A 144,179-nucleotide genomic window follows, 5' to 3' on the forward strand; every position below is an offset into this window, starting at 1 on the left:
TCTGGGATGCAAAACAATGCATCATGGGGCATTGGGACAGGACCCAGTATGCCCTACAAACCCCTCCACCTTCCCACAAGTCTTAGCAGCAGAAGAGGAAGAGATGCTCTGTGGGATAGCTGCCCAGAGTGTACCATTCCGAATACCACTGCAAGTGCCACAAGTGTGAACATGCTATTGCTCAGGCAGCTGACAGTGTGAACACAAAACAGCAGTTTCCCTTCAGCGCTCTCTGAGCAGTGCTGTAACTGCCAATGATGTACCTCTGCCAGTGTAGATATACCCTGAAAAACAATTGTTTGTGACATTAATGGCATTGCCAAGTTATTTAGAGTTTATTGTGCAAGCTCTATGACATCCATAAATACAATACTAAGGAATTAATTTCTAATGGGCAATTTGTCTGCCACCATACCACCTTGAGCTGTCGGCTTCTCTTCAGATCTTACCTGAAGGCTTCAGCCTAATCAGTAATTGGATGGGAAATACCCAGTAAAATCCAGAGTGAATAATTCTATCTGCGCTATGTCCAAAATACCACATTTGCTTCTGTTCAGGAAAAAGCAGAGATATTTTTTTTCTTTTAAATTACCTTTAAAAGTTACTTGAATTCTAGTCCAACATTCATCCATGGAGCTCAAACATGTTACAACAGTTATCTCATTGACTAAGCTTTACAACATTCTGTAAGACACCAACAAGTATACAAGGGTTGCTTCACACAGGACTGAAATGCAGCCCTTTAGAACAGAACACAATAATTGTTCATAACTACACACACTGAGATGTATCTCAATTCCAGTTGCAACTTCAGTGGGAATTTAGGTACCCAATATACCCAAATGGCAAATGATCACTATGGCCGACTGTCTGGTTAAGCGTTGAAGAAGACTAAGAATATATAACTACAAGACTTGGCCTTTGGCCATTCTGCCTAGGATACCAATGCTTCTACTCTCACAAAATTGAGAATTTTAGTGATCCTTAGTTGTACAAACATCATTTATGCCTCAACTGAAACACACCTCCTAGCCCTACAGTGGGGCATTGTTCCTGCATTGTTAGCATTAGAATACCTCTTGCTAAATCACTGACACTTGTCTTTGGCCTGGTCTACACTACGACTTTAATTCGGATTTATCAGCTTTAATTCGAATTAACCCTGTAACCGTCCACACAACGACGCCATTTAATTCGATGTAAAGGGCCCTTTAAATCGATTTCTGTACTCCACCCCAATGAGCGGAGTAGCGCCAAAATCGATTTTAGCAATTCGAATTAGGGTTAGTGTGGCCGCAATTCGATGGTATTGGCCTCCGGGAGCTATCCCACAGTGCATCATTGTGACCGCTCTGGACAGCAATCCGAACTCGGATGCACTGGCCAGGTAGACAGGAAAAGCCCCGCGAACATTTGAACTTCATTTCCTGTTTGCCCAGCGTGGAGAGCACAGGTGACCACAGATACCTCATCAGCACAGGTAACCATGCAGGCTGATAATCGAAAAAGAGCACCAGCATGGACCGTGAGGGAGGTACTGGATCTGATCGCTGTATGGGGAGAGGATTCAGTGCTTGCAGAACTTCGTTCTAAAAGACGAAATGCAAAAACTTTTGAAAAAATTTCCAAGGGCATGATGGAGAGAGGCCACAATAGGGACTCTGAGCAGTGCCGCGTGAAGGTCAAGGAGCTCAGACAAGCCTATCAAAAAACAAAGGAGGCAAACGGTCGCTCCGGGTCAGAGCCGCGGACATGCCGCTACTACGCCGAGCTGCATGCAATTCTAGGGGGGGCTGCCACCACTACCCCACCTTTGTTCGTGGATTCTGGGTTGGGGATAGTCTCGACGCCTGAGGATTCTGCCGATGGGGTAGAGGAGGAGGAGGAGGAGGAGGATGAGCTTGCAGAGAGCACACAGCACTCCATTCTCCCCAACAGCCAGGATCTTTTTATCACCCTGACTGAAGTACCCTCCCAAGCCTCCCAAGCCAGTACCCAAGACTCTGACCCCATGGAAGGGACCTCAGGTGAGTTTACCTTTTAAAATATAAAACTTGTTTTAAAAGCAAACGGTTTTTAATGATTACTTTGCCTGACTTTGCATTCGCGGTCAGTTCAGCTACTGGAAAAGTCTGTAGCTACTGGAAAAGTCTGTTAACGTGTATGGGGATGGAGCGGAAATCCTCCAGGGACATCTCCATGAAGCTCTCCTGGAGGTACTCTGAAAGCCTTGCCAGAAGGTTTCTGGGCAGTGCATCCTTATTCCCTCCTCCATGGTAGGACACTTGACCACGCCATGCTTGCAGCAAGTAATCTGGTATCATTGCCTGACAAAGCCTGGCAGCGTATGGTCCCGGTGTTTGCTGGCATTCAAGCAACATCCGTTCTTTATCTTGTTGTGTAATCCTCAGGAGAGTGATATCACTCCTGGTAACCTGGTTGAAATACGGGAACTTAATTAAGGGGACAGAGGTGGCCGTTCCTACTGGGCTGTTTGCCTGTGGCGGAAAATAAATCCTTCCCTGCAGTTAGCCAAGCGCAGATGGGAAATTGGCCCTGAAGTTTTCCGCGATTGGCTAGCAGGGATCTTCCCTGTTACCAGCCACGCGGTGGGGGGAGGGTACCGTGATCATCCCAGAGAATTCATGGCGAGGGGGAGGGGTCGGCGGCGGGGGGGGGGGGGTAGTTTGGTGCCTGCAGGGATCTTCCCTGATACCAGCCACGCGGTGGGGGGAGGGGTACCGTGATCATCCCAGAGAATTCATGGCGGGGGGGGAGTTAGTTTGTTTTCTGGTGCTGCTGAATGTTAACAGAAAAACCGCAGCACTCTACTTGCCTGAAGGGGCCCAGACAAGCCCCCCCACACTGCCCCCCCCCCAACTGGCTGAGATTGGCCAGGCTTCTGCAGCACTCTACAGGCTATGCTTGGTATGTGGGAAAGGAGGGTGCAGAAGCTGTAAAACAATGGCTTACCATGGCCGCATGCAAGCCGAATTCTGTTGCCCAGACCTGTGATCTCTAGCAGCAAAGCCACAAGCACTCAGCATTAAGAGGCAAAATGCGACCTTGCACAGAAATCGCATGTGCTATGTAATGTGAACAGTGTTGGTCACCGTGAAAGAGTATAAGCATTGTTCTGCAAAATGTAGCTTTTAAAACAATTCTCTCTTTTTTCCCCTCCCTACAGCAGCTGCAAATTCCTCAAGCCTCCCTCCTCCATCCCGAAGGTTATCACAGATAAGGCGTCGTAAGAAGAAGACGCGGGAGGACATGTTTTCTGAAATTATGCAATCCAGCAGGAGTGACAGAGCTCATCTGAATGAGTGGAAGGAAACAGTTTCAAAGTATAGGAAAGAAGTCAGTGAACGTGAGGAGAGGAGGGACCAACGTGAGGAGAGGAGGGACCAACGTGAGGAGAGGAGAGACGATCGAGATGAGAGATGGCGGCAGGAAGACCAGAGGATGAAGGATGCAACGCTGGGGCTGCTCCGGCGTCTGGTGGAGGTTCAGGAACGGCTGCTGGAAAACAGACTGCTGCTTCAGCCCCTGTTCCACCCTCCCCCCTCCCCATGTTCCGTATCCTCCTCACCCAGACGTGTAAGAACGCGGGGGGGGGAGGCTCCGTACACCTTCCCATTCCACCCCAGTAGACAGCCCAAGCAAAAGGCTGTCATTTTTTTAACCTTTTCTTTGTGGCTTTTTCCTTCCCAGCAATCCTCCTCCCAAATACCACCCGGGTTCCCTCCCTCTTTTTCTAATCTATTAGTAAAGAATAAATGATTTTTAAATGATAGTGACTTTATTTGGTTTGAAAGAAAGATGGGGGAAGGGGCAGGGTGGGTTCCTTACAGAAAATCAGTCAGTAAAGGGGGAGGGTTTTCATGAAGGAGAAACAAACAGATATTTCACACGGTAGCCTGGCCAGCCATGAAACTGGTTTTCAAAGCTTCTCTGATGCACAGCGCTTCATGGTGTGATCTTCTAATCGCCCTGGTGTCTGGCTACGCGTAATCAGCAGCCAGGCGATTTGCCTCAGCCTCCCACCCCGCCATAAAGGTCTCCCCCTTACTTTCACAGAGATTGTGGAGCACACAGCAAGCAGAAATAACAATGGGGAGATTTCTTTGGCTGAGGTCAGAGCGAGTCAATAATGAACGCCAGCGACCTTTTAAATGGCCAAATGCACATTCTACCACCATTCTGCACTTGCTTAGCCTGTAGTTAAACAGCTCCTGACTCCTGTCCAGGCTGCCTGTGTATGGCTTCATAAGCCATGGCATTAAGGGGTAGGCTGGGTCCCCAAGAATAACTATGGGCATTTCAACATCCCCAACGGTTATTTTCTGGTCCGGAAAGTAAGTCCCTTGCTGCAGCCCTTTAAACAGAGTAGTGTTCCTGAAGACGCGAGCGTCATGAACCCTTCCCACCCAGCCCGCGTTGATGTTGGTGAAACGTCCCTTGTGATCCACAAGTGCTTGCAGCACCATTGAAAAGTACCCCTTGCGGTTTATGTACTCGGTGGCTTGGTGCTCCGGTGCCAAGATAGGGATATGGGTTCCGTCTATTGCCCCACCACAGTTAGGGAATCCCATTGCAGCAAAACCATCCACTATAGCCTGCACATTTCCCAGAGTCACTAACTTTCGTAGCAGCACCTGAGTGATTGCTTTGGCTACTTGCATCACAGCAGCCCCCACAGTAGATTTGCCCACTCCAAATTGATTCCCGACTGACCGGTAGCTGTCTGGCGTTGCAAGCTTCCACAGGGCTATCGCCACGCGCTTCTCAACTGTGAGGGCTGCTCTCATCTTGGTATTCTGGCATTTCAGGGCAGGAGACAGCAAGTCACAAAGTTCCATGAAAGTGCCCTTACGCATGCGAAAGTTCCGCAGCCACTGGGAATCGTCCCAGACCTGCAACACTATGCGGTCCCACCAGTCTGTGCTTGTTTCCCTTGCCCAGAATCGGCGTTCCATGGATAGAATCTGCCCCATTAACAACATGATCTCCAAAGCACCGGGGCCTGTGGTTTCACTGAATTCTGTGTCCGTGTCCGTGTCCATGTCCTCATCATGCTTGTCGCTGCGCTGCCGCCGCCGCTGCCTCCTCGCCTCGTTTTTCTGGTCCTGGCTGAGCATAAACTCCACGAGAACGCGCGAGGTGTTTGCAATATTCATGAGTGCTGTCTTGACCTCAGCGGGCTCCATGCTTGCCGTGGTATGGAGTCTGCAGTGTTCACCCACCCAGGAAAAAAGGCGCGAAAATGGTTGTCTGCCGTCCGTTGCTTTCATGCAGGGAGGGAGGGAGGGAGGGAGGAAGTGAGGCTGTACCCAGAACCACCTGCGACGATGTTTTTTGTCCCATCAGGCACTGGGATCTTAACCCACAATCCCAATGGGCGCGGGAGACTGCGGGAACTATGGGATAGCTATGGAATTGCTACCCACAGTGCAACGGTGCAGAAATCGACGCTAGCCCCGGTACTTGGACGCACACCACCGAATTACTGTGCTAGTGTGGCCGCACTCATTTCGACTTTATACAACCTGTTTCTCAAATCCGAATTATCTAAATTCGGATTAATCCCGTAGTGTAGACATACCCTTTGTCTTGTTTAAGTTTTGCTTGGAGGTCTGTCCAAATACAGACCCAACCAACCCTGCTTAGCTTATAAAATATGACAGGACTGCAGCTCAAGATGAAATGGCTGGGGGCACCTGATGATCTAGAATGTTATAAACATGTAAGGTTATATCATTCAAAAGAATTACCAGGTGACATCTTAATCCATTGTAATTTAAAGCTTTCACGAGATGATCAACATGATGTGCAAAAAAAAAAAAACCCAAAACCTATTAATAGTTAGATAGAAAGATGAAATGTTTGAGACAAATGCATTTATGTTTCTTCTGCATAAGGAAATTAGGTATAGCATGTATACAGTCTTATCCCTGAATAATCATTTTGGTTTTGGAATAAATCAGTTTTAATTTGCGAAGACACTTGAGGTAGGATTTTCAAAAGACCTCAGTGGTGGCCAAACTCCGCTTCTGTTTTCAAAAGTGCTCAGCATTGTCCTAACTGTGCAGCAATTTAAGTCAATGGATGAAATCCTGGTTCCACTGAAGTCAATGGGAATTTTGCTATTGATTTCAATGGAGCCAGGGATTCACCTGACTTTTACAATGGATTTCAAAGTGGGAGCAGAGTTAGAACAAAACTGAGAGCTTTTGAAAAATTGCACCCTGAAATGATGATAAAAGGCATTGTACCAATTTTTACAGGAATAATCTGGGCTAGTGTAGCGGGAATTTCAAGGACCAAACGCATCAGGAAGGCGTGATACTCTCAACATAGGGTATGTGTGCAGGTAGGTGGCTGGTTCCTCATCTTAGAATCATAGAGTCATAGAATATCAGGGTTGGAAGAGACCTCAGGAGGTCATCTAGTCCAACCCCCTGCTCAAAGTAGGACCAATCCCCAACTAAATCATCCCAGCCTGGGCTTTGTCAAGCCTGACCTTAAAAACTTCTAAGGAAGGAGATTTCACCACCTCCCTAGATAACCCATTCCAGTGCTTCACCACCCTCCTAGTGAAAAAGTTTTTCCTCTTCTCCAACCAAAACCTCCCCCACTGCAACTGGAGACCATTACTCTTTGTTCTGTGATCTGCTACCGCTGAGAACAGTCTAGATCCATCTTCTTGAACCCCCTTTCAGGTAGTTGAAAGCAGCTATCAAATCCCCCTTCATTCTTCTCTTCTGCAGACTAAATAAGCCCAGTTCCCTCAGCTTCTCTTCATAAGTGATGGGCTCCAGCCCCATAATTATTTTTGATGTCCTCCGCTGGACTCTTTCCAATTTTTCCACAACCTTCTTGTAGTGTGGGGCCCAAAACTGGACTCTGCACTTGTCTTTGTTGAACCTCATCAGATTTCTTTTGGCCCAATCCTCTAATTTGTCTAGGTCCCTCTGTATGCTATCCCTACCCTCGAGCGATCTACTCCTCCTCCTAGTTTAGTGTCATCTGCAAACTTGCTGAGGGTGCAATCCACGCCATCCTCCAGATAATTAATAACAAAACCAGCCCCAAGACAAACCCTTGGCACACTCCGCTTGATACCAGCTGCCAACTAGACATGGAGCCATTGATCACTACCTATTGAGCCCAATGATCTAGCTTTCTATCCGCCTTATAGTCCATTCATCCAGCCCATAGTTCTTTAACTTGCTGGCAAGAATACTGTGAGAGACAGTATCAAAAGCTTTGCTAAAGTCAAGGAATAACACATCCACTGCTTTCCCCTCATCCACAGAGCCAGTTATCTTATCATAGAAGGCAATTAGGTTAGTCAGGGATGACTTGCCCTTGGTGAATCCATGCTGACTGTTCCTGATCACTTTCCTCTCCTCAAAGTGCTTCAATATTGATTCCTTGAGGACCTGCTCCATGATTTTTCCAGGGACTGAGGTGAGGCTGACTGGCCTGTAGTTTCCCGGATCCTCCTCCTCCCCTTTTTTAAAGATGGGCACTACATTAGCCTTTTTCCAGTCACCCAGGACCTCCTCTGATCGCTAGGAGTTTTCAAAGATAATGGCTCTACAATCACATCCGCCAACTCCTTTAGCACCCTCTGATGAAGTGCATCCGGCCCCATGGACTTGTGCTCGTCCAGCTTTTCTAAATAGCCCTGAACCACTTCTTTCTCCACAGAGGGCTGGTCACCTCCTCTCCATACGGTGAGATCCAGTGCAGTAGTTTGGGAGCTAACCTTGTTCATGAAGACAGAGGCAAAATAAATCATTGCGTACATTAGCTTTTTCCAATCCTCTGTCACTAGTTTGCCTCCCCCATTCAGTAAGGGGCCCACACTTTCCCTGACCTTCTTTTGTTGCTAACAGACCTGTAGAAACCCTTCTTGTTACTCTTAACATCCCTTGCTAGCTGCAACTCCAAATGTGATTTGGCCTTCCTGATTTCACTCCTGCATACCTGAGCAATATTTTTATACTCCTCCCTGGTCATTTGTCCAATCTTCCACTTCTTGTAAGCTTCTTTTTTGTATTTAAGATCAGCAAGGATTTCACTGTTAAGCCAAGCTGGTCACCTGCCATATTTACTATTCTTTCTACACATCAGGATGGTTTGTTCCTGCAACCTCAGTAAGGATTCTTTAAAATACAGCCAGCTCTCCTGGATTCCCTTCCCCCTCATGTTATTCTCCCAGGGGATCCTGCCCCTCAGTTCCCTAGGGAGTCAAAATCTGCTTTTCTGAAGTCCAGGGTCCGTATTCTGCTGCTCTCCTTTCTGCCTTGTGTCAGGATCCTGAACTCGACCATCTCATGGTCACTGCCTCCCAGGTTCCCATCCACTTTTGCCTCCCCTACTAATTCTTCCCTGTTTGTGAGCAGCAGGTCAAGAAGAGCTCTGCCCCTAGTTGGTTCCTCCAGCACTTGCACCAGGAAATTGTGCCCTACACTTTCCAAAAACTTCCTGGATAGTCTGTGCACTGATGTATTGCTCTCCCAGCAGATATCGGGGTGATTGAAGTCCCCCATGAGAACCAGGCCTGTGATCTAGTAACTTATGTTAGCTGCCTGAAGAAAGCCTCGCCAACCTCATCGCCCTGGTCTTGTTTCTATATCACGGGCCTGATGGAGATAAGTATGTTATTATTGGAGAGGTGGCACTATGCATTCTTTGGCAGAATCATCAATAGGAGAAGGCTGTGGTGTCAAATTCCTGAGTTCTAAACCCAGTTCTTAAAATGGCTCCCTCTGTAGATTTAGGCTTCATTTTATTTCTTTGAATCAGTACTATAATCCTATCTGCAAATTGGGGATATAATGCCCCCTCCTGCAGGACTAAGCAAACCCAGTTAAGGGCTTTGAAAGTGGTCAGCTCTGCATTGTTACTGGGAATCATTCAGACTTGGCATTAATGAGCCGGTTGTGAAGGTGGGAGTTTAAAGTTTGGGTCTTTCTCTAACCTATATCCTGGATCCTGTTTTGTGGGTAGTAATATCATATGTAATGACCAGAACACATTTGTGTGGTTTTGAAATACTTATTGATAAATAAGGGTTGATGTCTCAACATTAACATTCTCCTCCACACCCAACCCCCTAAAAATGCCAAAAGAAACCCGCAATACAGCCATAGAGATAAAATCTTTAGCCTTGAGCACTGGCCATCAGGGCTGGCGCAGCCCATTAGGTGCCCTAGGCGGTCACCTAGGGCACTACAATTTGGGGAGAGGCGGTATTTCAGCGGTGGGACCTTCCACCGCCTCTGTGGGGGTGACATTTCGGAGCGGGACCTTCCCCCAATTAGGGTGGCAGAAAAGCTGGCGGCGCTCCTGCTGGCCATTGACCCTATGAATTACCCTGCTCTGTCTGCAAGTCCAAATCTGATAGGTTGCTACTTAAGGCCTCCACCAGCAGTTAATAAGGGCCTTTGACAATTACAAGATTTTAGCAACAGAGAGCAAATATATGTCTTTGAGGCATTTTTAACTTTAGTAAGAAGTTATTTGTTGCTATTCATTATGGTACACTTAAATGGTATAAGATACCCAGATGCCAAGATGATGGACAATTTTATAAATCATTAAAGGGTTGACTTTCAATGGACTTGTATTCCTAGAGTCACATAGGCTCTTTTGAAAATTTCCCCATTTCTCTTTTAATTTATCAATGCCATTAATCTTACTTCAGGTTTCTTTGTTACATATGAAATAGATGATATTTATTAAACCACAGTTTACAGAATTCTTCCTCTTGGGAAGCTTATTAGTTATTTTTAAGGGACAATGAAAGATGGGAGGGCGAGGGGATTTTTTTTCTTTTCCTTTAAATTGTAATGGAATTGAAGAGCTATGTGCTTTGCAGATGAGTGCACTGGCTCCATAGTCTTGTGAGAGCTGATGAAAAGGGGACTGTGAAAGTTGTGATAATGGTTCGTAATAGACAGATGCACCCCCGGTGCATTTGCACGGTGATCATTTATAGTAAGGTATTTGTTACCATTAGTTGCAGCATCACTGTAGTTTAAGAGCTGCGGTATGTACATTTTCTGAGTTCATAACAAAGGGAGGAAAGAGAGTGCAGAGCTGTGAAGACAGGTGAGGCAAGCTGTGAGGCAGGAGTGGTGCCAGTACTCTCTGTGAGTGAATGCTATAGACTGTGTTGTAGGTATAAAAATGGAATTAGGACCCTATCTATGTTGTCCCTCTTCCCCCCCATTTAATTCCTCCACTGACTTAATTAAGATCACCAGCTTTTCATTAGTGAGCTTGCTCGCCAGGAGGGTTTTTTCCACAGCTCTTTTCATAATCCATTTTCTCCCCTTGTTTTTCCATGTGATAAAATCATAATCCTGCTTTTGCAACATCACAGAATGATAACAGCATGCACACCCAGAGAGAAGTCTCCCTCATTGAACTTTCAATTTTTCTATTGATACTAATAATGCCTGAGAATCTTTCTCAGGGGATTAAAAACAAAAACCCAGCTTGCTAGTAAAGCAGATCTTTCTGAACTGTCACATCTCTGCTAATACCTTCAGCATGGATGACTCGGCTTGTGTGTTTGTTTGTTTTTTTAAATAATCGCAAGCCTTTGCCCAAAGTTCAAACTACAGCAACCTAACCTCAGTGAGATTCAAAAGTCATAGTTCTTAGAAACATGAACATATATCTTTGCGCTTTCTGGTTTCTGAGACCCTAAGTGGAAGTTTCTCCATGAAAAACGTTGTTCTTCCAGATTTTGGATGCTTTAAGAAACCAGGGAATGCTAGAATTGCTACACCCTTCAATGTAACAATATCTGAGTCATTTCCTAGCTAGACCTCTGACCATTCTAATATCTCCCATCACTTCACTACTAGTGATCTCTCCATTGTTTGTTTACTTATGTGATGGAAATCCCACAGCTGCTTTGCAACTGGTTCTATATCAACTACATTATGCATCCATTCACACAGAGGACTATGTGTTTACTGCATAAGCAATTACTTTAGAAAGGAAAAATGTTCTTATAAAAATGAAGTAGACACAATAGGGGAGATATATAGAAAATTCCATTATAGACCCAGTTTCAGTATTAAGGCCTGATTTATTTGCAATTTGCTCTGCAGCACAAGAGAAAAAGCATCAAACATCACTTTGTTTCTGGTTAGAAGTACTAAGTGAATTTATCAATTTGGCAGCAAAAAAGAATTCAATTATATTTCCTCAAAATGTGTAATCAGTGCTTAGCATTTCCCTTCAGCAGGAAACTCCAGTATTTGCACAGTGCATTATATATATTTAATTTGTATGTATGTGAATTGCAGGTCTCAGGAAATCTATACATTGACATTTTGGGGGACTAAAGTCCTCTAACAAATATAGCACAGACTGCAATGGTGCAAGTTTCCCCACTTATTGTCCTGCTAACATGTCAATTCTGCTCTAGAGGGGTCTGTGGTCAAGAATCCTTAATCACAAATCTCACTAAAAACTAGAGTTGATTGGAAAACCAATTTTTTTTCCAGTAAGATATCTGGAACAAAAAGCCTTGGTTTTAAATGTTTGGATTGTGGGATTTTTGTTTGGTTGGTTGGTTTGGTTTTTTGTTGTTGTTGTTGTTGTTGTTGTTGTTGTTGCGTGGTTTTTTTTTTTCTTCAAAAATTTGTTTTCCTGGTGGAAAATGTAAATTTTCATTTCAAATTAATATTTGGGAACAAAATAAAAATGTTCACTTTCATTTCAGCTTAAAATGGCATTTCCGTGGTGTGTATTTTTGTGTTTTGTCATGTCATTTCATTTCAGATATTTGGTTTAAAATTTAAAAAATAATGAAGTGACATATTAAATTGAAGCAAAACAAAAATGGTCATTTTGAATCAATGTTGACTAGTCTTGCCACCTCTGAGTGCATGAAACTGGACAGCTGACAGTGTGTACTGAGCACCCTTGCAGATTTCCTGAGACAGATACCTTAAAGGGATGATACTGGGACAATTGGAACATGTGGCAACCTTAATGCTGACATAAAATGTAATTTTGTTCAGATTTTTTTTAATGGAAAAGCTGAAACAAAGCTATATTTAAAGTCAAATGAAGCAAACATTATTTTGTTTCAAAATATCCTGTAGGAAAATAGAAATTTTCTACTGATATTCATTCTACCCCTCCCCCCCCCCCAATAATGTCTGTCATTAAATTGTAATATTTGGTAGAAAAAGTTTTCATACATATTTTGACCAGCTCTGCTAAAATCCTGCTTTGTTTGAAGACCATAATTCTACTGGGTGGAAGATATTTTTGAGGCTCTTCAGGGATGGTTTTGTGATTGAGACACTGGATTGGAACTCAAAACATGTAGATTCAGTTTCTGTATGTGCCACAGACTTCCTGTATCACCTTAGGCAAATCACTTAATCTTTATGTGCCTCAGCTCTCTATCTGATAAATGGAGATACTACTATTAAATTTATCTGTCTTGTCTATTTTGATGTTAAGCTCTTTGGGGCAGAGACTGTCTTACTGTGCATATACACAGTACTGAGCACATCCTGATTGGAGCTTGTAAGTGCTACTGTAAGAATAATAGATGACAGTGACTGAAAAAAGGGTTAACCATTGAGTGGTGCTTCCTCCCTATACTTATTTCATGTATTGCTTCTTTATTATAGGTGAAAGGGCTCAACATTATTTTATAGTGTGTTTTTTCCTGATGGTTGTACCTTAGAAACATTAGAAATGTCCACTCTGGTCTCTACTGCCTTTGTAGGTAGTCTCAGAGGGTGTAGTTTTTCTCATAGGGGATGGGGAGAAGAAGACTGAATCTTCAACAAAGGCTTCCTTTCTCCAAAGTATCAGTTAGTCATTGAAGTCAAATAGATATTAAGGAAAAAAAAATAATAATCCAGGAGTTTTGAACAGTCTAACCAAAAAATCTCTTCCACTCTCAATTGCTCATCATTCACTTCTTCAGGAACCTGAATTCCATATATCATAGAGACAAAAAAGATCACAAGATGTTTTGTTTTTCTTTGCAATTTACTTTGGGTATACCAGTTTTCACACAATAGAAGTCTGTGGTGTTTAGCTAATACATAAATAAATAAATAATTTTAAAGATTAGTTCTGTTAAAGGAGGGTTCTATTTTCCCTTGGATACATTTGCATAATTCCACTTAACTTTGGTGAAACTGAAGTTTGGTTTTCAAAAGTATTTGAGCAGTGGCCTAATTCTGTTCCTATAGAAGCCCGTGGAAGTTTTACCTGTGATGTGAATGGGTGCAGTTAGGCCAATGCTGAAGTATGTTTGAAAATCCCAACCTGTATCCACATATTAAAAAGAGATCTCAGAATCATGCAATTGTGTAACACAACATTATTTGAAATGCATGTGTGTAGGGTATTGGCGAAGTGCTTATGGAAATATGAATGGTCTGATGGTTGAAGCAGAGGATTGGGAGTCAAATCTTACCCTTACTCTTCTATTGTCTGTCTTGTCTAATGACTTCATGAAAGGGATTACATTTCCCTTTTTGGGATTCTCAACTGTTGTAAACTGGTGTCTCCAATGAAGTCAGTGGATCTATGCCCATTTACATAAATTGAGGACCTTGCCTCGTGTTTTTCTTCACTCACATGTATAGTAATTATAGTAAACTAATTACCTACCTTGTGGAGATGCTGTGTGATGACTGCTTATAAACAGTTTTGAGATTATTAAAGGCAAAGAGCTATGTTAGAGCAAATTGTTTATGTAAAACTGGATTGTGGTTTCTTTCTAAGGACAAAGATACAAAATGTTTGGATTTCAAAAGGTATTGTAAAAGGATTTTAAAATGAATTAATTTGAGTAGTTTACTGTGGTGATGAAATAAAAATCATAGAGTCTTTAGCAAAAGTGATTATTTCAAAATGAGCCATGTACTGATAGCAACCATAGAAAGAGGATGAATGTTGCTTTTTCAGTTTACCACATCACTGACTGATACCCTCTAGCATTGTTCACCTAGGTCATTAGCTCTCTAAAACTGTAAATGTGTTTTACTTTTCCACCAGGCCTGATATCCCCTGTATCTCATTGTTTGATAATTACCTGCTGCCATGCATGCTAACATCTGCAACCTGCACATGACACTGCAGATTTCCATTTACACATTAAAAAGTGGGATTCAAGGGAATTTTACCCAGGGAAAAAATATTAATTTTAGCATGTAGTGAATAAATCTGCAAAAGAACAGGAGCTGTTATATGCCCTATTCCCCAATTTGCTCTTACAGAGAGAGGGTGAATATGTCAGCTAAGTACATAAGTATTTGGATCAATGTCCTGCTTTGGCATGACTGTCTTTTCTAAAAGCTTTCAAACATTCTTTGAAGTCCATTGACAGTGGATGAATACCAGCAATAACTGTATGGAGCCAATACATTTAAAATCAAAAAGTAAAATAGGAGCCGATAAAGGAATCTTGGATGATATATTACACTGGTACAATGAACTTTGCAGGGGATACACATACTGAGCCTGCAGATGGCAATAGTTTGATGGCTTTGCTGCCAGTAAATAAAGGTGTAAATGCGAGAGATTGGAAGAACATACCCGGCATACTTTCTCGTTTCTCTCTCTCTCGCTCTCTAAGATAGCGAATCTGGACAGCGCTTAATTAGTCAGTGGAGAAATCTTGGAAAAGAAAACAAAAAAGGCAGTTGTAATAGCATTACTTGTGGGTTTAAAAAGTAAAATAAAACTCTCCCAAACTGTCTGTCTTGCTCTGAAAAAGTAAGAGTTGCAGCAATCACTTAGGCCTCTGGCTAGCTCGAGTGAATAAATCATTCAGAGCTGGCAAATTTTCTGCCATTTGAGGGTTTTTCTTTTTAAGACACATTCATCCTCTAGAGAGGGTTCACCAGGATGACCCATAAGATTCACCATGGCACTATGAGCCTTCAGCTTAGCGAGGAATGTAAAGGTTTTTACAGCAGGCACAGAACTATTGGAATTATTCTGGACATCATGTTTTTCTGAACTGGTGTGGGCCCTGATTTAAAAAAAATATTATTTTATAGTCTGTTCTCCAATTCACTCTATAGCGTACAATAGGGACAATGAAGTGATATGGATTATTACTGTAGAATACTCAAATTTATTTTGTAATGAGCATAGGTGTGATGCAAGTCCAAGACTCCTCTGCTAAGAATAGTTGACCCATCTGTAAACCATGCCACTTATTAGTTGATTTTTTTTATTTTTTATTTTTTTAAAGAGAGAGAGGATCAAGTAGTGGACAAATCCAGAGCACAGCTAAGAAATAGTGTCTTGCCAGTGTTTTATTCTCTCTCCTCTTCTCTATCCTGAACACATAGTAGCTGATGTTGTGGCATCTCATGCCTCACACAGCATACTGAGGGATTTCAGGTAAAGTCGTTGGACAGGATTACTCTATTGTTTTGAAAGGGAGCAATGTCTTGTAGTCAGATGATTGACAATACACTAATGGAGTTGTACCATAGAATGATAACAATGATATGCCAGCTATGGCATCAGTTGATTGCCAAACTTGTAAAACAAACAACATGTTCTCTCTTTCCCCACACTATTCACTTATTATAAGAAAGGGAATAATTTTCATTAAGCCTTTACTAGATATTGGAGAGGGACAGTATGATCTGAAAAGTAAGTACACTGCTGGATGGTGGAAATAGTTTTAGCAACAAATCACAACACCATCATGTATTCCATATGCATCTGTACAGTGTGCCCAAAGTATATAGGTAACACATATGTAAATATTGGTTCCTTTCATATTTACTTTCTATCTTTCTAACAAAGGCCTTAGCAGCAGAGTTTGAATTACCAATGAACAGTTTGCTTCTCCTCTGGTTTAAACTGCCTGGAGTACCAACTGGATATTGAAGAAATGATGAAATATTTCCATACCTCAGACCCTTGAATAGATGAGAATCTTTGAGTAGTTCTACATAACTGGTAAGCACCTTCAGCTGAAAGTGTGTTCAGCTTGTCAGCCTCTGGGCAAAACTGCCTTCTGCTTTTCCAGCCCTGTAGATAGCAACACTAAAGTGTGTTAGTCGAAATACAAAAGTGGAAAAAAAACAAAAAAACTTTTGAATTGATTTTCCAACCTCCCCCTCCCTTCCATTCTTGTCTTACTACAACATTCACTTCATAACTCTACTAGAACAGGCCAGGGGGCTGAGAAATTGCACCCTCTGAATGTTATGAGAAGTAATATATGTATTATGCTTTCTGGAGATACCTCTTGCCTACCCAAACCCATCTATGATCATATGATCAAACACAGAAAATTAAGTAAGAAATAGTTTTTTGCCCCCACCCACCCCGCTCCCCCAAAATCCCAACAAAACAAAAAACTCCCACCTGATCTTCATAACACTAGATGTGGATAGCACCTAATATCCACAAATGTATCTAACAGATTATGAATAAGGCAGCAAAATATTTTAATGTTGATGTCTGTTTTATATTAAAACAGATACTTCTAGTGCCAAATAATCTTAACATTGTACCACACAACAATACCTATATGAATTATTGATTCCTAAAAAGATTGCGCTAGTGAACATTTTCAATATGCTGCTTAGAGAATGAAAGTGAAGTTCTGGTCAGATAGGTAACTGGTTAGATGGGGGTGGGAGAGATTGAGAGAGATTCACCATAAGAACGGCAATGTATTGTGTTGTATCTCTGTTTCTTTTGTGTATTAGCTGTGTATTTTGCTGGCCTAGAAAAGTTTTTAAATGTTGGATCTGGCTATGGGTCCTACTGTGCCACAAGCAACATAAACTGTATTGTTTGCTAAGTTTTGATTTGCAAAGTCTTGCTTAATGGTGAAGACAAAAGAAGCAGGAAGACCACAGCTTTCTTTAAGTATGTAGGGCTGGCAATTATAAAAATAATCACTTGAGTTTTTAAAATAGCAAGTCTGAAAACATAAGTCATGGAAAAACAGTATAATGGCTCAAAATTCTTCTTATATAGCCCATGAAATCCAGACCTTAACTAATAGAGGCACATAGAATCATAGAATTTTAGGACTAGAAGGGACCTCAAGAGGTCATCTAGTCCAGTCCCCTGCACTCAAGGTAGAACTCAATATTATCTAGACCATCCCTGACAGGTTTGTCTAACCTGCAGTCCAATTCTACATGTTTAACATGTAAAAATTGACTGCTGCTTTTCACACAAGTTCAAGAGCATCCTGACAAATGGCTGGAGGGGGTTGTGCTGCTGTGCCCATTTTACTGCTAATGTGGAAGTGAGCTCTATGGGTGTACTACCGAACACAGTATCTGCTTTAGCTAGCTGAGGACAGCCACATCTCCCATTGAGCATGGATTGGTGCAGAAGCTAGATCCCCTTCTTAGTAAAACTGAGTGAATAATTGATATTTGTTTGGTGGCTGAACCAAACAATCAGAAAACAAAATTGTTTGTGGTTGGCCAAAAACAACGTTTTCTTTTTTTCCCCCATAGCAAAACAAAAACAGAGAATTTTGGGTTGAATGAAACAGATCATTTAACCCAAAACTAAATGTTTTGTTTTGGTGTGTTCCCTTTGTTTTGAAAAGAATATATTTAGCTAAATTTCAAAATGAAAAATCAAAACATTTTGTTTACAAAATATCAAAATGAAACATTTTCACTCTTTTGGAATTTCCCCCCATTATTTTCAGCCAAAACTATTTACCAAAATCACACATAGTTTTGGTCAACCCAAAAATGCATTTTTGGCAAATAATCTTTGTCCACAATGCTTTGCACAGTGTAGAGATCTCTGCTGAGCCCAGTGTAGAGATCCCGCTTTGCTATTTGCACAGCAGAAATAGGCTCTCAGCTCAAACTTCTCTCCTCAGTGCACCCATGCAACAAAAGACAAGAACTGGGTGTAAGTATGCACCAGTTCCCATTGTTCTTGGGAGTTGTGTATCTATGTGCCCTGGAACTTTGATAAGGTTTTCTAAGTCATACACATTGCATTCTCCTTGGAATACACCCATTTTTTAAATGTATTTAAATCTAGGTGCCCTTAGTCCTCTTAGTATTGTGGCATTTCTGCTCCTAGACCTGGAATCAAGGAGAAGTGCAGAAGCACATGCAACTAGAGTGTGGGGGAAACAAACATTAAGGTTTAAACTATTTTGTATTTTGAACTAGTAGGGAAATTTCAAATTATTGTTAAAGCAGATGCCTGAAATTATCAGGCAGTTATCAGAGATTAAATAGAAATATACTATGTTGGTTTAAATTTTCAAACTAATTCATTTTGATTCACCCTTTTTGAATTCTTTCCTCAAAAATATTTCTGTGAATGAAGTTGCTGGCAGGAAAATTTACTGAAATAGTGAATTAAAAGTAAAAGTTAAAGTTCACATTTGAGGGTATTCACATCAAATCAGATTCTCAGAATTATGCTCATTCAGTGAGGGAACACAAACATATTTTATTAAATGGTGGTGAACCTATCTTGGGTTTCAGATTTGCAATGAAACCCAGATCTGTCTGATTTAGGTTTTGTTGTGAAAGTTTCTCACAAGTCTACCTAGAAAGTGCTTTTCTATCCTTTTCACTGCTCTATGACTCCCTGGGTGATATGCTCTGTTGTATTTATAGTAGCCACAGTTCCTGTGCCAGGAGAATTCATCCCTGGACCCTTGAGGGTCTTTTACATCTCTTATAAGCTGCTAGAGCACCACACAGGGACCATAATGGGGGACAGAATCCCTCTCTTTGGGTCTCTGAAGTTCCATTGTTTCCAGTTCTTCTGTGAGTTTCAATATCTGATCAATTCAGTGCAGTTAATAATGGCAAGTGAATGGGTGTTTTGACTTGCACTTCATTTGCATAATGGACACATTGAGGCACACAGTGCAAAAACAACTCGGAATAAATCGTAAGAACCTCTCAAGCTTCAGCAGAGCTGCTAGTGTCCTAATAATTAGACAAGGAAAAGACCTTTTCATCTTTTTCATCCCTCTGCCAATGCAAGATTGTTCGTCACAGTATACTCCCATGCATTTTAATACTGGTCACTTCTTGCATATTTTTTCCATTAAAACAACAAAACACAGCTCTTTGCTACTTTGAGACTTGACAAATAGTGTTGATTTATTGTGAGCATATATATCCTGCCATGTTCACGGAATCTGCAAGTCAGACAGTTTTTACGTGCCTATAAAAGTAAAATGACACATAACGTTTATTAGAGCATTGGGTTTCAGAAGCAAGGCAGAAGCTTTGCACTGAGCCCCCAACTGAGATTAGGGAAATGCTTTCCTCTTCCTACTTCATATAACTTCTCAGCCCCTGTACTAGCTGGTCAAGAAGCCTTCTTTCTTAATGAGATGAAGGTCCCCAATAACAAGCTGGTCTCCCCTGATGCTGTACCTTCAATATCTCCTTTTGCAGTTAAATTTGGGAATGGGAATTTTTGCTCGGGTGGGGAGTGAAGAATCAGACCATACCACAGGAATGAGCATGGATTACATAGTGAACTCATTAATACGTGGCACTGCTGAGACTGAAAATTGTGCAAACTAAATGGAGCTGGCAGAAAAACTTAGTGATATTTTTGTCAAACTTCCCCCTATATCCTGTTGAATTGCACCTCCTTCCTATTCTGTACACAAAATTGATAAAAACTCTAAAAACTCAAATACAGATGTGATTCTGGAACATGACTGTTGAGTCTTGCTTTGTATTCAGCAAGAGATTATCATAAAACTCAGTTATGGGTTACAAAATGTTAGTGTACCCAGGCTTAAATGTCTTATTGGGGTCCTGTATGGTTTTATCTGGAAGTAAATCTTGTTTATTGGTACCAGATTAAGTCAGCCTGGAATATACTCAGCCCATTGATTCAGTTCTCAGTCTTTCTGTGGTTCTAATGTCATGTTTAAAAGCTGGGTCTTTCAAAGGTAAAACTTCTGAATGTGACACAACTACCAAGATTGTAAAGCCACATAAAGTGCCCATCCTGCATGCACATTGGCTAGTATCAGCATAGCATGGAGGAGTATGTTAATCTCCTGAACAGATGGAACATCAGTGACGCCTCTAGTCACCTTTCCAGAATACTGTTTGACTTTGACAAAGGGCAGTATGCTACAGCTTTGTTGACGTAAATATTTAAAGAGAGATGCCATTTCCCCCATTTAGCTATACTGATAACAAGCAGATGTTTTCTGTTTAACATTTGCTTGTGAGGATTATCAGCCAGAATTTAGTTAATATATTTCACATTGAGAAAAATCCCTTCTAATGGATACGATTAGGAGATACCAGCACTGCTATCTCTTCTTCCTGGTCACATTTTTTTTTTTAATGAATTGGTGCCAAAACTTTGACACCTTGACCTTGAAAATGCAAGACTATGATCCTCTCTGCTGTTTTCATTTATCTGTAGCTTTATTGGCTGAGGGACTCTGCCACAGAAGCATTAACTAGACATAATTTAATCTGCATGCTGATTATATCAAAAAAATTGACATCTAAGTAATGTACAGTAATCAGCTACTGTAGTACACCTTTGTAAAAATAATAACAAAAAGATCATGTACGTCATCATGATAGGTGAAAAATAGGCTTAGGTTGTAATTATGGGCAAGCAAGCTTGGGTGGAAAGTTTGCAAGAGCTTTACCAACCTGTATCCAGAAATTAGATGATCAGATATCATGTGGCAGAGTAAAGAAGCCTCTACTGCATTTAGTATTGACATTGTGCTTCAAATGGCAGGGCACAGCACCCATTAAAAGTATGGCAGCATGTGTGCTCCACAGGAAGAATTACAGCCGAGCTAGAGCCCTTAATATTTATATACCTGCCTGAGCTATACTATCTCCGATTTGAAATAGCTTCTTTAAGCAAAGTGCATATTTCAGCAAATTTAATGTGTAAAAATTTTCCTATGATGGTCCTTCCATTCCATTTCCTACTCCTAATTTTGTACTCATTCCATGTGCAGAATATGCAATAGAGATCCACATTGGAAATAGGAGAGGAGAGTTTTGCCATCAATTTCAAGCTGGCTAGAAGATAAGGTGCAGTAGTCTTCTAGACAAAAAGATATTCAGGGAATAATCTTCAAGCAATACAGATTTTTAAAATATGGGCTAAGTGGAGGTCTGCATTAATGTCACTGTGACTAATCTGTGAAGTTTTCAGTTCTGTCTGGGGGAAATCCTATGTATCTTATTAATACGGTCAGAAGTTGGAATCAGCCAAACCTGCAAGAAATCTAACTGCTAGAATGAATTCTACATCACATCACAATAGTCATATCTGCCACCTCTTAAAAGGCCAAGCCATTGCAGATAACAGAAGATCCCCTGAAATATGTCTGAAAGAATCTAAATCTCTGCTTAGTGATAAAAGCCCCAGGGGTGTTCCTTTGAAAAGTTCTGCAGTTAAAGCACATAGGAGGTGAGAGGGCTATTCTCAAAGACTTCACTTCCCCTTTGTAGTTTTATTTAGTTCTTTAAAATGCTGAAACAGGTGAACAAATCATGGTTGAGGATGCAGTCCTCGAAATGAATGAATACCATCTTTGATGGGTTTATAGACAGTATTAGGTTTAAAAATGCCCTTAAGAATAAAAAATACTTGACACAGATAATAGATACCACACATCCTTCACTAAAAACACTTGGTTGTAAATTTGAATAAACCTAAGGAAATCAAGAATTCTGACTTATGGCAATTAACAGAATCATAATGGAAAATATTCCACCTTCAACTCTATAGACACTTCCTCAGCTGATGTAAATTGGTTTAGCTTCACTGAAATCAATTGAGCTATCCCTATTTACACCAGCTGAATATCTGGTGCTTACATGTGTCCTGAAAGACAGAGTGATATAATCAGAAATCTATTATGCAAAGGCCCGATGAGTTTGAGTGGAAATTAAAAACAAAATCCTTAGACAGCAGACATGGCCTGAAGACAAATTCCATCTTATGAAAAAGGTATGTTCTGGAAAATTAAATGGTAGCTTTCAATTAAACAGCAGGAACCATTCAATGTTATATCAAGAGAAAAGAGTAAAATAAAAGAAAAATATACAGGCAAACCTTTGAGATAGATTCATAGATGGCAGCCAATCCCAAAACAAATAAAAAGAGTGGGTTTTTGTTGTTGTTTGTTTAGTTAAAGTTAATAAAAAGAGAACCTAATTGTTTTAGTCAAGATTTTTCAGTCAAGATTTTTTTTAAGAGAAGCCAAATTTTGCTGAATGTGCTATCCTAATTGTTCAGTGTACACTTAAGGCATCTAGGTCAACATTTTTTACAGGCTTTTGTTTCTTACTTGCATTCAGATTTTTTTTATATATATATGTGTGTATATATATAAAGGCCCAGAAAAAATCTAAGAGAAGGTTATACAACTGCATGTTTTAATGTGAGTGGGAAAAGTATTTGAAGCAGTACTGACTCACCTTTTCCATTTCTATCCACATTTAAGCCTTTGGTTCTTGGATATTAAAGATCAAAACCAATTCCTCTTTAAACTAGACATGGGGTCAGATGGACACATTTTCATTTTGACAAAACCTCACTTGTTGGGTCTCATATTTCAATGACAGGATGAAAACCACCCCTGATATTAGATTCATTATCTTTGGGAGTATATCACAATTTCTACAGTTTCTGCTAGGTTTCTGTTGCTCATTCATGACATTAACAAACAAAATAATCCTCCCCCCCCAAAAATAAATCTCACTCTGCTTCTGGAACATGAGGGGAATACAATAACAAATGCAAACACTGTGCTTGACTGTGGTCATCTAGGTATTGTGTAGGAACATGTTGAAGACTGTCATTGCCAGAATATATGTATGTATATTGGAATATACAGCAAAGCAACACAAAGCAAAACACTAGTATGAAGCTTGAAGGGAACCAGCCTCTAAAATGGTGCAACTAAAACACGTTAACAGCACACAACCTGCCAACACAGAGTATAGCCCAAATACAAGGAAGAGCACACAAACCACCCAGTGCTTTTCCAGCATGTCTCTGAGCATGAGATAAACTACAACTAATTTTTTTTATTAATTGAGGGCCATTTCCTACATGCTTTTATGATAGAAATACATAAGAGCATGCAGGAAATCAATCTCAACAATGTATAAACAAACTGATTCCAGTGAGTAGGGGATAGGTTCTCACGCATAAAGAAACATGGTTCAAAAAAGCATCCAGAAATTTAGATTCCATGATGCTAGACTTCATTTTGAAAAGTTTCAGAGTAACAGCCGTGTTAGTCTGTATCCGCAAAAAGAAGAACAGGAGTACTTGTGGCACCTTAGAGACTAACAAATTTATTAGAGCATAAGCTTTCGTGGACTACAGCCCACTTCTTCGGATGCATATAGAATGGAACATATAATGAGGAGATATATATACACACATACAGAGAGAGCATAAACAGGTGGGAGTTGTCTTACCAACTCTGAGAGGCCAATTAATTAAGAAAAAAAAAAAAAAAAAACAGTGTCTGTACTCGGCTAGCTTGATTATCACTTCAAAAGTTTTTTTTTTTTTTTTTTTTTTCTTAATTAATTGGCCTCTCAGAGTTGGTAAGACAACTCCCACCTGTTTATGCTCTCTCTGTATGTGTGTATATATATCTCCTCATTATATGTTCCATTCTATATGCATCCGAAGAAGTGGGCTGTAGTCCACGAAAGCTTATGCTCTAATAAATTTGTTAGTCTCTAAGGTGCCACAAGTACTCCTGTTCTTCTTTTTTCATTTTGAAAGCCACTGTTGGAAATGGTTCAACAAATTAATCTGTAACAATCCCCCCTTACCCAGAATTAGAGCTGAGTGAATACTGAATTTTTCAGTTTGGGGATAAAATGAACGCCCCTCCCCCCAAAAGAAATTGTTTGGGGTCAAACAAAAATTGTTAGACTCCAAATTAATTTTAGTAGGGAAGGGTTCATTTTTATTTCAGATAGTTTGGGGATATTTTTCATCCTTTATATTAGCTACATTACTAAATGAAATGCCTTTTCAAATAGAAATGCTGAAATATTTTGTTTCAGAAATGTTGAAACAAACCGGTTCAACATTTCCAAAATATTTTTTTCCAATTTTGTTTTGGAGCCTTGAATTTTTTCCCCAGTGAATTTACTGTTTGTCAAAAAAATCACCCAGCTCTACCTAGAATAAAATGGAATAGAGAACTTAATCCTGCCATATCCAAAGAAAATTGATCATATAGGCTCTTATCCTGCTCTCTTGAGCGAATAGAAAAAAATCACATGAACATGCAAGATCTGACCCATATTTGGTATAACATGTTGTTTATACTGTCCCATGCCTTCAATGTGAAGTGCCAATTACATTATGGCGGGAGATTTTCAGTTCTTTTACTCATTCCATTATGTTCTCTCTTTCTCTTTTTCCTTCTTTGCTTATCTTCATTTGCCTTTACATCAGTAGCTATATTCTTACCATTTGAGGATCTTTGCTGCAGTTAATTGTTATTGTGAAAGAAAATATAGGACCAGTTCATGATGACATTATTTTACCTTTATTTTATATTTACATCAGTTATTTTTAAGTAAATACTATTGATATAGGAACTGCATTTTTCTTTGAAACCCTACTGTAATCTCCTTTTCAAAGAATGAATTCAGTCTTGGGAGGAAAACTGTCTCTCTCTCTCTCTCTCCATTATTGATCTCTTTCCTTTTGTCTGTCTTTTTGCTGTGTGGCTGTGTTAAGTCAAGTTTCCCAGATGCATCAGTTATCAGCATTCACTCAAGTGCCTAAGGTCTGGTGGTATATGCTTGGAACATAAGATGATTGTCTGTCACCATTTGGGGAAAGAGATAAACCAAGGAGGTAATTTATCATTGCAGTTAACTATCCTTTGGAGCTCTTTCACTAATTCTAAGCAGAACAGATGGAAGTCTTCTCCTTCTAATATTTCTGTCTTCCTGCGTGATAAGCAGTTTCAAGTTATGGCATAGTTCACTTTTTACACATTACAATAGCAAGGGAAATGTTTGCTGATTTACAGCAGAGTCACACAAAAAAAGGAAGCATAACATAGGCTGATATAATAAAGTAGTCGGTTTATAGATGGCAATATAAACATTTAGCTGTTTCTCATCCCATTTCTCTGTCTGAATTAGCTCTCTTCATTTTCCTTTCATTTGTGAATGTGGCTCATATTAAAGGGGAAAAGGTCCATATCTACCAACTTTGATTCCTCATTGTTATTCATTGGTCAAAGAAGGCTGAGATGGGCATCTCAGTTTATTTAATCAGTAGCTCTCTGCAAGGAAGGTTAGGAATCATCTCTGTGTATTAGAACTGATATGTAGCAGTGCCCGTCAGAAGAGATTAGTAGGCCCATGTCAAGGTGGAGGCAGCAGGCTAGAATGAAACCTGAAGCTGGGTTAAGTAATTGGGTACTTGTTCAATAAAAGTGCTTGTTTGTGTGTTGTAATGAAAGATCTTTGGTGCAATAGATGTCTGAGTCCAAATACGCCCTGGATTTTCTGATGGAGAAAGAGATAAGGGTGAAAGGGATTTAATTTAGAACTATTGAAAAACTTTAAAGAGATTAGAGGAATTCGTAAATGTGCTCGCTCTTTTATCAGGGTGCCTTTTGTGACATATCAGAAACAGGTATTAAAAAAATGACACAGGAAGGAGGGTTTGTGTGTATATGTGTGTGTGTGCTTACTGCCATCTTTACCTATTTGAGGTGCGGGTACAGAGGAAGATAATGAAGAAATTTTTGGTGTCCTGCTTGTCGTCTTTAGCTTTGCAATTGCTTTTCATCTGAGTGTCTCATCAAAGCCAAGGACAGCAGTGCTGCCAAACTGAATATTTTCTCTCTCTCTTGTACAAATTAAGAGTTCTCCTTCCAAGGTCAGGTCACACAAATGTAGATTTAAGCTTTTGTTTAAATAGCTCTCCTAAATGCAGTCCTTAAAGCTGAGAGCCAATGTTTTTTGTTTTGTTTTGTTTGTTACAACAGAGAAGGCTTCTCTGATTGCAAAGGGTTGCTGTTGCTATTAGTTGAAACATTCCATGGAATCTGCAGGAAACTGTTTTCACACAAAAAATGATCAGTGTGTAGGACAAGAATACTAGGGATGAGATGAGAAAAATCAGGTTTGCTTTTAAAGATATAGCTAAACATTATCAATATAAAACTTTCACACCCACACATTCTCCTAAAGCACGGACAAATTTATATAATCTCAATTAGTGACCTGATGTTGCTACGTTATTTATCTTGGGACAGAGAGTTTCACTTCAAATGCATTTGTCTTTTAATGAATAACGTAACTCCCTCCTATTTCATTAATTCCACTCAAGATATACAACCACTTATAATGGACTGAATATTTTTCCCTGTTAGTCTTGTAGACTTAAAAATTCCACAGAATTGCCAAATGTAAAGGTGGGATAATACCTACACTAGCAGAAAGCAGAGTATGTTACTTTCCTGTGGCAGGATTTTCAACCCACTATGAGAATTGCTTTGATTTTCCACAAAAAATTACACTCCTGCCTGAGGATGGTAATGTAACAATCCTGTGGCCCGATACTTTAAGAAATCTCAAGAGCACAAGCTACTACCACTTGAGTTATCTCTGCTGACAGCTCGTGTCTTGTAGTATTGCCAATCACAACCATTCAAAAATCATGAGTCGGGATGCCCAAAATCATGAGATTGTCTTAAATCTTCAGAACTTTTTTTTTTTTAAATGAGTATTGCATTCTTTTTATTTGCTTTCTGCTATCTGAATCTTTAGGCAGTACTTTGGTCACAATTAGAAGATTTACTCTGAAACTTAGGGATAGAAACTTTTTTTAAAGATAAAAGCTGAGATTCTCATGTGTTCTCCTGGTTCCAGCAGCTCAAGCTTTGAGAAACACAGGAAAAAACATGAGACTCATGATAAAACCGTGAGCGTGAGGGAAACACTGTATTATACGTTTATGATTTAATTACAAAATGGCACCTCAAATGGGGCTTAAACTCTTACATGACTCCAAAGTTCAGAAAAAAAAAGCATTATTTTTAATAGGGTAAGCATGTGACACTCTTGCCAAATGCATGTTGTCGTGTCTCCTACAGGTTGCTCTCAGTAAGATCTTATTCTCACTTACAGTAAACATAACTATTTCTTTGTTTCGAGAGCTAGGGGGTTTTGCTGCTGAAGATCTCAGATTCTGACCTTGCTAATGACCATGTTATTTCCATGCATGTGGCCAGAAGTTCATTACAATAATATATTCAGAAAACTACAACTGTGTTAGTTTTTTCTTGTTCCTTCTCCAGCCAGTTTGAGTACATTTCCTATAACATATAAAATTAGTAGACCCGATTAAAAAATATTTTGATGGAGCAGTTTTCTGGAAAATGCAGTTTCATTAAAATTAACACATTTTACAGGAATGTGCCAATTTCAGTGGACTTTAAGGTGGAAAAGTGTTGAAATTAATCATTTCAACTTTACGTTACTGTGACGGGTTCGGTCACAGAAACCCCCTTGGGTCTGTCACCTGATGTGCTGAGACTGCCTCTGAGCTCATTTTCTCTGCCAGTTTGGACCTCCAGAACCCTATCTTGTTCAGCCAGATACTCTAATCTGCTGCAACACAGACCCAGGGTCTGACCCACGCCCCCAAAGCTGCAGACCTACTGAAAATGGCTTAGCAAGTGCTCCTGTCTCTAGCACCCAGACACGCAACTCCCAATGGGATCTAATCCCCAAATAAATCTGTTTTAGTCTGTATAAAGCTTATACAGAGTAAACTCATAAACTGTCTGCCCTCTATAACACTGATAGAGAAATATGCACAGCTGTTTGCTCCCCCAGGTACTAATTACTTACTCTGGGTTAATTAATAAGCAAAAGTGATTTTATTAAATATAAAAAGTAGGATTTAAGTGGTTCCAAGTAATAAGGAAAATAAAACAAAACACGCAAGTCTAAGCCTAATACAGTAGGAAACTGAATACAGGTAAATCTCACCCTCAGAGATTTCCCAATAAGCTTCTTTCACAGACTAGACTCCTTCCTAATCTGGGCCCAATACTTTTCAGTCCAATGTTGTGGCTTATGGCCTGGGTCCAGCAATCACTCACACCCCCATAGTTTCTGTTCTTTGTTCCAGTTTCTTTCAAGCATCTCTTTGGGGTGGAGAGGCCATCTCTTGAGCCAGCTGAAGACAAAATGGAGAGGCTTCCAGACTTTTATATTCTCTCTCTTGTGGGCAGAAACCCCTTTGTTCTCCTGTGCAAAATCACAGCAACAAGATGGAGTTTGTAGCCACCTGGGTAATTCACACGTCCATGAATGATTCAGCTTTTTGCAGGCCAACACCATTGTTTACATGTTATTTTGAACATTCTCAGGAAAGCTCAAATATGGATTGGTGTCTCCCAATGTCCATTGTCAGTTAAATGTTTCTTGATTGGGCACTTACTGAGAATAGTCCTTTCTCAAGAAGCTGACAAAATGTTTCACTGAGGCTATTTAGAATCAAACACATTGAGATTCAAGTACATAGCCAATATTCATAACTTCAAATACAAAAATGATACACACATACAGATAGCATAATCATAACCAGTAAATTACAACTTTTCCATAGGCATCTTACTTGACCTCCTTTTACAAGGTTTGGTGCAACTATACAACCTTGGATGCAACAATGATCTATATGGTCACAGTTCATGTCAATAACATCAGAGTTACTTTTGATAGCAAAATATTTTATTAAGATAAAATGAAACTTTTTGACATTATCAAAGTGAAACAATACAACATATTATTTAAATTAAACATTTTGATGTCTCTGAATCAGAATTTTGGGGAATTTTTACTATATGATTTTTTTTTTTTTTGAAATTTTGGCTTTTTTTGTTCTAGTTTAGAACAAAAACACATTTTAAAATGTTAGAATTTCCCACAGGACAAAAATTCCATTTTTCAATCAGTTCTAAAAATCAGGGTATAAAAATCTAGGCTTTGTCACTGTCAATCCTTCATCTTTTATAATACACCAGACAAAGGAAGTAGCTTTAGAGTCAGAATCCTCCCAGCACATTTTCAACAGGTTCATGGGGTCAGAGATAGTAATACTTACTTAACTTGGAGACTAACCCCTCCACTTCAGCAAGTGCAGGAAAATATATTCCCCTTTGTCTCCAAGTATGAAAAGAGACTTTCTATATTTATTTCACCATAACTAAATCCCAACATTGCTTCTGAACTGTTTAAATCAGACGATGAACACATTGCTTTTTCGTGTCTCAATCTTATGGCTTCAGGACACAATATACTTCATGTCACTGTTGGAAATAGCAGAAAGGGGTAAAACTGTCTTTTTCTCTCAGTGTACGAGTCATGAGTATCGGTGGCCTTTAACTGATGATTCATTGCTTCCACTAGTCTACAGGAAGGTGCACAGAATTAGAATTATATACAGAGAGGGATTCTGTCCAACTATTCCCCCACTGACTTTTTCATTTTTTTCTATTTTTAGTCCATAATGCCTCATCAGCTCCAAATGTGATCTGACATGTAACATGGGATCAAAGTTGTTAGGTGCTATAGAGTGTGGTGTGGAAAACAATCACTGAGTTTCTGGGGAAAAATAATCTTCAGCATGTTGTTGTATAAAATTAGCTGAATATCTTCAGTCTGTTATGCATATTTTTGACATTTTCCTGTATTTCAATGAGTAAATCTACTATTTTGGGGGATAGAGAAGACAATTGTCACCAGCAACAATCTCATTAATATACCAGCCTCAGCAAGAAAATTATGCCCACAAAAGAGAAGTGATCTACAGACCTTTCCTTCAGTTTTTGTGGCATATTTTAACTGGGATTTTGTGCCTACGCAGTATAGACCCATTCTGATTTTTTGTTTGGACCATCAAAATTCATTGAGTATTTTAACTGTACTCTTACTGCTAAAAAGAACTGTGAAGTGCTAATTTTGGTAGATTATTAAACATGCAACTGAGTTTCTCATATGTGGCCTTCAACTTTTATTGGGCAACTTCACATACTGTTGTGATGAAACTGATGTTATCCTTTAGCAAAGAGGTAGATATTATTATTACAGCCTAATTATAATTATTTGCAATTTAGTTTATAAAGATGTCTCCAGTGAATTTGGCTAAGCTTGGCTCACAAGCAGTGCACACAGACATTAAACTATTTTCCCCCTCCCCCCAAATTAACAAAAATGTTTCTTGGGTCTCTGATTAGCCTCAATCCCTGCTACAAATGAATTGTGAACTATACATTTATTTTTTGTGCATTCAATATTTATCGTGAATGGATAATCAAACTAAGTGGATTTGTTGTGAATGGATAATCAAACTGTTGCTGGGCATAGTGAAAACTGGTGGTGAGCAGAATAGGTCTAGAAACCTTCACCTGATTCACAATCACAGCAATACCTGGAGACCTTTGCTCCTCTGGCCAGGAGTCCCTTCTGCACATGTGCAGATCCACCAAGATCACCCTCTGGACACCACGATTGACAGCCCCTGTACTCGCTGTACTGGCCCTATACTGTTAGCTGCAGGAAGTGGTGGCCAGCACATCCCTTGGCCTGCGCCGCTTCCCACAGTCCCCATTGGCCTGGAGCAACGAACCGCAGCCAGTGGGAGCCGTGATCGGCCATCTTTGACCTTTTGTGGCCTCAACAAATACATTAGATATATAAGGTTCTGAATTGTCAACCTAGTGACTATCCTCCCCATAGGGGACTATCCTCCTCTAGCCACTATCCTCCCTCCTCAGAATGACTGGTTTGCTGTTCTGGACTTTCAGGATGCTTACTTTCATGTGGCAATTTTACCAAGCCATAGAAAATTCCTTTGCCTCATTGTGGGGGAATGCTGCTTTCATTAGTCGGCCCTCCCATTCAGCCTCTTCTACCTCGTGAGTTTTTACCAAACGCATGGTCATGGTTATGGCATATCTCAGAAAAAAGGGAATGCACATCTTCTTGTACTTTGATGATTGGTTGCTCAAGGGTAGATCCAGAGAGGAAGTTCTCGCTCCTGTCAGCACCACATTGCACTTGCTTGACCATCTAGGTCTCATTCTAAACATCAGAAAGTCAACCTTTTCCACTCTAAAAATCGAGTTTATTGGGGTACTGTTAGATTCCATGATGTCGACAGTGTTCCTACCATCCTACTGTTTTCAGAAAATGCAACATCTTTGTCTCAATCTACAATTTCAGCCTTCCACAACAGTTTGAGTGTTTCTGAGACTGTTAGGCCACATGTCCACTTTCAGGTTGTCCAGACTGCAAGGCTGCATCCTTGCCACTTTCAGATGTGGCTCAGGATGATCTGCTGTTTTACCCTTCATTCTCTGGACAGACTGGATTGTCTCCCTCCACTGGTCCTAGATTCCTTGCAAAGGTGGATGTGCCTGCAGAATGTTTGCCTAGACCCCACCAACCAAGTCAGTTGTTACCAACGCCTCCCTGTTGGGTTGGGGATGTACTGGGGGTCACTGAAGCTACAGGGACTGTGGTTGCAGCAATAGGGTTGTCACTCCATAATAACATGCTGGAGCTTTGGGCCACCCACAATGCATGTTGTGCCTTCCAGCACCTTATCAGACTCAGTGGTTCACATATTTACCAACAATGCCACCTCAGTGTTCTGTGTGAACAAAAAAGGGATGACCACACCAAGGTGCTCTACCTGGAGGCAATTGTTTTGTGGTGGTTTTTCATTGAGGAGAATGGTACTGTGATAGCTGTTCACTTGCCCGGGGTACAGTATCATCTCGTGGGCCATCTCAGAAGGTATTTTCCCCTGAGTCACAAGTAGACCTGTAGACTGGTGTTCTCTATATCATCTCTGCAGCATGGGGAGTTCCCACAATCAATCTGTTTGCTACAAGGGAGAACAGGAAATGTCTCCTGTTCTGTATTCTGGGGGATCTCAGTCTGGGCTCCCTCTCTGATGCCTTTCACTGCAGGTGGCATTTGACTCTCCTATATGACTTTCCCCCTATCCCAATCATTCCTCAGGTTATTCTCAAGTTCAAGGCAGATTGGGACAACCACATTCTCATTGCCCCAACATGGCCGAGACAGTGCTGATTCTCTGACCTTTCATGCTGTTGATTCAGCCTCCCATCCTCTCTTTCCTGAGCTGCTCATTCAGAACCATGTCAGCATCTTTTATCCTGTAGTCAATTTCCTGCATCTCATGGCATGGCTGCTTCATGGTTGAATGAAAAGAAGAGCAGTTCTCTGCGGCTGTCTTACAAGTCCTACTCAACAGTATGAAGTCCTCTACAGGATGTCCTACTTAGTGAAGTTAAAGAGGTTTTCAGTGTGGTCCTTGGCCCGAGCCAACAAATCTGGACTTCTATCCAGGACATCTTAGAATACCTGCTACGCTTTCAGAAATCGGGACTTGCACTTAGTTCATTGACAGTGCATCTTGCAGCAGCATTTCATCCCCCTGTTCAGGGAAAATCAGTCTTCTCCAATGGTGATTTGATTCCTGAAAAGGCTTCTCCACCTAGATCCTCCAGTCGAAGAGCTTGTCCCAGAGTGGAATCTAAATACGGTTCTGGTGACTCTCATGGGTCCTCGATTCGAACCCTAGCATCTTGTCCACTGGTCCTCTTGTGTCATGTGTATGAGTTGCAGGCTCTCATGGCAGGATTTTTAATAGTGTCTTTGCCATTGTACTAAGCAGGCTGAGGTCTCTGTACACCAAACCCCGAACATTGTTTATCACTGTTTAATGTAGGACAGTGACTGAGTTATGTTAACACCTTGTGTTATGTTATGTTAACATCAGGGGTGAAAGCAACTTTAGGTACTTACTGGTACGCCGGGCGGCCGGGGTCATGAGTGCGGTGGGGAGGGGGTTAGGCTCAACCAGAAGGGACAGGTCCTCAGGTAGAAGGGGCGGGATGGGGCCAGACTCCCTCAGACAGCCCTTCAGTGCTGCCTGGCCTGCGCCACCAGGCCTCCAGCGGTGATTTAAAGGGCCTGGGGCTCCCGGCCACCGCTACCCCAGGGCTCCAGCTGCGGATGTGGTAGTGGTAGCGGTGGCCGGTAGCAACGGGCCCTTTAAATCGCCGCCAGAGCCCTGTGGTAGCGGTAGCAGCGGCGGTGTCCGGGAGCCCCGGGACCTTTAAATTGCCACCGGAGCCCCAACGTAGTGGCAGCATTTAGGAGCCCCGGGGCTCCAGCAGCGATTTAAAGGGCCTGGGGCTCCAGCCACTGGTGCTGTAGTGGTAGCAGCGACCGGAAGTCCCGGGTCCTTTAAATCACCTCTGGAGCCCTATGGTAGTGGTAGCGGCGGTGGCTGGGAGCCCTGGGGTTCTGGCTGCGATTTAAAGGGCCAGGGGCTCCAGCCGCTGTCGGGAGCCCCAGGCCCTTTTGAATTGCTAGGCCCTGGGGAAGTTGCCCCTTTTGGGCCCCCTCATCAGCGGCCCTGCCAGTACGGTCATCTGTGTACCAGCTCTTACCGGTACACCGTACTGGCTTACTTTTGCCTATGGTTAACATCTAAATTATGCAAAAGACCCCAAGGCTTTCTGTTTCACAGAGAATTTCATAATTTTTTTTGCTTTTGTTCCAAATCAGAATTTCCAAATACAAAAATGCCCTTTTCTTGAAAACTAGCCCATTTTTCACTCTAAAAATGTTACTTTCGTTAAATTTTCTAAGAAAATTGGCCTATTTTTGAATTAGGAGCTGAAGATGGCAAACCTTAAATTTCAAGTAGTGTTGCATTTTGCTGTAAAGATTTTGTATGCCCCTAGGAAATGTGTGAAATTCCAGGCTGTGCCAAAGACAACAGATCAATGCATGATAAGCAGCACTGCTTTCCAACCCTCCTAGGATAACAGAGGCTTAACGGCCTCACGTTACTGAAAAACAGAATCCGTGCTTGTGACTGTAGATGTTTGCTTAGCTTGTTGACAGAATGAAATTTTAATCTGAAGTACAAACCAAATAATTCCATCCCTGCATTCTGTTTTGAATACAATGAGCTTTCTTCCAAAGTTTCATTATGATGTTTTTGTCTTTTTAGAATGTGTGGCCTGTATGAAAAACAGATGGCCAGCTTCTAGGCGGCTGCAAATCCATCTATTATTATTAATTTTTTTTTATAATATGGTAGCGCCTAATAGCCTGCATTCCATCAGGCAAATATATGTACCTAAAGAGAGGGAATCCTGGTCCCTAGAGCTCATCATCTTAAATGTCTCCCTTGGTTTCTCTGGAGCTATTTCGATTTTCGCCATCTGAGCATTTGGCCTCCAATATGTGGTCTATGATGGTTTATCACAACAGATTATGTATATTCACAACAATGGACCCTCTTTATTATGAAAATGATGTTGAAGATTCAACAATTTTACTGATTGTCAAGCAAAGAAGCTGGTGTTAAGAGTAATAGCATTGAATTCTAATTACATTTCTTATACTCAGTATCGGACCAATTGCAATAATTAGGAAAGTAACTATGAAAATAGTGCCTTTTTAATGTGTGTACTGCACATTGGAAATTATTATTTGTATTTGTATATATTTTTTGTGATACCAGAATGCCAAGAGTCCTAGTCGTGAACCAGGACGCATTGTGCTAACACAGAACAAAAGGCCTCGTGTATTCTAAGTCCCAACTGGTTGCAGTATCTTACTAACAAAACCAGCTCTTCATCGGTAGTGTAAGCACTGTATAGCCTTGTATAGCTGCATTCTGTTTTGCCTCATTCTTCATTAATGTTGCCAACTAAGCACTGTCTCTAGAATCTGTCCTTACTGGTGAAAAACATAGACATTGATGACTGCTAAAAATAACAGGCCTTCCCAAGTGATATCACTCCCCTTGATGTGACTAGGGAAAATGAAAGATCACGCTCCACTCCTTCCTCAAGCTCCATAAAAAGCAATTATGTTTTTACAATTAAGAACCATACAAGGGAGGAGGGAATCCCATATGCAGTAGGTTTCCAGCTAGCAGAATACATTTAGCAGGGATGGAGGTTAGAGACAAGTTGCCATGAGTAATTACAGATGATTTGTTTATGGAAATAGGGGTGGGGGCATGAAACTCCAGTAAGTAATTAAAATAAAAATTAGGGAAGAGAGTTACAATTGTCTTTCTTCATGAATTACATCAAATTAGCATTAAAAAAACCCTCCCACAATGTATTTTTCTTATCACCATTATTGTTTGGGAAAAATAGTTGGCACTTTTTTGAAGGTAAATGGACAAGTCCATTTTGCAAGCAACTTTGTCAGATGTCCATTAGAATAGTCTTGCTGTATGTTTTGTTAAAGTATGTTAAATGTGTTTGGGAGTAAGCAAACTTTGTAAGTGATTGCCACTCAGTAAGTCTGCTCTCAAAAAGACTCCCGTCTGGAATAGCATTATTTTATATATGTGGTAACTTTTGTCCCAGCGTGTTTCATGATCTACACACACAAACACATATGAAACTTAACTGATTCTGGGCAGCAGCTGGTTTATAAATTAATGCACAAGAGTATGCAAAAGTATCATTTTAGTCAAGGACATTGGGTCAATTCCTTCTCGCATGAAAATGTCATGCAGAATGTGTGTGTGTGTGTTTGTGCATAGGTGTATCTGTCTAATATTATACATCTGCAGAAGTGAATATATAAATTAGCAGAAATGGCATTAGTAAATCAGACTATTAAATGTGCTTCATGAACAGTTGTTATTCCAGAAATACTTTGAAATACTTCTAGCCAGAGCTTTTGGGGTAAGTCTCATTAAAAGAGGGTGTATGCACACAGGGCCTCATCATGATGTCTGTTGCACATCACATTGCTGTTGTGGGAAGGTATGGTAGAACCTGTTCAAAGCAGTCTGAAGTACACTGAACTTTTACTTTGAGTACTAGGCTGAAAGTTTGAACAGGATACAGCATGTGAAATGGAGAGGCAATCGGGGCACATGAGCTGTGTCAAATTGTCCTTTCCAGCCTTGCATAAGAAAAGTGAATAAGATGAGCCCTATATAAGCTGGGTCAAAGGATGTTTTAAAATGTGCCTCTTTGGTAGTTTGCCGCAACGGTGGGCATAGGAGACCACTGTTCAGAGAAGCCCCAGTCAGGAAGTGCTTAATGATATTATTCTGCAAGGTTGCTGGTTCTTATTTAACAAGAATGCTTATTTGTCTAGGCGGGCTGTCTAGAAAGTGTTATCCCATGTTGTACCAGCTAATGAGGTAATGGGGACATCTTTGGTGTTGTTGGCATTGACGTCATACTGCTCCAAGGGGTAAATGCTGCTTGAGTATTAGGATCCAGCCTGTGCCCCAGTAGGTGTTGGCTTGTACTACAGAGCTACACGGCCCCAGGGAGAGTTCGAGGAGGGATATGCCTCTCAGAGTTCACTGACACATAGTGTGGGGGGCAGGTACCGAGACTGCACCATCCCTTAGAATGATGTAGCTTACTCCTCTTGGAGTAGACTATGCAAGCAGGCAAAGAACATTTGGGAGGAAAAGGCATAGGCCATTTGGAATTATTTGTGCTCCTTAAGAGCAATAGAAGGAAGCAATCCCTTAGCTCATTAAGCACTGGAATTGCTAACAAATTTATTTGAGCATAAGCTTTCATGGGCTACAGGTCACTTCTTCGGATGCATAGAATGAAACAATATATATTCCATTTTATGCATCCGAAGAAGTGAGCTGTAGCCCACGAAAGCTTATGCTCAAATAAATGTGATAGTCTCTAAGGTGCCACAAGTACTCCTGTTCTTTTTGCGAATACAGACTAACATGGCTGCTACTCTGAAACCTGGAATTGCTAGTGAATTGTGCCTCTTGTGTGGGGAAAGATGTCATGTACTGCCTGTACGTGGTAGATACAGGACTGCTACTAGTTGGTCAAGGTTCTGTACCAGATTGGGACTGGATATAGAGCATCCATCATGGGGCGGGGGGAGGAGATGTATTATCTTTAAGATACTTTAACGCACTGTCAGGTATGGCTGTTAAGGTAAGGTATCTTACTCATGGCACCACCTAATGGCTGAACATTATAATACAGTATTAGCATTCCATCAGAAACAGTTCCATATATATCTGCACTGGTCCCGAATCCTAACATCTTATGCACATTGATCTCTTCACCTGGACTGAATAGGTACACTGCTAGTCAGTAAGGAGTGATCCTTCTCCAGCACACTATCCTGGGTGATGGTGCCATCTTTTGCTTCTTATAACCTTCACTGTATCAGCAAATAATCTGACTTTACTGCAGCCTGTTTGGTCTTGGAGTGTTATTGCTATTCCTGTCCTGTACAGTCTGTTCATGTGTGCTAAGAAGCATGGTTAGGAACTAGTAAAAGCTAACTATCACTATTCTGCTTCCATGCTTTTTCTACATGCATTTCTTTCCCCTGACTACTGTCAGAATTGGGACAGTATGGCACAAAGTACATGGACAAGGCTGAGATTTTCAAAGTTGCCACAGGGATTTGGATACCCAATTCTCATTAAAAAATAATGGAAATTAGACACCCAAATTCTCTAGACTGTTTTGAAAAATCTCAGCCTGAGAGGGGTTATTTTTAAAACTGACCATGCTGCATAGATCTCATTTTGGCTCAGAGAGAAATATCACCCAACCTTGAAACCAATGAATCCAAACCTTGCCTTAATTTTATTATATCCTTGAATTTCTTGTGCAAATGCAAAGACAGGGTATGGGATAAATAGTATAATGGGGGGAAAGTAAGATGAAAAGCAAGGCAAAAGTATAATCAGGACAAAGGAGAGAGGAAAAGAAAAATCCAGCTTTGGGAAAAGAGAACTAAGAATAACACAAACGTTTACTCAAGCGAAAGAAATAGCGAGCTGAGAGCTAAGTACCTGGTGACTGACTGCATGATATAAAGGATTTTGGCTATATATAATTGTAGGGAAATCTCAATTTTTATAATGTAGTAGCTGAGAGCCAGCAGGTGTGAACTATCAGATGAATAATTGGGATGCCACAGATTGCAAATTGTGCATCAAGTCTGGTTGGCAGTTGGGGTGCAAACAAAAGATGACAGATGAATGCTCTGGTAGACAAAGACAACTGGGTTTTATTTATATGCAGAATAAGAATTATTTTTGGCTTTTCACTACAAAGACTTAATGTTCTATTTTTTTCCAGACTGACTTTATTTAACCCAAATTTGTTGCTACTTGCAATAAGATTTCTAAACTATTTGTTTAGACTTGATTGACATCTGAAAAGAAGATCAGAAGATTGGGAAATATTTGTTCTCTGTCTTGAATTTCCCTGCCAACTTCTCATGTTTGAAGTCTTCCTTAAAATGACCATGGGATATAGCTGCTCAGTGTGGTGTCATTGCACTGGAAGGAGCCCCTTTATAACTGCTTTATTTCATTTGTTCAGAAACTTAATCTTTATTTTTACTTTATTTATATAATCATTTTACACATGAAAGCTCTAGTAAGGTAGCAAACCACCTTCCTCTCATGAAGGTTTTGCTGCAGGGAGCTATTGCACACGATCACATGGTACATTATAAACTATACAATACCTATAACACAGGGAGAAAAAACACAATAAAATGATGCTGTCCCAGCTGGAGTCTCACTAGCGCTCTCATTAAATTTGTGACATCAATCTCACTGCATCCAGCTTTACAACTTGTAAAGCCATGTTTGCTCTCTGCATTGAGCTCTCATTGTTGACAATGGGTGTCCACACATACAAGAAGTTGCTTATGCCTGTATACTTAAAGGCACGCTTGGCTAAGCCCCTCCCCTTCCCCGCTCCTCCTCCCCCCCGCCCCTGAGATAAGCCCTATTACACGTGCCTACAAAGAATCTGGATAGCCTCACCCGTTAAGAGGATGCAGTTCCAGTCTGAGCTGTGGTTGTCACTATTAGATTTTATTCTGAAATATTGTATTTGTTTATTTTGAAAGGGGTAAACATATTTTCCAAAACCATGTTTTTGCTCCCTTTTTTCCAGTGCTGTAAATAACCTGTACCTGATTGTCAGGTACACTAGGGGCCCTTTACACCACTATGGCATTTCTGCTGCAATAAGCAGCAAGTTTCAAAACTATCTGAGCCTTACATTTTTGTAGTCCTGTTCATCACATGATTTCACAGCATTCCACAAACCTTTGTTGATTTACTCCCCCTAAGCCCCTGTAAAATAGGTAGAAATGGGAAACGGAGGAACAGAGATGTTAAATGACTTCTGCAAGGCTGCTCTTTATTATTTAAAGATCTGTAAATATCTCCCAGTTGTCCCCACTAACCCCAGACCACATTCCATCCTCAGGACACATCTACATTGCTCCCTAAACATGCTACAACACAAGACCATGATACTTTATCATGCAACACAACTTTCATGTATACAATTCTCAGGTCAAGGCAACTTGTCTACTCCAAGTACTAAGCAGACTGATAGTGCTCACTGCTTAAGGAAAAAAAATAATGGCAATGTAAAGTGTATTTGTTCTGCAGTCCTGACTATATGAAAAATGGGTGTAAGTATTGAAACAACATTTGTTATATTGTGAGAATGCTATGTGAAGGTTAGTATGGGAACTTTTAACATAGAAGAAGAAAACTGAGTAATACTTTGTTATGGCTTGTTAGGTTTCCTAATTTTCAGAGGGAAAAGGAGAGGAGGAGATGAGAGAACAAGAGTGAGAGAGATGGATATGATATAAGTTCCAAGAAACCTTAGTGATTTAAAAAGTCTGAGTGACATTGACCCAAATATAATCTTGCAAGTAGTTTGTTGGAGGGAGAAAAAAAATTGATTTTTTTTTAAGCTGCTCCTGTATGATTTCTTAACTCTTGTGGTTTTGCTCTGCTGTATTGATCACTACTGATGCTTATCTCTCAGAGTCTGCACAGTGTCTATCCCAAGCAGTTATCTGTTCAACCCTCAAGTCCACCACATGCTTCCTCGAGTTGACCTCTGTTAACCCCTTTTATTTTTTCAAGCATCAAAAGTTAGCTATAGAAGCCCACACCTTCCCCCATTGGATTATGATTATATGACTTTTATGTCCAAGACTTTGTTATTTACAGAAACCTTTAGTGACACACTGTTGCAGTCTAGACAGTTGAGGCACTCTAGATACATGGCAGTATTTCTTTTTGCTTTGCAGCTATGAAGGATTAACTATAGATGTAATCAAACCAGGTCCTTTTTTGGCTGCCTTTCACATCTACAGAAGATTGAGGGCCAGATTCTGATCTTTCTTATGCTAGTAGAAATTTGGAGTAACTTCACTGAGGCTAATACTTACACCAGTGTAAAACCAACATAAGATCAGAATCCATCTCTGAGTACAGTACTAAATTTAAAGGGAAAAATCCATATCCTTTGACTGTGTCAGCATGAACATTTAAAAATTGATTTATGTACCTGTTCTTTAGGGTCAAAAGAATACTTAATATTCTTATACTGAATGAGGGTTGTAGGACCCAATTAATAATAAACCTAGAACAATAACTTGGATTTTTTCTCTATATTTTTGATCCAAGATGGGAAGAGTTTTCCTAAGTATTTCAGCTTCCAAGATCTTCAGTTAAAGCACAGTTAATTCTCATATTTGTCTAACTCAGAAATCATGTTCAATTCATAAATACATGTAAAAGCAAGAAACTACACTGGGATTTCTGTTAACACAGTATATTTGGAACAATGAATACTGTGCATTCGGGATGTATTATTCCTATTAATTTCTATTGTAGCTCCTAAGGACCCAAATCAATGATCAGAGCTCCATTGTACTAGATGCTATATAAACAAACATTTCCTGATCCAGAGAACTCATAATACAGTATTTAGACAACATACAAGTGAATACTTTGACAACAGGGGGTCAAGAAAGACAAGCTAACAGATGAGATGTGCATTTGCATAAATTAGTTGTCACAGATGCTTTGCCAGCCTAACCTGTATCCAATGTATAATCAATTATCTAATGGAAAGAGGGCAAAGGGTTACAGTTTCTGTGACTGAGCCCTTCCCCCCATCAACACTAGCAAAAAGAATGAGACCAGATACCTTTACTTTATGCATAAAGTAGCTATGGTGTTTTTGTTTGTTTGTTTTTTTTTATAATTGTCCATGCAACCGGAGAGTACTTAGAGAACAAGCACAGGATCTGGCCTTAATATTCAGTAGCAACACTCAAGATCATTTACTATTGTTGTATTTTTTCTCAATATGAAAACTCTGTAGATGCTGTTTATCTGTTTAGGTCCTGCATGGATCTCCATGGATGAAAAATAAAATAAATTTACTTAGATGCATGGAGAAACTGGCCTTCTGAGTATATTTCAAGTTACTCGTCTTTTATAGCATAAGAAGAGGAACAGATTAATCAGTGCATCAATGACTGATAAATGCACATGGGACAGTATATTATTCATAACCATGGCTTGAAGATAAAACTTATCCCAGTTTCCATAGAGGCAAACCTTCATAATGGCCTCTGATCATATACAACTGACATTTGATTAGCACTCACTGATAGAATCATTTTTATGTAAAGTTTATGCTGCAGTAGGAAACTGCTAAGGTGTTGTGTTTTTTTTTTTAAGATAAAACTAAAAATATGTTTCTTTTAAAGAGCTGGATTTTTAATGTGACTAAAAGTCTGGTTTTAGATTTTTGCAGTTAAGTGCTAATGCAGCTTGAGGCTTTGGGGCAATTTCTGCTTGCATAGTGCCATTACCACCAAAGGTAATAACTTTTACTGAATTTGCTTGCTTATGGCATTAAAAAGTTAGGTGTAAATTATTTTCTGTTGTGGCAGTGTGTTGACTTCAGTAGAGCTGTACCAGAATAACTAAAAGGTGAATTTGCCTCCTATCTCATCTCCCCAATTCAATCCTCCCCTACTTAGGCAATGTTCTCAAACAGCAGCAATCGATTAGCAAAACCACTATATTAAAACAGAAATCATGTTGCATATACAATTTAGTTTTACATTTCTTTACCTAATTGTAAGCAATCCTTGAAATGCAAGCATGAGCTGGAAAGGAAGCAGGTGAAGAGAGATTCCCTGAAAATAAAGCACTACAACAAATGTTCACAGGTTTGTAGAGAAATCACCGTTTTAGGCAATCATAATCCCTGGGTACAAAAGAGGTTAATATCTATCCTTGAATTAGTGTCACAAGAATAAATTGCATGAGATCTGGATAACAACACTATTACAATGCATGACAAATCATCATTGCTTCTTTTAGTGGTCACAGAATTAACATTAATCATGCTGACTTATTCTAATAGTCAATTTTGTCAAACCTTGTATCCATAGGAATTCCATTGTGCTTTAGCATCAATTTATTTGAAAGTTTTAATAATTACTGCTATATTGAACCACAGATAGAAAGAGAACTTAACAAAACCTTGTTATTTCATCCTAAAGATGTGAAAATGTATTTTCAGAATAGTATCAAGCTGCATCAAGAACAGTATTTTTATATTTTTGCTTTCAAAAGAAATTGACAGGTTAAGAAATACAGAAATAACCTTTCAGCAAATAAACATTTGCCACTGAAAAATGATGTCACAAAAGCATACTCTATTTTACCAATGTTTGCTGAGCACTCTCCCCTCTCTCTCTATATAGAGCAAAGTGTAAAATCAATAAAGGAAGTTGATTATGTAATATCTTTCCATTTCCTCAGAAAGTCATAATAACTTGTTCTAACTGCTGCCATACAAAGTGTATTCCTGCTGTTACAAGTAAGAAAAAGATGTTTGTACAATACTTTTAAGTATATAATTGGGGAGGGGAAAGGTATATACTGTAATGATTGGGGGCGGGGGGGGGATGGGGGGCAGAATCACAGACATTAACCCAGCAACATTCCAGAAGTTTAAAAAAAATACTCTTTTTAGGTGGATGTGTGGAAAACCAGGATATTTTACATTTTTCATTAGATCAAGACATTAATGAAGCCAGGTTTATCATGTATGGGAATTTAAAATAAGTGGCTGCCACTCTAGCCACGCCACCCACCATGACTAAATAACTAAAGCCCTGATCGTGCAAACACTTTTACATGTGTGTAACATTGTACATATTATACTGCTGTTGAACTCAGTGTGACTACTAGCATGCATAACTCTTTGCAGGCCTGAAAATTAGTTTTGCCATCATGGAAACATAATGAAACTTGGGCTTGTAAACTGCTCAGACAGAATGGCAGCATGCTCTGATTCACTTCATTTATTAGCTGGATTCAGTTTCCATATTTTCCACGGAAAGAAGTATTACGTGTATAAACTCCTCAGTTTTATTTATCTTTTTAGCATGGTAGGTATAACAGTTAAAATTTAGCTAGATTCAGAGAAGTTAAATAATACAATTTGAAAGTCAAAAAGAGCATGTAAATCCCCAAACACTTTCCTTGCATGCATAATTTTACGCACATTGAAGTCAGTTGGACTGCATGTATGAGTGAAACACATGCAAAAGTGTTTTTTAAAGGAGTACCTTAGTTATTGTCAGAAAAATATACACCGAAGCAAATTGATAAGGAAGAGAAGAGCTCTTTGAAGATCCATCCTTTCCCCCATTGAAACCAACAACACAAAGTTCCCCTTTGCTGTAAATGGCTGCAAAATCAGCCTCTTAAACTCTTGCATCCACAGATGACTAAGGGGGGTGATCACAAAGGTCTATACAATTATGATGGTGTGGAGAAAATCAATAAGGCAGTATTATTTTCCCCTATTCACATAACACAAGAACCAGGGTCACCCAATAAAAATAATAGGCTTCAGGTTTAAAATAAAGTACTTCTTCACACAACGCACAGTCAACAACCTGTGGAATTCTTTGCCAGGGGATGATGTGAAGGGCAAAAGTAACTGGCTTAAAAAAAAAAAAAAAAAAAAAAAAAGAATTAGACAAGTTCATGAAGAATAGGTTCTCCATGACTATCAGCCAACATGGTAGGGGCACAACCCCATGCTCTGGGTTTCCCTAAGCCTCTGACTGCCAGAAGCTGGGGCTGGATGACAGGGGATGGATTACCCTGTTCTGTTCATTCCCTCTGAAGCATCTGGCACCCGCCACTGTGAGAAAACAGGTTACTTAGCTAGACAGAACACTGGTCTGACCCAATATGGCCATTCTTATGTTCTTATTTTAAAATTAATTCACTTCAGCTGTGTTTTGACTAGGGGTATGTGAATAACTTAATATTCAGTTTGGGTGCAGGTTTGAAAATCCTTTAAAAACTTTGAGTGACCCGAAATAAAAATATTTCAAATTTTCCAGACAACTGAGATGTTAAAAAAAGGTTCATTTTGCTTTGACTAAAACATTTCAATTCAACCCAAAATAAAATGTTTCATTTAGATTTTGAGAATTTTTTTTAACATTTGCAATTTAAAAATAAAAAAATAAGATGAGGGAAATTCCAAAATAAAATGCTCTGCTGAAACAAACCATTTTGACATTTCTGAATTTTTTTTTCAACAAAATAAATAGCTGAAATTGACTCAACTTCTCAAATTATTTTGGTCAACCCAAATCTGCATTTTTGGTGGAAAAAATGTTTTGCACAAAAAATTTCACCCAGATCTGTTCACGACCCTTTTGTGTTCACTTGTGTTCACAGTTGAGGGGTTAGGTTTTACTGTTCACGGAAAGTGAATTTCAAAGTTGTAGCCTGAGTATTTGTTGAAAGCAAGTTTTAAGTCATTCTTTTATTGGATTTTAAGATTGGAAGGGACCATTATGATCATCTAGTCTGACCTCCAGTATATTACAAGCCAAAGAACTTCCCCCAAATAATTCCTAGAGCAGATCTTTTTAGAAAAATCTTGATTTTAAATGTATTAGTGATGGAGAATCCACCATGACCCTTGGTAAATTGTTCTAATTGTTAATTACCTCACCATTAAAAATGTAGGCTTTATTTCCAGTCTGAATTTGTCTAGTTTCAACTTCCAACTGTTGGATTATGTTATACATTTCTTGGCTAGATTGAAGATCCCATTATTAAATATTTGTTCCCAATGTAGATATTTATAGACAGTGATCAAGTCACCCCTTAATCTTTTCTTTCTTGATCTGAATAGATTGAGCTCCTTGAGTCTATCACTATAAGCCATGTTTTCTAATCCTTTAATCAATCTTGTGCTTCTTCTCTGAACCCTATCCAATTTATCAACATCTTTATCAGAACTGGACACAGTATTCCAGCAGAGGTCAAACCAGTGTCAAATACAGAGGTAAAATAAGCCCTCTACTCCTACTCAAAATCTCCTTGTTTATGCATCCCAGAATTACATTATTACAATTCTGTAAGTATAGCCTACATTCTTTGTTCATATTGTATACATTTAGCTATATTAAAAAGGATATTATTTGCTTGAGCCCACTTTATCAAGTCATCCAGATCACACTGAATCAGTGACCTCTTCATTATTATTTACTATTCCCCCATTTTTATGTGATCTGCAAACTTTATCAGAGATAATTTTATGTTTTCTTCCAGCTTATTAATAACAAAGTTCAATAGCATAGGGCCAAGAACCTATCCCTGTGGGACCCCAATAGAAACAGACCAATTTGATGGTTATTCCCTGTTTACAGTTTCATTGAGACCTATCATTTTAGCTAGTTTTCAGTCCATTTAATGTATGTCATGTTAATTTTATGTGGTTCTCGTTATTTCATCAAAATGTCATGAGGTACCAAGTTCAAACACCTTACGGAAGTCTAAGTATACATCAACACTATTACCTTTATCAACCAAACTTGTAATCTCATAAAAAATATCAAGTTAGATTGACAGGATATATTTTCCATAAATGAATGTTGATTTGCATTAATTATATTACAGGACTCAATTAATAAAGAACTAAAGGAGTGTTCCATTGTCTTGCTTGAGATCGATGTCAGGGTGACTGGCCTATGACTATGTAGGTCATTCCATTTACCCTTTTTAAAAATTGGCACAGCATTAGCTTTCTTCCAGTCTTCTACAAGACTTTTCTGAAAATCAACATGAATGGTCCAGCGGGCTCCTTAGCCAGCTTTTTAAAAACTCTTAGATGTATGTTATCTGGATCTTAAAAAATGTCTAATTTTAGTAACTGCTGTCCAACAACCTCCAGAGAAACTAGTGGAATTGAAAGAGTGGTATCACCATATGATAAGACTATATGATTTGTTTTCCCCCAAATAACAGTACATAAATATTTATTGAACATTCCTGCATTTTCTGCATTATTGATAATTCTCCCTTTTCCATCTACTAATGGATCAATACCATTGTCAGGATTCTTTTTGTTTACAAGTATCCACACCTGAAGTTCTTTCATACTCCTCTGATGAGGGAACAGACATAATGCTATGTGATATATCTGACCTATCATACCTTAGCACCTAGCTTCAGCCTTACATTATTTGTGATTGATCAATACAGTAAAAAATCCAAACTTACACTCACCAGATACATTGTTTCAGCTTTCTTGACAATATTCAGTGAGCAGACTTTTATAAAGTCAGCTAGTACATAGGCGATGCATAGACTCATAGACTTTAAGGTCAGAAGGGACCATTATGATCATCTGGTCTGACCCCCTGCATGCTGCAGGCCATAAAACCGTCCCTACCCCTTCCCTGGACTCTGCTGTTGAAGTCCCCAATCCTGTTTTTAGTGACTTCAATCGTCAGAGACCCTCCTGCTAGAGATCCCTGCCCCATGCTGCGGAGGAAGGCGAAAAACCTCCAGAGGCTCAGCCAATCTGCCCTGGAGGAAAATTCCTTCCCGACCCCAAATGTGGCGATCAGTAAGACCCCGAGCATATAGGCAAGAGTCTCCAGCCTGACCCCGTTAGCCATTATACTATTTACCCACCATTGCTTGGCTTTCCTTGACTACTATGTTTTACCATTAAACCATTCCCTCCATAAACTTATCTAACTTTATCTTAAAACCAGACAGGTCCGTCGCCCCCACCGTTTCCCTCGGTAGGCCGTTCCAATATTTCACCCCTCTGACGGTCAGAAACCTTCGTCTAATTTCAAGTCTGAACTTCCCCACGGCCAGTTTGTATCCATTCGTTCTGGTATCCACGTTAGTACTAAGCTGGAATAATTCTTCTCCCTCCCTTGTATTAATCCCTCTAATATATTTAAAGATAGCAATCATATCCCCTCTCAGCCTTCGCTTTGTCAGACTAAACAACCCAAGCTCCTCTAGTCTCCTTTCGTACGACAGCTTTTCCATTCCTCTGATCATCCTAGTGGCCCTTCTCTGCACCCGTTCCAGTTTGAGTTCATCTTTTTTAAACATGGGAGACCAGAACTGCACACAGTACTCCAAATGAGGTCTCACCAGCACCTTGTACAACGGAAGCAGGACCTCCTTATCCCTGCCTCGCCTAATGCATCCCAAGACAGCATTGGCTTTTTTCACCGCCACGTCACATTGTCGACTCATAGTCATCCTGCGGTCTACAAGAACCCCTAGGTCCTTCTCCTCTTCCGTAACTTCTAACCAATGCGTCCCCATCTTGTAACTAAAATTGTTATTAGTCATCCCCAAATGCATCACCTTACACTTTTCACTATTAAATTTCATCTTATTTCTGATACTCCAATTCACAAGCTCATTCAAGTCTCCCTGCAGGATATCCCTGTCCTCCTCCGAATTTACAACGCCTCCCACCTTCGTATCATCCGCAAATTTTATCAGACCACTCCTGCAATCAGTTCCGAGGTCAGTTATAAATAGATTAAATAAAATGGGTCCCAAAACCGAACCTTGAGGCACTCCACTAGTAACCTCCCTCCAACCTGACAGTTCACCCTTTAATACAACCCGCTGCATTCTCCCCAGTAACCAATTCCTTATCCACTTCTGGATTTTCATATCGATCCCCATGTTTTTCAGTTTAACCAATAATTCCTCATGGGGTACAGTATCAAACGCTTTACTGAAATCCAGGTATATTAGGTCCACCGCATTTCCCTTATCTAATAAATCCGTTACTTTCTCAAAGAAGGAGATCAGATTCGTTTGGCACGATCTGCCCTTCGTAAAACCATGTTGTAATTTATCGCAATTGCCACTACCCTCCAGGTCCTCCACTAGTTTCTCTTTCAGAATTTTCTCTAACACCTTGCACACTACAGATGTTAGACTAACAGGCCTGTAGTTACCCAGATCACTTTTTTTCCCTTTCTTGAAAATAGGAACCACATTAGCTATTCTCCAGTCTAACGGGACCACCCCCGAGTTTACAGATTCATTAAATATTATCGCTAACGGGCCTGCTATTTCCCGCGCCAATTCCTTCAATATTCTCGGATGTAGATCGTCCGGTCCTCCCGATTTAGCCCCATTAAGGCGTTCAAGTTTTGTTTCTACCTCGGATACGGTAATCCCCCATCCCGAGTGCCCCTCTATAGTGGTGCTAGTATCCCTAATACCTTCATTGGCCTCATTAAACACCGATGCAAAATATTCATTAAGATACTGCGCCATGCCTAGATTGTCTTTAATCTCCTCTCCGGCAATAGACTTCAGCGGTCCCACTTCTTCTTTCTTTGCTTTCTTCCTACTTATGTGGCTGTAAAACCTCTTACTATTGCTTTTAATTCCCCTCGCTAGGTCCAACTCTACACGGCCTTTGGCCTTTCTCACTCTATCTCTACATTCTCTGACTTCACTTAGGTACATTTCCTTACTGATCCCTCCCCTCTTCCACTCTTTAAACGCTTTCTGTTTTTTCCTAATCGCCCCTTTGAGTCGGTCGCTCATCCAGCTCGGTCTAAATCTCTTGCTTAGTAATCTTTTTCCCTTTTTTGGAATACAGGCCTCCGACAGCTCCTGCATCTTTAACTTAAAGTAATCCCAGGCTTCTTCTGCTTTTAAATCCATTAATACGTTTGCCCAATCCACTTCCCTTACCAGTCCCCTTAGTTTGTTAAAATTGGCCTTTTTAAAATTATAAACCCTAGTCTTTGATTTAATTCTGTTACTCCTTCCATGTATTTTAAACCGAATTAGCTCATGACCACTGGAGCCCAAATTGTCCCCTACTACCACTTCCTCAACAAGGTCCTCACTACTTGCTAGAATCAAATCTAAAATGGCCTCCCCCCTCGTCGGTTCAGTTACCACTTGATGGAGGAATTGATCAGCAAGCACTTCTAGGAACATCTGAGCCCTGTTATTGCTACTAGCGTTTGTTCCCCAATCTATATCCGGGAAGTTAAAGTCCCCCATAATTACACAGTTTCTGTTAGTAATTACTTCTCTAAACACATTAAATAGTTCCTTATCCATATCCTGGGTCGATCCCGGCGGTCTATAGCACACTCCAAGCACTATCCCCGGAGAGGCTCTAGTAGTCCTATTACCCAGTGTGAGTATTGCCCAGACAGACTCTGTGTTATCTAATCCATCCACTATTATTTCTTTACAGTTTATTTCACTATTGACATACAAGGCCACCCCCCCACCTTTACCCTTGTTCCGGTCTTTCCTAAACAGCGCATACCCCCTCCATACCTGTGTTCCAGTCGTGACTGCCATTCCACCACGTTTCCGTTATTCCTACGATATCCGGTTTCAGTTCCTGGACCAAGAGCTCAAATTCCTCCATTTTGTTACCTAGGCTTCTGGCATTGGTGTATAAACACCCTAATGTATGTCGTTTAGCCCGTCTCCCATTAGCAGCACTATATGTTGCGGGCCTCCTTGTGTCCGTCCCCCCTGTCCTTCCTATGTCCAATCTCATCTCCCCGGCTATGTCTCCTCTCCTTTTACTCACCTTTTCCATACTGGAATCTGGCGTGGAGATTAACTGTGCATCTCCCAACCGTCTCCCCAAACTTCCTAGTTTAAAGCTCTTTTGATTAGATGAGCCAGCCTCCCTCCCAGAAGTCTATTTCCTTCCCTACTCAGGTGAAGCCCATCCCGCGAGAACAGGTGTCTGTCCCCGAAAGCCTCCCAGTGGCCATACATCCCAAAGCCCTCCTTATAGCACCACTCCCTTAGCCAACTATTTATTCTCACAATCCTATCAGCCCTTTGCTGCCCTTCCCTCGGAATGGGCAGAATCCCACTAAAGATAATCTGAGCCTCTATCTCCTTGAGCGTCTTCCCCAGCCTGGCATAATCTCCCCTGATCCTCTCTAACGAGAACCTAGCCGTGTCATTCGTTCCCACATGAAGGATTATCAAGGGGTTCTTACCTGCTCCTTTTAGGATCCTTTTGAACCGCAGGTACACATCGCGTATCTTTGCGCCCGGGAGACAGCACACCCTTCTGTTCTCTGGGTCCGCCCTGGTCACAGGCCTGTCCAATCTCCTCAGTAAAGAGTCTCCAATCACATACACCTGCCGCTGCCTGGCAACAGTGCGATCTAGTAATCTAGTCTCCGATCCCTCTAGTCCTGACCTGTGCCTGTTCCTATCTTCCCTTATGCTCGCCCTTATGCCTTCCTGAATCCTCCCGGGGCCCAGAATTGGTGCTGTCTCCATCAACTCCTCCCCTCTCTCTCTTGGACTAGCTGCTCTTCTCTTCTTTCTCACCCTTCCACCTTCAGTCGCCACCTGCTGCCCCTCCACCTCGCTATCCAAACACTCGAACCTATTCCTGAGTTCTATTCCCCCCTCACTGGCCCTTCTTTTCCTTGGCCTACTTCTCACAGTCACATGGTTCCACCTCCCATGTTCTCCCCCCTCCATTCCCCTCTCACCGTCCTCTACCTCTGCCTCTACCTCCGCCACAGGGCATTCTCCTTCAGCCCCCCCTTGCCTTTCCTCCATCAGCTGCTCAAACCCCCGCCTAAACTCCACCAGGGTATCTACCTGCATCTGCAGCCCCTTAATCTTTTCCTCCAGTAACACTATCAGGCGACACTTCATACACACATACCTTTGTTCCAGGTCTCCTGCTAGGACTATATACATACCACAGCTCCCACATGTCGCCATCTGCATTCTGTCTGCTGCTGCTGCTTGGCTCATGGCTGCTGCGGTCTCTGCCCACGACACCTGGGGAAATGGAGCACAGAACACACCGCGCCCTCCTGCCTCCCCCTGCAAACTCCCTCTCAAACTCCCCTGTTAGCTGCCCTGTTTGCTGCCGCTGCTCGCATTGTTGAACACTGTATTATTTTAGAGGTGCAAAAATAAGATTGCAGATGGTGGCAAGCCAGAGGAAAAAAGGAACTATAAAATCTTAATGTTAAGTTAGACTGCAAAGGGAAAAGCAACAGATTAAATGAGTGTCAAAGACTTTTACACGACAGTAGCCCAAATTTCACTTTGTTCTTTGGAGACAATTAGTTAATTTATAAAATGAATTGTTAACATGTAAATGATTGGAGTGGCCCAGGATACCTGTGCAACAATATGAATGGCTAATAAAAATGAGGCCTAAATGATCCCTATATGTGTTCTTCATGTCCTCAGCCAGGCACATAACCCATATGAGAAACCCTAGGTTATTTAGTGAGGAATTGTAACTCGTAAAAATATTATGGGGGCAGTGATGCCTATTCTTCCACTTGTGTGGAAATAGTGTGACTTCACTGTACAAGAAGGAGAGTATTGGGTGAGGTCACCCATTGCCCAGAGCACTGTAATAAGCTTGATGTGTTTTCTCATTTACGGTATGGCTACACTTAGAGTTGGGGGTGTGACTCCTAGCTCCATGTGTAGACATAGGCTAAGATTGCAGGTTGGGAGATAGTTTAGGGCCCAGACAGTGGAAAGTTATTATAAGAGGAGCTATTACTTCATTGATCATTTGCCCACTCCCCATACCCTTTAGATGGCAGTGTGTGAGAAGGAGCATGCCATGGCATCAGAGGCTACTCTATCATTAGTACTTAGACGGCACCCACCAAGATATCTGAGAACCTTACAGTCATTCATGTATTTATCCTCTTAACATGGCTGTAAGTTAGGGAAGTAATATTATCCCCAATTTATGGTTGGAGAACTGAGACACAGAAAAACAAAGTGACTTGCCCAAGGTCACCTAGGAAGCCTGTTGAGAGACCTGGGTTAAACTTCCTGCTCCACAAGTCCTAGGCTGGTACCCAGACCATCCCTCCTTTCTGCACATTAAGGTGCAGTGGAGACCACAGAGTGACTCCACTTGTACTTTGACAGGTTTCAGAGTGGTAGCTGTGTTACTCTGTATCAGCAAAAAACAATGAGGAGTCCTTGTGGCAAGAATGCTTGATAGAGATTCTGTAGGTGTTTGTCTCTGTCTGAGGGATCGGAGCAAATGCAGTTGTATCTTAGAGCTTTGCTGTAGACAATGTATCGTGTGATGTGGTCTGGATGAAAGCTGGAGGCATGTAGGTAAGTATAGCGGTCAGTAGGTTTCCGGTATAGGGTGGTGGTTATGTGACTATAGTTTATTAGCACTGTAGTGTCTAGGAAGTGGACCTCTTGTGTGGACTGGTCCAGGCTGAGGTTGATGGTGGGGTGGAAATCATTGAAATCTTGGTGAAATTCCTCAAGTGCCTCCTTTCCATGGGTCCAGATGATGATGTCATCAATGTAGCTCAAGTAGAGTAGGGGCATAAGGGGATGAGAGTTGAGGAAGTGTTGTTCTAAGTCAACCATAAAAATGCTGGCATACTGAGGGGCCATGCGGGTACTCATAGCAGTCCCGCTGATTTGAAGGTATAAATTGTCCCCAAATCTGAAATAGTTGTGAGTGAGGACAAAGTCACAAAGTTCAGCCCCCAGGTTTGCTGTGATGGTATCGGGGATGCTATTCCTGATGGCTTGTAGTCCATCTTTGTGTGGAATGTTGGTGTAGGGAACTTCTACATCCATAGTGGCTAGGATGGTGTTTTCTGGAATATCATCAAAGGATTGTAGTTTCCTCAGGAAGTCAGTGGTGTCTCAAAAATAGCTGGGAGTGCTTGGAGTGTAGGGCCTGAGGAAAGAGTCTACATAGCCAGATAATCCTGCTGTCAGGGTGCCAATGCCTGAGATGATAGGGCGTCTAGGATTCCCAGGTTTATGGACTTTGGATAGCAGGTAGAATACACCTAGTGTGTCAGTGTAGATTTGTTTCTGTGCTTCTTTAGGGAGTTTCTTGAGCAGATGATGTAGTTTCTTTTGGTAATCCTCAGAGGGGTCAGAGGGCAATGGCCTGTAGAATGTGATGTCAGAGAGTTGTCTATCAGCCTCTTGTTCATATTCCGACCTTTTCATGATGACTACAGCACCTCCTCTGTCAGCCTTTTTCATTATGATGTCAGAGTTGTTTCTGAGGCTGTGGATGGTGTTGTGTTCTGCACAACTGAGGTTATGGGGCAAGGGATGCTGCTTTTCCACAATTTCAGCTCGTGCATGTTGACAGAAGCATTCTATGTAGAAGTCCAGTCTGTTGTTTCGACCTTCAGGAGGACTCCACACAGAATCCTTCTTTTTGTAGTGTTGGTAGGAAGCTTCCTGTGTGTTAGTGTGCTGTTCAGTGGTGTGGTGGAAATATTCCTTAAGTCGGAGACATCGAAAGTAAGATTCTAGGTCACCACAGAACTGTATCATGTTTGTGGGGGTGGTGGGTCAGAAGGAGAGACCCCGAGATAGGACAGACTTTTCTGTCGGGCTAAGCGAATAACTGGATAGATTAACAATATTGTTGGGTGAGTTAAGGGAACCACTGTTGTGGCCCTTTGTGATATGTAGGAGTTTAGATAGTTTAGTGTCCTTTTTCCTCTGTAGAGATGCAAAGTGTGTGTTGTGAATGGCTTGTCTAGTTTTTGTAAAGTCCAGCCATGAAGGAGTTTGTGTGGAAGGTTGTTTTTTTAAGAGAGTTTCTAGTTTTGATCATTCTTGATCTTCTCTTGTTTGCTGTCTAGGATGTTGATCAGGTGGTTCCACAGGTTTTTTGAGAGTGTGTGGCACAATCTCTCACTATAGTCTGTGTGGAATGTTGATTTAGTATTCAGTGCTTTTGGTATTATGTCCATTTGTTTGCATTTGGAAAGGAAGATGTCTGTCTGTATCTGCATGAGTGTTTTCATGAAGTTGATGGATTTCCACTTCATACAGCTAAATTCAGTGCCTTGCATGGTGACAGGTTTCAGAGTGGTAGCCACGTTAGTCTGTATCAGCAAAAGCAATGAGGTGTCTTTGTGGCACCTTAGAGACTAACAAATTTATTTGGGCATAAGTTATTGTGGGCTAGAATCCACTTCATCAGATGCATGAAATGAAAAATACAAGTAAAGAAAGGAGGTGCTGTAGTCATCATGAATAGGTCAGAATATGAACAAGAGACTGCTAGACAACACGATCCATTGTCTACAGCCAAGCGCTAAGACTCAACCGCATTTGCTCCGATCCCTCAAACAGAGACAAACACCTACAGAATCTCTATCAAGCATTCTTAAAACTGCAATATCCACCTGGTGAAGTGAAGAAACAGATTTACAGAGCCAGAAGGGTACTGAGAAGTCACCTATTACAAGACAGGCCCAACAAAGAAAGTAACAGAACACCACTAGCCATCACTTACAGCCCCCAACTAAAACCTCTCCAACACATCATCAAGGATCTACAACCTATCTTGAAGGACGATCCCTCACTCTCACAGACCTTGGGAGACAGGCCAGTCCTTACCTACAGACAGCCCCCCAACTTGAAGCAAATACTCACCAGCAACTGCTCACCACACAACAGAAACACCAACCCAGGAGCCAAATCCTGCTACAAACCCCAGTGCCAATTCTGTCCACATATCTATTCAAGGGACACCATCATAGGACCTAACCACATCAGCCACACCATCCGGGGCTCATTCACCTGCACATCTACCAATGTGATATATGCCATCGTGTGCCAGCAATGCCGCTCTGCCATGTACATTGGCCAAATCGGACAGTCTCTATGCAAAAGAATAAATGGACACAAATCTGACATCAGGAATCATAACATTCAAAAACCAGTAGGAGAACACTTCAGTCTCTCTGGTCACGCAATAACAGACCTAAAAGTGGCAATTCTTCAACAAAAAAACTTCAAAAACAGACTCCAGTGTGAAACTGCAGAACTGGAATTAATTTGCAAACTGGATACCATCAGATTAGTCCTGAATAAAGACTGAGAGTGTTGGGTCATTACAAAACCTAAACTTAATTTCCCCAATACTAATTTCTCCCTACTGTTACTCACACCTTCTTGTCAACTGTCTGTAATGGATACTCTCTTACCACTTCAAAAGTTATTTTTCCTCCCTTGGTATCCTGTTGTTGTTTGATTTATTTCATTAGACTGACCTCGGACTTGGTAAAGCAACCCCCATCCTTTCATGTATTTATACCTGCTCCTGTATTTTTCACTTCATGCATCTGATGAAGTGGGTTCTAGCCCACGAAAGCTTATGCCCAAATAAATGTGTTAATCTCTAAGGTGTCACAAGGACTCCTCGTTGTTTTCACGTATATTCTGCATCTCGGAGGAGGAATTCCTTCCTCTTCTCTAATGGTCTGTGCACAATTAAAGTAGAGCAGTGGACCCCCAAAACACCCAAAGGAAGAACAATTATTCCAACAAAGATACTAAAAGAATAGCAGACCTTCAGCATTTCCCTACAAAAATACACTCCCAAGGAGGTATTGTAATACCTTGTAAGCACTCCTGAGTCAGATCTTTCAGAAGAAGGGACAACATTTTTGCTCACTGCAGAACCACTCAGCTCAGTCTGAGTCTCTGGCTCTGTCCAAACTTATGAAAAAAGCTGGTTTAAAACAGGCATGCTCAGAGATTTAACAAATATATTGACATCATTTTTCCCTTTCTAGTTACTTGATACCTACAGGTGTGGAGGGGAACTGTGTGAGGACAGAGAGCTGTTCTGAGCTCGGAGAATCCTGACATTTGGTTAGTTCAGTTAAACATTCAGGCTTTTGAGGTTCCCCTCCACCACTAGATATATACAGGGCCAGAAGAGGGGACTCCAACTAGACTGACAGCTAGTCTATGTTGAGGCTGCTTTACCTAATATTTTTTGTGATCATAGGGTTATGTTAGTGCTGGGAATTATATTTCATCTCCTTCACAGTACAGGTCAATGTGAATAAATGCTATTATGAATGCAGGATCCTGGTGGGCAGGCGGAACAGGATTGTTTGAATTGACACACTTCAACAGGCTCCTGTCCAGGGAATATACTATATCCCCATTCACTGCAAGAAAAAGAGAGAAAGTGATCAAAGGAGGAGCACCCGTATTTATAGTGCCCATGTCAAAAGTGTACACTGCAATGACAGCAACACTAGTTGAGGGGCTTTGGCCTCTGGCTTCATAGGGACAGGGTGGGACTGTATCTAAGCAGTTGGAGCTCTTTATTATGCGGAAGTTGGCCATGATCTTTCAGAGCTCAGTCACACCAAGCAAGAGCATCCCTAAAAAGTGTATACGACTCTTTCCTGCTTTATCCCTCCTTATCTTTTCTTCAAATGAAAAAAATGCCAAAGATTATGCTTTCTTGATAAACGGTGAACATGCAACATTGTGAAATTTCATGGCAGAAGTGGATTTCAGAATCCAATGTGCAAAAACAAAACAAAATTGTGCCCTAGCAATTTGTGGAAAACAATACTTTTTGTGGGTTCTAAAACCATGTGAAGTGAATTGGCTAAATTTTTAATGCAAAATCTTTTCCAGCAATTTTGCCAGCTGTGCTAGAAATGCAGAAATCTCCAAATAATAAGCAGAGTGTAGTGAGATAAATTAGGCATTTTGGAAACATGAAGTGAAAGACAGAGAAAGACTTTTCAGAGTGAACAAAGTATCCTGGCAGGATACAAAATTCTTGCAGGCCAAGGAAACAGAATCCAAGCTGCTCGATAGAATGGCAATATCCAAGTTGGGCCAAGAAATGCAATGTTACATTGGAGAATTCTGAAAAGCCTTCTAAACCCATCTGGTATTATATTTCACTTCATGGTTGTTAGCACAGTCACACACTGACAAAAGTTTACGGCTACAGTTGACAGGTCCAGAATGCTATTCTCTTGAAGGTGGTGAAATCAATCCCCAAATTCTCAAGCCATGTGCGCACATAGAGCCGAACATATCAATACAGACTATCTGGAAAGTGTTACAATCTGGAAAATCAGATGTGAATATTGTTATTCATATAGCTTTTGGATTTCTTCCTGAGAAAAAATATCGAAAAGGAGTTGCGAAATTACCTTTAAAAAAACACTCCAATCTAAAGGGCAAGTTCATGTGCCATATATGTTTTTGTGCCATACATATCTAACTATTTGCCCATTTGTGCCTGCCTTTTATGCACAGGAAGTAGGGGAGGGCACAAAAAGCCTGGGACAATTACAGTCCTTTTGTTCAGGAGCAGCACAGGGATCGCTCCTGCCAGGGACCCACGGTGTGTGTGTGTGTGTGTGGAGGGGGGGGATACATTGATCCCCACTATACCCCTCCACACTCTATGAATCAGGTTGCACCCCTACAGTCTCTGTGCACATCTGGGAGATCAGGGAGGGACTGGGACTTGGAGGAAGTATCTGTGCAGGAGCAGCAGAGGAATGTGCCTAAATATTATAATTAAGCCATGAGCAGTATGGATCAAATCATTCTTCTATCAGTTTCTTTTTAAGGAATGAAACATCTTAAAGCATGTGACTACTGTAAAATTGAACAGGAAAATCAAAGAAAGTATTTGTATTATTTTCAATAATGTATTTACATATATAAAGCATTACAATATTTATCTTATTGTTTGAGCTAGAAAACAATGTAGTGAGACAGCACAAAATCAGAACAATATCTAATTTTGTAAGATCCTCTATACAGTAAAAAGGGAATGCAGAACCACAATGACTGTTGTACAAATGTCTCAATTCTATGCAAGTCTGGGTGAGGGACATGCACCTCCTAAATATAGTCCATTCCTATTATTATAATGTTCCTGATATGTGTACTAAGCTGAATCATGAATAATGTTACTTCTCATTATGTTTGTTCCCATACCCGGAGATGGGTAGCAAATCTCCAAAATAATAGGATATGAGTGTGTGCCAATGAACTCTGACACTAAAGACTGGATAATGAATGGCACATTTTGGTAGCCTAAATTAAAATAGTAACCAGCTGGAGGGAGAAAAGAAAATGAAAGCCAGAGCTTTATGCTTAAAAATTGTGATCAGTCAAAGAAGAGAAATCACTGAAATAATTTGTTAACATACTTCTAAAGTGTTTTGGGGATGGAAAGTAGATTTATTTTAGTGGAAAGAGAAGTGAGAAGAAGAGAATATTAAATCAAACCTGGACCAGTTAGTGCAATAGTACATATATAATAATATATGTAGTATACAATTGCAGAGAGGAGAATAAGCTGGCAGTCATATTTCTGATGATGGTTGGTATCCAAATCCACAATGTTGTCTATAAGCCACAGGAAGCATAAGTGTAAATAATGTGTTAAAATTTTCATTTACACTTATGTGGAGTTATTGCACCCAAGATTCATTTTTAAAGCAGAGTCATATGACTCCAGTGCTCCTTATCAATTATATAGACAATGTAGTAACTGCTTAAATCACAAATACATTTATCAAATACTGAACCTGAAAATGCAGGGACTTTCCAGATGATATACAGTAACTGTGAAATGATAGCATCTTGTGTCCAAAGTAGGGCTGTCGATTAATCACAGTTAACTCATGCGATTAAGTAAAAAAAATTAATTGTGATTGATCACAGTTTTAATCACACTGTTAAACAATAGAATACCAATTGAAATTTACTAAATATTTTGGATGCTTTTCTACATTTTCATATATATTGTATTCTGTGTTGTAACTGAAATTAGTGTATATTATTTTTTATTAAAAACATTTGCACTGTAAAAATGATAAACAAAAGAAATAGTATTTTTCAGTTCACCTCATACAAGTACTGTTGTACAATCTTTGTTGTGAAAGTGCAACTTACAAATTTAGATTTTTTTGTTACATAACTCAAAAACAAAACAATGTAAAACTTCAGAGCCTTCAAGTCCACTCAGTCCTACTTCTTGTTCAGAGGAGAGGGACGAGGTGTGGAGCCTGCTTTCAGAAGTCTTAAAAGAGCAACACTGCAATGTGGAAACTACAGAACCCAAACCACCATAAACAAAAATCAACCTTCTGCTGGTGGCAGCTGACTCAGATAATGAAAATGAACATGTGTCGGTCTGCACTGCTTTGGATTGTTATCGAGCAGAACCCATCATCAGCATGGATGCATGTCCCCTGGAATGGTGGTTGAAACATGAAGGGACATATGAATCTTTAGTGCATCTGGCACGTAAATATCTTGCAACACCAGCTACAACAGCGAATTACTGTTCTAACTTTCAGATGACATTGTAAACAAGAAGCTGGCAGCATTATCTCCTGAAAATGTATACAAACTTGTTTTTCTTAGTGATTGGCTGAACAAGAAGTAGGACTGAGTCGACTTGCAGGCTCTAAAATTTTATATTATTCTACTTTTGAAGGCAGTTTATTTTTTTACATAATTCTACATTTGTATGTTCAACTTTCACGGCAAAGAGATTGCACTACAGTACTTGTATTAGGTGAACTGAAAATACTATTTCTTTTGTTTTTCTACAGTGCAAGTACTTGTAATAAAAAATGAATATAAAGTGAGCATTGTACATTTTGTAGTCTGTGTTGTAATTGAAATAAATATATTTGAAAATGTAGAAAACATCCAAAAATATTTAAATAAATAGTATTCTATTATTGTTCAACAGTGCGATTAATCGTGATGAATTTTTTTAATCACGCAATTAATCACAATTTTTTTAATCACTCAACAGCTCTAGTCCAAAGCCAAAACCTTAGAAAGAAAAGTATTATATACAGCACACATTTAAGCAACTTAACTTTGTACTTGACCATGGATATCGATTCATTCTTTATATGGACACAGAATGTTCAGAGAGGACGTCTGACTTATAGAGTCAAAGGGTAACACATAAGCTCAAACTGGAACTAATGCTGTCAAAACTGAACCCCAAGGCATTCAGAGGTCAAAGGGAATGAGGCTGTCAAATGTAACTCAAGCCCAGTTGGAAGTCTAGGATGAGATTCCCCTCCACCTCCATCATTGTTACAGTTACTGGTTGAAACCTATGACGCCTATCAGAATTTGTCACAGTACATGACAAAACTGTGTAGTAATGCAGATCAATACTGGAGCAGCAGAGGCTATAGTCATAGAAGAGTTATAACTCAAGGTAGTTACAATGAATTAGATTAATGATTTATAAACTTTAGAAATGTTGGGGAAAACTGTAATCTTGTGGCATAAAATGTAGGATTGGGGAGAAGTTGTTGACATAAATAACGAAGCTTCTCCTCAAATCACAAAAGTCAGACCCAGATGATCCCTTAAATAAAATGTTTATAGCAATTTCCACATAATAATCCTACAGTGCCTTTATGAACACTATTGGATTAAGTTCACAGTCCCCCTGCAAGGTAGGCAAGAACTATTATCCCTATAGTATGTCTGGAGGAAATTGAAGCACAGGAAAATTAATTGATTTCCCCCAAGGTCACACAGGATATCTTTGTCTCAGCCAGGAATAGATCCCATAGCTGACTTTCAGTCCCCTGCTGTAAGCATCTAGACTATGTATCTTTGTTAAATTTTGGCTAATTCCAGTTGCTGAAAATATGAAACCTCAGAAAATACCCTGCTCTCATAAGAGTTTTTAGCTCAAGAAGTTTGGATAGTACAGATCAGCACCTAAACTTTTGGGACTTCGTCAAAACTGAATCTCAAATGATTTGGAATCTGCATTTCTTAGGGCCAGAGTCTGATATCCTTACTTGTACTGAATAGTGGCCTGCTGCAGAGGAGGCCCCACCGAAATGAATAGGAGTGCTTGTGGATTAAGGAAGTACTCGAAGTGACTAAGGTTGTTAGAATCTGACACTTAATATCAGATTAATTAATATTGATTGATTTTTAACATATCTTTATTGCAAACAGAAATTATTTAAGAAAAAGTGATTTGGGGTCACTGTTGCTTTCATATGGCACCTGACACCCCATGAACTTTGCTTCTCAAATTCAATTTCAATGTCAGAAGTTGGGTTAATTCACTGCATAAAATTCAGATGTGGCTAATAATTTAACACAATTTTAAAAGTCCTATCCTATTGCCTTCAGCATTGAAACAATTATTAAAGATTCACCAATAAGGAAACTGGTTTGATATACATGAAAAGATGTATTTCTATATATACAGTACCTGAGCACATTAATATAGTGGAAATATGTGATGACTGTAAAGTCTAGATGAAGATGGTGTCAAAGGTACTTACCTTGATTTATCACAGCTTTATCAACAGATTATGGGAGATGATATCTTGAAGCCATATTTGATAATCAATATTCATAAAAGGCTGTATCACTGTAACCAGCTGTCTTATGATATGGGCACAGGTTTTTGGAATGTTTCAGAAGGTATCTGCTCAAATCCAGCTAGCATTAGACTCTGTTGTTTACTATTTGAATTAAATTGCAGTCACTGAAAATTAACTCCATTCACCTCGAATAGTTGGAGGCAGCACTGAAACTTCTGGTGTAACATGTACTGAAGTTACAAAATCTAAATGAAAGATAAACTTTGTGTCTTTGTACAAGTCAGATGTACTATATTAGAGTAAAAGATACTGGGAATTGGATACATTCAATGCAACAATCTGAGCTGAAAACCATTTTGCGCTTTTAAATTATGATAAATTTCAATTATATCTGTTTATGAGAGTTGAGTCATTACCAAGTTCCCTGAGATGTCTGTTACAGAAAAATTAACAGTGACATTGGCTAAGCAAAATGTTGGTTGTATGTGTTGTATGATTCTACTGCTACTCCTTGGCTCTATAGACCATGGAGGTCCTTGGAGAGTGTGCTGTTCACCTCCACTTCTTTCTATCAAGGGCATATTTCTCCCATTGAGCTCTTACTCACTGTTATCCTTCCATCTTCTCTCTGGTCAGTCATAATGTCAAACATCAGAAGGATGTCCTTCTAAGAGATGCTGAGCTGGTCTGTCTTGTGTCATCCTAACTACTTGCCTACCCAACCCTTTCAATGTGTTTGACTGCTGATGTTTCAAAATATGGAATGAGGGCTGTCATTTCTCACAAGACACCCAGTGGCATTGAGAAATTTATGGCTCTTTGATCTTGCCTTTATTTTATTGAAGAAAGGAAGATTTATCCTTTTAATGCTCAAAAACATTAACCTGGTATTGGGGGTAACAACTTCACCAGGATATTGCAACAGAAAGTCTGTGTTTATTACAGGCTATACTTCTTTGTTAAAAACTGTTGTATGCCAAATCAAAAATTGTCTTCCTATATCAATCACAAGAAAACAGACACAATTGTTGATATGCTTCTTCATATGACCTTAGGTAAAACCTTACATAAAACATAAAAATACTGATGCTCTGTCTGGCTTGCCAATAGAAGTGCAGCAGAAAAGAGATTGCCTTTACTACTGTCCATCAGCTGCTGTGGCAAAAGCATATAGCTGGTGCTGATCTGGGTCCTGTAGGGAGCTAGGAGCCAGGGGCTCTATTCTTGATTCTGCCTTCATCTCTCAGTTACTTTATCTCTTAATACCTGTCTTTCACCAAATGTTAAATAAGGATCATGACACTTACCTTTTATCTCAGAGGACTTTAGAAAGATGTGTAAGTGCAAAATGTTAATTGCTATTATTTAGTATTAAAGGATGTTAATTTAAAGGCCTATTTAAATAATGTCTGCTAAAATAAACTTTATAGTTATAAATATTCCTTTGTTTTCAACCCATAGTAGTGCCTCATGGAGTTGTGTGACTAATTCATGACAAAAACTTTATTTAATGAATTTTCCTTTTTTTTCCTGTCCATAGAAAGTCTTTAAGTAGAGAGCACCTTTCCTCATATTCCTTTGTTATTTAGAAGTATTTAGTGTTGTGTGTGAGAGGGAGAATTTTTTTAACTATAGATTAGCTGGAAACATTTTACAAATACTTGATGTTTATTTCAAGGTCATCACAATAGCTTCATTGTTAGCTGTGAATGGTCAGATGAGGCACATTTCCTATCCCCTGATTGAGTGTGTGAGCACCCAAACAGTTCTGTTGTTAACTCAGATCATTATTAATGTAAAATTGACCACACAGAAGTGTTTGCTTATAACAACTTTGAAGTTTTCCACAGTTATTCATGCCAGTTGAAATCTAACTCTTAAGGAAAGCAAACACAAGGGCTCAAACATGATCGAAAAACATTCATTAAAAATTTAATCCACATATTCCTAGAACAGCATTTATCTGTCTCTACTATATAGTTACATGGGGAATCCACAGGCATTGTAAAATTATCTTGTCAGCTAGGGGACACTTTTAATAGGCTGAAGATGCAGATATTAAGGAACCAATGAAAAACACACTTTTACCAGTTCATTACTTTGTCTCCATACCAGAGAGAAGGCAAATGAACCCTTGGAGAGAGTTCTTTCTTACTGTACAAAATGATAGTGACAAGCGTATTTTATTGCAGTAGATGCAAACTGTTGATGGGCAAAGGTGTTAATGGCTTAATGAATGGTAACTGAATAAATGGTTTCAACTCAGAAATTTTTACAGCAGTTGTGAAGTGCATGCGCACACGCAAACACATCTTTCTTGTTTTAGTGACATAACTAAAATACTTAGCCTGGTGATTATGTGATGGCCTCCTCTGGGATTAAATTAGGAATTTCCAGAGCTGGAAGCATGAGTCTACAGAGTCAGGCTCTAGCTGGGGGCTGTAACAGTCTGTCATCTTCAGCAGATCAGGCATGGAGGGGAACACACAACACACACTGACCAGTGGGTTACATGTGTGTAATCCATGGATTTCAACTAATTTTGCTTCAAGTGACAAGAGCATACAAACAAAATATAGACAAATAGCCAAATATATATTTGTGCTCTGGGAATTATGGATCATAATGATAAACAAAGTGGATATTTTGGCCAAAGCCAACCTGTCATTTTTTTCCAGGATGGCCTATACTTCTTCCTATATTCCCTAGTCAAAACACAAAGGTGTTGACAGCAAGGAACAAGGCTAAGATTAAGGCACTGAAAATAAAAGTTCTGCAATCATTTGCTGTCTCCCAGGCTTGACCTTGTTCACAGTGCTGATAGCAGAGTTGAACTACTGACTCTTCTAACAGAGGCTCCCAACTGAGGTGGCTTAAACAGTTGACAGGGCAAATGATTGAGGCCAAAATGTCAGGAAAATGAGCTAGGATAGGACTTGCCCGCTGCGTGAGAAGTAATGTTGTATTTCCCTGAATGAGGCAGTGAATGGAACCCAGGGCTGTCAACAGTGTCACTCAGCTGACCTTGCTAGACCTGCAGCCTCCTTAAGAGTGTTGTGCTGAATATGATTAAATTTTGCTCAACTTGTTTTTCTGAAATGTGTCCCTTTTCCATATAATTGATATAAAGAACACACAATCTTTAGTCTACATTGTGGGACCACTTTAATCATCTGAACCTCAATTAGCTAATATTCCTTGTTATGCAAAATGGGTCTTGTCCCTTGTGGTGTTAATTAAGGGGGAAATTATTTTGATTATCAAATGTATTAAATGCTCCATCTCCCAATGGCACTGGAGGTAGTCAATGTTATCCTGTCTAAATATAGATACAAACATGTGCATATTCCTATATCATTTAACAGTTAAGTGTTGAAGCAAGGGTTGCTAAATAAATAATCAAACAGGTCCTCCTCCGCTAGAGGTCACTGTATATATAGTAAGTGAATAACTCTTGCTTAAACTTATCCTTGGTTATCATACTACTATACATTTTAGCTCTCCTCTTGACTTTTTTCTTCATTCATTGTTTCTCCTTCTTTTCCGATTCCTCCCTTACTCTACATCCATAGATTCAAGCATATTTCACAATCTATTTCCCCTGAGTGTTTGCTTGAAAATAAAAGTTGAAATTATTCATGTTCCTTTTACATATTCTTTCTTTGACCATTAGGGTGATGAAGTTTTACTCAGTTGAATGCTTGAAAGAAGCTCATTTTAAGCTTTCACAAACAAGCATTCATGTTGGAAGAGCTATATTTTATATGAGATGGGACATTGCTTGAGACAGCTGAAAGAGAGGCTTCTCAAAACCCCTCTCCAGAGCCCTGGTACAGAGGCAATGAAATGACAGACAGAGATCTGACCCACTACACTTTTTTCAAAGACTTTATGTGCAATTTTTGATGAATGTCACAATAACCCAGAAAGAGAAGAGAAAATGGCACATGAATTTTGTGACTAGTTGATGTAAACCAAATGGAATGAATTTCGTATATGTGCAACACTTTAGTGGCCTGGCCAACTTCTGTGTGCCCTGTTTGGCTTAGGGTCACACTACAGACAGCCTGCCTCAGTTTCCTTGCTTGGACTGTTCAAGAAACTCAAAAACAGTAAACAGTGAGGTGGCAAAGTTTGCAAACATTACAAAAATACTCAAAATAGTTAAGTCCAATGTTGACTGTGAAGAATTACAAAAGGATTTCACAAAACTGGGTGACTGGGTAACAAAATGGCAGATGAAAATTAATGTTGATAAATGCAAAGTAGGGCACATTGTAAAACATAATCCCAATTATATGCACAAAATGATGGGGTATAAATTAGCTGTTTCCACTCAAGAAAAAAATCTTGGTGTCACTGTGGATAGTTCTATGAAAACATCTGCTCAATGTGCAGTGGCAGTCAAAAAGCTAATGTTAGGAACCATTAGGAAGGGGATAGAAATAATAAAACAGAAAATATTATAATGCTACTATATAAATCCATTGCACACCTACACCTTGAATACTACATGCAGTTCTGGTCACCCCATTTCAAAAAAGATATATTAGAATTGGAAAAAGTACAGAGAAAAGCAACAAAAATGATTAGGACTATGGAATCACTTCCATATGAAGAAAGACTAAAAAGTCTAGGACTGTTCAGCCAGGGAAAGACACAACTGATGAGGGATATGGTAGAGATCTGTACAATTATGAAAGGTGTGGAGAAAATGAATAAGGGAGTGTTATTCACCCCTTCACATAACACAAGAACCAGGGGTCACCGAATGAAATTAATAGCCAGGAGGTTTAAAACAAGCATAAGGAAGTACTTCACACAACACGCAGTCAACCTCTGTAACTCATTGTCAGGGGGTATTCTGAAAACCAAAAGTATAACTGGGTTAAAAATACAATTAGATAAGTTCCTGGAGGATAGGTCCACCATTGGCTATTAGCCAAGGTGGGCAGGATGCAACCCCTTGCTCTGGGTGTCCCTAAGTCTCTCTAAATCATCTGGTAATGGCCATTGTCAGAAGATAGGATACTGGACTAGATGGACCATTCTCTATTCCCATCCCTTCTAGGGTTGTACTTTTATTACATTAACAAATATTTGAAATAAAGTTTTAAATTCATCCAGCAGTCCACACAAACAGAGGTTTCTCTTCATCCTCCCAGGCCTTCCTGCCTGGGACCTTTCCTTCTTTGGTAGGCCACTCCAAGGCCCTCCTGGCTGAAGTCTCAATCCGAACTCCAAGGAGACTCTGTTAGAGCCTGTTCACTCATATTAGTCTCTAATCCCTGAGCCTCTATCCCACTTGTGGTCTCCTGCTGCTCTGTATAGGGTAATCACTGTGATCTCTCCCAGATGTGGCTCATTCTGTAATGAGGGTTGGTTAGCTCCAGCCCTTAAGGGGTGAGCAGCCTTCCTATTACAAATATTCCAAGTGCTTGCAATCAATCCATAAAATCAAAGAACCACTCACGCAAAATGGTGTGTAAATTTCAACTAAGGAATGTGAAGAAACTGTAGTCAGTTTGCCTTCTTTTTAGTTCTCAGACATTTCCCAAATTATTCACTGTGAATTATTTGCTCCGCTCTACGCAAGCATGTTTATCCCTTCAGTTCTATGTTTCTTCTTTGGTTCCAGAAATCTAATCACCATCAACTTGCCTTTCTCTCATTATAGCGTCATGCCCTACAACACGTCCTACTTATTGTACCAGTGCAATTGTTTCTATCAGCATTATCTAATTACTCCCTTTCCTCTTCTGATCCATTATCTCTTTTTATAGAACTTTGATAACATCCTATTTCTTCATCAGCTTTCCATTTCAGAAAGTGTATATCATATTAATCATAGAAATTAGAGACAGAAAAAATCTGTGAGGTCATTGAGCCCAACCTCCTCACCAGTGAAATATTATTTCCTGTATATTTTCCAATGTTTTATCCAGCCTAGTTCTAAATGAGCCAAGTTGCTGGGTTTCCACAACTAGGTTCAAACCATTATGTAGTAATTTTTTCCTTCCTTCATTCCCTCCCTCCCCTTTTTGATACTTCAGTCAGTTGCTAACAAGCAAAAAGCACTTCTTGACAGATGTAAAATTGCACAGGCTTGTAAAACCTCAGGCACTGTGTCGGGAACATCGTACTCTTTAACATTGTTATTAATATGTTAACTGGTGGAAACTTATTATTGTCTGACTGCTTCAAGTGTGAAATGTCTTATGCTCTTTTCATTTTCAGTAGTTTACAGTTACACTTGATTAAAGCTGGGACTGTTAGCATTTTAAGTTGTTGTAATTCACAAAAGAGAAAATGCCTAGTGCACTAGTCAGAAATCTGTTAGTTATTGATTCAGGTGTATCATCAATGCCGGTTTTTAATCTGTGTGAAATCTAAAATGCTCACAAGGAGATTTTGGTTTGTTTTTTAAGTGTTGAATAACAGTATATTGCGGATCGCACTAATACAACTGTCACAGAACAAAATAAAAATAAAGGGAAGGGTTAGGCTGCAGCTTGCAAATAACCTGCTGCCTTAACAATACAAAACAATCCCCCATGACTTGTCAGCATATATTGTATCAAAATGAAGGATTTTAGCAATTTTCTGACTGATGCAACCCCCTTCAGGCTATGCCACTTCTGTATCTCCCTTGTTTTTACAAGCCAGCTGTTATGGGAGGAAGAGTTGATACCCTGGCGAGAGAGAGTAAAGAAGGAGAGAGAATGCAGTATAGGTATTTTAGGTATGCATTCTGCAGGTCAGTTTGGGTACCTACTCCTTTGCCAGCTGTCTTTAACTTCCTCCTTCTCTACTAGAAAGGAAGTGTGGATGGATTTTTATTGTTTTTTTTTTTTCACCCGTTGATTATGGTGTGAAATACATCATCATTAGAAATAATCAAATCAAGATTCATGGGAAGGAATAGCATCTCAGGAATTGCCTCTACCCCTTCCCCTCCTCAAGGTGGAGGGAGGCAGGCTTGGCCACTAGATAAATGGTCACATGTCTCCCTCTGCTCTCCGTTATGGCCCATTCCTAATTGCCAGTTGCATTAGTGCATTTTTCTGCACCAACTCCACTCACCTATGTAGAACAAAAGTGGTTCATAGGCTTCCCTGTGTAACTGTTCAACACATATCCCCTGCTCCTTCTGTGCACACACATGCATAAGTTTATGCAGGAATGACTGTTGTTATTAGAACTTTGTGAGCCACATTAATGTACATTCCATTGGATCCTAAATTAATTCTGTTTTTTATAACTAACTTTTGGCACCTTTCTGCCATTTGTTTCTTAGTCTTTCCAACAGTTTACAACTCATATTTCCCATGTTACAAGTGCAGTGTGATGTATCCCTCTGAGGCTTACTTTTGATCATCTTTGTGACAGGGTTCAGGATGCAATCTAGACCAGTAAGGGATTGTGTCACAACTTGCCCTGCAGCCCTGGGTGCTCACAATGCTTTGCTGCTGTAGTTTTCAACAACCAGCCTACAAGCATGCAGATTAGACCCTGAATTTCGATGTACTAGAGAGCCCTGGTTCAACAACTCTGACCCCACCAGTCTGTCTTCAACCTCACAAGCCCCACTCTGGCTTCCACCAACCTTGGTCACAATCAGCAAGGTGATCCCAACACACACCAAGTCCTGAATTTCCCCAAAATAGTTTGTTCTGCAATGTCCAGCCCTCAACTTGACAGTTCAGAGTAACAATATGGTTCATTTGTTCCTCTAAAGACCCAAAAGCGCATCACAGCTTATTAACTCTATTGGGATAAACACACCATTTCATTTTAACACATCGCTGGGTTGGTTTATAGTAAAAAAATGAAATGATTTTATTAAAAATAGGACATAGGTTGCATGAAAGGAACAACTTCAAAAAGGTTACAAGCAAATACAAGTGAAAACATGCATCTCAGAGTTTAAAACTTAATCTAGCAAGGTACAGGTTTTGTCCAATATATGTTTTCTCATCTATATTCAATTCCCAGAGACTTGATTTTCCCCTCCCCACCCCACCCCGGTTGAAGGGCCTAGCTTGCTCAGCTTGCAAGAGCTCTGTTCCCTTGTGTCTGTCTAGTGATGGATGGCAAAGATGGTTTCTGTCTTTGCCTATATCTTCCAAAGTTCAATGATTTTGTTTTAAGAGAAAGGATGACCTTATGCTATTTGTCCCCTCCACTGGGATGCCCACCCCCCTGTTGATTTCTATGTGAATGGGGCTTCCATTGTTTCTGGTCATAACATGCTTAATTTCATTGGAGATAGGTAAATAGCTGCCTTCTCTCCTGCGTTGGAGGGAAACTGTTTCTCCCTGTTCGGCCACAGACTTTAAAAGATAATATCATTAAGTATCTATATTTCCTCAGATAGTACTAATACATCATTTCACAATGACATTAATCATCAGTGTGTCATTAGCTTTCAGAAAAGGCCTCATTCTATACACTGTAAAAAGCAACAGAGAGTCCTGTGGCACCTTTAAGACTAACAGATGTATTGGAGCATAAGCTTTCGTGGGTGAATGCCCACTTCTTCGGCTACCCCTCTCATTCTATACACTGTTATAATACAGTTGAGTCAATTGCTTATCACTTGAGGTTCAGACCCCCTGTCTTTATAGAACTGTAAACCTTTTGAAATGGATTCTCCTGATGCTTACCACTCAAAGTAAACCTTATTCAAGCGGTGAGGAAGGTGACATGGAGTCAGATAGACCTGTTTAACAGCTCCCCCTGACATTCCTGGTTTACACACACTTTATTCATAATTCCAGCATATATTCATCACTCTTAATACCCACCGTGTACATCACACAAGAATATTCATGATCAGTGAATTTTTGTTTCCAAATGATACCTCACATGGCATATTTTGTACAAAGATCATTACGGTAGGGTGTCAATACAAGGGTGCTTAGTGTCACAATCTCCACACTTGCTTTTCCTAAATTCTAGCAGGATAGTGAGATTTCCAGGGGAAGAAAGGTCATATCTATTTTTAAAAGTATTCCAATTGCTACTGATCTACTTTAAATAAACCCACTGTCATATGCTTGGGGATAGTGGCAGAGAGGTGTTTGGAGGAAGCTTGTTTTACAAATGCCAATGATTTCAATAGCCAATGCAGGCAGGTTTTGCTAAGGGGAACCTCAGAGCAGTGTCCAGTCTTGGCAATCTGAAAGAGTTGCTATGGGTACTGGTACTAAAGGCACCAGGTGTTGAGAGCAGAGAAGAAAAAACATAGCTATTTAATTCCAAGTTAGGAGACCTTGTTATTATTTTTCTATTGAAAATTTTTTTTTAATCATCTTCCACCCAACTCTAAAGTGACTGATTCTGGTGATTTTCCATGTTGAATCTGGACACTGAAGTTTATCATGTGTGAATTCCTAATTTGTTATTTTTGGGTTTCTGTATGTTTTCTTTCCAGTCTCTTTTTGTATCTATAACAGTATTATTCAGACTCAGGAATGCAGTGAGTACCCTTCTGTTTAATCCCAATTAGTGTGACAGGGTTTTCTTAAATGAAGATATCCAAGGTGCTAAATTAAATATCAGATATAATCTGAAACCAGAAACATTAAATAGATAACTGTCTCTAGCGGAATACCTGACAGCCTGCTCTGCATCAATGCTTACTTAATAGTGAGCTAGCCAGGGTGATGGATCAGTTGGACAACTACAAAATTTACATAATATAGTACATTCAATATGTTGTTCAGTGCAAATGTCATCCCAAATGTCTAGATTATGAAATATGTAATTTCTTGTAGATACAATTAATTGCAAAAAGTGGCAAAGCATTAATGTTGTCTGGAAGTAAAACAGCTTTTAAAAATATCACTGTTACAAAATATAGACGGTTGTGGTTGGTTATAATTGACATTTGATATTCTATCTATTATTGCCTTAAATTTGAAAGCATGGTGCTAACATAACTCAGTAACCTGGGTTGTAATTGGAATACCTGTATCATCCCTTACCACAAATGTAGACTGCTTTCTTCAGTCTTGCTCATGCTGGGATGGGAGGGAAAATCCAGAGAAGTTCTCTACCAGTGGGTAAGTGAAATGGGTGAAGGAAAACCTGACCTGCACATGTGCTTAGGGCTAGTTTATAATGGGAAAGGTCATTTTTAGGGCTGGTCAAAATTTTTCCATCAAAACTGTATTTTGATAGAAAACTGGGTTTTTACTTTAAGTTCTGTTTACCATGGAAATCTTGATTTTTCATAATAATAAATATTGGGCTGAAAATAGAAAAATTTTTATTTGGATATGCTACCATAGTGCTTACTAGGAGCTGTAGTTCAGCTGTTTCATAGCCCCTATCTCCTCTTCTCAAACTGGGCATGTCAGCTGGGCTCCCAAGTTGCACCATGGTCAGGGACTCCCATGATGCACTGCCTCCCCTAATTATGGGAGATATATTATATTAATATAAAAGCTGAAGTACTAGTCAAAACAAAACAGTTTGACCTTATTGAAACAAAACATTTTGGAAATCTCCTGTTGACAATATTGACAAAATTGATAAGTTCCTATGAAACATTTTAATTATGTTGAATCACCGGTTTTTGATGGATAACAATTCCATTGAAAGATTTAAAAACCACTCTAGCTTTATTCCTTGTTGGAGGTCTAAACATGCAATATTTGAGTGGGTTTGAAAAGTTATCAAAATGAATTTGCTTACCCATGTTTTGTCTAATTTTATACCCTGTGGGTATCCTCCAAGGTAAATCAGGCACAAGAACTTTCCAAAGGTCCAGTCTTATTCTTTTGGAGCCAAATCCTGTAGTTCCTATTGAATCCTTATTCAGGGAAAAGTCCCATTATATTTAAGTGAATGCAAGGGGAGGGACTTTGGACTGCATGAGGAATGCAAGAGTTGGTAACCATTCAACCCGCACAATAGAGTTGCCTTTAGCATAAAATCATAATGGTGGTGCTCAAATAATGTACAAGGTACTTTAACTCTTGTCACTCTTTCAAGTGTAAGGATTGTTCCTTATGGAAAAGTCCCATGCAACTGATCAGAAAGTTGTATCTTGTCTACAGGACATTTAAAACATAAAAGAACAAACAAACAAACAAAAAACCACCTAGAGAGAGGATACTATTATCTATTGAATTCTATAGCTTTTTAGAGTGACTTTTACAGAATCCTATTGGTTTAAAATCTATTCAGTTCTATAGGAATTTTTAATAAGGGTTGATTTTATAATGGGACCCTTTTAGCACACATTTAATGCTTTGAAAGTAGATTTTCTCACACAGAGTGTTTCTTACTCACAGAACTAAAATATTACCAGCAGTGCCACCTTGGCAGATGACTGTTTTATCTTAAAGCAATGTTTTGTATCCCTAATGCTTCTTTTCTATTCTTTTCTCTTTTAATGGCCAGGACCTTCCTAGCTTCACTAAGAAGAACACTATTGAGGTACTGTTCAAGTCCAGAACAGTGATTTACCCACGGCAGTAGAGGGGCTACTATATGGCAGTTTCTGCGTAAGCAGAATGTTTACACTGTCTCATAAATAAGCACAAAAGAAAATCAAATTGAAATTCAATAGAAATTTGGTGCCTAAATCCTTTGAAAAGCCCAGCCTGGGGGACAAATTTTCTTTATTTGAATAATATATTTGAATAATTTATTTGAAGAATAATTACTTTAAATAATTTAAGGGATGTTAATGTATATTACCATTGTCTTCAGGAATATTTTGCTGGCCTTTGATAAGCAATATCACTATTCCTATATTCAAGTGTTTTCCCTTTTTATGAAAAATTTGGTAGCATGTAATAGTTTTTAAACCACCTAGGGCTCCATAGATATTACTCAAAATTCTATAGCATTTAACTAAGTTCTATCCTCACTACAGACTTTTAAGCCAATGTATAGAGTTTTAGAGATTTTTCTTCCTTCTAAGTGGTGTTTTGCTGACTATAGAACATTCCATTCCCTGTTAAAATCTATAGGATTTTCCCATAAGCTTTCTATTCAGTTTATATCAAGAGATTCATTTCGGTGCAATGAGGAAAGTGAACATGATATAGAGCAGATAAGTGATTAGTGTGACACGGTAAGGGTTGAACCCTTGCATCATTTTGCTTGTGACCCTCCCATCCACTCCAAAAGGATACTTACAGTTGAGCATTTGTTGAGCAATGACAATAATAGTTATCGTTTGTTGAGCAAAGACAGTGTGTTTAGTGCTGTACAAGACACAAAGGAAGATGCATTCTAAACTCAGAATTAACAATCCTAGATTTGGAGCATACCATTTAGGCACAGATCATTGGAAAGTATAGTGCAAAGCCTGAATCTCCCCCTACCCTCCACTCCCTTTGTGGGCGTGCAACTTTTTCCCTCAGTCCCTTGCTGCTGGCCTGTTCTGTTGGCTGGTAGTTTGGGGCTGGGAACACCTTCTGCCCAATTCTACCTCCTTTGGGGCTCTGTGCCATCCCAGAAGAATAGAGATGGAGGCTGTGATTCTATCTCACACTTTTGCAGAGTGTGCAAAGAGGGTGTATATGAAACATTTGTATAGTTAGTTTCCAGAGTAATAAAGTATTTAAAACATGTATAGATTAATTTTTACTCTTTTCCCAATTCCCTCAGTCTCTAGGTTTTCTCCTGGCCTTCTGGTAAATTAGGTGAAGGTCATGAAATAAACTAAGGCTAGGTCTACACTACCCGCCTGAATCGGGGGGTAGAAATCGATCTCTCGGGATCGAATTATCGTGTCTCGTCGGAACGCGACAATCGATCCCCGAATCGACACACTCCACCAGCGGAGGTAGGAGTAAGCGCTGTCGACGGGGAGCCGCGGAGGTTGATTTTGACGCCATCCTCACAGCGGGGTAAGTCGGCTCCGATACGTCGAATTCAGCTACGCTATTCGTGTAGCTGAATTTGCGTATCTTAAATCGACCCCTCCCCTCTCCCCCCCCGTAGTGAAGACCTGCCCTAAATCTAGTATGTCCAGATTGCCCTTCACCTACTTTCTCGGCCAATACCTCTTTCCCTTGTCCATTATTATCCTCTTAAATGTATCCATTCCATTTACAGTAATCACTGATATTAAATACGCTCCTCATCATCTCAATCCCTTGAGGAAAGATAATTACATTAAAGGAATGTGTTCACTTCAAAGGACTCTGTATAAACAGAGTGAAATACTGTTGGTGCTGAATTATAGGCCTTGTCAAAATGGCATCATACTGCTAATGCCAGTGACTTGATTGCACTGACTTCTCTCCCACTTTAAACATCCTTGAAAAGTCATTTACTCTTTCCACAGTATTACTTCTGAAATACTTTGAACATAAGTAACCCAGTGAGCACTGTGTCAACCACTGCATTGTTTAGAAATTATTCATTAAATGCTTATGGATTAAATGCAAAGCATGAGTGCATCCAAAGTACTTCTACTAGGGCCATATGTTTGATCTAGTTTATTCAACACTAGTAAAAGGCAGTTTTGTACTGGATATATCTGGATATAATTAAATGAATGCATTTCTGTTTCTGGATGTTTAGCATATGTGATGGTTCTGCTTTAACTAAAGGTTAAATTATGCCAATAAAGGTAACCTACTCCCCAAGGAAAATTTCAGAACACCCAACATTTGTAGATGTCCCCAAATCTACAGTCTTTGTAGAAATTAATTCCATTTATCAGAAACTATGATTATCCAAATGTTTCAGATGTCCTTTGGGATATTTGGACAATCATAGTTTACTTGCACATCCATAAAGGTAACATTATTATTGTTTATTAATAGTTATAAAACCCATTTATGAAGACCATAAAGCTGAACTGTGTTTTACAAATATGACACTTCTTTGGCTTTGAACATATAGTATGTCTGGAGATATTTTAGCATTTCTGTAACCTTCAGCTGCACTGTGCCTGCAACATTTCTTTGTCTTTAATCTTTTCCAAATAGCCTTAGCAGAGGTACCCAGTTTCTTGACAATATTTCCTGGAGTGAGGCTTCCCATGAGTGCACCAGAAGGGAATGTCTATCCCTACTCCAGTTTGTCTGAACCCCAAGCTTGTTTTCCCTTCTGAGACTAGGTTACAGCACAGATCCCAAAATAAGACAGTTAAATCCTCCTTTATTTAAATTTACATACAGAAACTAGATTACAAGAAAATTAGGGGCTTGATAGCAAAATCAAACACTTAGAAGTTAGGAAATGTTGGAGTAAATGTTGCTTGTACAACCTTAATTCAGTCCCCTTCTGCTTCTTGCCTAACATCACGTAGGAAGTCTGTGGCAGAGGCAGAATTAGACCAGAATCTTAACCAAAAAAACCCACCCCTGTGGTTTTTTTGGTGTTTTTTATTTTATTTTGTTTTTTACAATTCTCTGCCTCCTTCTCTGTCTAGCTTGTGCACTGAAGAAAGAACAAATAGTGTGTGATTATATAATTAAGGACTGAATTTAATGCAGTCAGGAATTGTGGGTTCTATTCCTGGTTCCACAGTTTTGGCTTATACATTCCTAAATACTCAGACTGAGGCAGACAGCAAGTATAGAAAACTTCAGGTCAAACAGTTAAAAGTGAAAAAAGTTATAAGAACTAGATATGGGGGCTTATGATAGTGTTATGCAACTTTCAGTACTGGCATCATTACCAGCTTCATCTGTAACAGGGCAATGTTTTTTTTTTTTGTTTTTTTTTTAGGAAATGGAGTCAAAATTAAAGACTGAGTTTAGATACTATGCATAGCTCTAGTTTACCAGGATATAAGCATAGAAGTTTAAGTACTAAATAGTATCTTCCACGTAATTGTGAAAGTCTTTTCTTTGACCTTCTGAGCTTGGTGTAGCTGCTTTTATATCTGTGACTCATCCTGCTCACCTGTCTGTGTCTTTTTAGCGAAGCTGTCATTTCCAAATCGCATGTCACATGTCTTCTGTAGCGGCAGGCTGACAGTCTATGTCCTTGTAGTATTCTTCCTATGTCTTTTCTCTCTCAAAGATCTTTCTCTCTTGTTTATATTTATTATGATTCATTCTTGTGCAATGTGAATTGGATTGGATTTCCTCCAGTGTTTAATATTCCTTTGTATTTCCCAGTGTATCTAATACTAATGGACTTTCAGTCCTCTAAATTCAGATTCTTCACTATCCTAATTTGCTTTTGTGGGACATTGAATGTATCTGCTGTTTAACCTCCTCCTGAGACATTATTGGAATGGAAAGAGTGTTATCATCATCATCATATGATTACATCATTTGTTTTTCCCCTCAAATACAGAACAGAAATATTTATTGAACACTTCTGCCTTTTCTACATTATTCTACCATTTCTTTCTAATAATGAACCAATATCATTGTTAAGATTATTTTTGTTCCTAATATACTGTAAAAACCTTCCTTATTCTTGTATTTAACTCTGCTTTGCTTCCTTTATCAATTTTCTACAGTTTCTGGCACCTGATTTATATTTACTTCCCCTTTCTTCCATTTGTTATATTTTATTTTTGTTACTGCTTTCACTTCCCCTTTAAACCATCTAACAATACAGTCTTCTTCCTTGATTGTGGTTTTTAGGGTATCTAGTAAAGTGTTCTAAGCAATTCCCAATTATCGTTCACATTTTTCTGATTAAATTTTTCCTCCCGGATGATTTGGCTCATAATCAGAATGTTAACTTCCTATGGATCTGGTAGCAAACATAGCACTTTGATTTGCCAAATCTCGGAAACAAAATTTGCACTGTGAATCTGTCCAAAGACTACTTTGCTTGTCAGCATAGCTAAGGCTTTGTCTACACTAACACTTTTGTTGGCAAAACTTTTGTCTGTCAGAGGTATGAAAAAATACCCCCTTGACTGGCATAAGTTTCACTGACATAAGTACCAGTGTGGACAGAAACCATGTCGGCGGGAGAGCATCTCTCGCCAACAGAGCTACTTCTGTTCATTAGGAGTGGTGTAATCATGCTATCGGGAGAGATCTCTCCCACCGGCATAGAGCAGCTACACAGGAGACCTTACAGTGGCACAGCTGAAGCAGTACAGCTGTGGTGCTGTAAGCTCTGTAATGTAGACATGGCCTAACTTAAGTGACTTTCTCTCAGTCATTTGCAATACACCGTTACAATGGGATTTTGATATGAGGTACTTAATATTTATTATTAGAATTCTGAATATTATGGCTTTGCTTAGTATCCAGCCCCCAACTGTCTTGGGGCCTGATGCAAAGCCCACTGAAATTAATTGAAAGACCCTTTGACATCAAACAGCTTTGAAAGAGGTGTTTGGGAGAGATCTATTGTTTTTTAATAAGAATTTTTCTTGGGCAGTTTCAATGAAGAAAGTAAAACTAATTAATGTCAGTTCAGTTCTTAGTGGACCCACCACAATTTACATTGTTCTACTGGAAGTCTCACAGGAGAGGACAAACATTAAACAGGGTATGAAAACTCAACTGCCATGCAATCCCAAGGAATGAATTATCCAGAGCATGGACAAGGCTTATTGGTGAAGCAGGGTAGAGAAATGTATGCTGCCTTACCTTTGCTTTACCTGTTCAGTGGATCAAATAAGACTTCACTTTCCATGCAGCACCTTTACAAACACAAAGCTCGTTCTCTTTCTCAAATACAACAGAATCCACAATTCAAACCAAAATGAACTTCAATCACTTGAAAGAGTTCAGCTAATTTTTTTAAAAGGTGGGTCAGAAAAACTTTCTCTGCAATGAATACTAATGCTGATAGACAAGTGCAGCATGCAGCCATGCTATAGTCAGGTGGGCTTCTTTGCATATGACTGAATGGCTTGGCAATGTTCTACGCTGCACTGGTTGAAGATAGCAACAGAGGGTCCTGTGTCTGATGAAGTGCGCATTCACCCACGAAAGCTTATGCTCCAATACTTCTGTTAGTCTTAAAGGTGCCACAGGACCCTCTGTTGCTTTTTACAGATTCAGACTAACACGGCTATCCCTCTGATGGTTGAAGATAGTCTTTAGTTTACTCTGTCCACCAAATCGAGAATGATATTGACAATATCTTTGAGGAATGTGTAGATAAACATGTCTGTATCCTATATCACGAAGGTAGAATAGTATGCAAGTCAGTAAAAAATACCAAGGAGGGAAAAACACTTTGAGGTATGTTTGTATGTGCTTAAGCACATTTGATTAGACACACTAACCAAGGAGAAGCCCCATTTATGCATAAACTCAGATCTTATAGTTCCCAGATTTGTGAGCCATTGCACTACATACCTGTGCACGCTATTTTCTAATGGACAACTTGATCTTTTTGTCAAGCTGTTACATTAACAGTGATTATTATGCATAGTAGGTAATTATGAATTATTTATCAAATATGCTTTCATTATTTCTCAGGAAAAACATAGCTTATGTTCTTTTCTAATGTTCCAGTCTAATAATCATTTACACACAAAGTGGGTCTTTGGTTAGACAAATATTTTTGGATAGGCATTCATATAAAAATTGAAAGAGCTATTACAAATACAAACACTATGCCATATTTTGAAAGCACAAAGAAAATAATTAGTGAATAACTATGCCATTGATAAAGAATGCTCTCTATTGAACACTTAACTTTCTTTTAGTTTTTTTAACATTTGGCATTCCTAAGGGTGTATAAAGTACCTGTATCTTGCACAGATATTTGTATTTTAGATCTCAGAGTCTTTCCATATGAAGACAATGGTAATATGCCATAGATGGTGGAATTATGACCTCAAAAGTAGCAAAGTTAGGGTGCTGAAGAATAAATGTGCTCATATTGACCTTAATATGTGAGAGATTTAACTGGAATATATGTATGTATTTAAAACGGAGTTGGGTAGCTCACTGGAAAATATAGCATAGAGAATAAGAACAGCCCTATTGGGTCAAACCAAAGGTTCACCTTGCCCAGAATGGCCATTCGTCTGACTGTGGCCATTCCCAGAGGGAATGGAAAGAACAGGTAATCATCAAACATCATCAGTTAGGCAATCATCATTCACAGTTTCTGGCAAACAGAGTCTAGGGACATCATCCCTGCCTATCCTGGCTAATAGCCATTGGTGAACCTATCTTCCATGAACTTATCTAGTTCTTTTTTGAACTCTGTTATAGTATTGGCCTTCAACATCCTCTGGCAAAGAGTTCCACAGACTGACTGTGCATTGTGTGAAAAAAATACTTCCTTTTGTTTGCTTTAAACCTACTTATTAATTCCATTTGGTGACCCCTAGTTTTTGTGTTATGAGAAGGAGTAAATACTTCCTTATGTACTTTCTCCACACCAGTCATGATTTTATAGACCTCAATCATATCCCCCCTTAGTCTTTGGCTTGGAAAAGAGACAAGTCCCAGTCTTACTAATCTCTCCTCATCTGGAAGCCATTCCATATCCCTAATAATTTTAATTGCCCTTTTCTGAACTTTTTCCAATTCCAATATATCTTTTTTGAGATGGGGCGACCACATCTGCACACAGTGTTCAAGATGTGGGCATACGGTATTTCTAAAGGCTCTTTTCTAAAGCATATTTTTCCTTCTGTTTAACACAACCATGACCTCTTACCCCCGTGTTCTTTCCACCCTGATCTTCTATTCCTTGCTCATTATTTTTTCTATCTCTATATCCTCTGTAAAAAGCGACAAAGAGTCCTGTGGCACCCACGAAAGCTTATGCTCCAATACTTCTGTTAGTCTATAAGATGCCAAAGGATTTTCTGTCGCTTTTTACAGATCTAGACTAACATGGCTACCCCTCTGATACTCTATATCCTCTGTGCACTGAATTCCCTCCCACACCCCAGATACCAACGCAACAACCCTTTCCTCAAATCCCTCTGAGAGATCTACTTTTGTTAGGAATCAGCCCCCAAAACAAACGAACATAATTGAAAGTTTGAGGAAAGTTATGTAAGTGACTCCTTCCTCAGGGCCTCACACTCTACTTTCTATGCCCCTCCTAGACTAAGCTTTTCCTGGCACGGGTTGTCAATTGTCTTGTATGGTCACAGGCACGCTTTTAATATTTGGCAGTCAAGAGTAATCCAATCATGATACAACTCAGGCAGCATAGTCTAGAATAGGGGTGGGTAAAATACGGCCCGGGGGCCAGATCCGGCCCGTCTAACGTGTCTATCCAGCCCGCCAGGCTCTTTAGCTACCCCCTCGTGATATCCAGGCCGTTAAAAAGTGAAGCAGCACAGCAGGGCCTGCCTCCTGTGGCCCCATGCCGCTCCCAGAAGAGGCCGGCAGCTGCAGGCAGGGCCAGCTCCAGGCACCAGCCCACCAAGCTGGTGCTTGGGGCGGCTCCTGGAGGGGGCGGCACAGCACTCCGGCCTGAGAGTGGGGCTGCGACCGGGCTCGCCGCCCTCCCCCCGGCGCAGCCTCTGGCCCCCGGGGAGAGCGGAGCCCCGGCGGGGCTCGCCGCCCTCCCCCTGGCGCTCTGGCTGCCGGGGCTCCGCTCTCCCCAGCGGGACTCGCCACCCTCCCCTGGGAGGGGGTGTGTGTGCGGGAGGCTTTTTTGCCTGGGGCGGCAAAAAAGCCAGAGCCGGCCCTGGCTGCAGGCATGTCTCTGCGCACCCCTGCTTGTGGGGAGCTGGCGCCGTGCACTGTTCTCACCCCCAGCACCATCTTCACAGCTCCCATTAGCTGGAAACCTGCTCCCCCCAAGGGACGCATGGAAATGTGCCAACAGCAGCCGGCCGCAGCCGCTTCCGGGAGCAGCGTGGGCCACGGCATGCAGGCAGCCTGCCTGAGCCCTGCTACGCCACTGGCCAGGAGCCGCCTGTGCTAAGCACCTCCTGGTCAGAGCCTGCACCTTTAGGTTTTTACAGATAGTGATAGTCACCCCTTAATCTTCTCTTTAAGCTAAACACCTTTCACCATTATGCATTTTAAACTCCTTTCACCTTAAGGCATGTTTTCCAATCCTTTAATCGTTCTTGTCACTTTCTCTGAACCCAATTTATCTATGTCCTTGTTAATTGTGGACACCAGAACTGGACAGAGTATTCCAGAAGTGGTCACACCTCTGCCAAATACCAAGGTAATATAACTCCCTACTTCTACTACAGTTTTCTGTGTTTGTACATCCAAGGATCACACTTGGCCACATTGGGAACTCATGTTCAGCTGATTATCCATCATGACCTCATAGGTCCTTTTCAGAGTCATAGATTCCTCACTGTATCATTCTATGTCATGTAGTTCCAAGTCAAAAACCTTACAGAAGTCTAAGTATATTAGATCAATGCTATTACCTTTATCAACCAAATTTATAATCTCATCAAAAGAAGATATTAACTTAATTGACAAGATCTGTCTTCCATAAACCCACGCTGACTGGGCATTAATTAAAATACCCTTATTTAACTCTTTATTATTCAAGTCCTGTATTAGCCATTCCATTATGTTTCTCAAGATTAATGCCAGACTGACAGGCCTATAATTGCCTGGGTCATCCTATTTACCTTTTTAAAATAGTGGCACAACGTCAGATTTCTTTCAGTCTTTGAGAACTTCCCCAGTATCCCAAGACTCTGATGGCCCAGCTCCATTAAAACTCTGGGATGTAAATTATCCTGACCTGCTGATTAAAAATATCTAGTTTTAGTAGCTGCTGTTTAAAATCTTTTAAAATTACTATTGTAACGTCATCTGTTTTCCCCTAAATATAGAGCAGAAATATTTATTGAACACACTTTCCACATTATTTTGACCATTTTACCATTTCCATCTATTAAGGAACCAGTACTATTGTTAGAATTCCTTTTGTTCCTAATATACTTAAAAACAATACAAAAAAATCCCTGCCTTCTTTTTGTCCTTAACTCTGCTGGGCAAAAATTTCTCCTTATCAGTTTTCTACAATTCCCAGCATCTGATTTATATTCATTACTCATAGACTTATAGACTTTAAGATCAGAAGGGACCGTCGTGGTCATCTGCCTGCCTGCACATTGCAGGCCACAGAACTTCACCCACCCACTTCTGTAATAGACCCATCATCTCTGGCTGAGTTACTGAAGTCCTCAAATCATGGTTTAAAGACTTCAAGTTACAGAGAACCCACCATTTACACTAGTTTAAACCAGTAAGTGACCCATGCCCCATGCTGCAGTGGAAGGAGACCCCCCCCCCAGGGTCCCTGCCAATCTGATTTGGGGGGAAATTCCTTCCTGACCCCAAATATGGTGATCAGTTAATCCCTGAGCATATGAGCAAGACCCACCAGCTAGACACCTGGGAAAGAATTATCTTAGTAACTCAGAGCCCTCCCAATCTAGTGTCATACTCATACTCCATTTCTAGTTTTGGCAGTCAGTGGGATAGTGGGAGATGCTTGATGGGCTTTTAAAACAGCTCTCACGTAGGAGGACAAAAACTAAGCGGTTACTATCAACTACTCTTTTTTCCATATATTATATATGTTTATTATTATTTTTATAGCACTTCCAGTCTAAGCCAGGTTGGTGTTTTAACCAGTGTAATCATCTTTGTTGATTGTGGATTTTTGAGCATCTACTGAAGTATTCTTAAATAATTGCCAAATATATATATATATATATATATATATAGGAAATTGTCATCTATGATTTTTAGAAATGCCAAGGACATGAGACCTCTAGCCTGTGTCACTTAGATTGATGTCACTCTTTTTTCCCCCTACATAAATAGAAAGGTGCTTAAGGAGCTAGTCATTCTCTAGTGTGATTTATCTAGTGTTATTTGTTGGTTGCTAGCCGACACCAATAGGTACACCATCTTGTAGAACATGGATCCATAAGCATTCAAGATCATTGTCATTGAGTCAGAAACAGGTAATGTTGTTTTTGATAGAGTGCCACTCCCCCTGCCCTTCCCTTTTGTCCATTTTATTCTTCCTAAATAGGTTATAACACTGAACATAAAAACATTGCTTTAACATTCCAGTCATGCAGATCTTCCCACAAGATTTCAGTAATAGCCACGAAGTTGAATTTATGCTCATAAATGAGTAATTCCAATTCCTCTTGTTTATTACCCATGCTCCTAGCATCCGTGAATAGATAATTAAAGAATTTCTTCACATGCATTATGTCTTGATTATTTTTGTACTCAACATCTTGAATTTGTGCTAAATGAGTGATTGTTTGTTCCCTCTTTTTCACCCTACTCTTCTCATATTAGTTTAATGCCCTTCTGATTAGTCTAGCTAGCCTGGCCCCTAAACAATTAGTTCCATTTTGATTGAGATGATGGAAATCCCTTCTGACCTGAATAGGAAAGAAAATATGGTACATTCATTGCAGATCTCGGCCACTGATCCATCACTGGTCATTATGGTATGTAGGTTAAACTGCACCTAGAAAGACAGCTGCTCTGAAGCTCGCTTGTTTATCCACTCAGAAGTTCACTGGGCAATTGGCTTACGTATTAAGCCTCACTGCTCAACTCCACCCATGCTAACAGTAAGGGATTGGCTTCTCAGAGATTTTCTAAACTTCCATTTCTCTTTATTCGTGAAATTTTGTCCCATTTCTATTGTTTTTTTCCTTTGTTTGATCTCTGTATATCTATTTCTGCATTTCTAATTCATTTTTTCCTTCTTCCCACAGCCAAATTTGCCTCTTACACTTTTCATCATTTCCCCACCTATGTTATCTACCTCTTCCTGTCTGTTTCCTGTGTAATGCCAGGTTACTGCACTTTACATTGCCATTAGTATTTTTTCCTGCTAACCTATAAGTGCACATGACCTCTGAAATGGAAATAAGAATAAATATAGAAAATACTTCAAAAGCAACAGCAGTATCTTCCAGCTATTCATGTGAGCCAGAGAGAAACTCCAGCAAAGCCTAACAAATTTGGGAAATTGAAAAAAAGAATGAAACCCAACCTTTTTCTTGAAAGAAAATTAGTAGTCCTACAGTAATAGAGAATTGCTTACATTACAATTCAAGACATTATACAATGCTTTAACGTCTAAAACCTAGTTGACAACCATAAAAACATTTACAGTTACACTAATTGACCCCTGCTGTGATTTGTAGTTCTAATAAACTGTAATGTGAAATAAATAAATAAATCTACAGAAAGCTGTCAGCTACTAAACACACATGAAAAGATTATTTACCATGATTTTTTTTTTCTCTCCTGCCATCACACAGTAATAAAGAATTTGGAAAAGACAGATAACCCTCCCCCGCCAAAAGTTGATTTTGCCTATGAACTTTAATAGAACAATTTGCCTCCTGGGCATTTTCAGATTGTATAAAAATGCTTCTCTGTTAAAGCACTTACTAGAGACACGTAGATACATGTAGTGTGCTTTCTAAGACTGAAGAGTTGACTGGGAAAAGCATGTTTTAAACTACAGCATGCAGCCTCTATTATCTACCAAGGAACTTATTTGGGGTGGGTTATCATAGGATCATAGAATATCAGGGTTGGAAGGGACCTCAGGAGGTCATCTAGTCCAACCCCCTGCTCAAAGCAGGACCAATCCACAACTAAATCAACTATAAAACCAAACATTATGGGAGGAGAGTGTTTTTGGCTGTGAGTAGTGAAAAAAATGCATAATGAATGAAGGAGTTCAGTGTGAGGCAAAAGAAAACATTTCTTTCAGGGCAAGAATGAGCAATGTGGTATACAACCCATCTTCAAGGAGGTTTGAGATACATGGGAGCTAACTTCTTACCTCTGAACTAGGCAGAGCAAGGGACAGGGCTGTAGAAACTGACTTCCAATAATGACATAAAATGAATATGTGGAAGAGTTTGCATAGTAAATTGCAAACGATACTGGTGCAGTTGTCAGGGTGTTAGTACAAGTATGTAGCATGTCAGCTGTAGCAAAAGGAAGGACATTCATTGCTTTCATAGGAAAGATTTCCAAGAACAACTGTCATCTGATTTCTGACAACAGGAAAAGACAATTAAACTAAATTGGGGACATTCTTGAGAGCTCTGTAAAACTGACATTATGTATTGTAAAAACCATCCAAACGCAACTTGATACCAAATCAGCAACTTCACTGAGGGAGAGAAAAAAAATTACAGACATAGGTACACGTTCAAAAAATAACAAAGCAAGTGATATCTCCTGGGAGTAATAAAAGTCTGAGAGAGGTCTACAGGTCAGCTACTAAGCTACACTATTTTACCTGAGAAAAGATTTTTTTCCATCAGCTGTTCTCCCCGCACACACAAAGAAAGGGGGAATTTGAAAAGCAAATATTTTATAATGTCCTGCGGAAGGAAAACAGCAATGAATAACTGAACTGTATTAAAAAAAATGGAGGCATCGTTGACAAATAACAAATATCACTTTCCGCCTATAGAGAATGCATAATTATTATGCATAACACATGCCTGAACACCATATAATTATTCAGTAGCCCAGTTCCAGACTGAGATTGCCTAGAATGAACTTGCTTGTGAGGCTTTTGAAGTGTTCTAGATGCTGGCTAACAGAGAACAGAAAAGTGCATTATGTTAGGAGCTCCTCTTGTGAAGAAATAGAAAATTGTCAATGGCAGCAGCTGAGATGGTGAATGTAATACAGAATTTAATAGTAGGCATGGGACAGAATTTTATGTCCCTGTTGTTGTATCATAGGATTTATCACTGTCTTTGTTAAAATGAGATTTTCTTGCTTTGTGTATTCTGCACTAGGTCTACCAATATGAAAGCACCAAAGGAGAGAGTGATAGTATATCCCTAATCCAGGGGAGGCTAAAATATGATGCGTTATTTCTGCCAAGCAGGAACACTTTAATGACCCTGAAGACACACTTTTGCCCAAGGGTCAAAAATGCTAATAGACTTTCTGCATCTCTGTGAAAGCCTTTTCATAGATGCAAATGCCTGGAATTTTTCCAGCAAGTTCTCCAAGGACTCAAACAAAATTATCTATTGCAAATAAAGAGCACAAAAGGATATCTACTTCCTACTGCTAAATTTAGAATTGATGGGATGAATTAGCTGATGGCATTAGAAAGTGTCCATGCTAAGTTGCTAATGGAAGGAAAAGCTAATTCAAGAGCAAGATACAAGATTTAATTATGTAAGAAATGATGTAAAATGTAGTGTCTCCTGCAAATTGATGAATACAAGCTAACCGACAATGTACAATAATATAAGACAGGGATTTTCACACTTTTTCACAGTGTGGTCTACATCTTATTAGAGAGATCCTCTCTGATTGCATAAGCCACCAGTAAATGCAGAGTAATTCTGAAGGATTTACAGTCAGAATTTACAGAGCAGAATTTGGACTAAAGAGGGGAACCAGTTATTCCAAGGGCCTCTGATATAAGAGTTTAAAGCATGATGTAATAAGGTAATAGAACAGAGAAGTTAGAAATTGATAAAATCCATTAAATCATCCAGTCCATCTCTTGTCCATCTCCTTATCTGTTCAGGATTGTTCCCTGCAGTACATTTTCTAGTTTTTTGTCCACTCTAGGTTAAATGTCCTTAGTGACTGGGTTTCTACCATTTCCCTTGCAAGACTATTGTCATTGTCAGAAAGTTTTCCCTGATACTTTGAACTAATTTTCCCTTTTTAAATTTCATCCTTTGATTTCTGCAGCAGTTATACCCAGAAATATCAACTTAAATTTTTGTAGGCACACTTGGTGTCTACACCCTTCAATATGTTTGTAGATGTTATCATGTCCTGTCCTTAATCATTACATAGCCACGTCAGTATACATTAGAGCTGGTTGAATGCTGCAAAATGTTCTGTTCCTGATCTGAATGACTGTTCAGTTTGACCTTCATTATATAAGAACACTTGTGCGAATGCCTCAGATGTTTAGGGGATGGCATCTGTTCATACAAATATCCATCTTTCCTTGCAAATGATGGTTTACATGCATATACAGAATGATTTTCTAATCATTCTCATTCTGCTGTTTAAAATGTTTGTCATCCAGTTAGTGAGTGGAAAGTAATAGCACATGGAGTAGCTGAGCAATTGTACAATGCAAATAATGACAAACAAATAAGAAATTGGCCCCTTGACAGCCAAAGTCTGGACCCCTGGGCCCAGTCTTAATGTACTCCTGACTATGTTTCAACTACACTGCTTAGTGTGCATTATAATTAGCTGAATGTACGTACTTATAGTAATTTTTTATTAAATGAAATTTTGCAAAGGCTCAGATGCAAATTTGTTTACCTAACTATAGTGCAAGTCTGTTCTCAAACTGCTTGGTGAATGCTTGTAATTAATACAGTTTTAGTAATCAGAATCCGTTTGCAAAGGATTCATGCGCAGAAGAAAAGTATACATTCATTTAATAATTTATTCCATAATAATAATTTGACCAGCCCTGCTGCTCTTTAGCTCTTTTAATATTTTCTCTCAAGTCTGTCCCTCCAGTCTCTTGAAAAAAATGTTTCTCTTCTCTTCAAGCCCTCCAGGTTCTGAATATCTTTATGGTAATGCAGTGCCCAGAACACAATACATTATTCCAGGTTCAGAGGCAACAGAGCCATGTAGACAGGAACTGTGCCTCCATGTTCCCATGATGATGCCTTTCTATATGCAGCCCATTAGCCATCTTTATAGCAGTAGCATATTACAGACACATATCTAATTTGCTGCTTCTCTGCTTTTACTTTCCCACTCAGTATTTCAGATTTGCCTCAGATGCATTAATATTGCAGGATATCATTGTTTAAATTTTTTTTTTTTGTGGAGATACAAAATTGATTTTTTTTTTAACTCAGGAGAGAGTGTTAGCTTAGGAAGAGGAAAATCTTAGCATCTCTTTGAGATAAAAGAGCTGCAGGGAAGGGCAAGAAGTCCTAAAGTGGAAGCCTTGGAATTAAGCAGCCCAAGTAGAAGCTTGGGTTAAAGTACATATTTGCATGCATGCAAGAACCCTGATTTAGACGAATATACATGTATATGGAAGCACTAACTGTATTTTGCCCTTAGATATTGGAGTTTTCCCATGCACAAGAAAGCATGCTCAGTTTTGAAAATTTGACCTTAAGTTTAAATAAAAGCAATTGCCAAATTGGCTATTCTTTTGAGTTGTGAGAATTGCTATTATGTTTGCTTTCTCCAATCTTTCAGTACCTCTTCAGTCCCACTGCTAGTAGGGTCCCAGGGGGGAAAAATTTTTTGTAGATGACTACGTGATTAGAGCTTCTTCTTTTAACATCTGTACGTTACGCACCACACAACTCCTTTTGCTCCTGCACAGGACTAACCCTAATTCTTCCAGCATCTTATCTGTCTTTTTTCTTGTTGAAGGCTGTCTGGCTTATGCGGTGTCTGGCTACATTTTGTCTCAATGTAGACTTCAATGTTAAAATGTAGATAAATAAGAAGGAAATGCAAGTAAATGAACAGATATTTGGAAATGCCTCTGAAATTGGTTCCTTTCTTGAAAAGCATAAATTCTAGGATTATATGTTCTATAGTTAACAAGAACTCCGAACCCAAATGAAATGCTAATGCATGCCTCACATCTCCCTTTTAGTGGGAATAAATAGAGTGAATCCTGCACCTTTGTCTTTCTGGGTGGCCGCTTGCTGGAGTTTTCTGTCAGAAACACGGCACAACTATCATCGGTGGATTACTACTGGATGTTGTCTGCAAAAGAAGAAGCTAAAACTGACTTTTCAGGAAAGCTTAGATTCAGTGAAATAAAATCCCATCCTTTAGAAAAGCTGAAGGAATGACATCTGCAGTTTTGCTGGTGGGCTCTGCTCTGCTGCCTTCAGTTAACCCTATTCTCAAATCTCATTTTGCTATTACTCATACTCCTTTTTCACCTGATTCCCCTTTCCTAACAGATATAGACACTTACTACTTCCTTTAACTTAAATTTCCATTGTGTCAACACCAACAATGATCTGATAGAGCACATTGCTGCCAGTTATGCTAGCTCAAGAACTTGCCTGGACTGAATTACTATTGATTTTAGATGCAGTTTACTATAGAAACCCTTTGGTTTAATGTACACCAAGCAACATTTAGTGGCGGGAGCCTTCTGATAAACATATCGCTTTCTAAATCCAAGAAGCTCAAGTAATTAGATTGGAAAATTTATATTATGTTTTTAAATGTTGCATTATTTTAATGTTTCCTATCATATTTTATAATGCAGGTATATACAATAAAGATATAATACACACATGGTCTTATGCATATTTTAATATACTTCCTATCCAAGACCTTTCTTTATTTGGATCTTGATTGGAGTGTTAGTAATAACGAGAAATGGGACAGGTTTTAAATGTATTATCTCAGGGCTATCTTGTCATTCATGAAATAACAATCTGAAATGGATGACAGTGCTCATACCAGCTGCTTGACATCTCAGCAGGTGCTGGAGCCCTAAAAAATGTTACCCCATCAGATGTAGCCTCCAAATGTGTGACTAGCATAAAAGCATCTGACCATGGCTCTCACCTTAGGCCATGGCTAACACCCCAGGCCACATCATCTGCTACCTTGAAACCACTGCTGAGCTGTCAGTTTAATAAATGGGTAGCCACTTTGTTTTGATCAACATTGTCAGGGTTTATTTCAAAAAGTGATTCTGATTCCTTCTCACAGCCTCGCCCAGCCAAAGTCAATTGGTACAATTTCAAGGTGAATTTATTCATTCTTTGTAAAAGTTCTATGCACGAATATATCAAGACAGTTGAATAAATTGAAATAAATAGACTTGGAGTTACATATTCTCCCAGTAATTGAAATAGTTTCCCCCCAATATATTTGTAGTAATAATGCTACCTTTATGAATACTGGACTATCTACCGAGAGGAAAGCATGGAATTACCATTTTGATAACGTATTTGGAAAATGCAATTGAGGCTAATGTGTTGAAAAGGGCAGCTGAAAGTTGTCCTTGCCTTTAACTTGCTCAGTGCTAAAGATAAAGCGAGAAAGCATTTAACCACTAAATAATGATACACAATTAGCTGACTATTAGAATGTGCATAGCCCTACATAATTTGCTTTCTAAATACAATTCCAACCTTGACTCTGCTTTGAGGAAACAATGAATCAGTGTTAATTATTGGGGTACAGTATGTAACCGTGACTATGGATAATATTGGGTGTCATGAGAGTGCACATTATGAATGTGCTGTTTCATACAATTTCAACAAGTGGAGACTATCAAACCCTTCAAGTGATGGAATAGGAAGCCCAGTATTTGCTTTTGCTTGAAATGCATAATAGTACCAGTGGCATAGGTGCTGAAGCCTGCACCTTTATTTTGTCAGATCGCTAAGTGGAGATGTGAAACCATTTTCTATTGCTCATTTAGAAAGGAATCTAAAGCTGAAAAACTGCAAAAAAGAATGTCCTTGCTTTTCAGCAGGAAGGAGAGTGAGTGAGTGTGTGTGGTTCAGTGGGGGATATTGCTACAGTTCGCTATTCTGGGTGGCTTTTCAAAATTGGCAAGTACTTTACCTGACATAATTCAACTCTGAGTTGAATCTCAGTCTTGCATGTCCTCCTGGAGAATGAAGGACACATGAGACTAGCTGGTTTTGGATTGTTAGATAATTGAGATTTCAGAGTAACAATAAGGGAGTTGAGCAAACAGTTTGCATCTACTAGTCTAAGGTCTGGCGTGGTAGAACATTAACCTTTTAGAAGTTTTTCAAGAGAGGGTTTTAGGTGTGTTGTGTTGTTATTTTGAACATGAGCAAACAACAAGAACAGATCAGACTGGTCATTATGGGAGAAACAGGTAACGACATTTATTTTTTCCTCTTATTCTGCTTTAACACTATCAATCAGCCACTTGTCATTTCAATTGACATGCATTTGTGAACAGTACTCCTCATGCTACCATCCTGGATACCCATTTTCCTGAGGACTTTTTCCACTTCTTCCCTTCCAGTGGAGGATGGTGGAGAAAGGACCTGGGGTTAGCTAGGAAGGGCAAGAAGGGGGGCTTCCCTCATTGCTGCCCTGTTACTTAAGTTTCTTGGTGATTCCTGCCACTCTTTCTTTTCTAGAGTGGGGAGAGGTTAGCACTGGGCAAAGCGGTGGATTGTTGTCAGGAGCCTCTTACATGGTTGCCGTAACCCTTAGATTTGTTTGTGGCTCCTGTTGCTTTGCCCTCTTGCTGGAGAATGCATGTCTGTGGAGTCTCCAGGCTGACAAATGGGACAAAGGACGCTGTACAGCTTGCCTGTCCCTCAATGTCCTGCCTGTCTGTGTCTCTGGGCACTCCCTACTGGGCGTAGATCTCCTAAATTGCCATGCTGCCTTCCAAGTTTCATGTTGACTCCTTCCACTTCTCCCCCTCTTTCTCAGGGACAGTGCTCTTCATGTCCAGGTTGTATCTTGTATTCTGCAGGCTGAAGGAGCTGCATGGTAAGTGCCACTCATGCACCGTTAAGATAGTCAAGGCTTATGTGGAATCACCTCAGCCCTTGAATGGGGGAGGGGAGCTACTATTTGGGCTGCAATAGCTTTGAATGGGGCATAGGATTAGGGAGGGCAAGAGAAGACGGAAATACTAAAACCAAAAAGTCTAGTATTTTTACACGATCCTTGTAAATGGTAAATAGACAAATAGTTCTTGGTCTGATAACCCTGCATAAGTTTCATCCCAGAGCAAATTTTGTAGGCAATTTACATATCCCCTCAAAACCAAAAGTTTATAGTGGCAGCATCAGTGTTACTTTAACTTCTTTGGAGCAAACAGTGCTGCGGTGATAAGAGAAAAAATATATATGTTTGACTTTGGTGGATTCATCTTTTTCCAAAATCATGATTAGTAGATGGCAGGACAGTATAGCATTGAATTGTATTCAAAGATAACCAGGATTTGAAATATGAATATTTTGCCAGTATAAATGATGAAGATGACAGTTGTAATCTCTTCAGATTCATAATTTACTGAGTTTTAGGCAGCCTGAAGTGATTGATTGTCTCTACGCTGGGTTTAGTGATTTGAAAAGCATTTTATTGCATTACGCAAATGTGAAATCTAAAAGTTTTAGGCTGTGCTTATCTGTAACTTGTACAACTCAGGGGAACTGATCTATTTCTGGAAAGTAAAGGGAGGGAAGTAGAGTTGCTATAGTAAATTTACTGTAACTTATCACTTTGTACATCATCTCCTGTAAAGTGGATTATACCCATGGGCGGCAGGTGAACCGGACATTGGGGGAGGCTAGCCCCCGGCCCTTCCCCTTCTGCCCAAGGCCCCACCCTATCTGCCCCATTTCCCCACCGGAGCTCAGAGCACCCGCACCACGGCCGCCAACCCCCCCCCCCCATAACTCTGGGCTGCCCCAGTGCCCCCGACTCCAGCCTGAGAGCATAGGGTGCCTGATCCCATCTCCAGAGCACAGTGCGGCAGCGCCTCCGACCCCAGTCCTGGAGCGCAGGAATGGTGGCACCATCGCACTGCCCCCAAACCCAACCCTGGAGCATGGTGAATGGAGCACTGGGTGGGCACCAGCACCTGTCTCCCCAAGTCCAGGCGGCAAGCCATCTGGCTCCAGCTCCAGCCCCAACCTGGGCCAGGAAAGAAGTGTGGGAACTCAGGCACTCCTGGGGGCAGAGCGTGGGTGGGGCCATGCCAGGCTGTTTGGGGAGGATCAGCCTTCCCTAGCCTATGATACCTGCTATCCATGGTGATATTAAATTCCATTAATTATTCTTCTTGTGAAGAAGAATGGCCATAACAAGCTTGTGTTAAACACATTCATTAGTATGTGTAATCATGTGATAATGGTGCAATTAACTTGAGCCCCCAAAATATTTGCATATTTGTATTCACTGAGTTCAGAGTAACTTTAGAAATATAAATGAAGTAGTTCAATGTTAATTATTTCTAAACACTTGTATGAAAACAAGGACATAGATTAAGCCTTCTTTCCAAAGTAAATTATCTTATATTTCTATCAGATTCTCATGGCTGAATTCTTCCCTCTCTTAAACCAATATAAATCTGAAGTAAGTAAACCATTTAACTTCATTGGAGTTACTTCAGATTTACACTGGCATAACTGAGGGCCAGATTTGGTCTTAAATATCTATCTAGTTTTGAATGTGAAATATAAGATATTGGTAATTAAAATTTCTCCAATTAAAGGCATATGTATTAGTATCAGAATGAAATATCCTTTGCATAATATTGTCTGTGGGTAATGAACAGGGGTGGTTGAATTTGTTCAGATAAAATGAGAAAGAATAGATGCAAGTGGTCATGTTTGTATGATTACATGTCCTCCTACTGACCTAAACCAGTGACTATAACAATCTCCAATTTAAAGATAAGGGAGTTAATGATTAGGGGCTTCTGCTTTATGTAATGAAGGTCCAAGCTTCAATTCTCTCTGACAGCCTTTTGTGATCTTGCTACAAAATAGGCTGGATTCTGATCTCATGTTCACCTGTTTAATACTGATGCTTAAGTGGAAATACTCTGGATTTAATCTGGTATATTTAGATCAAACTCAAACACTTTAATTTCTGTGTACTTCAGACAGCTGGAGCGAGTCTCTTCACAAGTGAAGTGTTGGTAACACACTGGTTAAATATGTATGATGGTCATTATCTTTGAAAACTCATGGCGATTGGGGGAGGTCCCAGATGACTGGAAAAAGGCTAATGTAGTGCCCATATTTAAAAAAGGGAAAAAGGAGGATCCGGGGAACTACAGGACAGTCAGCCTCATCTCAATCCCTGGAAAAATCATGGAGCAGGTCCTCAAGGAATCAATTCTGAAGCACTTAGAGGAGAGGAAAGAGATTAGGAACAGTCAGCATGGATTCACCAAGGGCAAGTCATGCCTGACTAACCTAATTGCTTTTTATGAGGAGATAACTGGGTCTGTGGATGAGGGGAAAACAGTGGATGTGTTATTCCTTGACTTTAACAAAGCTTTTGATAAGGTTTCCCACAGTATTCTTGCCGGCAAGTTAAAGAAGTATGGGCTGGATAAATGGACTATAAAGTGGATAGAAAGCTGGCTAGATCGTTGGGCTCCACGGGTAGTGATCAATGGCTCCATGTCTAGTTGGCAGCTGATTTCAAGCAAAGTGCCCCAAGGGTCGGTCCTGGGGCCGGTTTTGTTCAATATCTTCATTAATGATCTGGAGGATGGCGTGGACTGCACTCTCAGCAAGTTTGCAGATGACACTAAACTGGGAGGAGTGGTAGCTATGCAGGAGGATATGGATAGGATACAGAGGGACCTAGACAAATTAGAAGATTGGGCCAAAAGAAACCTGATGAGATTCAACAAGGACAAGTGCAGAGTCCTGCACTTAGGATGGAAGAATCCCATTCACTGTTACAGACTAGGGACCGAATGGCTAGGCAGCAGTTCTGCAGAAAAGGACCTAGAGGTTACAGTGGACGAGAAGCTGGATATGAGTCAACAGTGTGCCCTTGTTGCCAAAAAGGCTAATGGCATTTTGGGCTGTATAAGTAGGGGCATTGGCAGCAGATCGAGGGACGTGATCATTCCCCTCTATTCGGCATTGGTGAGGCCTCATCTGGAGTACTGTGTCCAGTTTTGGGCCCCACACTACAAGAAGGATGTTGAAAAATTGGAAAGAATCCAGCGGAGGGCAACAAAAATGATTAGGGGTCTGGAGCACATGACTTATAAGGAGAGGCTGAGGGAACTGGGATTGTTTAGTTTGCAGAAGAGAAGAATGAGGGGGGATTTGATAGCTGCTTTCAACTACCTGAAAGGGGGTTCCAAAGAGGATGGATCTAGACTGTTCTCAGTGGTACCAGATGACAGAACAAGGAGTAATGGTCTCAAGTTGCAGCGGGGGAGGTTTAGGTTGGATATTAGGAAAAACTTTTTCACTAGGAGAGTGGAATGGGTTACCCAGGGAGGTGGTGGAATCTCCTTCCTTAGAGGTTTTTAAGGTCAGACTTGACAAAGCACTGGCTGGGATGATTTAATTGGGAATTGGTCCTGCTTTGAGCAGGGGGTTGGACTAGATGACCTCCTGAGGTCCCTTCCAACCCTGGTATTCTATGATTCTATAATTCTAAAGGTTGTTCCACAGAGGATTAATCTATTACAGCTAACAGCTAATAGAGTTATTTCCGTAACTCAAGTGGCACGGACTTCTGTCTTTGGTACTAAAGAATCCAGGTCTGAAGTGGGTTCATTGCTTTTGAAACTAAACTTTCCTAGAGTTCATGGGTGTTCAGATCTAGAACTGATAATTTTTCTTTCAAAGCTTCTCCCCCATCCACTGGAAAAATGATTTTTGGGTAAAATGGAAATTTTTTCAGGAATGGTGATTTTTTTATTTTATTTTTTGTTTTGATTCACTCAGTCAAAAAATATTGGTACTGATAAGCTGTGTTTGTTTTCTGTTGCTGAAAACAGTGGAAACATGGATTAAATTTTTTTAACAAAAACTTGAAAAAATTGTAAAAAAGTCACAAAAGCATTTTGTTTTTGTTTTAGATAAAATATTTCTTGGGGGAAAAATGTTTACTGCCTATCTTTTTCAGAGCTCTGCTTTTGACTTGGGCTTATCTCCACTGTAGGGGGGGATGGAGGGAGCTGGGGCAGGGCTTTGGAGAAGGGGCGGGGCAGGGGCGGGGCAGGGGCGGGCAGGTGAGTTCCGTTTTGTGTAATTAGGAAGTTGGCAGCCCTAGTTCTATGAAATGATGTGACTCTGTTCAAAATGGGAATGGAAACCAGCTAAGCCTCTTATTTTAGATATTAAAGTGTTCAGTTGTCTTTTTTGTTTGTTTTATTTCTTCACTGATGCTTGAATCCTGTGCCCATTGAAGTCAATGGGAAAATCTTCCTTTGACTTTAGTGCTGCAAGATCAAGCCCCTCATTGATTGCTTCCTAAACCAGAATTATTCAAATATCATCTGAGAGGCAATTTCCCTGGTAATTCTGCCCTGAGCAGAACTAGACAGGAAGAATGATCTGGTGATTTAGGGGCTGGGGGAACTTGGATTCAATGCTCTGCTCCACTGCAGACTTTCTGTGTGACATTGTACACATCAATTAGGGCCAGATTCTTAAAGGTGTTTAGGCTTAAGCATCTACCTCCCATTGAAATTGATATATGTGTGTGTGTGTGGTTAATTCCCAATAGGCACCTATCTGCATCTTTAGGTGACTAAATACCTTTACAAATCAGGTTCTTAGCCTCTCTGTGCTTCAGAAACAACACATATTAAACATTGTGGTGCATAGATACTGGAGTAATGGGGGCCTTGTAGGTACCTAAGGTGGATAGTAACAGGGAGGTAATGGAAATCTTGCAAAAAGCCTTGATCTCATGACACTTGCGTTCATATTTCCACACAAACTAGCTTCTAACAAGCGTTCAATCTTTGAGCATTTTCCATTGTTTGAAACTTTGTGAAGCAAGGTGTTCAACAGTAATTGAAACTTAGACAAAAAGTCCCACTTCAAGCTCTCTGTGAAATGCTAACAAACACACTGTTGTTTGCTTGTTAGGCTCAAGACAGAAAGCAAACATAAAAGCTCCTAATATTTGTATTTGATGATTCGGTTGTGTTATCTAGCTATGACTCCAATCAAAGGGACAAAGATTTTGTCAGCTTAAATCAAGCAGAAATAGGCCTATGTCACAAAGTTCAGGTCTGATTTCTCCAAAGTTCAGGATGTGTTCAGCTCTAAAATATGGCTACAGGCCCATCTCTAAAAAAACAAAAGGGCAAAATTCTACATCCATGGATCTGCTGTTGATGTCAGTGGGAGTTCTCCAGGCTTGATTAACCAATGGGCCACACTATCCCTGGTGTAACTCAATTAAGTCAGTACTGGGGTTGAGACATAACATGCAGATCCGAGAGAGAATTTTACCCTAAGATAGGTCATGCACGGAGGCTGAGATTTTCAAGCATTCAGTCTTAGCCTAAGTCTCCTCTTATTGAAGCCTACAATCAAATTTCCATTGATTTCAATGGGAGCAGAGTTATGTTGTGCACTTTTGAAAAGTCCACCCTTACAATATGTCTCCCCGCCCCACCCTTTGGAAATGTACTAAAGGTCTACGAGTGCCAGATTTTCAACTGTTAGATTCAGATTGTGTTATGACAGTAGTTGTCATGCAAAGTATAATAGCCACCCTATCAACTTTGCTTTCATATTAACACCTTATACTAAGCTATATTCTAAAGGTTCATTATCCCAAATGCCTTTTAAAAATAAGTGAATAATTTTGATATATGGAAGATTTTTCCTTTAATATATTAGCAGTTTAAAGTGTGTTATTTATCAAATTCTAAACTTGAAATTGTTTTTTTTCCTATGTGCACAAGTACTTTTGTCTACAAAATATTTTAATGCATATCCCAATTCAGAGGAAATACTTCTGTACAGGACTGGAAACAGATATTCTGCTTTAGAAATTAAAATATTTAAAAAGAAGGATGTTATCTAAAATTAAATGGAACATACAGTTTTCATTCATTCACATGTATATAAAAAAATTTAAGTGTAAGAATGATCGAATGAGAAGACAAGCAAATCCTGAGAGAGACATGTGTCTGGTTTACTTTGCAATAAAATTACATACATCTTTAAAATAACCACTGTGATGTTGCACTCCATATTTTTATAAAAATATGTGTATAAGTGTAGATATGATGTACCTGGAATATGCTTTATGCAAAAGGTCTCTTGTAAGATATCATTACAAACCTTATAATCTACTGAATGTAGTCATCCACTAGGAATATGAACTATAACTCTGAGGTCCTATTGTAATTATGCAAAGTGTGGGCCATTACTGGTGGTTTGAAATCTTGATGGCTCCCATTAACCAGTACAATTGGTTGTAAATGGTTCTGTTTACTTGTAAGACCTTCCTGTATACCTCTGTGCCAGCGAATGGGTAATGAAGTCTCACAAGACATGTGATTATGTCACCTGAACTGGAATCCATCTTTGACCTGGTGCTTTTCCATTTAGAAGGAGGGGTGGGAACCCAGAGAGAGAGAAAGGATTTCCACCTTGTGCGAAAGCTATTAAAGCAGGTGGAACAGAACAAAGGGGGTCCCAGTCATGTTGAATCCCCTGCTTTTCACCTAAGATGCCTGCTGGAACTAACAAGGTCTGTACCGGGGAAAGGATTGGGCCCAGACTAGGAAGGAGTCTAGTCTGTGAACGAAGCTTATTGGAATATCTCTGAGGGTGAGATTTTACCTGTAAACAGTTTCTTAATGTATTAGGCTTAGGCTTGCATGTTTTGTTTTAATTTGCTTGGTAACTTCCTTTTTTCTGTCTGTTATTACTTGGAACCACTTAAATCCTACTTTTTTAATAAAATCACTTTTGTTTATTGATAAATCCAGAGTAAGTGATTAATACCTGGGGGAGCAATCAGCTATGCATATCTCTCTATCAGTGTTATAGATGGTGGACAATTTATGAGTTTACCCTGTATAAGCTTTTTACAGAGTAAAATGGATTTATTTGGGGTTTGGATCCCACTGGGAGCTGGGTTCCTGAGTGCTGGAGACAGGAGCACTTACTAAGCTGTTTTCAGTTAAGTCTGAAGCTTTGGGGGCATGGTTCAGACTCTGGGTCTGTGTTGCAGCAGGCTTGTGTGTCTGGCTCAAAAAGGCAGGGTTCCGGAGGTCGAAACTGGCAGAGAAAACGGGCTCAGAGGTAGTCTCAGCACATCAGGTAACAGTCCCAAGGAGGTCTCTGTGACCGAATCCGTCACAACCACCACTAACAAAAAAACTTGTGCAGATGGAATATGTTTAGTACTAGTGGAAATAATTTAACATATCTACCCACTTGTTTGTAATATAGTGACTGTTTGATAAATCTCTTACTAATGGAAGTTGGGTGCTGTCAACAGAAATTCTCAAATAAACTCCCAATGGAACACAGAGGTACAAGGCAACTCTTGTTATAAGGTAAACTTCAGAGCTTAGCGATTTCCGACTTTACCCTCCAATACGTCAAAAATTGGAATGCTAAATCCCTGCATGGATTGCAAGATGGGGACACACATACACATACACACATAGAGGACCAGATTGTGGCTTCCTGTTGAGCAGGTGCACAAAATGAGGAGCCTTCCTCTACTTATGCCCCCGATCATGGGTTAGGCAATATCAAGGCCCCATCATCCTTATCTATGCTCCCAAGCACACAAGCCACTCCAGAAAAAGTGGACATGGCTTTGTCCTCTCCCACTAGTGTATTAATTAGAGGAGTGTATGCCGCAATCACAGAAGGAGCAAAGCAGAGGGCATCCTCCCCTCCTCTCCCCCCCGCATGGCTCACAACTCCAAGCATATGTCTTCACTCCAGAGTTAACTCAAGTTATCTACACTCAAGCTACTCTTTTTGAGTTATCTAAGCTCAACTGAGAATGGCCACACTGCAAAATATCACTCAAACTGTTCTGTCCATACTGTCCCTGTATGCTAAAACTTCTAGAGGCACATCTCATGCTTCATAGGGCTGTGTAAGCTGAGCCGCAATATGAATTTGTTCCGTGAATTGTGGGAAAATTTGCCAGTCTTGTCTGAGTATGTAGGTTGAGTAGCGCTAGTCTGCATTAACACTAGAGAGTGGTCATATTAGCAACTGATGAGTTGTACTTGCTCCAGTTTTAGCCTATATCCCTCTTGAGCTGCCAACTCAAGTTAAAAGCACTACTGCACTCGAGTTAAGGGATTTGTGTGTGGATGGGACTTGAGTTAAGGGATCACCCTTAGGAAAAGCTGTAGCTGAAAGCCACGAAACAACCCCTACTGTGTTATGAGTTCACCCAGTGCCTGATGCAAGCCTCCTGAGAGCTATGCAGGATTTACTTTAGACATTCTGTTTCATTATTTCGTTTAATCAGTTATCAGTAAGAGTAGAGAAACCTTATCTAGCCAATAGTGAGGAGAGAGCCAAGAAGTGTGCCTATTAGTCATAAAAGAAATTCAACAAATTTTATATAATAGTCTGAGCAATCAGATAAATTAATTTTTAAAGCTATTTGAAGGGAAAAAATTGAATAGATGCATCCATTCAACCATGACCATTATGAGTTTCATGTCCACAGGAGTGTCAGGCTTGACACATTATTAAAAAGATCAGATTAGAATTCAGAGAAATTTAGCTAATAAAAGTGAGAAAAAAATAAATTCCCCAATGTAATTGCTTGTTACAGTTTTTGGTCTCTTGTCCACCACCTGCCATGCTCTAGTAAATTGTATTTTAGGAAAGGCCATCATATAATAACTTCTGATATTGTAACAAGATTGTTTTCTAGCATTGACATTCAGGCACAAACATTTATAATTAACTGTGTGAATATATCTAAGTTGTACCATGTTCTGAGTGATATGGCTCTTTTCAGAGTGTATATCGGCTCTTTGAGCTAAGATCATGTGTAGTACCTTTGTCCTTTTTAGCTTCTTCTACACCTGCCTGGTGTATCATGAATAAATGTGTAAGACTTGGAGGTGAGCAGAGAACAAGGTAATTGAAAGAATAAGAATGCATGAGAGAGGTTTTATGCTAACTTTGGTTTCATAACTGAGAAGCTATTATTAATTAGTATCCCCTGTATTGGTGACCAAGTGCAACTTAATTAGGAGAATCAAAATTGTACCACATTGCTGTCCCATACACTGTCATGCAAGAGACTGGCTTTTGTTTTTCATATCTTATTTACTATTTGTATTACCCTACCAGTCTGATAAGCAATGGGACGCTGTGCAGATAACTCAGCGTGGCTGAGTAATGAAGTGATAATTCATATCACATGTCCCTCTACCAGCTGCTAGTTATGGAGCAGTACTGATGATTTTGCAAGTATACCAGGCTTTGTGGTCAAGAAGATGGCAGTTGTTAAAAAAAAAAATGTGCCTCAACTATAGGAGTGTAAAATAAAGTGAAAAAAGACGTATTAGGAGTTCTGCATATCTCACTGGTCTAGAGTGCGGGCCAGTCATAAGCCTCAGTGTGATTGATTTTTAAATCACAGATTTGAAAGGAGAGGACCTTTTGCTTGTTTTCATACTTTACATTATGCAGTAGCTGTACATTCAAAGAAAATAATTATGCTGAAAAAGCATTTTAAAAAGTTAAAAATATCTCATCTCCAAAGCTTTTCTATGGCTACAAAACACTGCTTTTATCCCCAACTGAAAGCCAAATTAGATTATCTAATCTATGTTAAAGGATACCATGGGTGGGATTCACAAGGGGGACTTACATGCCTAACTGCCATTTTGGGCATCCAAGTCCAACATTTTGGTTGCCATCTAACCCTTTAGGCATCTAAATTCCCTAGGTGCCTACGTTTCCACTGTTAAAGTGCCCAAGGGGCCTAAATTTCAATAGCTGGGCCTGTGGACAGCCACCTAAGTCTTGACATTGCCCAGAAACTTGGTGCCTAACTCATGCCTAAGCCACAGCAGGATTCACAAACCAGGTATTCCCTTGCTTTTGTCACCTTCAGGGCTGGATCCGGTAGATGTCTAAACCCACATAAAATGGTAGGAGGAGGTGCCATCCTTATAACCTTGAGTCCAGTGGTTAGAGAACTCACTCAGTGTGTGAAAAACCTAGGATCAAATCCTCCCTTTGTTTGATGTAGTGCAAGGATTTGAACTTGGTTCTCCCACTCCCTAGGAGGCTGCACTAACCACTAGACTAGAGTATTCATGGGCAGGTCTGTCTTAGTGTTTCTTGTTGCAGCTGTTCCATTTTGAAGAAATATAGTCAATAGCCAGATAGCACATTAGAATTATTCTCTAGTCCAAATGTTGGGGCACTTATTTGGGATGTAAGAGACCCAGGGTCTAGTCCTCTTCATTTTTTCTTGAAACAAGACTGATCTGACCTCAGTGCTTAACTACAGGAAAGGGTTTCTGGCTGTGAATCCTGAGCAGAGACACATCCCTAACTCTATTTCAGGGGTAGGATTTAAAAATGTATGTTCTGAACTCTGTTTGCCAAGAGTTGTCTATATGAATCCTAACACTTCTAATCAGAGCTAGAAGAAACTTTTTTGTCAAAACAGTTTTCTGTCAGAAAATGCTGTTTCAATTAAACCATCGTTTCTTTTGTAAATCATATCAATTTTGATGGAATTTTATTTAGAAAAAATGGGGAAAAATTCTGAAAATGTCAAATATTTTATTTTGACATTTTTGAAATTAAAATGTTTTACTTTCATTTTGACATGACTTTTAGTTTGAAAATATACCATATTTTATGTAAACATTTTAAAGGGTCAAAATCAAAATATCAAATTTATCAAACCAAAATATTTCAGTTGACCCTCAGTGGATTTATTTCCAGAATTTTGTTTCATGAAAAATGTTGAAATAAAGGTTTCATCCTGATTTGGGGTATTTTAATCTCAAAATTCTTTGTGGGTTGGAATACCATTCATTTTCTGACCAGCTCTACTTCCAACTCATCCAACTCTCCCTCTGACCAGTTCCTTCTCTTCTGTGGCCAACCTTCTGATACCCTCTCCCAATAACCAAAAGGAAGAGGGGCATACACGCCTGTCCATTCTGTTCTCCTAAGAGGCTTGAAGGAGAGTAAATGGCACCCAGACCCTAAATTCTACACCCAGCCCTCTTGATTTCTGTGGCATGTCAAAATTACATCCTGGAGAAAATATATATATATTAGGGAGCAACCTGAAATTCATGTCAAACAGGCAGAGAGACTTCTATGAAATATTAAAGTGAACAACAGTCAATGCTGTGATACATAATTCATTTAAAAATAAACCTTTCATTTTTTGAATGTTTTTCCATTGCATCCCACACTGCTGAAGAATTTTCAGTTTGCTGCATAGTTCAGAACTATCATGCCCCAGAATTTAGCTTTAGAGTCCCACCAGGAATTTGGGGGCATGGCTATTTCACTTTATCTTGCCTTCTACATCCGTAGTGAATCAACAAACCAAAATTTAATCTCGGACCATTGGCATTAGTCCACTGTCCTTCCTTTCGTCTCTCTGCAATATTGATTTTGAACCAGTTCTACAAGACACTGATATAACTGATACTCCAGGACAGATCCTAAGATGGTATAGTTTCTTTTAGCTCCATTGACTGCAATAGACCTATGGTGATTTACCCCAGATGAGGACCTAGTTCAAAACAAACATAATATGGATCAGCAAATATTTAACAAAAATAGTCCAGGACTGCTAAACAATCTGACAACTAGAGGTGGTTGAAAATTACCCGACAGTTCAGTTTTTCCATTGGAAAATTCTGATTTTGTTAAATCAAAATGAATATAGGTCATATTGATTTTGTCAAAATGATTGAAATGTGTCATTGAAGTTGAAACACTTTGTTTTGACTTTATCATTTTGACTTTTGTAGTATAACTTATAATAGTTGAAACATTTTAACTTATGTTATAATTTATATCACATAAAAACTGAAACAAAGTCAAAGTGAAACATTTTGACTAGAGCTGGTCAGGAACTGAAATTCTGCTTTGTGAAAATTACTGATGTGATTGTTTATTCATTTCAAATGTATGTAATTTTGATTCTATATTAAATATTAAACAATATATAATACAGGTGAAATATATTATATAGTATAGCATAAAATTAATAAAATATAATAATATTTTAATAAAATAGAAAAGTTCAACACAAAATTAATTGAAACAAAACTGCTAGAACAATATATTCTGACACTGTCAAAACAAAACGTGATTTTTTTCCCGTTGAAAAATTTAGTGGAAAGTGATGAGTTCCAGAAAAACATTTCAATTTAGACAAACTATATTTTTCAACAGAAATTTTTCCATCAAAAAAGGTCTAGTTTCAACCTTGTCTTGAAACAAATTTGATAAGATCAAAACACAATATTTTGAAACTGTTTCGTTAGTGAAAAAATATGAGATTTCTCCTTTTTCTCCTAATTCAAGAGAACTCAGATTTTTATATCTTGGAAATTCCCATCTGATGGAAATTCCATTTTTTGACCAGCTGCACTCACAACTCTTCAATAGTGATCTCGCATTCCTTTCACTTGCACATCCACACTTCTGTGTAGATCAGCCATACATTCTTCTATAGAATATGAAATTCTTCAATGTTGTCATTAATCTTACAAATGTTTCATATATAAAGCAATTCCTGTTATCACCCATGTTCACTTTCTTTAATATAGATTTTGCCAGCATTGCAACATCAAAATGATATTTCCGTATTGGAATGCTAAAATACTGGATATCCATGTATTCTGGCTACAGTGTACCATCTGGAGATTCAGTATTGACACTGTTTTATGTGGCGTATTTCTTTATTATAATTTATTACTTTTCTCATAAAAGTGACTTTGATTTATGTATACATAATTTAAATATTTTTGATGTTAGTTTATGTTGCTGGGGCAGTGTGAAAACTTCCCATAGTCTAGTTCAGACCAAGGGCCTGATTGAACCAACATTTCAACATGTGATGGGTAGACTAGGCCCAAAACCCCCCTGCTGGATGCCTCGGGGTTCTGCCCCACCCATCCCAGGAAAGGAGCAGTGAAGAGGTCCTCCAAGTGGCCTAACATGGTTGTGAGGAAGCAACCAGTCAGAGGAGCTGCTGGAATGGCCAGCTGGGAGTCAGAAGGGCCCTATAAAAGGAGCTGCAGAACAGAGCAGTAGTTAGTTGCTGCTTGTAGCTGGGGAAGAAAGGACTATGTGCCTGCCTGGAAGAGCAGCCGGGCCAAAGACAATTTGCTGGCAGGGACCAGGAGAGCAAGAGGCTCCTGACTAGCTGCTAGGGCTGAGCCAAAGGCAGTTTGCTAGCAGAGACCAGGGAGGTGGGGCATTGAGGGAACTACTGGCTATCTGCAGGGACTGAGTCAGGGGAGGGTTGCAGGAAGATAGTGTCTCCAGGGTGGAAGTCCTGGAGATACAGCCCCATAGCAGGGCTGGGATACTTACTGAAAAGAATATAGATACACCCAACCAGAGGGGATGCTTGTGAGAGGTGGCCGTTACAGGGCCAAAAGTCAATGGGACTACTAATGTGGGTTCAATTGCTCAGGTGAAAGTGTTGGCAGGATTGGATCCTTATACCAAATAAAAAGTCACATTTCTTTTCTTCTGAAGGAAACAAATGACTATCAGTTTTATCACTGACTTCTGCATATAGTTTGTCCTCTTTGTTTATGGCATAATTACTGTACATGGATTAATAATTACAATTCCTGAACCCAATAATTTATGCATTAATATTTTGCCCCTTGTCATGTCTTTAATTTTTGCAATTAATTGTTTTAATAACAGAAAGGTTAATTGCACTATTCATCAGAATTGCTTTATTGTGGAACGGTAGACAAATAAGAACCTTTAAATATAAAGGGCATGCTGACTAATCAGGGTTGTCATTCCAACTGAAAGGGAAACTTGCTGAGATGGCCTAATATATTCATTCAGTTGGCCAAGTTTTGTGGTTCACAACAGATCCTGTTCAGACAAACAGAGTTGTAAGAAGCCATCAGTTACTAAAAATAACCCTTGGTATAACAGAGTCTCTTGTTTTCTTCTGAGTACATTAGAACAGGGGTATGGAAAGAGATGTGTTCCTTTTTGTCTTACTTTACATAAATGCTTAAAATGTACTCTCAGAATCTCCTAGAGCTGCAGTGCAGAAGGTATGCATTATGGATATTCTAGTGATTTTACTACAGAGTTACATTGTGAGGATGAAGAAGGCTCTTCAGCTAGCTGCTACTCAGCCAATAGGGCCTGTGATAAAATGAAAACCACAACTAACATGTACATATGGCTTTATATATCCAAAGGATTTGGATGCAGAATTCCCAGTAAATGTAATGGAAATTGGGCATCCAAATCTTAATTGGCCTTGAAAATCTTTGTTTAAAAAGTCAGTCAGAGAGGGCTTATGATCTAATGCAACTCAGCACAGGCGGGGAGTAGCATGGCTTCCAGGCCATTGTTCCATCATCTCCTAGAGGAAGATTTTGCCTGCAAGGGAAAAGCAAAGTCTCTTGTCTGATTTCCACAGCAATATCATCAGAGGAGGATACAATTTGGCCCTAGATAATTTTTAGTAGAGGAAGTCTAGAATTGGACATTAGCCAGCTTTCCACATCCCTTGGAACAAGAATCTTTCCTGTGGTATCAGGTCTCCCAATGTTGTTGAACCATTTCCTTCCATTGTAGCACACCCAGGAGACTGGTCATACTTGTTGATATTATAGAGAAAAGAACTAAACTGGCTCATAAAATCTTGTTGTTCTTGTAAAGGCCTCGTCCTCTGAGCCAGTTGCAGACAATGTTAGCAGCTGTTAAATTAGCTATTACAATGAGAGTGGTGTGATTTTTCTTTTTTTGTCCGAAAGCTAGGAAATCTTAATCTGCTGATGAAATTTAAGAGGGCACATTGGTACCCCTTTATACCCGAATTGTGCTATAATTTCTCTGCTGATTCTTATAAGTGACCTCGTGTAACAGAAAATATTAGAATAGGAAATACCAGTGATGAACAACTGCATAACGCTGTTCTTCTTCGAGTGATTGTTCATGTCCATTCCAAGCAGGTGTGTGCGCGCCGTGTGAACGCCAGCCGGAAGATTTTACTATAGCAGCATCCGTAGGGTCGGCTCCAGCGCCCCCTGGAGTGGCGCCCTCATGGCGCTGTATATAGGGGCCAGCTGACCCCCCATCCCCTCAGTTCCTTCTTACCCCCGGTGACGGCTAGCTGGAACTTCGCTTGCTCTTCAGCAATAGTGGCAGTGTTCTGTAGTTGTTGTAAATAGTTAGTTTCTTGTTTAGTGTTAGCTAGTTAGATTAGTTGAGGGGGTTTTCCCCAATTTTTTGTTGCCCCACTGGGGCATGCCCGGGTCCCCAGGGTTCAAACTCTGCTGGGACTGCGGGAAATTTATGCCGAAGAGTGACCCGCACTCTTCATGCTTAAGGTGCCTCGGAGAGACCCATCAAAGGGATAGGTGCACTATCTGCAGAGCTTTTTGCCCCAGGACTCTCAAAGATAGAGAGCAGAGACTTAAAGTCCTCCTAATGGAGGCGGCACTGCAGCCGCAATTGGATCCCGGGCCTTCCAAGCCGGCACCCAGCACTTCATCTTCGGTGCGCAGTGCCCCGGCACCGGAGATAAGTCGTGAGGCCAAGGGCCCGAAACCCCGGCACCAGAGAGAGTCGGCGCATAAGAAACCATCTTCTACAAGACACCGCTCTCCATCGCCAGTGCCGGTTAAAAAGAACAGACCACTGAGGGAACAATCTCCCCACCGGGACTGTAAAGGTCCAACGCCGTCCACGAGTGTTACAGGACAACTCGCGTCGCGACTGTAAAGGTCCGATGCCGTCCACGAGTGTTACAGGACAACTCGCGCCGCAGACCCATCCGGCCATCCCGTTGACTCCCGCCCTGGAGAGGGCAAGGGCAAGTCCAGAAAGGCATAGATCCCCAGACACGATGGAGGAGGTGCACCTCCCATCGACGCCGGAGGCGTTCGAGGCCATATCAGACCTCTTGAGCCTCCCGGTGCCGGAGTCACCACACCGGTGTAGAGAACCTCTGGCTACCGCTCGGCCCCATTACCACTCTAGGGGCAAACTGGTGATGCGCTCACCGCGCTCTCCATGCCGCGCCATGTTAGCAGCACCGGTGCAAGAACCCCCTCCAGCGACAGTGGGTACCGCGCCCCCTATGTCCTCATATTCAGAGACTTCTGACTGAGACGCGAACTCGTACCACTCTAACAGATCGAGGAGCAGGCGATCGTCCTCGTGTATGAGTACCCACCGCAGTGGCATCAGCATCAGCAGTGGCAACCAGCCCCACAGTGGCCGTTCTGGATGCTGTGGGCTTACCATCAGTCAGTGGGTCAGGCGTACGGTCCCCGCTCATGAACCGCTTCTGTTTCCTCAACGTTTGTGGCCCCGCCGCTAATGCCACCACCACTGGCACCGACGTCTGACGGGAGTGTTTGCCACAAGGGGACACGGCACTCCCTGGTCAAACAACGGCACTGACGGGGACTTTGCTCCCAACAGCGCAGGCACCGTCCAGCACTCCTCGTCGTTCAGTGGCGACCCTGGTACCGGCCGCGGTGCCACATCTTGAGCCCGCACCGGCCACGCATATTGAGTACCGTGTGCCGCAGGCCCTCACAGAGGGAGACGTGGTAGATGAAGGGCCCCTGCATGGGACATCTTCCTCTTCATCTCCGGATGAGGCAGTAGTGGGAACTTCAGCGGCACCGGCCCTAAAGGACAATAGGATCCTCCAACAGCTCCTTACTCGAGCGGCCCAGAGCCTCTCGATACAGACTGAGCAGATCGAGGTGGACACAGATCCCGTGATTGACATCCTGGCCCCGTCAGGTCCGTCTAGGGTAGCCCTACCTCTCATAAAGACCATTATGGACACAACCCGCACCTTGTGGCAAACTCCAGCCTCATTGGCCCCTACGGCCAAAAGGACAGAGAGGTGATATTTTGTTCCAACCACGGAGTATGAACATCTTTATGCACACACCCCCACCGGACTCCCTAGTGGTAGATACGGCCAACCAGAGGGAACGCCAGGGTTTCCAGGGCGCTACTCCTAAAAATAGAGAGGCTAAGAAGTTGGACCTGTTCGGGCACAAGGTATATTCAATGGGGGCCCTGCAGTTGCGCATTGCCAACCAGCAAGCCATAGTGAGCTGGTATGGACACAACACGTGCTCGGCTTTGTCTAGGTTCACGGACCTCCTCCCACAGGACTCACGAACCGAGTTTTCGGCCCTGGTCGAAGAGGGAAGATTGATTACCCGTGCTTCCCTCCAGGCTGCCTTGGACGCGGCCGATTCAGCCTCACGCACGTTGGCGACTGGTGTGGTCATGAGGCGCGGGGCCTGGCTTCAAGTTTCCGGCCTCCCTCCGAGGTCCAACAAACAATCCAGGACCTGCCCTTTGAAGGGCCCACGCTCTGCGCAGAAAAGACTGATAAGAGGCTACGTAGCCTAAAGGATTCGCGGACCACCCTCCGCTCCTTAGGCCTACACACCCCTGTTACCCAGCATAGGCAGTTCAGGCCACCGCAGGCCCCTCGACCGTACCAGCCTCAAAATCGAGGGGATGCCTCACGCAGAAGGCCGAGAACGGGCAGGAGGAGGCAACAACAGCAGCCCTTGGGACAGTCATCTGCCCAACCAAGGCCTACACAGGGGCCTAGACCACCATTTTGATGGCTTGGTCGAGGACAACCTCCCAATCAGAACCCTGTATCCGTCCAACCTTACCTTTTCATCACGCCTGTCCCCCTTCTATCGTGCGTGGGCCCAGATCACATTGGATGCTTGGGTGCTGCGCATGGTAGAGGAGGGATATTCTATCCAGTTCTCCTCCCTCCCGCCCCACTAGCCCCCCTCCCCATCCCTCTTCAGGGACCCCTCTCACAAGCAACTTCTACTTCAAGAAGTTCAGCCTTTCCTCGCTTCAGGGGCAGTGGAGGAGGTTCCGCAGGAGCTATGGGGCAAGGGCTCCTACTCTCGATATTTCCTAATTCTGAAAGCGAAAGGGGGCCTCAGACCTATTCTGGACTTGCGGCATCTCAACAAGTTTGTGAGGAAACTCAAGTTCCGCATGGTCTCCCTGTCCTCCATCATTCCTTCCATGAATCCAGGAGACTGGTATGCCGCCCTCGACTTAAAGGACGCATACTTTCATATCACGATAATCCCTCAGCACAGGCGTTACCTCAGGTTTCTCGTGGGCAACGTTCATCTTCAATTTACGGTTCTGCCCTTTGGTCTGTCAGCAGCCCCAAGGGTCTTCACAAAGTGCATGGCAGTCGTGGCAGCCTTCCTGCGCAGACACGGGATCCAGGTATTTCCTTACCTGGACAATTGGCTCATCAAGGGCAGGACCAAGGCACTAGTGGAGGATCAGGTGGTCTTCATCAGGCAGACCTTCCGCTCACTTGGCCTCTTACTCAACGAGGCCAAGTCCACACTGTCTCCAACTCAAAAAAATCGAATTCCTAGGAGCAGTTCTGGACTCGACACAAGCCAGGGCATATCTCCCAGAGGCCAGATTCCGAACTATATCCAACATCATTCTTGGCCTCCAAAGTTACCCTACCACCACAGTAAGAAGCTGCCTCAAATTACTAGGACACATGGCAGCATGTACGTACGTGGTGAGACATGCCAGGCTCAGACTGCGCCCACTCCAATCTTGGTTGGCACGGGTTTATCGGTCAGTCAGGGACTCCCTAGAATCAATGGTGACGTTACCTCCACCGGTGTTGGACTCCCTTCAATGGTGGCTAGACCTGCGGGTGGTCTGCGGGGGAGTTCCTTTCCTGGACCCCAAACCCTTCCTGTCCCTGGTAACGGACGCATTGGATCGGGGATGGGGTGCACATCTGGGCCACCTCAGAACACAAGGTCTTTGGTCGTGGGAGGATCTGTCACTGCACATCAATGTCAGGGAATTGCGAGCGGTACGCCTCACATGCATAACATTCAAGTCCCAGCTGGCAGGCAGGTGCGTTTCTGTCCTCACAGACAATACTCCAACGATGTTTTATATCAACAAATAGGGTGGTGCTCGCTCCTCTCCCCTTTGTCAGGAGGCCCTCGCATTATGGACTTTTGTGTACAGAACGTAATTCACCTGACAGCATCCTACCTCCCGGGCACCCACAACGCGCTCGCGGACGGCCTCAGCCGCTCGTTCCAGGGCCACGAGTGGTCTATCTGCTGGGATATAGTTCTTTCAATTTTCCGACTCTGGGGTCATCCTCAGGTGGACTTGTTTGCCTCCAATGAGAACAGGAAGTGTCGTCAATTCTGCTCCCTCATGGGACGCAGTCAGGGGTCCCTATCAGATGCTTTTCTCCTCTCTTGGGCAGACGGGCTTTTTTACGCCTTTCTCCCAATTCCCTTGATTCACAGGGTAATCCTCAAGGCCCGCAGGGATCACACTCAACTCATCCTGATAGCACCTGCGTGGCCGCGCCAGCACTGGTACACGTCTCTCCTACACATGTCTACGAGGGTTCCATTGAGGTTGCCCCTATTACCGGATTTGATCACGCAGGATTGCGGTCGCCTCCTTCACCTGAACCTGGAGTCGCTCCACCTTACAGCTTGGATGCTCCATGGCTAAACCCAGTGGAGTTACGATGCTCTCATCAGGTCAGACAGGTCCTGTTGGGCAGCAGGAAGCCCTCAACAAGGACCACGTACTTAGCCAAGTGGAAGCGCTTCTCCCTCTGGGCTACACAATGGGGTCAGGCCCCCTTACTCGTCCCGGTCCTTCTCATATTGGACTATTTGCTACATCTGAGACTAACTCTCTCGTCGGTTCGAGTACACCTTGCTGCAATCTCTGCGTTCCACCCTGGAGACGGGGGGACCTCAGTGTTTGCGAACCCACTCGTTGGACGATTCCTTAAGGGCCTTGACAGATTGTTCCCGCACATCCGTCAACCTGTCCCTGCTCAATTTGGTCCTGTCTGTCCTCACGGGGCCCCCATTCGAGCCGCTGGCTTCATGCTCGCTGTTATACCTCTCATATAAGGTCACGTTCTTGGTGGCTATCACATCAGCCCAGAGAGTATCGGAATCCAGAGCTCTAACATCTGAACCTCCTTACACCGTCTTCCACGAGGACAAGGTCCAACTCAGGCCGCACCCAGCATTCCTGCCTAAGGTGGTTTCCACATTTCACATGGGTCAAGACATTTTTCTCCCTGTGTTTTATCCCAAACCGCACTCCTCGGATAAGGAGCACAGGCTGCATTCTCTGGACGTTCGCAGGGCTCTCACGCTCTATATCGAAAGGACGAGATCCTTCAGGAAGTCGACCCAACTTTTCGTCGCCATGGCCAACAGTAGGGAAGGGCTCCCGGTCACGTCACAGCGGATCTCGGCTTGGATCAGAACCTGCATCCAGGAGTGCTACAGTCGGGCCAATATACCAGCCCCGCCTATCACGGCCCACTCAACAAGAGCGCAGGCCTCTTCAGCCGCATTCCTAGCCCACGTCCTGATGCAGGAAATTTGTAGAGCGGCCACCTGGTCCTCAATCCACACCTTTACGGCGCACTACGCCATCACGCACCAAGCCAGAGAGGATGCTGCATTTGGCCGCGCAGTCCTCCACTCTGCAGTGACCTCCGACCCCACCACCTAGACTCGGGCTTGTGAGTCACTTGCTTGGAATGGACATGAACAATCACTCGAAGAAGAAGAGTATCAGGGGGTAGCCGTGTTAGTCTGTATCTACAAAAACAACAAGGAGTCTGGTGGCACCTTGGTTAGTCTTTAAGGTGCCACCAGACTCCTTGTTGTTTTTGTCGATACAGACTAACACGGCTACCCCCTGATACTTGACACCATGCAAGGCACTAAATTTAGCCGTATGGAGTGGAAATCTTTTGGTTAGTCTTTAAGGTGCCACCAGACTCCTTGTTGTTTTCGAAGAAGAAGAAACGGTTTTACTATAGCAGCGTCTGTAGGGTCAGCTCCGGCGCCCGCTGGAGTGGCGTCCTCATGGCGCTGTATATAGGGGCCAGCCGACCCTCCACCCCCTCAGTTCTTTCTTGCCGATACTCCGACAGAGGGGTAGGAGGGTGGGTATTGGAATGGACATGAACAACACATCTCGAAGAACAACCGTTGAAAGAAGGTGAGTAACAGTTTCTTCTAAGCATCTCTGAATAGTACTTGCAGACAGAGAGGCTCTTATTCCTAAGTTATCATGGTTTAAAAAGTCACAGGAAGAAGCTAGAGGAATTTTATTGTCCTTTATTTAGCCCAACCTACATGTTGCTATTTCTAGCATCATTATTATTTGATTAAGCCCTATGCTGCAACTGGGGTTGAGGCTGATGTCAGCAAAGCTACCTATAGTCACACGGGTCTGTCCAAATGGATGCAATTACAAGATCAGGATCTTGCATTGTACACTTTTTGGGTAAAGATGGTTTCTTCCCCTATATTAGAACTTTGCATACTGTGGTCCTGATTCTGATTTGGACCTTTGGTCACCACTGCAAACAAGTAATAAATAATAAAATAATCCCAGCCAATTTATATATTAAAAACATATTTGTCGCTATTAGAATAATATGGTAATTTCCCAAGCACTTGGGGATCTGCTATTTTGTATGGGTGGATTCTTTCCAAAATCTATGTGCGTATAAATGCAAATGCAAATACCACTCAAAATAATTTTTGCACTAAGTATTCATAGCTGAAATGTTATATTTTAATAGTATAATGATAATTATATTTTCCCTTCTTACAATGTTGCACTGTATTTATAGATCATTCATAAGAAATGGAACTTTCTGACTTGTATTCATACTTTTAAGTGATAAGCAGAAATTACCCCTTAAAAAACTGTAACAGCTAGTTATGTAAAGCTGCTATTCGTCTCCACCATGAATATAAGTTTTAAGCGCCAAACATGAGGTTTTATATTTGGCTGTGCTGATGCTGAAGGCATCAGTTAAATTAGAATGCTTTGATATGTTAATTATTTATCATTGTAAATTATGCATCTTCTAAAATCAAAGAGACACATAACCTATAATTTATTATTCATTTAGCATGAAAACTTGTCTTTATATAACCGTTTCTCTGTTAGGTACAGAATATTGTTTTGATGTAAAACCTATTAACATGGACTACCAACGTAACATAAAAGTTATTTTTTTTTTTTGAAAAACTGATAATCTACTCTAAGTATCAATTTAACCCATCCAGTTGTTTTAATAAACCTCCAAGTTCACTAAGCACTCCATACGTTGGGATTCATTAAAGACATAGGTCAATTCAGATAGCTCTGAAAATGGTCATGAAGTTTGTAATTAAGTGTGGATTCTTCTGCTTGTGAACTGTGAAGAATGGTACCATGTCTTTCATGCCACCTCAAGAAGCAATATAGTTTCCCTAAGAACTGTGCAAATGTGGACATTTTTATGATCTTGGGAGGAAGCCATGGAAACTGTGGCTTTTATAGCTGAGATTTTCTCTGAGTTTTTGGTGTCATTTAGAACAAAATTAAGGGTTATGAACCCACAGAAATTGAAAGAAGATATAGATTTGTATGATTGTAGAAAGGTTATAAGTATTCTCTAACCCAGGGGTCGGCAACCTTTCAGAAGTGGTGTGCCGAGTCTTCATTTATTCACTCTGATTTAAGGTTTCGCGTGTCAGTAATATATTTTACTGTTTTTAGATGGTCTCTTTCTATAAATCTATAATATATAACTAAACTATTGATGTATGTAAAGTAAATAAGGTTTTTAAATGTTTAAGAAGCTTCATTTAAAATTAAATTAAAATGCAGAGTCCCCCCCGACTGGTGGCCAGGACCCGGGCAATTTGAGTGCCACTGAAAATCAGCTCACATGCCGCCTTTGGCACACATGCCATAGGTTGCCTACCCCTGCTCTAACCAAAACCTATGGTGACGATCCTGCGTTTTGTGTGCATCATGTTTGGTAGCTGTGGTCTGTGTCATGTATTATCACTTCAGTGTGAATTACACTGTTCTTTTTTTCATTGTAATGATTATTAGTATTTGTGTAATCTCTTAGAGGTGCTTCAAAATTTGGCATCATCCTTAGCTGTTATACAGAAATGCTAGCCCTGCAAGGAAGGAATGTGTTGGAAATGCAGTCCCCAAATACTGTGCAATTTTGAAGGTGAGCATTAAGCTCCTAGAAGATTTTACATGGGAGGGAAACAAATGTAGGAGTTGAGAAAGAAGTACCAACTCACCGTTTCTGTTATTCTTTGCTTCTCTATTTCTTAAAATATTGTTGGTGATTTTTTAAATACCAACATAGTTTTACAGCCTAATACGACTTCTAAATGAAAACACAAGCATACACTGTGTAGAGAAAACTAAGAAACACAATAGAGCACATCAATGACAGAAACCTCTGTGCTCGTTGAATTGTTCAGAAATTAATCAACATTATTTCTACAGACTTTTTTAGATTTTTATTAGCTGAGGAATTTAGGACTCCCTACAGTTTTTTAGAACTTTATATATTATGCTGGTAATATTAAAGTTACTTCTTTGACACACATGCCTTCTGACAAAATGTGTTAATGGTGCACACTTTAGAAGATGTTGATTTATGAGCACCAAGGGTGAAACTCTCCATAGAAAGAATTAGAGGTGTAGTGCAGCAACTGCACTTATAGAGAATAGTTAAGGGTGGGTGAAAACACTCTTCTTTGTCAGGCCCTTAGACCTTACTGAGCTTCCTTTGCATTGTAGCAAAACACTTTTTTTTTAATTATTTGTTCTGAGTGCCTTGGACTAAAGGTTTCTTTGGTGTAAAGTGCACAGGATGAGGGGATGAAAAGGGCCACAGAGTGTGTTTAACCAGCTGGATATATCCGTGACCTGGAGAAAGAGAATAGCCCTAGACTTCTTAATATGGGGCAACAGTATCTTTCCTGACGTTTCTCCTGGGTAAAATTTGTTGCCATCTCTGCTCAAGGAAATGGGACTTGTGTACATTTTGTAAATAATCACACTAAGTAAATACCTGACAGTATCATCAATTTCTGTTCCAAGTCAGACAATGCCTGCTAGGCCCCAAAATCTGCTTCCACTCAAGGACTCAAAAAGTCTGACAGGTATGTGATATCTTGCTGCTGAGGTAACGTAGGACATGCTTTTGTATTTTGAACATAAAGATTTTAAAGCTAGTTGTGCATACACTTGTTTCACACACAGACTGATTTTTACTGAGTAGAATGAACCAAAATAATAATAATTTTGAAAAATCAAAAAGGGTTTTTTCAGCTGTTTCTGCAAACTCAATGAAATTCAGAATTTCCAATTTTGTTCTGTGTGAAACCATTCAGATTTCACATAGCTCTAGTGCACAGCTAATACTTCTAAGACTTTCCTAAGTCTTTCCTATGATCAATGCACTCCAGAGGAAATCGTGGACAGTGAAAAGTGCAGTTGAGAGAGCTTTATTCCACCTAATTGATTACATTAAGAAACTCAAAAATTGAAAGACTTTGATTGTCAATCTCCAAATGTAAATGTAGTTGAAAATCTTGTAAAGACAATGCAGACTTATGTAATGATCATGTGTGTGGTTACTTCCTTTAGTAAGTTTTTTAGTTTTATTGGTTTGATAATTCTGTCTTAGTCTCCACTACATGAATATTTCCTATTTCCTAATCTATCATTTCCTTATTTATTGAGATAATGTTATTTCTTTATCAGGTACAGCGTTCTCCCTTTGTCACTTCTCTGTAAATGACAAATGAGGTGGTCAGGGTAAGAGACCGGTGTCCAGTAAAATGTTCCATTTAATGGGTAGTTATTGTATTAAGCATCTGTTTCGGTTGCTTTTACAATACATATACTCAAGTTGTCTTCTAATATTGAACTTAGCCCTGCTGAGTATAAAGCTTCAGAAAGTTACCTCTGCCATCAAATTATTTTTCCTATAATTTCTTATCACAAAGGATAATAATCATATCTCATAATCTAGAGGTATAGTCTCTGCACCATAAATCATTATAACATGAAAATTTAATATTTATTGCATGTTTCATCTTGCTTCTGACATTCCTATTAATGCTTCGCTTAGCAAGTAAAAAATGATATTCTATACTTTATAGTACTAGAAAAGATTGAGAAAACTCTTTGTACACAAATCACAAGGAAGCATAACTTATCTGTTACAATGCAAGAAGATTAAATACATGGCAGTGAAATCCTTGAAATCATGGTAACTGCAGTACAGGTTTCTTCTGATTGCTTTAATAAATCCTTTAAGTACACTTTCAATCTCTCAACAATTCCTGGCAAAGCTTGTGTCTGTTGTTGTGAATCTGCCTACATCTAAAGTTCCAGTGATGAATATTTTATATGGCTTATCGCTGCACTTGTGTCACTGGCTCAGTAGATGCTGGTGCACTGTTTGTTCGTGCTTTTTAATACTATATTAGGCAGAAAGAAAAGATGGATATATAGTTTCACCCTCTCATTTCCTGTTGGAGAAGATAAAAAAATTATTTGTTGAAAATGATTAATGAGGTGATTATATTTCACAAATTTTGAGACCTTGGACCATTAACTGAATCTCAGTGTTTCCTATGTACAGTACATAAGGGAATAGCTTGATATTATTAATATTATTACAATAGCTCAGTTATGAAATGGTATACCAGAAAATCTGTCATAACCATAACTATACAAACTTCTGTCTTCCAATGGAGGAAACTAAATCCTATTATACAAGTCACCTTGTAAGGGTTCCTCATTCAGCCCTGGCTACAGTTCAGCTTTTCCTCTCAATTTGCAGATTAAAGTTAATTCCGACCCTACTTCTTAATCATTTAGATATATGCATGTGTTGAAATTGTTAAACATCTGGGTATCTGTGAGTTCACAAGAGTGTTCTGATTATCCAAAATGTCTGGTACCTCTGAGAGTGCTTGTATGTTTTTGATTCTTGCAAAAATCAGTTTCCATATATCTGAATCAATGTTCAACATCACTACTAGAGATGGAGGAAACCTGTACCCCAGGCACTTTTAAGAAAATGCCTGCATGGGGTGTGTGTGTGTGTGTGTGTGTGTGTGTGTGTGAAGGAAGAGTATGATAATTATAAATTTTGGCAATTTCTTGAGGCCCTTCTTCTCTTGACCTATGAAAAGATGGCATTTTAAATCTCAAGGTTATATCACACAATCTTTGATCATATTTAAGCAGAGTACAAAACTTAATATTCATCTGCTGTCTGGAGACATCAATGTACACTTGAAAAATTCTTTGAATATATCCCCCACTCCCCGAATAAAGTTGTGGTGGCTGGTTTTGCATCCATTTTGTGTTCACTTTCCACTAATATTTCAGTTTACTGTCAGGAATGTTTGCAGAGGAGCACATTTTAAGTTAGTATTAGAGAATATGACCCGAAAGCAAACTTTGAACTCATAGACAAAAACATTTTCAAGATGTATTTTATTGACTAGGGTAGTTTCCTGGGAAAAACGTCATTAAAGTGCATTCCACTATAGAACCTATAATACATGCTGTATGCATGATATGCATCCGAAGAAGTGGGCTGTAGTCCACGAAAGCTTATGCTCTAATAAATTTGTTACTCTCTAAGGTGCCACAAGTACTCCTGTTCTTCTTTCTACACGCTGTATGAAAAATTCTAGTTGCGATACCAGAATAATTGATTTAAGTAAAGTGATTTTGAGGATGAAAAATTTAGGAATAATATTTGTCAAACAGATGGTCCTAGGAATGGGTAAATTCCATGGAAACAGAGGAGAAACCACACATGGGGGGGCTGCAAATGTACATAGATGCATGAGCTGTAAATAGTTGAGTGACCTTCTGTATTTACTGATGTAGTTAAATTTGCTGATGTCTAATTTCAGTGTATTTAGATGTGAGACCTGAGTACTTACTGATAATAGCAGACAAAGACAATTCATAGCCAATCACTTTAATATTCCAGAAAGTGAGAGAAATTTTTCAGCTTAAGTATTGGTGTTCATTCTGGGGAGGGTGAAGAGAAAGAATGTGTTTCTAAAGATGGAAGAAATATTTATTGGGACTTCATGGGTTTTCACCATTAAGGATGATACATTAGTGGCTAGTGCTACCAGGGGAGAATACAATGCCAGTCTTTACCAGCTCATAATAATACTCTGGTAGAGTTCTCAGTGATTGTTGCTACCTTCTCAAGGTTGGGCTTGATACCCTCATTTGAGCGAATGTGAGCTAACTTCTTTACTTCAGTTGATCTGGTGACGGAAATACCCATTTACCATAGTAAATGCTCGAGGCTGTGTAAATGCAAGAAGGGACCTCATTTTAAATATGCTTTTTTTCATATCCTCAGAAACTAGATCAAAAATAGATGGAGGAAACTGTGTTTGGCTAAGTTTTCCATCAGTCTATGGTAGAAAAGTTACAAATGAGTCAGTCTTTGGAAAAGACCTCTTGCAGGAGCACCACCATGTCTGCAAAGCATGGTGTTACATCTGCAGAAACAATACACTGGTTAACCAAGACCAGGAAAGGATATATCAGACACTGACACTGTGAACAGATTGTTCTTGGTAGGGCACAACAATATGGAGAAAACATTTGTGGCTCAGTTTTAGTTACAGTTCACCTGTGTCAGACAAGAAATTAAACAAAGCTTAGGGTTTACTGGTATTGGTAAATAGAAGAGGCAGTTCAAATTTTATCATGCCTGCTAATAAAATCCAGAGTGAAGGAGATCGCTATCTAGCTATTCTGGAATATAGGAATACACCTGTATGGTATGGGATTACCTGATCAATTACAACAGGAATTAGCCATTAATTATTTTCAAATTGGTCTTCTCCAATTGAGCACTGAAAAATACAAATCTTAAGTCAAATTGCAGTTCAATAAAATCTCACAGGTGAACAAGTTTACTCGTGCAAATATTACACCAGGAGCATTAAAACTTTACTCCCCTTTGAGAAAGGAGAGTGAGTATGCACACATAATCCTGGCAACAGGGCACTTCTGTGCTTCTGTGATGTGTTATTTTGGCTCAGAGCCCTGGAAGCATGCTCATAGCACAGTGGCCTCACCCTGGCTTCCACCAGCCTGGTTACTCTTTGCAGGGTGATGCCAATAGCCCTTCCAATCACAGGTCTCCCGAAAACCATCTCCCCTTCAGTGTCCAGTCTGACTCACTGGACCCGCCCAAAAGATAGTTTGTTGCCTCCAAAGAGACAGAATATACACACCAGGCTGCTAATTTGGCTGAAGATGCTCACTTCAGTGTAATACACAGCACTGAGATGGTTTTGTAACAAAACAAGCTTATTAAGCTTATTAACAAAGAATACAGGTTTAAGTGATTTCAAGTAACAGTGAAAGATATAGGAAAGGTCACAAAATAAACAAATCACATTTCTTATGATTAAAACTTAATTCTAGCAAGTTACAATCTTCGCCTAAGCAGTTTTCTGACTTACATCAAGTTGTCAGCAAAAAGAACGAGGAGTACTTGTGGCACCTTAGAGACTAACAAATTTATTTGGGCATAAGCTTTCAGGGGCTAAAATCTACTTCATCAGATGCATGCAGTGGAAAATACAGTAGAGAGAGATATATATATGCAGGGAACATGAAAAAATGGGGGTTGCCATACCAACTCTAACGAGACTAATCAATTAAGGTGGGCTATTATCAGCAGGAGAAAAAACAAACTTTTGTAGTAATAATCAGGATGGCCCATTTCCAGACTAGGGAACCCAACTTTCATAGGCTCAAAGAGTGCCAAACATGTTTTAGGAACATTTTTTCAGCACCCATTTATAATTTATAATTCTTCATACACCACCCATACATATAGCACACAATAAATATTAATAGCCAACTTGTTACCAATTTGCATATGACACCTTTTAGATGCAGATTATGACAACAGTGAGTTGGGGATAGGAGTGTGTCAGGCCTGATGAGAGTTATGGTATGGTGTGCCCTCTGCTAGCTGGCATTGACGGGCTCCCTGGGCCACCCTCAGCCATTAGCAGGAAGAAGAAAATATGTCCCCTGGCTCATGTGCTATACTAAGAACTATCATATTCTTGGCTCTGCCACTGAATTTTTGTGTGTTTATGGTCATCATTTTGACAGATCTGTGATTCAGATTACACCTCTGTTAAAAGGATATAGTATTTACCTACCTCATAATGGTGCTATGAGACTTAATGTTTACAAAGTGATTTGAGATGCACAAAAAAAAGGTAGCATGCCAATAGATTTTTTTTTTTTTTAAGAAGAGATGTTAACAGAACAAGTGACAAGTGAATATTCACCAAAAAACATGGCAATGATATTTGTAATGTGGAGCTACAAAGATCATGGTGTGTGTGTACATGTACACCAAAGGCATAATAATACATGGATTCTATTGATAACGGCCAGTCATTCTGCAGTAAAATAGTTTCTAAAGAATCTACAATGATAAAGTTTATATTGAAACAAAATTATGTTTGTAGCTGAATTATACATCCATAACGCTTTTGAACCTACAATATTTTTTCTGCAAATTACTTTTTAATCTTTTCTAAATATATTCATTTCTATATTTTCTAAATTAATATAGGAGGCTTCTATCAGGGGAATCTGATTTTGTTCTCTTCTAGAAGCCTGACATGCTAAATGTGAGCCCAAATGGTATCTATTTAGATTCTCAGAGACAGTTATTCTTGATATTAACAAACTCAGTATTAGAAATGAATGAATTAATGAGTTGATTAATTGAATGAATTCTTCATTAACAAAATTAATCATTTGCGTCCCCTAGGGTTATTCATTACCTGCAGATTTAATATCACAACCTAAGCAGTTTTAAATTGGGCAGCACATTTTAGTGTGCTTAACCTGTCCTCTCCAAATACAGCTCACCTTGCACATGAAAGATCCCAGGGAAGTCAATAAATATATTTCCATGCCAGTCATTGGGATTACTCAAATGAGGAAGAAGAGCAGAATTTGGCACAATGTTGTTGGATGTACTACAAGGCTCTGTTCCTTCTTCCAAGATGCCATTGTTTTGGAGTGCTCCGATTTGTTTTTACTAGTTGTAGTAGTACATATTTCTACTATGGTAGCACCCAAAGACTCCAATCAGGATTGGCGCCCTATAGTTCTGGACATTGTACAGATATAGAGAAGAGACAATCGCTGCCCTGGAGGAATTATACTTTCCTGCTGTCACTGAGGCAATCATTCCCTAAGAGATTCCCTGATTCTTCCCTGTTCCCACAGTTGTATTGAGGCCCTTACTCCCCTATTTAACTCCCCCACTATCCCTTACTGCTCACTCTCTTCTTACCACAGTCTTCCAACCAGGCCATTGCATACATTAAGACTCTCCTCTCCTTCCTCAAACTTCACTGCTCCCACTGGGGCCCATAAGTGTTTCCCTAATTCCCATGTGATGATCCCTAGAGCCAGGGCCGGCTCCAGCATTTCTGCCGCCCCAAGCAAAAAAAAAAAAAAAAAAAGCCGGCAGTTCAGTGGCAGGTCCTTCGCTCCTAGAGGGAGTGAGGGATCTGCCGCCCCTGAATTGCCGCACGTACTGCCCCTCTCCCTTAGCTGCCCCACGCACCTGCTTGTTAAGCTGGTGCCTGGAGCTGGCCCTGCCTAGAGCTGAAAAACTTCCAGGACAGCATTTGACATTTTGCAAAGGCCTAACACTTTTTGCCAGGGCATTGCGAGTTTAGAAAATATTTTATAAAGATTTTTTTTTCTTATTTTCTGTTACTGGCAACTGGGCTTTGATTTGCTCAGGAAAGTTGCTATTTTTTCTTTTAAGATAAGCTATTTTTAGAGAAAGTGGGAAAAATGCCAGCTGAGAAAACAGTCATACAGTTGCCACAACATGTTAGTGCCTCTGAGAATGTAGCATAGACAGCAGAGTCTGTTATGTTTCAAGTGATGTATATTTGTCGAAAAATACACACACACACACCCACACTCACTCATTCGAACATCACTTTGTATGAATTTTTTGCAATATTTTCTTGAAATTGGCTACACCAGTTAAAAAAATTGCCCCAAACCCCCTAGAATTATTTTGTAAAGTAAAAATGACAGGAACAGACTGAGATTTCTTCAATGTTTTTAAACACATTTTCTGCCCTTTTTTGTAATATCTGCCAACTGCATTGACTATGAATCATCATATGACTATGAATCGTCTTATTCAACTAATCTAAATGATAAGATTATAAAATGCAGTCTCTCTCTCTCTCTCTCTCTGTGTATATATATATATATATACATACACTACATTTTATAGTCTTTTAATTGAGATAGATGCATTCATACTTAACTGTATTCTTTTTGTATATGTCAAATGTTTTAACAATTCTGGACTTTATTTTGGTATATGCCATGTGTGTAATTATAATGAATGATCCAACAGAGTTCAACAGATAGTACTAGGTATGGTAAGAAAAGAGTGTTTCAGTTGTGGAATGATCAAGTATAAGTGGCTGAAAGTACAATAATGACTTCTAAACTGAAGTAAAAACCCAAGTGTAAGGAAATATAGTGGCTGTTATTTCAGACAGTAACTGCAAACTTTTGCCATTTGGAGAAAAAAGTTAACTTGCTTCTTAAATATCATTATTGTTACAATTTTTATTTCCCCCTAATGTATTAGTATCAAAGCCTGTTAATAAACCCTCATTCTCTCTGTGTATGTACACACCCCCACTCCAGGAGATCCATATACCATGACTGACCCCAAACAAAGCCAGGAAGCTAACTGTCATTAAGATGTTCTGCAAGCATATATACTCTTGTATAATTTGGTCCTCAGTGTGTTTAAGAAGTTGTGATATTATGTGAGCAGAAAGGAGAGGATGTATATGCCTTCAAAACACTCTAATTTGCGATTGAATGATGTTACTACAGGACAGACTTAAGGTTGTTTAAGTGTCCTGAATTGTGCATTTCCATAGCTTAATACATTTGGATTTCCTTTAAGTTTGACTCTGAATTTCTTGGCTTTATAATGCTTATTTTGGGGATAATTACACCAGTGTCATGTAGTTTTCCATAGATAGTGATACATCCTTTCAACCTTACCTTCATTATATTTTTTGACAGGGAATATCAATTGACACTATAAAGACTAATGAGACAAATAAGGCACAAATCCCAGTCAATACATACCAGGCTAGGAATCTTACTAGCCAAGTGGATTCCTCTTAATTTGTTACATAAATGTTGGTTTGGAGGAGGTGAGTAGCCAAAACATACACATAAACCTTAGATTATAATAAAGTGAATCAATAGGTGTTGTGCAAGATTAAAAGATATTGGCTAAAAGATCCCCAGAAAGACTTCTCACAGGCTAGGAGTCATTTACAACTTAATTAAATAACAAAAAATGTAAACAAAAAGGGGGATAAATGTAGTGTTTGTTGCAAAGGACGGCTATAGACACTCTGCTAGGCTATGAACCGTCTTTTGTCCTGACTTTTCCTTGGTCACAACAACTACCCAGCCAGATAAACCATCCAGCCCACCCAGGCCTGGTCACAAGTCTCACACTCCGGGCCGTAAAGAAGATCACCACCAGCACTGAGCCAGATACCAAGCAGTCTCTACTAATGGGCCTCCCTGAATGCCACGGTTCTGGGAGATGTACACTCCTGTGTCATCACTCCAATATCCCAGCCCAAACAGCCAAATGCCTTTCTCTTCCTCAAAAGACCACATAAGCCACAAGATGTCACAAGTAGCTTATTGACTGGTATCCTGCCAAACAGCCCATAACCATTCTTTAAGCTAAAGTCTTAGGTTCATGTTAAAGATGTGCTCATAATCAGAGTTGAAGAAGTGTATGCTATCTGGGCATCTGTATTAACACCCAGATGCTCCCAGAACAGCCTGTAAGTCCACAGCTGAGAGTAATCTTGTCACTCCCTGTCACCAGCAAGAGGAAGTTTTTCTTGTGGTAGTTGGGTGACTGCCCCCTAACACCACCAGCCTTTCAGTCACTCACGCACTGTCCTAACAAGCCCTAACTTCGCCTTGCAGGTTAACAATAGGTGCACCCCAATATCTGAATCTCTTTGAATCATTCTCCTGTGATATCCAGCCCTTGATACTGATTACTCACAGATATTCAAGATCCTCTGCATGCAAAGGTGCTGTGTGTCCCCATTTACTAGTTTTACCTTAAATCACTACTCCAGTAATGAACACAGCACTTGTGAGCATTTATAATAAAACAGAAGTAGGGTTTATTTAAGAAGGAGTAGAGATTTAACTAGGGGTGAGAGAAAGTGATGGAAATAACTTGTTACAACTCAATAATAAAAGAGGAACCTGGGTCTACAGTTATCAATAGTTGCCTTTTATATCTAGTAAAGTAGGTTTTCCACCCCAAAGTTCAGTCCATTGCAGAGCTGGCTGGTTTCACAAGAACTAAGATCCAAACCTTCATGAAAGCCTCTCTGCTCCTCAAGGGATTTCCTCAGTGAATGGATACACTGAGTGACTTTCCCCACACACTTTCCCTACACTCTGTTATACTGAAACAGTCTTTTGTCTTTATTCAGAATCAGGATGATCTCTGACCTACTATAATGTTCCTTTCCAACTCCAAGTGGTTCCCATCATTTGCAATTGTCTTTGATAGTTTTTCACTGATTGTTCTGGGCTTTGGAAAGGGTAGACAACAGAACCTTGCATTACTTTGCCTACTGACTAGGGAGGGGTAACAACTCACTTTTGCTTGACTGGGTCATCATCAAGACACATTATCTGCAGATGACTAGCCTTTACCCCAACTCCATAAAGCATACTTTCTGTACAAATACATTATTCTCCAAATATTACCTGACCTGTACATACGGCTGCTACTCTGATACCGTTCATAATGATTATAAATCTTGACATGTTACAAACTTTCTGTAGATATCTTACATGTTACTTTTTATGGGTAAATATCCTGTAACGTGTTTGTTGTAGTGAGTTTCTCAGGTCTGACGTGAGAGTTTGCAAAGAACTGGGGACCCTTAACCAAGGGATCTGTGTCACACATTCCTTCCCATAATGCCTGCAAAATCCTTGCTTCATCAAGACGATACAATTTTCTGTTCCCACAAATGAGTCTAGAGGAGAGGGAAAGTGCTGCTCACCTTTGTTAGGCAACTCCCAAGAGCCAGAAGAGCAACCAATAACATAGCCTGACACACATTGGTTGGGAAGGGCAAGGAACCCCTTTATACACAGCTAATATAAAGAGCGCCATCTACTGGAATATAACAATGTGTATCATTGCTCATACATTTGTTAATAAAACAGAATTGGTGATGTGTCCTTCAAATAGAAATGAGTGTAGCTCTGAGCAGGGCAATAGTCAGCTAACTCTACCCAGCTGGCCATAGCCATGGGAGTGAGGTTGGAGGGTGGTTGGGTTAAAGAACGGCGAGCTGAGTTGGACAAAATTTTCCTCTGTTCAAATAAAATTCAAAGATTCTCTCTGAGATGCTACAATATAATATTGTGCTCATGATAACATAATATACCACACAAGCCACCAGTTACCCGATTTAAGGAGAGAGCCTCCCTCCCTCGCCCCACACACACAATGACTAACAGCACATTTTTTCTCAAGACAGATTCTTACATCCATTAATCATGCTGACTAATACTGTGCCCCCACTCATTGCAATGTACCGCTTTTCCTCATTCCATCTTCTCATTCCAGATAAGAGAAAATACTTGTCAGTTCTGTCTAGTCATAGGTAAACCTTATTCATGCCTTTATAATTTGTGCCTCAGAACATCTTCCTTTAACTGTGGGTAATTATACAGATCTCATACATAGATTATGAGTTGATATAAAACTGTCTGTTATTTACTTGTTCGTAAGTATTTGTTGGTGAAGAAGTGTTACCCAAATGTTTTTGAATCTGTTTCCATTATTCATTCAGATTTACTGTAGTGGCTGCTGGTTGTTTCCATACAGTTTTTTTTCAATCACAGGTTTATATTTTTCTCTCACTGTCTTTTTTTTCCCCACTGGTATTCTAGATGATGAAACATTCAAGCAAAGATACTTCTAAGAGAAAACCTACTGTTATAAATTACCTGAGAAATTAGAGATGCTAGCCTTCTGATGCCATTTGTGCAAGATGTTACATGTGTGCTATAAACCATGGAGCAGGGAGTAGCATTTTAGTAGTAGTGTGTGTCACCTGGAAATAATCCAGCCTCCAATGGGGTATTTCCCCTTTTAATTTTGCTGATCAGCTCTGTTCTCACTACTGTTCTACAGTTTGAGCCCAGTTCATACCTTCATAACTCCAATGAAGTAGGTGTTATTACACCAAAGATGAGTTGGGCGTTCTAGATCTACAGTGCTGTAAAATAAATGCAGAACATGGTAATTTGAGTCTGATCCTGCTGTCCTTACTTAGACAAAATTCCCATTGTCTTCCCAAAGAGCTGCTTGCATAAGAATTTCAGAACTGAGCCTTTTGGTGCAAATTCTACTGTTAAGATAGTATAAATCCAGAGTAAATAATTTTATTGTTCACCTGAGAGGAGACTCTATACGTTCTGGTTCAGATTTTGATCTCACCTATATAAGTATAAATCAGGAGTACCTCAACTGAAGTTACATAAGGGAACTGTGAGATTAGGAGGGAGTACATGATCCTGCCACATGCTGAGCACTGTCACTCGTCAAACAAAACTCCTACAAAAATGAATAACCTAAAACACAGCTTAAGTGCCTTGATAGATTGGGCTGGAGGGCTGCACGCTCTGGCTGGATCAAGCCGAGAATTAGACTTTTTTGTCTTTAATAGCATTTAGAATTGAAATGGATTGTGAATAGTAAGATCCTCCTCTAGTACTGTAGATGATCTGTGCTGAAAAGGTTTAGTCTAATATAAAAAGATGCCAGGCTAAGGTGTAATTTTTTTTCAAAATTAAGCAATTTGCATTCATTTTTAATCCTGGGAGTTACTTATCCTATAATATAACCATGGAAAAGCAATGATTTAATTCAATTTCACAGTATTAATGAGAACAAATTGTAGTTCATTTAAACTATCCTAATTAATTGTTACCTGCACTGCAGTAGACACATGTGTTTACTTGTGCTCTTTACAAAAGTTAGCAGTTATTAAAAATAAGTCTCCAATAACCTTATCATTAGTTAACATATCAGTTGCCTAAATACATTTAGCGGAGTCATTCTGTTGTCTATGTTTCCACTTATCCAAGTTTACTCCCATTAGTCACTATTCTATAATGGCTTTGAAAAGATTGCACAGAAAACTGAATTTAATGCAAGCCATTTCTCAATCATTTTTCAGTCTAATAAAATGATTAAAGCTGATGTAAGAGGACTCATTTAAACTGAAAACATTAGGCTCATTAAAAAGCCATTAAACCACCTCACTTCTCTGATTTATTTTATCAGAACCTTATTTGGCCACTGTATAAAAGTCAAAGAATCCTATCTTTTGTCTCTTATTATTGGGCGGAGATGGCGGGGGGAACCAACAACAACACCACCCCAACATGAGTTCTTACCTAATCTTTGCTTTATCAGCTTTTTTAAAAGTTTGTAATTTCTCTATTCTGGAAGTCCCTAATCCTGTAATCCAGTGGTTCCCAAACTTGTTCCACCGCTTGTGCAGGGAAAACCCCTGGCGGGCCGGTTTGTGTACCTGCCGCGTCCGCAGGTTCAGCTTATCGTGGCTCCCAGTGGCTGCAGTTTGCTGCTCCAGGCCAATGGGAGCTGCTGGACGCGGCAGCCAGTATGTCCCTCTGCCCATGCTGCTTCCAGCAGCTCCCATTGGCCTGGAGCAGCAAACTGCAGCCACTGGGAGCCGCGATCGGCCGAACCTGTGGACACAGCAGGTACACAAACAGGCCCGGCCCACCAGGGGCTTTCCCTGCACAAGCAGCGGAACAAGTTTGGGAAACACTGTTGTAATCACTTGCACAAACGCTTAACTTTAAACACAGAGTCCTACTGAAATCAGTGTGATTCCTCACATGCTTAAATTCAACATGAATGAAAATGTTTACAGGATTGGGCCTATTTGAATAATCAACATTGAAATCTGATACCACCTAATTGGATCAAATTTCATTTCAAATATTTGGTTTAGAAATTATATCAAAAGCAATACTTTCTTCCTAGTATGCTTGAACAAGTTGACATTGTGCTGCTTTGAAATACCAGTGGAGTTAATATGAATTAATGACTCCTTCAAAAAACAGGTTTTCTTTCTTCCTTATAATACAGAAATACATCTGGAAAAAGATTTTTATCTGAAGCCTCAATTGAGGTTGGGCTCTGAACCCTCAAAGACTTATAAGAACATAAGGATGGCCATACTGGGTCAGACCAAAGGTCCATCTTCCAACAATGACCACTGCCAGGTGCCCCAAAGGGAATGAACAGGTAATCATCAAGTGATCCATCCACTGTTGCCTATTCCCAGCTTCTGGCAAACAGAGGCTAGGGACACCATCTGTGCTCCTCCTGGCTAATAGCCACTGATGAACTTATCCTCCATGAGTCTGTCTAGTTCTTCACATGCTTAACTTTAAGCGCAGGGGTTGTTCCACCACTTCTTCTTGCATCTGAAGAAGTGGTTTTTTACCCATGAAAGCTTATGCCCAAATAAATCTGTTAGTCTTTAAGGTGCCACCGGACTCCTTGTTGTTCCACTGTTTCAGTGGAACTATTCACATGCTTAAAAGAAAGTACATGAATAACTCTTGCATAAGCAGGCCCCTCGTGGTTCAGCAGAGGTTCTCCCATTAAGAAACTGGATCTTTCCCATTAAGAAATTTTATCTCAGCAAATAGGAATTTGAAAAGCATTTTCATTCTGTTGTCATTGAAAGAGATCATTTTTTCCATTCTCTGAAATTTTCTATTGAAATGTGCAGCTTTTGGTTTATGGAAAAAAAATCTATTTTGAAAAGATGGCCATCAGGTGACTAACATACCAAACCAATTGACAGTAGTGTAAAGAAAAGGGGGGGGGGAGGGATCCACCAGCAAATTTTTTTTTAGCCAACGTTTTTTTAATTCTGTAAAACAAAGTTTCAGAAAAAACAGAATGGCTTTGCAAAATTTTTATTTTTTAAAAAGGCTATTAAAAAGAAGTTTTGTTCAAAAACCTTAAACAAGCCCTAGTCAAAATACATAATCACTATCTATTCATGACTCATGTGTGTTTGTTTTCTAAATTACTTCACTAACTGAGATGAACTAATTGTATGTCTTCACTACATACTTAAGCCAAGTTCTTAACTGGTTATAGTCCAAATCTCCCTACCATCAACCTGGAAAAAAATGACATGGATTTGTAGGTGGTTTATCCAGCTGGTTGGGGGGGAACAGGGGGCGGTTAAGAGCCCAAGCTCTGGTTGAACTCAGACTGGAGCCTACCCACTTTGGAGTGAGGTTTTAGGGTAAATCACTCAAGAGCTCATAGTCCTCTAATGCACTTCCCATAATTCCCCCAAAGGATATATAAGTCAATTGACACAACTGAGATATAATCTTTGAGCATCTGAGCAGAATGAACCAAGGGATGCACCGCCCCAAACACACAGACAAGTGCAGAAACAGTGAAGACACAGTAACCCAGGTAGGGCTTTGCAGTAGGAATGCTCTCACCTGGAGTAGGTGAATTCAGATTCTCAGACCTGAGTTGCGATCGCTCGAGCTAACTCTTCAGTGAAGATATACACTTAGTTTCACATCAACACAATGGAGAATAGGATTTAGCCCAGGACAGCTGCATGAAAGACAGGCTTAGTGTCTGTGCTCTCCTTGAAAGGTAGCATTTCTCGTACGTGCTTTGTAACCCAAATCATAACACATCACTTTCATCTCCTTGCTCATCGGTCCAGGTCCAGGAGATCATAATGACTCTAGACAATTTCAAGAATTTGGTTTAATATTTTTTTTCAGGCCTCTGTTGCATATTTTAGGCCTCAATCCTACAATGAGCCCACCTTGAAAAGCTCGCCTTCTATTTATGAATATATAAAAAATATGTAATTGAACCTATCCTTGCGGCAACACAGAAAATTTTAATAGTTAATTTATAATCCAGCAACAGACTTCAGGGTATAGGAGCAAAGTTATCTCTTGTTTGTGACACAGATGCCAAAAATGCATAACTTCAATCTGCAGACCTCTAACTGCCACTCATAATAAGATGGTATTTTAATAAGATATGTGTTACACCTGATGACATATATTAGTCTGCATTCATTTATATTAGACCTGTATGTACAGAGCTACATGTGCCTTGCTGTTTTGAAGCTGCTTCCAAAGGCTATTGCTCTGTGGCTGTGTTAAAGCATCGAAGTGGGATCAGGTTTATTAAACTGACTAGTTTAAAGAGCTTCAGGGTTCTAAATAACATAATTATTTTAAGGACTAATATGCTAATTTTTTTTCTATAATTCTCCTAAACCTGACAGCCAGTTATCAGAAAAAGCAACAGCTTCTCAAGGCATCATTGGAGCAAAGAAGGCATATTTTAAAGTTAAGTTAAAGCAACCCAGGTACCTACCTAACCGTTTTATGAAGGAGAATCCTGCACTTTTGAGGCAAACCTACAAGGTCTTGAATGTCTGGCAAACAGCTCTTTTTTTACAGTTCTGCTTCGGAATGTTTCCAATTGCCTAACCCCAAAAGTACATGGGGAAATCCCAAGATCACTTATGAGTTTCTATGTTAGGTGTTGTGCTGTCTGGAGTGGCTGTGAGTGCCTACCTCCAAACAAGGCAGACACCCCAAACTGCTGATATGTTCTATAATTAGATTTCACCAAGCCATTAACAAATGTGAACTCCTGGATCACTGTATCAGTCTTACCATGGAGTCACAGACAGTCCCCTTAGACTCTTCAGTCCATCTTGCCACCCAGGCAAAATGGACTCTATGATAAAAGGTCACTTACACCAAAAATCCCTCTGCCAGTGTCACAGTAGCTACAAGTAGTAATGATCATAAAGCTGTCCAGCTCTTTGAACATTCCATCTGTAAATGTTTGATTCAATTCCTCCCTGCAACAGTGAATTCTACCAACTGACTATACACAGTGTGAAGTATTTGTTATAAATCCTCTGGCCATTACATTATATTTACTGACTCTTTCCTCCTCATATATGGTGCCAGGATAAAAGAAAGATGAGAAATTTTTCCCTTATGTTCTTTTCATTAGGAGTTTTGTGGGATAGTCAGGGACTTACAATATCCCCTGCCCCTCCTAATATCTTCAAGACGGTTGGTTGGCAGACTCTCTTCACCCATCCTGAGCTCCTCAGATAGTTGACAGTCACTTCCTCCTATCAGTTCTCCCCTTTGGGACCTTGTTGGTAGGACAACCTCCCCTCAGACCTTCTGGAAATATCTTCAGATACATTGTTAACCTTCCCTTAATAGAATTCCTAATTGCACTGCAGTGCATTCCAGCAGCAGGAAAAAATATTGACGGTCTTCTTGAGGCTGAATGGCCTGACAGTCCATTTTTGATATTTCACGGGGATTAGGTGAAGAGAACCTTCCAGTCAGGCCCCTGAAGAGGCAGAATGTAGGGGAAAGACCCAGATACCTATCCTGTGCAGAGCTTAGGATGTGGCCAGCTGGCTGTTTCCAAAGATGTCTGGAAGGAAGGGGAGTTGTAGGCCCCTGGTGCACCCTCCATAGAAAGTCCTTCATAGTAAGGGCAGGGGAACTTCAACCTGGTGAATGAAGGTGTGGTGTCATGGTGCTGGTTAGGTGGCAAGTCCCACAAGAATTCACTTGGAGTAGTCATGTTGGGTCAACCCCCAAACTCAGGTATCACACCCGAGGCCAACCAAATCTGCCAGTTAATTGAAACAAAACCCAGTTTGATTGTTTTCTATAGTGTTTGCTTTGCCCTTTGTAATGCACCCAAGCATCCTACTAATTTTTCTGAATAGCATGGTAGATATTCTTGATGCACATGCCTCTGATCTCCTTCTCTTCCTGCAGTTCATTTGACTTGCACTCCCCTATAAATCTAAAGCAAGCAATGAGCTGGAAAGATAACTCATATAGATAGTAATTCTTAATGTAAAAGCCATGTGTCAATCACTAATGCCATTGAGTCGAGCAACAGTAGAAGAAAAGGAAGCTTTGTGTCCAGAGTGAGTATTCATGTCACTTTTATACTGAATGTGTCATTCCCGTTTGAAACAGTGCTGGCTGAAGGTGTGGCCAAAGGCTAATTAGTTGGAATATTTTTAGTACCACTTAGTCAACATACTGAATCTGGTTGAGTCTGCTTTGGGAGAAAGTCATGCCACCACTTCTACATACAACCTACTACTCTTCTCATTATAGTGTTTTTGACCAGTGATTTCATGTAATCATACACAAACTGCTAATGCTCCTTCCCAGACTGCAGATGATAGCTCACTAAGCAGCCATTAGCAATAGTGCTTGAGTTAATACAAAAATATGCATCTTTTGCTCCCTTAAAAGTAATTCTGGGAGGCTGGATTTTTCTGTGCATTTCACAGTCTAGTGTAAGTTCATCTAGTTCAGAAGAATCATTTATATGGGTCAGCTACAGCCATATAATGATAGAACTTTGGGAAATAACTATGGGACTTACAGACTCAAACTTAGCTCTCCACCTCTGTTCTATAGAACGGAGCACTCCATGGCTCTCACCAATAATGGTGTTCATTAAATAAATGAAAAAAAAAAAAGAGCGATCAGAAGTCTGTCTTTGTGCTGTGCATGTTAGGTGCATTTTTGACTGATAAGGCATTGATAGAAGCAACACATGAATAAATGATGCATTTTATACTAATTGATATCAAGCACCTTATTCTGCTCTTTCTGAGCATTAAAATAAGTGCATTTCTGTACCCAGCAAAGTGTGAGTTGGCCACATTAAAAGATTTATTTTTATGCTAACCTGTGTCAAAGTATTGAAGAAAAAGATGCAGGCTCGCTCATAAAAGGAATAGTCATAAAGGTGAGGTCCTAATTTACTTCCCGGTTTTATTTCAGCTTAGTTCTTGATTGCCACGAGGCATAAAAGTTATTGAGTTTTACTACAGTCACCTCATGCTGGTTTCCTATCAAACAGAATATCAGTGGGACACCTCTGCTGAGCTCTCTACATGAAATTGTCCTTTTGTACATTTCATAATCGGCTGCGATGTGGCCAAGCATCTGGTGGTGACAAGCAGACGTCTTTGATTTATTGGCTAATATCACCGCTTGTTAGTGGATGGTTGAGCAGGAGACTAAAAGAGCATAAAATCAGAGAGAATAAATTATGAAGGCGCCGAACTGTGGCATTATAAACCCCTCCTTGTCGCAGCTGTGACATCTCTCAGGAAATGGAGGATGAGAGAGACATTCCCTCTTCAAAGGATCATGGCCACTGCCTTCTGATCCTGAATGAAATAAAAAATATATAAACTGCACAAATATTTTGTCTAAACAGACAGTGCTTTTTCCTGCTACAGCACTCTGCATCCACACTGCTGCTTTTGCTTGAAAAACAAAGCAATGAGCAGGCAGTTCAGAAGTGTTTGGAATGGGAGTATTTTCTCCCTCCTGCAAGCTAAGGCATGTATCTTTTTTTTACATTGTGAAAAAATGATTTAGCTACACACCCCAGCCAAGCAATACTCAACTCTAGACATCAGTAGGAGTCTTGCCCGGAAGATCAAGAACAGTATGCATGGACCTTATCATGCAACCTCTTCCCAACGGATTCCTGGCAGGTGAGGAAGTTAGTTTCTCTCCTTGAGGAATATCCCACTGTAATTCTTGCACCAGGGCACTCGCTTTAATAAAATCTTCTACACCAAAATAATTATCTGACAAAATAATAATTGGAACCTTTCACAATCCTTGTTTGCCAGTGGGATTGGTTCCTCTGGTGTACCAACAGTGTACCATAAACTGTATGAACATGCATGTCAGAAATGCTCACCTACACTTTCAGCTCTTTAGTCCTCTTACCATTATTATTATTCATTTGAATAGTGGTAATGCCTAAAAGCCCCAGTCAAGAGACCCAAATGGGCTAGGCTCTGTACAAATACAGAATAAAGAGACAGTCCATTCCCAAAAAAGCTGTCAATCTAAGTACCTTTAACGCTTACCCAATCTAAGTCCCCATACCCCTTTAAATAGTAAGTACCCAACAAGTTATACTGTGTATACACCTGAGAATTGCTCACTGCTCCTGATAGTCCAACAGGACAAAGATGCAATGTAGGAACAGCTGAGTTAATTTGCTTTTGTTATGCTCATGAATTGTTCACTAACTGAAATTTTGGAGTTTATTCATTGTTCCAAGTTGTTGTTTTTTATCTGCAGACTCCTGACAATTGCGAATATTCACAATTTGAAATTAGTGCTGTGTTGGTTATAGGTACAGGGGCTGCAGTTGCTTCAGACAGCTGCATAGAGGATAAAAAAGAGGAAAGCCTTTTCACCTTTCTCTTCCTTCACTCATGGTGACAAGCCATGCAATGATTCTGAAGGAACCAGTTAAGTCTTCTACTATTTAGTTGAAAACATAATACCTCCAAGGAAAACATCATGGTGAGGAACATGTTCTTCATAATCCCATTTTAAAGTATGCATGTAAATATTATTTGCCTTTAAGTTATAGACTCTATGAGCCAATACAATCAGAGATAGTAAGGTGTGTGTGTGGTTGCAGGGAACTAGTTAATTTAACAATTTCAATTAAAATTTATTGGGAACGCTTAAAATGTTTCCTTTTAAGCTGTTTAGAAATAGGTAAAGTATTACGGTTACAAGCAGATGTTCCTTATAACAGCCACTACCACTGGTACTGTTTAGAAGTTACCTAAGAGTAAAAGGAAACTTTTTAGGGGTGCTGACTAGAACTACTTTTGTTTTTATAGCTATCAGGGGACATTAGTCTTAAGCCGCTTCTGGAACTGTGGAGTGAGAACATATAGTTAAAGAAGAGTACTGAGTCACAAGCTCTTTGGGGAAGAGATAAGGACAATGGGCTAATGCCATGTACTCTCAGGCAGAGGTATGCCAATAGGGCACCACATAAATTGTTTTCCTAGATTTCTTGGAGCCCCTTGTTCAAGGATTTCAGTTTGCAAGGGAAGAAATCAGGATACTACCACTGAAAATGATTTTCATAAAACTCTGCTTACATATTCAGCAAGAAAATCATTGCAATTGCCAATATTAAAAGGCTAGTCCTGAGATACTTGGTACACACTACTGTTCACTGGTAATACAGTCTACCTCACACCAGGAAAAATGTAGATTGAATGTTGGATAGCCTCCTACTAAAAAGTGTAAGGCTACCTTGAAATGAGCAAATCTTTTATAGGTTAGCAAATATGTCTCTCTTTGAATGGTCCTATTTTTATTTATTTATTTATTTATTTAGTTAGTTGTCGAGTGAGAGCTGTGTGGGTAATGGATTTGAAAAATACTCTGAAAAGCTTTCCTATTATGGATATTAAAATGCTAGCGGATTCCGCTCATGTTCACTTAAATGTTTCTCAAGTGGTTCAAGCCATCTCAGGTTTTTTTAAAAAGTCAGTACAACTGCTAACGATGAGTTTCCCCACTACCAGCTCCCTTGTGGACCAGATCAGCTGAGAAAACCCTTGTGTCTTCACAGTCAGCTAGAAACATAACTACATCCTGAGACAGAATTCTTCATTGTTAGACGGTGGCCACCTGTGGGTCAAAATGATACTGACAATGAAAGACATTCAAAAAGCCACAAATACAGCACACTATGAAAGACAATTCAGATGGAGGGTAGTCTATTAAATAGAAAACACAGGAATAACCATCACCAAAACAAAAATGCTTTATGCACAATACTTAAAAACTCAGCTTGTTAAAATACCACATACATCAGGGTCTTTGTGAATAAACTTTACTTTTTAAAGTGTTTTCCCCTTAGTATCAGGGGGAGGAGGGGGAGGAGGAGAACTCTAAACTAAAAATAACCAAAGAACTAAAAAGAAAAGCCATCCAAAAGAGGAGATGTAGTTTCACAAGGAATGCTCTCCCACTCCAGATGGGATAATAACAAAACCCAGAGAAAAAGGATAGTGGAACTCAGGAGATTTGGATTTAATTCCCACCTCTACCACGGGCTGTGTGAGAACTTGGACAAGTGACTTGCTCTCTCTGCTTTAGTTCCCAATCTAAAAAATGGGAATTGTGATTCAACCATCCTTTGACTCATGTCTCGTCCCCCGGCCAGTCTTTTGAGTGTCCCTCCAAGTGTTTGCCCACCAGACCTGATGGCAATACTCATCCTGGGGAGAGGACAACTCTACTCAAGGCCTTTTGACAGAGTGGGTGGGTGCCTTAGGCCTTGTTAACTCTTTGCCATTTAGTATGTCTTCTTTGATGTTACAGGGTTCTTTACTCCTTAGCGCCAAACTGATTGAAACCTCAATATTAGAATTCCTTAAAACAAAATTAAAAACAGAAAAAGTGGATTCAAAAAAAAAAAAAAGAAAAGAAATGGTTTGCTTAACATATTTAGATGTACACTTTTTATAAGCAAGACTAGTGTTGTATCCACCAGGCAAAGTATTAACAAACTTCAACAGAACTTTATTTACAGTGGAAGTCTCTTTTACAAACTGTAGCTGCACACTCTGTAACTCTCACCCAGCCTCCTCAACTCCTCCCCCTTCCTTCCTGTTTCCTGTCCTTTCAGACTCCGAACAGCCAGTGCTCCCAGTTCTAATAATCACATGCAGCATCTAAGCAACACATTTCCTCCTCTCTTAAGAAACTTTCCAAATTAAAATAAACATTGGTGTTCTAACCACAGGAACAAATATGAAACAAGACACTATACTGTTGCCAGGACTATTACACTGAAAACACTGTAGATACTACATAACATAGTCTTTAGTCCAGGCAGGTGGTCGTCTGAGTTTGACAGGCCGTCTCTCAAGCCCTGATTCCAGTGCAATGTCTTGTTGTGTTGGTTCTACAGTGAAGTCATCCAATGCAGACTGGGTGTTGGTATAATCTTCTCTTGGTGCAAGATAAGAAGCATTCCATACCCACCCATCAGAAAGTCGATAAATGTAAGGTCCCTTCTTCTCTATGATTTTAAGAGGAGCTGTGAATGTATGGTCCCATTTGCGTAAGATTCCAGGTTTTTGTATTCTAACAAAGGAACCACACTCAAACTTTGGTTCCTTAGCACCCCACCGTTTGTCTGTGAAAGCCTTAGACTTTGCTTGGTTCTGTTCAACTGTCTTTCTCACATCATCCCTGTTTGGGGTATCAGGTCGTGCCTTTAACAATCCAGCAATGTTCAGTTTAGTAGTCATCTGTTTCCCATGAAGTAACTCTGCGGGTGATCTTTGCATTGTGGCATGTTGTGTAGCCCGGTGTGCTTGCCAGAAATCAGTAGTGAAGGGTATCCATAATCGCCCTTCCAGTTTAGCTGTTTGCAAACTCTCTTTCAAACTTCCGTTAAACCGTTCGATTTCCCCATTGGCTTGAGGGTAATATAGGGATGACCTCTTGTGTAAAATGTTCCTCTCTGCTAGAAAAGTTTCAAACTCCAGGGAAGTAAATTGACTACCATTATCTGAAACCAGTTCTTTGGGGTTACCTTCCCGGCTAAAAACTAAAGAGAGAAACTTAATTACTGTAGCAGAAGAAATTTGCGATGTAAACGCTACCTCAGGCCATTTGCTGAAATAGACTATTAAAGTGATGGCATAACGACAGTCAAGTGGAGCAGTATCAAAGGGTCCTACAATGTCAATCGCCACTTTTTTCCATGCAGATTCAGGAAGAGGAACAGGCTATAATGGGGGGGTACATGTCACTGCTGTCTTATCATGCATTTGGCAAGTGACACAAGATTTTATGAGTGCTTCAGTTTGAGAGTCCATCCCTGGCCACCAATACAGATCCCATAGTCGTTGTTTGGTTCTGACAATTCCTTGATGAGTATCGTGTGCCAGGTGTATGAGTTTTGACTGTAATTCTTCTGGCACAAGTAGCCGGTGTGTACCTCGTAGCACACAGCCATCGAGCAAAGAAAGTTCATCCCAAACTCTAAAATAAGGCAGCAAAACTGGGTCAAGGTTTTTAGGGTTACTGGGCCATCTCTTTGTCAGAAATTCCTGTAGTTTTTGTTGAATTGGACACGCTGAACAAGCAGCTTGAAATTGTTCTCTTGTAACTGCAGTAAGAGTGCTTGTAATAAGTGCAACTACTACATCCTCATCCTCCAGTGGACCATCTGGTGAAGGCAAAGGCAGGCGAGAAAGGCAATCAGCTACCACATATTCGTTTCCAGGCTTATATTCCAGTTCATAATTGAAAGAGAGTAGTCTTGCAGACTATCTAGCAATAAGATATCCTGCTCTTCCCAGTCCTTTCGTGGTGAGCAATGTCGTCAAAGGGCCGTGGTCTGTGCACAACTTGAACATGCGGTCCCACAGGTAAGTTCTCCATTTTTCAGTAGCCCAGACACAAGCAAGTGCTTCTTTTTCAACTGTAGAATATTTCCTCTCAGCATTACTTAGTTCCTTGAAGCAAATGCAACAGTCCTCTCTGTGTTGTCCTCATGAAGTTGTGTGAGGACAGCCCCAAGTCCGTAATCAGAAGTATCAGTAGTTACAATTGTGGGCAATGCGGGACTGAATAAGGCAAATACTGGACTATGTACAATCAAGTCTTTCACCCTTTCAAAACTAACTTGTGTATCCATTGTCCACACTAAGGTTGAACTTCTCCATAGTAATTCTCATAACGGTTCAATGACAGAAGCATAATTAGGAATGAATTTTGAATACCAGGAGCTAAGAGCCAAGAAGGAACATAAGATTTGCAAATCTGTTGGAGGAGGAGCATTTGAAATTGCCAGTATATGATCTGGATCGGGTTTCAGTCCAGCCTGTGAAATTGTATGCCCCAGAAAAGAGAGTTCAGTTTGTCTAAATTTGCATTTGGACCTATTGAGCTTGAGGCCTGCTTTGCTGATGCAGTTTAGTACAGACTGCAGGTTATTATCATGCTCCTCAGTAGTATTTCCAAACACAATAATATGTGAGGTCTCTGCTATCTTCATGCAACATAACCTGGTGGTATGCAAATCAAGAGTAGAAAACATCTTTTGCTCCACAGAGTTCTGCAAATACTTCCTCTATGTGAGGAAGAGGATGGCTGTCAATCACAATAGCTTTATTTGGCTCTCTTAAGTCCACACAAAGGCGAATGTCTTCACCCTTCTTCTGCGTCACTACTATAGGTGAAACCCATTCCGAGGAGTTAATCTCTTCAATAAAGTCCTTTTGAACAAGTTTTCTAAGTTCCTCTGAAACAGCTTCCCTGATTGAAAATGGTAAGCACCGTAATTTCTGTCGTACAGGCAACACATTATTCCGCATTTTAACTTTATGCAGAAACCCATAAGCACAGCCGAGTTTCTCCTCAACTTGGAGTTGGGTCCCAGCTGAAACTTGTGTGTGTATCGCAAGAATGCTTTGCTGAGGAAGATCAATTCATCCGTTAACTACCCTGAGATTTAAAGCAGCTAATAAATCTCTGCCAAGGATAGGAGTGCCTTTGTGAACAATGTAGAATTCCGCAGTTACACCAAACGTAACTATTGCTGGCAGGCAGCCATGTACTGGAATATGGTTTTTCAAATAGCATATCAAGTGAAGTTTGGGTTCAGTAAGAGGCACATCTTTAAAGTAACGCAAATAGATGGAATCAGGTAGTATAGATACTGCTGAGCCAGTGTCCAACATTAGCTGAATAGTGTGTGATTTGCCTGAGGGTATGGCAGAAACATTTACAGTGCACTTTATATGTTCTGGAATATGTGTAGCAGTGATTTTGTCTACGCTCAGCACAGTAACATCTGGTATTGTAACTGCATGCACCAGTTGATTGAACTGGCTACTGCAACATACTTTAGCAGAATGCCCAATCTTTTTGCAATGATTGCACTGAGTAGCTTGCAAGATGTTGTGGGGAGCCACAGCGAAAGCATGCTTTTGCTGTATTTTGCATTTGCTGATTCAGTGGCTTTTCATTAGTTTTCCTTGTGCAATTGTTTGTCTGTAGTGATAGTGAACTTTTCTGCAAAGGAGTCACAGCCTGGACTGGGCCTCCTGTACCCTTGCTCATTATTTTGGCTTCAGCTGTAGCTGACTCAATCTGAGTAGCAATGGTTATTGCTTTTTCTAGTGTAAGTTGTGGTTCTAGAAGTAAGTGTTCTCTTACACGAAGCATGGTTGTTTTCTCAATGAGCTGGTCTCTAATCATCTCATCTGCCATATTCCCAAGTCACAAGTTGCAATCAGACTCCTCAGGGAGGCAATATACTGCATTATAGTCTCCCCTGGTTTCTGCTCACGCTGGCGAAATCTGTAGCGATTAGCTACTACATTCACTTTTGGCACAAAAAAGTTCTTTAATACAGTGAGTGCAGTCTCATATTTATCATCTGCAAGGGGAAAAGTGTAGAATATACGCTGCCCTTCTGCTCCAAGGCAGTGGATTAGCAGAACACGCTTTCTTACTTCAGAAATCTCTGTAGCACTGATTGCAAGCAGATAAGTCTCAAACATATGGATCCAGACAGTAAAAGCAATTGGAGGCTCACCTGGGCTTTGCAGAAAGGATGCAGGTGGGTTCAGAGGCAGAAGATCCATCCTCATTGCCAAAATGTTGTATCCACCAGGCAAAGTATTAACAAACTTCAACAGAACTTTATTTACAGAGGAAGTCTCTTTTACAAGCCGTAGCTGCACACTCTGTAACCCTCCCAGCCTCCTCAACTCCTCCCCCTTCCTTCCTGTTTCCTGTCCTTTCAGACTCCCAACAGCCAATGCTCAGTTCTAATAATCACATGCAGCATCTAAATACCACAACTAGATAAGGCTGTTAACTTCCTCTTAGCAATGGCCCAAGTGGCTATCTATCACACCAGAGAGAGGATGTTGGCTGAGAGGGTTCTCTGCGACTGTGGGGCCTTTTTCTGATCATCCCTCCAGTCACACATCTGGGCAGAGTTCCTTTGGGTGGTGTCTGCTGGCTCCCTTGAAACCTTCTAGGAGCAGTGGGCACTGTCCAGAGATATCTTATCAAGCCCCCAGCACCTGGGTTTGCTTGTACACCCAAACAGGCCTCCTTGTGATTTAGGGTAGCTATGCACATGCCCATTCTCCTGCTAGTGACACAAAGACATTTAATATCCTCATTTCAAAGATTTGACAACCCATCTCGGAGACTGCTATTCACAGACCACACTCTTCTCAATATCAATTCCCCACTCATTATCTGTTATTAATTTGACATCCAATACTTTGTCACGGGACCAAGAATCCTTTTTTCCCCTTTCAGCCATTGTCTTGTCTTTTTTTAATTGTAAGCTATTTAAGGGCAAGGACTGGCTCTTACTGTTGTTGGCTCAAGCCTCTAGGTACAAATAATAAATATCTGCTGATTTTCAATATAGTCATACAGTCATGTCATGGTTTATATAGTTTCCTGCCTACATCACTACATTAAAACAAGTTATTACAGTATGCAGATATGTGTTGTTACTGAACTATTAATGCAGTATTTTGTCTGAATAGATTGTATCAATACAGTTAACTTATCACTTCATATAGACTTGAGCTTTGAAAGATGAGTCCTCTTTCCTTATGCTTATAGTAACTATTTCAAAAAATAGCCCTTCTATGCATCATATGTCCCATTCTGTAATATGTTTGGAGGCTAGGTTGTTCTGCATTTTGTGTTCCATCTCTCTTTCTTCTGTTGCTCACACAATCAAAATATGTTTTAAACCCTTCCCTATAAATGCAGAGCACAGAAGGGATTCACTAGTGTTGTCAGGAGATTTATTATCACAGTAGTAGGAGTTTGCTCAACATTCAAGGTTCACCTTGGCGTCAATCATAATGGGCAGTTGCATTGTGTGCATAGATACTTCAAAATCGTCAGCTATACAGTTACTTAATTAGAAATTAGAAACAGAAACATACTTATTGCAATCCTACTATCATTCCACATGTGGTACTCCTGGTTACAGTCAATGAACAAATTAATAGCATGATATGACCCTTATTTAACTGAGTTTAATAAAAAAAACCCATCAGTTGTGCAGCACCACCGGTCCTCAAAAGAAGAGGTAAACACTGTATGTTAGAAATATGTTTAGCAATTCTATTATCATTTTAGTACCTTCAGAAGTGGATCTGTAAGGAGGAATCATATTTGTTCAGATATGGTTCCCAAGGAGGTTTGTAACCATTGTTTCTGTTTTTATTTTCTATTTTCAGTGCCTCTGTAATAACTAATGTAGTCCTTTACCAGGTCATGGGCTGATAAACTTTATCTTTTATAAAATTTTGATAAGTGTCTCCCTATATAACGCAGTTGGCTCCTGGGCACTACTTGAAATCTACTGCTTACTAAGCTTAGCCCTAAACATGGAGCTGGGGTGGGCGAAATATGAAACACAATGTATGCTATGAAATCTTTCACTCTCATTCCAAAGACAGATATTTTTCAGTAACTGGAAAGCACATGGTTCCCATGCATAGCTGCAAACAAAAGAATAACACAAAATGTGGCTTACCAGTAGTGGAGCCCTATTTTAAAGTTCCACAAAACTGAAGTTGAGGGAATTTCTGACCCTGTGTCTCCCACACTTCCGTACTGCTAAATTGCCCCTACTAGAGATTATTTATCCCTGTGTCTAAAAATAATTTCCTGGGAAAAGGTCCTCAAATCCTCCCCCGCCTGCCCAATCACGTACTTAACATTGTGTGTAATTTGAAGTGGATCGATGAACACTGTGCTATATTGTCAATATATTTTGTGTCCATTCCACTGCCTTGCTCCTTTTGTTATCATTCACACCTGTCTGAGCTGAGCAAAACACACTACCAAATCAGGATGGTAGCATCTTGCACTAGCACAGGGCAATGGTTAATCAGGCCCTTTATTTGGCTTGGCAGTGCCCCTTTTGGCTCAAAAAGCCAGCCAGCATAACTGCAATAGCATCTACATGATCTAAGAGGAAGCTCTCCTCAGAAGTGCTGGTTGGTGGTGTTCACCCATTATCCTGTCTATACATACTTCAGTGCAGTGAAGAATCAAACCTC

This window comes from Malaclemys terrapin, chromosome 8 (genome assembly GCF_027887155.1).
Source record: "Malaclemys terrapin pileata isolate rMalTer1 chromosome 8, rMalTer1.hap1, whole genome shotgun sequence".
Classification (NCBI taxonomy): domain Eukaryota; kingdom Metazoa; phylum Chordata; order Testudines; family Emydidae; genus Malaclemys; species Malaclemys terrapin.